Source organism: Gopherus flavomarginatus, chromosome 8 (genome assembly GCF_025201925.1).
Source record: "Gopherus flavomarginatus isolate rGopFla2 chromosome 8, rGopFla2.mat.asm, whole genome shotgun sequence".
Classification (NCBI taxonomy): Eukaryota; Metazoa; Chordata; order Testudines; family Testudinidae; genus Gopherus; species Gopherus flavomarginatus.
The window spans coordinates 42,269,337-42,401,782 of record NC_066624.1 but is presented as its reverse complement, the minus strand read 5'-3'; the positions used below and the strand labels follow the sequence as shown (position 1 = coordinate 42,401,782).

General features: G+C 46.1%; 3 protein-coding genes across 3 annotated transcripts; all 3 read right to left on the bottom strand.

Moving 5' to 3' along the window:
- Positions 1-4,532: 4,532 nt before the first annotated feature.
- Positions 4,533-6,177, bottom strand: LOC127056495 (uncharacterized). The gene is made up of 2 exons (XM_050964402.1): positions 6,079-6,177; positions 4,533-5,088 (listed from the first exon to the last, which is right to left on the bottom strand). The coding sequence occupies exons 1-2, from the start codon at positions 6,143-6,145 to the stop codon at positions 4,553-4,555; spliced, it is 603 nt and encodes a 200-aa protein (XP_050820359.1). The 5' UTR covers positions 6,146-6,177; the 3' UTR covers positions 4,533-4,552.
- A 5,664-nt stretch (positions 6,178-11,841) lies between these two features.
- On the bottom strand, positions 11,842-28,643 carry GLOD5 (glyoxalase domain containing 5). The gene is made up of 4 exons (XM_050964403.1): positions 28,544-28,643; positions 18,319-18,483; positions 16,673-16,828; positions 11,842-14,672 (listed from the first exon to the last, which is right to left on the bottom strand). Exons 1-4 carry the CDS (start codon positions 28,547-28,549, stop codon positions 14,523-14,525), a joined length of 477 nt encoding a protein of 158 aa, XP_050820360.1. The 5' UTR covers positions 28,550-28,643; the 3' UTR covers positions 11,842-14,522.
- A 2,146-nt stretch (positions 28,644-30,789) lies between these two features.
- Positions 30,790-103,800, bottom strand: LOC127056895 (exocyst complex component 1-like). The gene is made up of 20 exons (XM_050965228.1): positions 103,631-103,800; positions 92,038-92,122; positions 86,307-86,436; positions 82,484-82,614; positions 75,614-75,773; positions 73,390-73,583; positions 67,041-67,268; positions 65,855-65,987; positions 64,723-64,832; positions 62,659-62,808; positions 60,962-61,055; positions 47,404-47,522; positions 45,722-45,802; positions 45,394-45,427; positions 45,249-45,312; positions 41,954-42,194; positions 40,595-40,778; positions 39,232-39,431; positions 32,983-33,177; positions 30,790-32,359 (listed from the first exon to the last, which is right to left on the bottom strand). The coding sequence occupies exons 1-20, from the start codon at positions 103,798-103,800 to the stop codon at positions 32,204-32,206; spliced, it is 2,859 nt and encodes a 952-aa protein (XP_050821185.1). The 3' UTR covers positions 30,790-32,203.
- Between the last annotated feature and the right edge of the window lie 28,646 nt (positions 103,801-132,446).

Below are 132,446 nucleotides of genomic sequence, written 5' to 3'. Positions count from 1 at the left end.
ATTGCAGTGTAGACACATCCTCAGGTGCCAATAGTGGGTTTGTGTTAAGTTTTCTGGAGCAGATTTTTGCCAGCTGAATAATATTTCCTTTCCCTTCCATAACACAGTGGGGTTCATTCAAAGGTGAGGTTTGTTGTGAGTGGCTCTGTCTTCAAAGCCCCGAGAGTGTATTCTTCTTGGCTATTTTTGGAATGCTCCTTAGGCCTCCAGGGGAGCACAGCCTGAAAGGATGACACATTGCAGAAGAGTTACGGTCTGAGACAAAACTCAGATGTTGCATAATTCCAGTTATTTTCTTCTCTGTTGTACTTAGATATGCCTTGAGATGGATGGGTGAAAAGAGCTTGAAAGCTGCAGGAGGAGTTCTGTCTGTGTCATGCTATGTGCAATCATAGTCCTTAAATAGGAGATGTTTATTTCAGAAAATTGCTACAAACAGGCATTTAGGCAAATTGACTTCCGCCTTTGTCACCCTTGTGGACCAATCACTGGCCCCTTTGAGCACAGAATAGAATGCTGCATGTCTGAATAGAATGCTGCATGTCAACATATCATGACAATCACATCCATTCAATTCTAGCTAATACCAGCACTTTACTCTCTTTCTGCATCGGAGGTAAGGGCTGAAATATGGTAGAGAACAACAGCAAATTGGGGTCAGAGTGTCATTTCATAGAAATACTTTTTGTGCTTTCTTCCATGCTGCCCTCACGTTTAGGAGGTGCTCCCTGGAAACAGCTGCAAAACCTCATTACTGTTCTCCTTAAAGCTCTCATTTGCTGTGATGCTTGCAAAAAATGTGACAACTGTTAGACTATTGGTGTACAGAGGCCAGGGCCCATCATGCTGACCAATGTTGTCTTACACTTTCCTTGTACTCCCCTGCCAGTCTATAGCCATCTGTTCTCCTGTCTTAGTCCCTACCCCCAAGGAGTTTACAATCTGGCTTTCTTTTCCTGGGTCTGTACAATACCCAGCACAATGGGGTCCTAGTCTAGGACTGGTGCCCCTAGATACTACTAATAATTATTGTTATTCCAGAACCACATCAAAGGCGGCAGGAGTACTGTGGGACTGGCAATTAAGTACCAAACCCAAAAGAAAAGTATATGCTGTGTGTGTTTGTCCTTGCCTGTTCTGTGGTTTGGAAACAGTGCATCTCGCAGAGATGGCAAAAAGAAGATACTAGTAGAAAATATACTGAGGAGAATGGCAGGTGAGCGGAGGGTAGTCAGTGTGAATGGAAAGAATTAGGGGAAAGATGAAGTTGGGGCGCTCAGTGCTAGATAGGCTGGAAAGCGCATGTTTGAGGTGTGCTGGACAAGTGAGAAGAATGGGAGAGGAACAACCAGCCCAGAAAGCAGAGGAGGAAGAGGAACAGCAAGACAGGATGTGGAAGACTGAGGATATGCTGCAAAGATCCATCAAGAGAAAGTTGGTGAGAAAAGGCCACTCCACAACTGATGAACATGTGCTATGGACTGGAAGGAGCAGTGAAGAATCCTAAGCCTCTCTGACCTCACAGAAATGGGAAAAGGAGTTGAGAAAAGAAAGAGTGATTCCAGAACCACAACAAAATTGCCCCAGGGAGGAAATAGAATAATAGATTATTAGGGTTGGAAGGGACCTCAGGAGATCATGTAGTCCAACCCCCTGCTCAAAGCAGGACCAAATCCCAAATGGCCCCCCTCAAGGATTGAACTCATGACTCTGGGTTTAGCAGGCCAATGCTCAAACCACTGAGTTATCCCTCCCCCTATAAATAATTGGAGATATACCAGTCTCCTAGAACAGGAAAGGACCTTAAAAGGTCAAGGAGTCAAGTCCAGTCCCCTGCCTTCACTAGCAGGATGAATTTTGCCCCAGATCCCTAAGTGGCCCCTTCAAGAATTGAACTCATAACCCTGGGTTTAGCAGGCCAATGCTCAAATCATTGAGCTAGCCCTCCCCCCATTGAGTTATCCCTGTCTGGTTGGCTTGGTTGTAGATAATTAAGTGCTGAATGCTCAGAAGGAGTTAGGCAGGGTGAAGCTCAGGATCACAATGCCTAACCTTAGGTGCCTGGAAAAAGGGCTGTGATTCTCAAGGCCTGAATTAGTCGCCTCAGCTCCTATGCAATGAATGGGGACAGACAGGTGCATCAGAGTGCAGTTCACAAAAGCAAGACCACTAGGCGTGGAGATAGCCAATGGGAGATGCTAAATCTCACCCCTCTCTCAGACCTTGGCACCTGAGGCCAGGCTGCAGGGAGGAACCTAGCTGTGAAGTCAGGGACCCTCTTTAGAGTGAGGTGCCTGATGCCATTTTAGCAAGGAACTGGTGGTGAAGTGCCCATCTTTATAATCTTCAGCCCAGTGGTTAGAGCGTGTATGTGGGAGGTGGTAGACTCCTGCTCTGACAGTGAGAGGGGAATTTAACCCCACTCCCCAATATTCCAGATGAGGGGTCTAACCACTGGGCTCAAAATTATATGGTGGGAACTTCCGCCTCCTTCTGTAGTCATTTTATGTGGAGTTAGGTAGTATCCGAGCTTGCCTATCAGTCTGGGCCCTGCATGTGATCCAGGGTACGTCTACACTATGGGATTATTCCGATTTTACATAAACTGGTTTTGTAAAACAAATTGTATAAAGTCGAGTGCACGCGGCCACACTAAGCACATTAATTCGACGGTGTGCATCCATGGTCCGAGGCTAGCGTCAATTTCTGGAGTGTTGCACTGTGGGTAGCTATCCCATAGCTATCCCATAGTTCCTGCAGTCTCCCCCGCCCCTTGGAATTCTGGGTTGAGAGCCCAGTGCCTGATGGAGCAAAAATCATTGTCGCGGGTGGTTCTGGGTACAGCCTCACCCCTCCCTTCGTGAAAGCAGGAGACAACCATTTCACGCCTTTTTTCCTGGGTGAACTGTGCAAACGCCATAGCACAGCAAGCATGGACCCTGCTCAGATCAATACCACAATCGTGGACGTTGTAAACACCTCGCGCATTCTCATGCAGTCTATGCTGAACCGGGACCTGCAAAGCCAGGCGAGGAGGAGGCGGCGGCTACGGCAGCGCGGCGACGAGAGTGATGAGGACATGGACACAGAATTCTCTCAAACCGCGGGCCCCTGCGCTTTGGAGATCCTGCTGGTAAGGGGGCAGGTTCTAGCCATTGAACGCTGATTTTGGGCCCGGGAAACAAGCACAGACTGGTGGGACCGCATAGTTTTGCAGGTGTGGGACGATTCCCAGTGGCTGCGAAACTTTCGCATGCGTAAGGGCACTTTCATGGAACTTTGTGACTTGCTTTCCCCTGCCCTGAAACGCCATAATACCAAGATGAGAGCAGCCCTCACAGTGGAGAAGCGAGTGGCAATAGCCCTCTGGAAGCTTGCAACGCAAGACAGCTACCGGTCAGTCGGGAATCAATTTGGAGTGGGAAAATCTACTGTGGGGGCTGCTGTGATGCAAGTAGCCAAAGCAATCATTAAGCTGCTGCTACGAAAGGTTGTGACTCTGGGAAACGTGCAGGTCATAGTGGATGGCTTTGCTGCAATGGGATTCCCTAACTGTGGGGGGGCAATAGATGGAACCCATATCCCTATCTTGGCACCGGAGCACCAGGGCACCCAGTACATAAACCGCAAGGGGTACTTTTCAATGGTGCTGCAAGCACTGGTGGATCACAAAAGACATTTCACCAACATCCACGTGGGATGGCCAGGAAGGGTTCATGACGCTCGCGTCTTCAGAAGCACTACTCTGTTTAAACGGCTGCAGCAAGGGAATTACTTCCCAGACCAGAAAATAACAATTGGGGATGTTGAAATGCCTATAGTTATCCTGGGTGACCCAGCCTACCCCTTGATGCCATGTCTCATGAAGCCATACACAGGCAGCCTGGACAGTGGTCAGGAGCTGTTCAGCTACAGGCTGAGCAAGTGCAGAATGGTGGTAGAATGTGCACTTGGCCGTTTAAAGGCGCGCTGGCGCACATTACTGACTCACTCAGACCTCAGCCAAACCAATGACCCCTTTGTTATTGCTGTTGCTGTGTGCTCCACAATCTCTGTAAGAGTAAGGGGGAGACCTTTATGGTGGGGTGGGAGGGTGAGGCAAATCACCTGGCCGCTGATTACGCGCAGCCAGACACCAGGGCGATTAGAAGAGCACACCACGAAGTGGTGCGCATCAGAGAAGATTTGAAAACGAGTTTCATCACGGGCCAGGGTACGGTGTGACTGCTGTGTTTGTTTCCCCTTCATGAACCGCCCTCTCCCTTTATTGACTCCTTCCCTGTAAGCAACCCACCCTCCCTCTTCGATTACAGCTTGCTTAAGGAAATAAAATCACTATCATTTAAAAATCATGTATTCTTTATTAAAAGTCATTCCCTGTAAGCAACCCACCCGGCCCCTTTGATTACAGCTTGCTTAAGGAAATAAAGTCACTATCGTTTAAAAATCATGTATTCATTATTAAAAAGTAATTATAAAAAGAGGCAGAGAGTTGACAAGGTATCCTGGGTGTGGTTTGGGAGGAGGGAAGGAAAAGGCCATTAAACACATTTCAATGTAATGACAGCCTTTTGGTTGGACTGTCCCTGGGGGTGGAGTGGGCGGATGCACGAAGCCTTCCCCCACGCGTTCTTACACATCTGGGTGAGGAAGATATGGAACATGGTGAGTGGTGAGGGTGGTTACCCAGGAGCTGCAGCGGCACTCTGTGACCCCACTGCTCTTCCTGAAGATCCACCAGATGTCGGAGGATATCAGTTTGATCACGCAGCAGCTCCAGCATTGCATCCCGCCACCGCTGATCTTCCTGCCTACACCTCTGATCTTCCTGCTGCCACCTCTCATCTCGAGCGTCTCTCCTATCCTCACGTTCGTCCCTCCGATCCTCACGTTGGTCCCTCCTGTTCTCATGTTCACTGGCATCTTTCCTGTACTTTGCTACCACATCCTTCCACTCATTCAGATGAGCTCTTTCATTGCGGGTTACTTCCATGATTTCCGAGAACATTTCGTCTCGCGTCTTCTTTTTCCTCCGCCTTATCTGAGATAGCCTTCGGGATGGAGTAGGGAGGCTTGAAAAATGTGCAGCTGCATGAGGGAGGGAGAAAAGGGAGAGAAGTATTTAAAAAGATACATTTTCCAGAACAATGGTTATACTCTTTCACAGTGAACAACACTATTCACCTTACATAGCACATGTGATTTCACTACAAGGTCTCATTTTGCATCTTAATATTGAGTGCCTGCGGCTCTGGTGTTACAGATCTCACAGATGCAGGTCCGGGCATCACAATTCAGCTTGCATGTGGCCATGGTAAGCCATTGTCTTTCGGCTTCTCCTGCCTTCATATACACAGTGCCCTCTGATGCTTCTTTCCTGTTAACATGTAGCAGCAGAAGCCAACCCCCCCCCCCATTGAATTCTCTAGGATGATTGCTTTACCCCTCCCCCCACTGCATGGCTGGTATCATGGATGATCACTGCTAATCACCCCTTCCCCACCCACCGCGTGGCTAGTAGCTGGAAAGATTCCTGCTAGCCAAATGCAAAAAAGCTCAGCGCTATCTTTCCTCTCCTCCCCCTGCTTGGCTACGTGCAAGGAAGGATTTCTTTTAAGCAACAGCCCAGTAGGAAAATGGCCATCTCTGTCCCCTTAATTAACTTCCTGAATTTCAACCAGGTTACCATGAACGATATCACTCTGCTGAGGATAACAGAGCAAGATAAAGAATGGATGTTTCTTGAATGCCAGCAATCACTGGGACCATACGCCGCTATGCTTTGTCATGCAATGATACCCGACTACTTGCTACATGCATGGCGTGGTAAAGTGTCCTACCATGGTGGACGGAACAAGGCTGCCTTGCCCAGAAACCTTCTGCAAAGGCTTTTGAAGTACCTCCAGGAGCGCTTCATGGAGATGTCCCTGGAGGATTTCCGCTCCATCCACAGACATGTTAACAAACTTTTCCAGTAACATTACTGGCCGCGAATGCATCCCAAGCCCTCATGGCAAATCAATCATTAAAAAACGCTTGCTTTTAAACCATGTTTTATATTTACAAAGGTACACTCACCAGAGGTTGCTTCCATGGCTTCACTGTCTGGGCTATTGGCTTGGGAGGGCTGGGAGGGTAATTCCATCTGGGTCACAAAAAGCTCCTGGCTGTTGGGGCTAACGGAGCGCTGTGTGCTCACTGCAAGCTTGTCCTCCTGTTCCTCCTCCTCCTCCTCCTCATCTTCCCCCTCTGCTGAATCCTCAGCCATGTTTGAGATTACAGCCCCCACCTCGGAATCCACAGACAGGGGTGGGGTAGTGGTGGCTCAGCCCCCTAAAATTGCATGCAGCTCAGCGTAGAAGCGGCATGTTTTCGGTCCTGACCCGGACCTTCCGTTTGCTTCTTTGGTTTTCTGGTAGGCTTGTCTGAGCTCCTTAACTTTCACTCTGCACTGCACTGAGTCCCTGGTGTGGCCTTTTTCCATCATAGCCTTGGAAATGTTTTCAAATATTTTTTCATTTCGTCTTTTGGAACGGAGTTCTGTTAGCACTGAATCCTCTCCCCATATAGCGATCAGATCCAGTACCTCCCGTGCGGTCCATGCTGGAGCTCTTTTTCGATTCTCAGGAGACTGCATTGCTGCCTGTGCTGATAAGCTCTGCATGGTCACCTGTGCTGATCACAGCTCCACGCTAGCCAAACAGGAAATGAAATTCAAAAGTTCGCGGGGCTTTTCCTGTCTACCTGGCCAGTGCATCCGAGTTCAGATTGCTGTCCAGAGCGGTCACAGTGGTGCACTGTGGGATACCGCCCAGAGGCCAATACCGTCAATTTGTGGCCACACTAACCCTAATCCGATATGGTAATACCGATTTTAGCGCTACTCCTCTCGTCGGGGAAGAGTACAGAAACCGATGTAAAGAGCCCTTTATATCAATATAAAGGGCCTCGTAGTGTGGACGGGTGTGGCGTTAAATTGGTTTAACGCTGATAAAATCGGTTTAAATGCGTAGTGTACACCAGGCCTTAGGTGGCCTATCACCTACCTTCACCCATTTGAGAATCCCTCGTGGGGTTAGGCCGGAGATGGGTGTCTGGGCACCTAGAGGGACGCAGCCATGTGCCTGGCCAGAGATAGAAACATAGGCTCCCAGGGAATGTTTCTGGCAAAAACCTAGGCACCAAGTAAGTTTAGGCCGCTGCAGGGTTGGCAGAGTGTTTGTGCATCGCAGTGGTGCTGAAACTAGGCCCTAGGCACCTAACCCCTCTTGGCCATCTGAGCCTAAAGACATTTCTGCCGAGTTTCCAGAGAACATCCGTGCTCTAATCCCAGTCTGCTAAGGGCTAGTAAACAAGATAGTCCCACCCCTGCAGCCAAACTACTGATTTGCTGGGAGCTCACCAGCAAACCAGGGTTGGTGCTGGTCAGTACGTGGCTAGGGGACCTCAAAGGAAAAGCCAAGTGTGGCAGGACGTAGTTGTGGTGTTGCTTATTTAAAATTGTGGCCGGGAGAGCAATAGTCTTTGTGAGTCAGCAATGAAGTGAGATGCAGGCTGGTGGCTGGTGGTGCTGCCACATGCAGGAAGTGGTATTGCCAATTCAGTAGGGGGGCATTATTCTTTCTAAGCAGTAAAGGAATGACACAGCATAGCAGGGCTCTGGGCAGCTGGAAAAGACACCCTTTGGAAGTCTGGCTCCCTTGTGGCCATTAAAAATCTCGTAGTCATAGGAGCGTTAGTCCCAATGGCTTGCAGCCAGGTGGCTAATTATGCTGTGCCCAGTAAACATTCCCTCTGGAGATTTTGTTTGGATGTGAACCACTTTCCCTTTCACTCTCTTGTCTGTATTGATGCTGCTTGCTGTTAAATATGGTTGTGTCGCATGCCAGAGTTGGGTGCATTTCAGGGGTGGCCAAAGTGATTGCTATAGAGTATGTCATTGGTAAAAGCTTGCAGTGCATGCTGGGATCCTTATCAGAGAAAAGCTGCATAGAAGCAGAAGCTTCCCAAAGAGTACACTGTGAGTTAACAACCTGCCTGAGCGCTGAGTAACAAAATGGCAGGCCTCACTTATTACAGTGAGGAGACACAAAGGGTGAAATCCGTCTCCACTCAAGTCTTCCAGAAGCTTGGGTATGGGGAGTTTGTTTTAACTTTGAAGTCAGGATGCCTGAGGTGAGACTGCAAGTGCAGGCATCTTTGGTGAGGATGAGTGACCTGAGGCCATGAGGACACTGTCTACCTTGTGGCTGGAGCAGATTAGGTGTATGAATACAGTGCACCTAGTGCCTTGGAAAAGTGCCACCCATGTTTCCTGATGTCCAGTACCAGCTAGACTAACAGCACACCCGGAATCAGGGCTCTGGGGCTGCCCATTCTTCTGGCTGCGCAAACCCCCAAGGCCACACCAGGAAAATATTAATCCCTTAGAACTAGAGATGGGGAAATTTGTCTTAGGTTGCTCTGTGTCCATCTGCTGGGGAGCAGAGTGGGATTGCTCCCTGGGGGGATACACCCAGTCCAGTTTTAAGTGAGCCCAGGGGTGGGGCACTCGCCACTTCCACACTGCTAGATCTCAGTCAAGCCGGGAGCCTAGAGCACGTGACTGGAGCAGGGTGAATAATGGCCATTTCGGCTTGCTGGCAGGTCTGAAAACCATGACAAAAAGGGAACCCCTCAATTTGGGTCAACCTGAAACTAAAATTTTTAGTGAACTGAAAATAGTTTCCATTTGGGTTGAGTGAAAGATTCACACGACCCACAATGAAATGTAGCATTTAGATTCTAACCATTTGTAAAGGTTTTTTTAATTAAAAAATAAAATTAAAGAAAATTTTGAAACAAAGTCATGGCTAATCAAAACTTGATTTAAAAATGTCAATTTGAAACATTTTGATTTTTATCTGAATTATTTTTAAACTTTTTTTTTTAACCAAAACAATATGGCAAAATTGACATACATTTGCAAACTGTTTTGGTGTCTTCAGATCTGCACTTTTTGCCAAAAAAGCACAAATTTTACCCAGATCTCTTGGTGCCCACTCTGCCCTTCCCACATTGCTAAGTGGGAGCAAGGATTCCAGCTAGATGAGAGCAGTGTTTCGGGCTAAGATTGAGAACCACAGCTCTAAACAATTCCATTTCCTTCTTGGAGTCTCCACCCTTGGGCTTTCTCATGCAGTCACTGTATGACAGTCAGGGGTTTACCTGCCTCTTTAACTTGCCTGACTTGGGCAAGGATCATAAACCTAAGATTCCCGACGCGCCATAAACAAGGAGTTGCGGGTTTTGTGCTGCTCCTCTAGGAGACTCATTTCAAAGAATAACAGTGAAACTATGTAATGAGGCAATTTCCTAACACCTTGAAGTCATAACAAATTGCCACTTATGTGAATCACTCGCAGCTAGTATACTCTTATGTGAGTCACCCCCTAGCAGAATACACAGAAAGGTTAAGCTGTCCCGTGTAGTTTTACAGGTGAGCAACATTTATTGACCATCTGATGGCAATGACAAACTCTGTAATGAAGCAAGATGTCAGAACACCAGCCCATTGCCCTTGTAAATAAAGAGCAGATTGCAAAGATATTCAGAGCTGATCTCCTGCTAGGTCTAAGAATGAGCAACAAGAACATAGATTGGGGGATCCACGTGTCTAGCTACAAGGTAGAGATAGATGCCTTTACCAGGCATTTCCTCATTCTATCATCCAATGTCAGCACCTTTGCACCACATTTTGAAAATGTGGGGTCAGATTTTCAGCTTGGCTCCCATTTAGGCACCTGATTAAGGATCAGATTTTCAGACATGTTCAGATCCCATTGTGACACTTAGACCCAGATTCTCCAAAGTGTCCAGGGGTGCAAGTTGGATGCTCAGGTCTTATGAAAATATGGCCCCAATTATAAGGGCTGAGCCCTTCTGAAAATTCTAGTCTAAGCCTACCCTTCACTGCCAAAGCACACACTAACATGCAAAATGGGAATGTCATGCACCAGGGCTATGTTTGTGCACAAGCCCCAATTTTGCATGGAGCCTATCCCCGTGTGAGCGCAACCAAGGTGCCTTAGGATAAATTGTGCTCTTAGTTACACTAGTGCAAATCAAGATGAAATCAATGGTGCAAATTTCAGATATACACAAATATGGTTGAAAATGAAACCCAGTCCCTTGTCTTGCAAGGTAGCTCTTGAATTGGTTTTCATGAATGTTTGCAGTCCATAAACTGTGTTTCGGTCTGCCTGTGAGATGCTTGAACAAAAGTTGATAAACGCCAGCAAATCTGCACTGTGGATTAATAATAACCAGCTCTTATAGAGTGCTTTTATCAGTTGATCTCAAAGTGTTTTACAATGGGAGTCTTTGCAAGGCTCATTGAACACATCAGAAGGAGCTTTGCTTGTAAAGACAGTTTACAATCAGTATAGTTTGGTTTTTTTTAAATGTTCTTTTCATATAAAACTTCATCTTGATGTTTATCCTACGCACATGGATGGCACCTGCCCTCCTGGGTTGTAACCACAAAGGAATCTCACATATAATGATGGGTGCTGGGTTAGCTAGAGAACTGTGTGTATAATAAAATTATACCTACGCAGGGAAGAGATTTGTTGGATGGCTCTTTAAGTTAGCAGACAAAGGCATAACAATATCCAAGACTGGAAGCTGAAGCTAGACAAATTCAGACTAGAAAAAAGGTGCAAATTTTCAACAGTGAGGGTGATTTAATGGGTGATATCTATGATTCTATGAGTTATTGGACCATCTGACCTAGAGATATAGCGAGTTTTCCATCACTTCAGTCTTTAAATCAAGATTGGACATCTTCTCTAACTCAAACAGGAGTTATGGGCTGGATGCAGAAATTACTGGCTGAGGTTCTGTGGCATGTGCTATTCAGGAGGTTGGAGCAGCTTATCATAATGGTTCCTTCTGAACTTAAAATCTATGACTCTGTATCAATAGCAGACATCGGTTTAACTGAAACTCTGATTTCACTAAAACTGGGTCTCTCCACAACCATCATACATTATAAATAGCAGCAGGAAAGAAAAACAAACAATCTGAGCATTTTACCTTTTTGGTTTGGTTTTTAGAGCTGATTTTTAACTGCATCTGTCTCCCAAGTCTTTCCAACCTCCAAGTACTTTTTACTTGCGCCTTTGTTGGTGACAAAGTTGCCCTCTTCTGGCGAACTCAAGAACTGCTCCCATATGCAAAACTCCAAAAAATAAGAAGCGACATCAACGTTTTCTGTCATCAGCTTGCATAAAAAGCTAGAATTACACATCCATGTGCATTCGCTTAGCAACCCAGATGAAAGGTGAGTGGTGGTTTACAGTGCGACACCAGCACATGTATGATGTTAGATCAGTTTCCTGAATATGTGTGACGTTAATGTTTGCAGTGTGGAATAATAACCATCAAATTCTTAACTCCGCTAGACACCAAGCAGGGCCTCAGTAGAGACACATGTCTCAGACTCAGTAGAGACACATATCTCGCATTACAGTTGGTGACCCACTAACTTCTTGTCCTATAACTGCAGAGGTGCTAACTGCTAGCTTCATTTTGAATGGTCTCTTGCAACATGTGGTAACTCCTTATGCTTAACTTTGTATTTAGCTGTGACACATTTGTGTATTTAGCAGACGGGCTCCCTCTGGGAGCTCTGTGGGGAGCCTTCAGCCTGGGTTATCAGTGAGAGGCAGTGAGGTTCCAGCTGTCCACACTGCTAGGGCTCACAGCTGGAATGCCCTCTCCCCCGCACTTTCAAAACCTACCAAAGGTGAAATTGACATTCCTGTCAATTTCACAGCTCCCGCTGTCAGCCACCCTGAATGCTAACAGGTGATGCAAGGAACACAGTGTCCTTACAGACACTGCATCGCCTGAGCTATGTCCACCTAAGCCTTATGCTTCTCGCTGAGGTGGCTTTACTAGGTCAACGTAGCGGGTAAGTTACAGTGGCAGGAGGAAAACTGTAATGTGTATGCACTGAGCTCCCTTACATGGACTTAACATTGTAATGTAGACATGCCCTCTGATTACCTTTCCCAGGCAGGCAGAAGAGCGCTGTGGAGCTCGATAGCTTGTGACTTTCGCCAACAGAAGCAGAGTCCAATCAAAGGTATTTCTTTGCTCATCTTATCTCTGAAGTTAATGCTCATACACAAGGACCATTAGTGCTGGCTAGAGTCAGGCAGAGGTTGGCGAGGGGACATGCAAACTTCCCACAAAGCTGTAATCTGCAGCACCCTCTGCTCTGCCAGCCCTGGGCTCCACCCACACAGCTCTGCCAGTGCACCTCCATCCTGACCATTGAAGTGCTGCCCCATAAAGCTGCCATGCACCTCAGTGCTGGCCTAGGGCACTTGCTGCTATCCCAGCACTAAGTCTGTCTCGATCAGAGACTAATGAACAGGCCAAGTTGGGCATAACTGTTTTTGGTGGGAATTTGAGAATTTTAGCAGCTTCCGGTCAGCCTGAGAAGGCTGATGATTCCCTCTGAACCTGAAATCTCACCTTGGGGGCTCAGATTTTGCATGTGGCAGTGGCTGTCACTAAGCACACACTTGTTCGAGGCCCCTGCTCTTATCCAACCAGGGAGATCTGAGCACTTTCTACCAGTGTCTCACTCCCAGTCAGCAAGAGTCCAGGCACGGCCAGTCCTTAGAAGCCTTGTTTATATCCTCCTCCCCCCGCTTTCATTCTCTGTGCTCTTCCCAATCCTCAGGCATTCCTTTCTCTGCTACCATCGCCACGCCTTTTAATTTTAATAGAGCCTGCTCTGCTTTGAGCAAACATACTCCTTTCCATGCTTCACCTACCCTTCCCCTCCCCCTTCTCCTTTATGCCTCTACATATCAACCAAATCAGCCACTTACTTAGCCCTTGAAACCGGGCTGTCTGGCATGCAATCTCTGTACTGCCATGTGCCATTGTAATCTCCTCCGGGCAGGGATTCTCTTGCCTTGTGGGGATTTGAGGAGCAGGAAGCAAGAGTCTGAGGTCTCAGGGACACTTTCTGTGCAGTCTCTCCCATCTGCAGGGAACAGATCGGAGATCCACCAAAGCGTTTGACATATACGACCAAGCAGCATTCAATAACGGGATGAAGTGAACGAGTGACTATGCTGAAAAGCTCCATATCCCAGGCTCATCCAGCCCTTGTCCCGAGCCCTGCAGACCAGTTAACAGGCCAGATCCTGCTTTGGAGCTACACCAAATTACACCAGCAGAGGATCTGGCCCTATATAATTTCCTTTGATGGGCTGATTCTGGTCTCCAGCTAGCTCAGCAGCTACTGTCACTTTCAGAGACGACTTTAAGCAATGCTGCCATCTAGTGGTTGATTCATACTTGAGTCTCCTACACACTGGCCCTTATTATTAGGACCCTACTAAATTCATGGCCATGAAAACTGTATCACGGACCATGAAATCTCCTACCGTGAAATCTGCTCTTTTGTGTGCTTTTACCCTATACTGTACAGATTTCACAGGGGAGATCAACATTTCTCAAATTGGCTGTCCTGACCCAAAAGGGAATTGCAGAGGAGTCACAAAGTTATTCTGGGGTGGGGGTGGGGTCATGATACTGCCACCCTTACTTCTGTGCTGCCTTCAGAGCTGGATGGCTGGAGAGTGGTGCCTGTTGGCAGGGTGCCCATTTCTGAAGGTGGGGATGGCAATACCATACCAGGTCATCCTTCTGCACTGCTGCCTTCAGAGCTGGGCGGCTGGAGAGTGGTGGCTGCTGACTGAGGGCCCAGCTCTGCAGGCAGCCGAGCAGAAGTATGGGTGACAATACCATACCATGCCATCCTTACTTCTGTGTTGCTGCTGGACCGTGAATTTGGTAGGGCCCTACTTAGTATTGCTTTAGAAGTTGCATTCCATTAGCGCTTCAAAGCACCATTCATGGATCAGGACCCCGCTGCACTAGGTGCCGTACAAACACAGAACAAAAAGATAGTCCCTGCCCCAGGGAATTTACCATCTAGGAAAACGTCTGTTGGTGGGAAAGCCAGGCTGTGAGCCACACAGAGCTCTTCTTCAGGGCTGGGAAAGGTGCTCCCAGCATCACTGCAAATGAACGGTGGAACCGATTGTTTAGCATAAGTAGTTAGCACATATTGCACGGGACTTTTCAAGGTAGAGTTAACACCTCTGCAGTCATAGGACAAAAAGTGGGGGGAGTTAGTGGGTAGCAGATTGTTGTAATAAGTCATAAATCCAGTATCTCTGTTCAGTCCCTGATTTTTAGTGTCTAGAAGACATGAATTTAAGCTCCAAGCCCTGGCTCATCTTTTGAATGTGTTGTGCAGGTTTCCTTTGGGGATGATGCCTGATATGTCCCACTATATCAGGAGCCTGGCCGAATGGACATGGGCACAAACTGATGTCTTCTCAAACCCCATCCTGCAATGCACTGCAAATGAACAAAGAAAAATCACAGCCTTCTTTGCTTGCCTCTAGTGTTGAGGAGGTTGGGGTGTGTGTGTGAAAGGAGGATTGTGGCTAATGCTTCACTCCGTCGATAGCCAAATCAGTGCTGTAGGTGGAAACCTCAATCAGGTTTTCATCTGGGTCTCGGAAGTAGATGGATGTGATTGGACCAATGGCACCAGTTCTGGGCACTGGGCCTTCTTCAATAGTCACACCACAGGCCTGCAAGGAGAGGGAAGGTATGTTTGGTTTTCAGCATTAACAATAGTTCCCCCCTCCGGCAGACGGTGGAGCCATTGTCCAAGCAGCTCTCTGGCAATGGCTGTTCTAATTTAGCAGTGTTGCCGTGCCTTTCCCCAGGAGAGGGGCAGATGGTGAAGAGGACCTAGAAAAGCACTAGGTGTTGCCAAGCAGGGTGCTAGCTGCTCTCGAACCCTGTGGTGCCAGCCTGTGGCACTCGATGGCTGCACGTCCTGGCAGAAAAGCTGTTCAGCATTCAGCACTAGAAAGGGGAACCGGACACAACCAATAGATTCAGGTTCAGTGGTGAGCTAAGCCAGGCTTTGAATACAAGTCTCCAGAGCTAAGGCTATTATTGCATTAACCCCTTAATCTGCCACATAGAATCATAGACTTCCCTGGGTTTATCTGTCCATGGGCAGGGGGTGTGGGTGTAAGAAGCAGAGAGTCACCCAGGTAATGAAATGGACCTTCAAGAAGACAAAGGTCTAACTGCCCAGCATCATGAGCCCCATAGTGCTTAGAGTTGGATTTCCCAGGCAGATGGCTGGGTGACAGATCTCATGCTGAATAGTAAGAAAATCTGAAATCTCCCAATCTCCAGTTCCATATGGTGTCTTCCTTGAGAACATCTAAATCAGGGGTGGGCAACCTATGGCTCGAGTGCCAAAGGCAGCACGTGAGCTGATTTTCAGTGGCACTCACACTGCCTGGGTCCTGGCCACCAGTCCAGGGGGCTCTGCATTTTAATTTAATTTTAAATGAAGCCTTTTAAACATTTTAAAAACCTTATTTACTTTACATACAACAATAGTTTACTTATATATTATAGACTTATAGAAAGAGACCTTCTAAAAACATTAAAATGTATTACTGGCAAGTGAAACCTTAAATCAGAGTGAACAAATGAAGACTCGGCACACCACTTCTGAAAGGTTGCCGACCCCTGATCTAAATTCATCTCAATGAACACTGCTGTGCTTTCTGCTCTGAGTGACTTCCATGGACTTAATGAAGAGAATCTCTTGAGTTCAGTGGCAAATGCTCTGCAGACCTGCGCAACCAGCTAGGCCGTCAATTGTCCCTGACAGTGATCCATACAGTACAGCATAGCTGATGTGGCTCCTTGTTCCTTATAAGTTCCTTGTGCTGTGTAGCAGAGAAGATAAAGAGACACACAACTGAGCTAGGTTGGACTGCAAGGTATTGTGGGTGGATGGAGCTGGACATATGGTGTATGGACAGAAGGAAGGGCCAATTACATAGACTAGTAGGTAATGGGTTTTGTGTTCTGAAGGCAAGAGATAAACAACACTGGTGAGTAATATTTTGGCAGGTACTGGGCCCTGCTGTCCCAGGACTGGGGGTTCTGTATGCCTCTGCCACCTTACCTCATCCCTGCTCTGAAATATGCACTACTTTCCAGTCCTGCCCTTAGTCTCCCTTCACCACAGCTCTGCAGATGCCCTTCAATCCTGTCTCACAGCTTCCCCAGCTATTCCAGTCCATGTTCCCCAGGCATGTCTCTGCTGCTGACCTGCAGCCCCATCTGCTATTCCAGTCCTGGGGTTCCCACGCACAGTTATGACGATGCCCCTCAATCTAGCCCCATAGACCCTGCCCTGTCCCCAAACTCCCTGCTACTCCAGCACTGAACCTGTTATCCAGAGATTTTCAAATGTATCGCAAAGGATGAGGTTTTGTGATATAGAGCAGTTCAAAGCCAGGAGATTCATGTTCACACACTGAACTCCTGGTGTCTGGTTCTCTTCTTCCTTACAACCCCATTGACCTGAGTGGAATTACTCCTGATTTACACTGCTGTAAGCACAAGCTGAATTGGGCACCAGGTCTCCAAGATGACAGGGAAGTTTGTTAGCCTCGTTACTCTATCATACCCCTGGGTTTATTCATTCACATCAGGCCTATGGTAGCATCCCATGAAACATGTGGCTACTTGGGAGAAACACAGTTTTCCCAACCTTCAGGTGTCCCACTAGCTGGTCTAGCGAGGTGTCTGTGATCAGGCAGACGTCTGTGGAACCAGGAACTGGTCTGCGAGCCTTGGGTTCAAACTCCTTCCCAGCCTCATGGAGGTTAAACTTTTGGTTCCCGAAACGTAGCGCTTTCCGGTTGCCCTGTCACCAAGGGAAGGAAAGGATCAATGCACTGTCAAACAGAGACCCGCTGTGCTGAACGCCAGGATTGCAAGGAAAACACTGGGCTGGGGAGTGAGCCACCTGTTCATAGCACCAGCGATACTGCTCTGAGAGAACAGAAGAAGTCGCCTTTGACAAGTAGGAAGTGTTCCATTTCTGTACTCAATGTCACCCCCTTGTGGAAAGCAGGTGGAACTTCTGTTCCATAGCACAACAAAGGACACAGGAGTGAGGTCTTAGCACTGCTATAGTTTTACAGACATGGGAGGAGAGGGAGAATTTCAAAGACCCAAATGACAGTTTGGTGCCTAACTGCTGCTACACCTGTCTTTGGAAATGTCACCTAGGAACTAACCAGGCCTCCCAGTGGCTCTATGAGGTGACGCTGGTTTTTAAAAAAAGTGAATTTAACCAACCAAACAAACAAAAATGGATTTCTGTTTTTTGGTCCAAATTTGAAACTTTGCTGAAATGTCTAACTTCAAAGCACTGCAAGCTGCTCTAGAACTGGGAAATGGGCAGGGGGCAATTGTGAAAATGTCAGTTTCTTTGTTCCCCTGTGTGTCTGTCAAAATTCCAAAAATGTCAAGCAACTCAAGAAGTAAGGGACTTAGGGGCCTCTGGGGTATAAGCTATCCTGCTTCAAGGCATAGGCCCTGAACTCTGGCTATTGGGGGTCAGGAGGAAACTTCCTTTAGAACAGGGCTTCCCAAACTGTGGTATGCATCCTCCTGGGGGCATGCGAAACATCTCGGGGGTGGGGGGATACGCGGGAGAAATTGTGTAATGGTGGATTTTATTTATTCATTATGTTATTTATTGCATTCTCATAATAGGCTACTCAGATGAAACTTTAAAACTCTTTGGGAATTTGTTATGTAAAATACTGTTGTTAATCTACTTCAAGATGTACCAATAAGAACACAGATACACAGAGAAGCTGATGTACAGAGCCCTCACCTCCAATCACTGTACAGCGTGGGTTCCGTTGCCCAGCAACTGTCCAGTCTAACTGAGCTCAGAACTTAGTGGGTTTTTTTTCAGTTGCATACATCGCACTATAACTATATCTGTATGTAACAGTCCAGTATAGAGAGATGGCTAAAGACAGGTAGTGTTAAAGAAGAGCACTCAAAGTATCAGTGAGGAGAAGGGTAGGGGTACGCGGGCAGCTGGTAGATCTGGAAGGGGGTATGCAATATGAAAAGTTTGAGAACCTCTGCTCTAGAGGCAGGTTCTTCCATTATTTCCTGCTGTAGGGTCTTCTGGACCTGCCTCTGACTAAGCTGCTACTGACTATGTCAGAGACAGGACACTCAGTCAGATGGGCCATGGGCTGACAGTTCCTACAATCCTCACTCTACAGATGGGAAAATAGAGATGCCTTGCTCACAGTGACACAATAAGTCAATGGCGGAATCAGGACTAGAACTCAGAATATCCCAGCTCTATCTTGCCCCTCAGATTACCTTGAAAGTGACCACTTCCATACCCAGGACTTTGGAATAAAAGCCTATGGTGTCCTCAATGCTCTTCACAGTCAGCACCAGGTGATCCAGTTGACGGATAAGACATGGATGGGGGCCCTCATGCTTCTCTTGCCAGGACATCATCTGAAAGCCAGGAACCAGAGACTAAAACCAAGTACAAATAAGGTTAGTGAGTTGCAAGGACAAGCTACCAGGTCATTTCCTAGTTGGGCTGGCTGGAGACATGGGGCTAATTAAATGCAAGCAGAAGCCAAAGTTTGGTTTTCTTTCAGCCTGTGGTTGACACATGAAAAATATGTTCTCCTTGAAACACTTCCTCAAGACTCATCTGTCTTGTGATGCCCGATTCAAAGCCCACTGAAATTAATGAGAGATTTTCCGTTAACGTCAATGGACTTTGTGTCAGCCCTAGAAGAATCAGCCAATGAGTGATGGCTAGGAGCAGGGGCAGATGGGATGACTGACAGTTACCCTATCAACGTATGATACAGTCATGAGGCAATCCTGACTGGAGCACCATCCTGAGGCAGGCTGTGGTACTACAACTGTGTCAACCTCAGTTTTCCCTCTCAGCTAACCCAATAACTTCACTTCAGGCTCTCTTGACACTGTAATACCTGCCTTTGGGTTAGTTTGTTATAAAAGCCTTTGTGCAATGCAGTACATAACACAAATCTGAACCACATAGTCCATTTCTCACCCCAGTGCAAGCAGTCATGAAAGTTCAAGATGTCTCTTCCCTTGCCTCACATACCACCCTTGTTACCTGTTAGCTCTGTGTTCTTGGGGCTTATCTCTGGCAGCTCCTGGTCAGCGGTGCAGCTGGGGTGCAGAGGCAGGCTTCCCACCTGTCCTGGCACCATGAACTGTGCTGCACCCCGGAAGTGACCAGCAGGTCCAGCTCCTAGGCAGAGGTGTGCAAGCAGCTCTGCACGTCTCTTGCCCGCAGGCACCTTCCTCCCAAGCTCCCATTGGCCAGGAACCAGCCAATGTGAGTGTGGAGCTGGTGCTCGGGGCAGGGGCAGCGCATGGAATCCCGTGGCCCCCCCTGCCTATGAGCCGGACCTGCCGCTGAGCACTTCTGGGTAGGGACTACTAGTTTTTACTGGCCAGCCACCAGGGTCCCTGGGTGCAGAGCAAGGTGAACCAGTGCCTTGCATTCCACAACTTTTGTAATAAAATTTAAGTTAGATTTAATATTGTAACTGTTTTGTTTGTTTGCCTCTCCTTGTATGGTTATTACCTGGCAATAAATAACTTTTATGGTTCAGCTGATTGCTTCCCTGTCTCTCCCTCTCTCTCTCTTTTGTGTTTTTGGCTTCCTCATTCACTCTGCAGCAACTCTTCTCTTACCTAAGATAAAGATCCCTGTAGCGCCCAAAAATCCTGTGGGGTTTGCTCATCCAGTGGGTTACTACCAGAACAATTGTAACGTGGAAGTGGGGACTGGGACATGCTGAACCTGGGACATATGAGGGTGGCAGCTTGGAAGTGCTGCTTGACCCAGCTGCTCAGGCATGCTCTATTCCAGTGCAGTGCATGTGGCATATGGGGGTGGCAGCTTGGAAGTGCCCCTTGACCCAGCCTGCTGAGTCCAGGGACATATAAGGGATCAGCTCGGGAGTGCTGATTCACCCAGTCTGCTCAGACATGCTCTGTTAATATGTGTGTGTGTGTATGTTTGTTTGATTCTGGGGCTGGAGGAACCCAGCCCTGGGGAACCTAGGTCCTGCAGAATAGCTCCATTGGGAGGGGACTTACAGAAGGGAGAAGTAGAGCTCCATATGAAAACACAAGTGACACAAGCAGTACATTGATAGAATTACAGCACACACCTCCCAGAAGAGTAACCCTAGCAAATAAGTGTACCCCAAAGTAGCAGGCAAGTCTGGTAACAGCCCTCATCACCTTCAACCATGCCTGGATTCTCTATCAGTCTTCTTCTGCCCGTCTGCCACCTTGGCCTTTCCAACTGGACTGAAACCTTGCTCTTCCTACTGGGAACCCCTGGTGACAACCTGTAACCCATATGACCCCCTGTACTCCCTGTTCACCACTTTTGTAAGATTATGATTTATTTTGTACGAAGTATGCCTTGTGAGGTATCATTTGCAAACTCATAATCTGCTGAATATTATCATCCCATTGAAATGTGTGTAAAATCACTGCATGTAAAATTATGAGATTTGCTATATGATTGTTACTGAATATGTTGTAGTTCTGGGTAGCACTCACTAACCATTTTCTCAGAGACAAAGGCGCACTAGCACACCAGAGACAGGCCATTTACAAATGGGGTCTGAGCCCAAAAAGGTTGTAAATCACTGCCCTACAGCACAGGGCTCCCTATTACACTTAGAGAAACACAGATTACCAGCAGATTGAAGTTACTTGACTCAGTAATGCAAAATGTTTGTTTCTCCAGTGACTGGGGATGCTTTTGAATCAACCTGCAGAGGGAAAATAGCACTATTTGAGAGGTTTTCATTTCTTTTTCTGATTGATTTTACAAGAGATATTCAGGTCTTGTCTAGCATGGAAGACTATGTGCCACTGAAGAATCAGGAAGATTATGCCATCATCAATAACATGTAAGCAAAATCTCTTTAATCAAAAAAGGAAATAGTTTTAATTCAAAATGCTAAAGTCTATGTTTATATCTGTTTAACTCAAACACTCAATTAACAGTTGGGAAAAGAGTTCTCTTTGTTAAAGGTCCAACACTTGAATTAAGTTCTGACATAAGTCATAATCTTTTTTTCTGAGGCCCTCAACTAGTCTCCCACCAAAACCAACACACAGTAGATTTGACAGTCCTGATTTTTCTAAGGTTGAAAAAACAATAACAATGGGGGAAAGTAAACCCTCTCAGTCCTTTCCATTATCGAGTGACAAAAATACCACCAACAACCCCATAACCTTTTATTTGGGGCCAGCCATGACATAAACAAATCAAAGGTTAGAGTTGGAAAATGAAGGGGCACAGGAGGTGGTTGCTGAAGGTGAGAGGGCAAGGAAGAAGAGAAGAGCAGCTAGCCCTATAGGAAGAGGGGAAGAGTCAGTGGAGATAACAACACCAAATATGAGGCCCAGGAGGATACGAGATGGGTTGTGGAGGATTGCAAGGGTGAATAGGAATCGAAAGGATTTGCAGCCAGAGGAAACGGGATAGACCGGAGAATTGCACCATCACCAGGAAAAGGCAGGTCTATGTGATTGAGGACTCCTTACTAAGAAGAATAGACAGGCCTGTAACCAGAACTGATCCAGAGAACAGAAGGGTGTGTTATCTGCCGGGTGCTAAGATACGGGATGTGGACCTGAGGCTGAAGAGAATCCTAATGGGAGTGGGAAAGAATCATCCTTCATGTGGGAATGATTGAGACGGCTAGATTCTCACTGGAACGTATCAAGGGAGACTGTGCCAAGCTGGGGAAGATGCTTAAGGAAATCAAGGCTCAGGTGATCTTCAGTGGGATTCTGCCTGTTCCTAGAGAAGGGCAACAAAAGTGTGACAAGATTATGGCGATCAACAGATGGCTCAGGCAGCGGTGCTATAAGGAGGGTTTTGGGATGTATGGCCACTGGGAGGCATTCATAGACAGAGGACTGTTGTCTCGGGACGGACTTCATCTGAGTAGAGAGGGAAATAGACTTCTAGGATGGAAGCTGGCACAACTGATTAAGAGAGCTTTAAACTAGGAATTGGGGGGAGATGGTTGGGAGATGTCCAGGTAATCTCCACGCTGGATTTTAACATTGAGAGGGAAGAAAATGAAGTAAGAAAGGATACAGCCGTGGGTAGGAGAATGGACATAAGGAGGAAGGGTAGTGTAGATACCAGTCTAATAGGTGATGCTGGTGGTAGAATGTCTGTGCCTAATCGGGTAAAGAATGTCAGGGAAGCCAAACAGCAAAAATTAAGATGTTTATACACCAGTGCGAGGAGCCTAGGTAACAAAATGTAGGAACTAGAGTTAGTGGTGCAAGAAGTGAAACCAAATATTATAGGGATAACAGAAACATGGTGGAATAGTAGTCATGACTGGAGTACAGGTATTGAAGGCTATGTGCTGTTTAGGAAAGACAGACATAAAAGCAAAGGTGGTGGAGTAGCATTGTATATCAATGATGAGGTTAACTGTAAAGAAATAAGAAGTGATGGAATGGATAAGACAGAGTCTGTCTGGGCAAAAATCACATCGGGGAAGAAAGCTACTAAAGCCTCCCCTGAGATAGTGTTTGGGGTGTGCTACAAACCGCCGGGATCTGATCTGGATATGGATAGAGACCTCTTTAATGTTTTTAATGAAGTAAACACTAATGGGAATTGTGTGATCATGGGAGATTTTAACTTCCCAGATATAGACTGGAGAACAAGTGCTAGTAATAATAATAAGGCTCAGATTTTCCTGGATGCGATAGCTGATGGATTCCTTCACCAAGTAGTTGCTGAACCAACAAGAGGGGATGCCATTTTAGATTGGTTTTGGTGAGTAGCGAGGACTTCATCGAAGAAATGGTTGTAGGGGACAACCTTGGTTCGAGCGATCATGAGCTAATTCAGTTTAAACTAAATGGAAGGATAAACAAAAATAGATCTGGGACTAGGGATTTTGATTTCAAAAGGGCTAACTTTAAAGAATTAAGGAAATTAGTTAGGGAAGTGGATTGGACTAAAGAACTTGTGGATCTAAAGGAGGAGGAGGCCTGTAATTACTTCAAGTCAAAATTGCAGACACTATCAGAAGCCTGCATCCCAAGAAAGGGGAAAAAATTCATAGGCAGGAATTGTAGACCAAGCTGGATGAGCAAGCATCTCTGAGAGGTGATTAAGAAAAAGCAGAAAGCCTACAAGGAGTGGAAGAAGGGTGGGATTAGCAAGGAAAGCTACCTTATTGAGGTCAGAACATGTAGGGGTAAAGTGAGAAAGGCCAAAAGCCATGTAGAGTTGGACCTTGCAAAGGGAATTAAAACCAATAGTAAAAGGTTCTATAGCCATATAAATAAGAAGAAAACAAAGAAGAAGTGGAATTGCTAAACACTGAGGATGGAGTGGAGATTACGGATAATCTAGGCATGGCCCAATATCTAAACAAATACTTTGCCTCAGTCTTTCATAAGGCTAATGAGGAGCTTAAGGATATTGGTAGGATGACAAATGGGAATGAGGATATGGAGGTAGATATTACCACATCTGAGGTAGAAGCCAAACTCGAATAGCTTAATGGAACGAAATCAGGGGGTCCAGATAATCTTCATCCAAGAATATTAAAGGAACTGGCACATGAAATTGCAAGCCCATTAGCAAGAATTTTTAATGAATCTGTAAACTCAGGGGTCGTACCATATGACTGGAGAATTGCTAACATCGTTCTTATTTTTAAGAAAGGGGAAAAATGTGATCTGGGTAACTACAGGCCTGTTAGTTTGACATCTGTAGTATGCAAGGTCTTGGAAAAAAATTTGAAGGAGAAAGTAGTTAAGGACATTGAGATCAATGGTAATTAGGACAAAATACAACATGGTTTTACAAAAGGCAGATCATGCCAAACCAACCTGATCACCTTCTTTGAGAAGGTAATAGATTTTTTAGACAAAGGAAATGCAGTGGATCTAATTTACCTCGATTTCAGTAAAGCATTTGATACGGTTCCACATGGGGAATTATTAGTTAAATTGGAAGAGATGAGGATCAATATGAAAATTGAAAGGTGGATAAGGAACTGGTTAAAGGGGAGACTACAACAGGTCGTACTGAAAGCCAGTCAGGCCAGAAGGAGGTTACTAGTAGAGTTCTTCAGGGATCGGTTTTGGGACCAATCTTATTTAATCTTTTTATCACTGACCTTGGCACAAAAAGTGGGAATGTGCTAATGAAGTTTGTGGATGACACAAAGCTGGGAGGTATTGTGAATACAGAGAAGGACCAGGATATCATACAGGAAGATCTGGATGATCTTGTAAACTGGGGTAATAGTAATAGGATGAAATTACTAGTGAAAAATGCAAGATCATGCATTTAGAGATTAATAACAAGAACTATTGTTATAAGCTGGGGAATACATCAGCTGGAGAAGAAGGACCTCAGAGTATTGATTGATCACAGGATAACTATGAGCTGCCAATATGATATGGCCGTGAAAAAAGCTTATGCGGTCTTGGGATGTATCAGGTGAGGTTTTTCCAGTAAAGATAAGGACGTGTTAGTACCATTATACAAGGCACTGGTGAGACCTCATCTGGAATACTGTGTGCAGTACTGGTCTCCCATGTTTAACAAGGATGAATTCAAATTGGAACAGGTACAGAGAAGGGCTACTAGGATGATTCGAGGAATGGAAAACTTGTCTTATGAAAGGAGACTCAAAGAGCTTGGCTTGTTTAGCCTAGCCAAAAGAAGACTGAGGGGAGATATGATTGCTCTCTATAAATATATCAGAGGAATAAATATCAGGGAGGGAGAGGAATTATTTAAGCTCCGTACCAAGACACAAGAACAAATGGACACAAGAACAAATGGATATAAACTGGCTATCACAAAGTTTAGACTTGAAATTAGATAAAGGTTTCTAACCATCAGAGGAGTGAAGTTCTGGAACAGCCTTCCAAGGGGAGCCGTGAGGACAAAGACATATCTGGTTTCAAAACTAGCTTGATAAGTTTATGGAGGGGATTGTATGATGGGATAGCTTAATTTTGGCAATTAATTGATCTTTGACTATTTGCGGTAAATATGCCCAATGGCCTATGATTAGATGTTAAATGGAGTGGGATCTGAGGGTATGTCTACACTGCGGGATTATTCCGATTTTACATAAACCGGTTTTGTAAAATAGATTGTATAACGTCGAGTGCACGTGGCCACACTAAGCACATTAATTCGGCGGTGTGCATCCATGTACCGAGGCTAGCATCGATTTCTGGAGCGTTGCACTGTGGGTAGCTATCCCATAGCTATCCCATAGTTCCCGCAGTCTCCCCCGCCCATTGGAATTCTGGGTTGAGATCCCAATGCATGATGGGGCAAAAACAGTGTCGCGGGTGATTCTGGGTAAATGTCGTCACCCAATCCTTCCTCCGTGAAAGCAACGGCAGACAATCATTTCGTGCCGTTTTTCCCTGGATTGCCCTGGCAGACGCCATAGCATGGCAACCATGGAGCCTGTTTTGCCTTTTGTCACTATCACCGTATGTGTACTGGATGCTGCTGACAGAGGCGTTACTGCAGCGCTACACAGCAGCATTCATTTGCCTTTGCAAGGTAGCAGAGATGATTACCGTCCCTATTGAACGGTCTGCCATTGTAAATTGGTGATGAGATGACAGTTTTCAATAATTTTGTACTGTTTGCAATTGGAAATTGGTGATGATGGTTATCAAGCATTTTGTACCGTCTGCTGCTGTCATGGGTGCTCCTGGCTGGCCTCACTGAGGTCGGATGGGGGCGCATGGACAAAAATGGGAATGATTCCCCGGGTCATTCCCTTCTTTATGTTTTATCTAAAAATAGAGTCAGTCCTGTCTAGAATATGGAGCAAGTCTACTAGAGAATCAGAGAGCACAGCTGCTCCGTGTCAGAGCCCTAGAGATCCTGCAGAAATGATGAGCTGCATGCCATTCTAGGGGGTGCCCCTGCAACAACCCCACCCATTGCTTCCCTCCTCCCACACCCCTCCTGGGCTACCGTGGCAATGTCCCCCCATTTGTGTGATGAAATAATAAAGAATGCAGGAATAAGAAACACTGACTTTTTAGCGAGATAAAGTGAGGGGGAGGCAGCCTCCAGCTGCTATGATAGTCCAGGCAGGACATTAAAGAGTGTGGGGGAGAGGAACGCAGCCTCCCGCTGCTGTGATAGTCCAGGGAGTACAGAATCTTTTCTTTAGACACAAAAGGTTAAGGGAGGCTGATGGAGCTCAGGCTCCAGCTGCTATGATGAGGACAGTTACCCAGCATTTTGTAGCCTCTGCCAGGAATGACAGGGAGTCATTCCCATTTTTACCCAGGCGCCCCCGGCCAACCTCACTGAGGCCAGCCAGGAGCCCTCACAGGATAATGACGAGGACGGCTATCAGTCATTGTGTACTGTACCATCTGCCACCAGGGAAGGGAGGGGAGAGGATGCTGCTGTTTAGCGCTGTAGCACCCTGTCTACCAGCAGCATCCAGTAGACATACGGTGACATTGAAAAGTGGCGAGAAACAATTTTTTTCCCTTTTCTTTGAGGGGGAGAGGGGGGTAAATTGACAACATATTCCCTGAACTACTGGCGACAATGCTTTTGACCCTTCAGCCATTGGGCGCTCAGCCAAGAATGCAAATGCTTTTTGGAGAGTGCAGGAACTGTGGGATAGCTGGAGTCCTCAGTTCCCCCTCCCTCTCTCCATGAGCGTCCATTTGATTCTTTGGCTTTCCATTATGCTTGTCACGCAGCACTGTGCTGAGTCCCTGCTGTGGCCTCTGTCTATCATAGCCTGGAGATTTTTTCAAATGCTGTCATTTCGTCTTCTGTAACTGAGCTCTGATAGAACAGATTTGTCTCCCCATACAGCGATCAGATTCAGTATCTCCCGTACGGTCCATGCTGGAGCTCTTTTTGGATTTGGGACTGCATCACCACCCGTGCTGATCAGAGCTCCACACTGGGCAAACAGAAAATGAAATTCAAAAGTTCGTAGGGCTTTTCCTGTCTATCTGGCCAGTGCATCCGAGTTCAGATTGCTTTCCAGAGCGGTCACAATGGTGCGCTGTGGGATAGCTCCTGGAAGCCAATACCGTTGATTTGCGGCCACACTAACCCTAATTCGACACGGCAATACCGATTACAGCACTACTCCTCTCGTCAGGGAGGAGTACAGAAACCAGTTTAAAGAACCCTTTATATCGATATAAAGGGCCTTGTTGTGTGGACGAGTGAAGGGTTAAATTGGTTTAACGCTGCTAAATTCGGTTTAAACGCATAGTGTAGACCAGGCCCGAGTTACTGCAGAGAATTCTTTCCTGGGTGTCTGGCTGGTGAGTCTTGCCCACGTGCTCAGAGTTTAGCTGATTGCCATCTTTGGCGTTGGGAAGGAATTTTGCTCCAAGGCAGAATGGCAGAGGCCCTGGGGGGTTTTCGCCTTCCTCTACAGCGTGGGGCATGGGTCACTTGCTGGAGGATTCTCTGCACCTTGAAGTCTTTAAACCACGATTTGAGGACTTCAGTAGCTCAGACATAGGTTAGGGGTTTGATACAGGAGTGGGTGGGTGAGTTTCTGTGGCCTGTGTTGTGCAGGAGGTCAGACTAGATGATTATAATGGTCCCTTCTGACCTTAAAGTATATGATTCTATGATTCTAAGGCACTGAGATTCAATAGGAGATGATGTAATTGCCATATGAACTATATTGATCATTTCTGCAGTGTGTGACTCTTTATACGCACTCACTGAACTCCTATATTATAAGGACACTGGCATTTCTCAAGGTTAGCCTGCACCATAATAAAAGCCCTGGTAGCCCATCCATGCTAGCCCTCCCACTGGTGCAGCTCCAGCAGTGAGTGAATTTGAGAAAAATGCTAGTATAGATAAGGTTTCCAAGTCCTGCCCAGCCTGGCATGAGCTCGCTGTAAAACCTGGCCCAGATTCCCAGAGGGCAAATCTGGGCAAGTCTTCTCCTTGTTCATGTCAAAGTCACAGTCTGGGATCTGGAGGCGATATCCTGAGGCCACCAGAGTTACAAAGGCAGAAAGTATTTCACAAATAACATACGCAAGACTTCAGAATTATCCAGATCTGTGGCACTCCTGCTGTTTGCACCAATTACAGTGAAAAGCAGTGTGACGCTGCCATTAAAAATTCACCGGCACTTTCTTGAGCTAGCATTTAAAAATGCTGAACCAAACACCCTTTAGATTGCATGCAGTCTCTGCAAAGTCCCACACATGCCTGTGGGCCTGCGTATGTAGCACCAGAATCCTGATACATTGGCTTTGCTTTCTGGTGTTTGCAAGAGCTGATTTTCAGTCAAGCAAGCACTCAGGATGTTTGCTGTCTGAAGATACAGCCTGTCACTTTGCAATCCTCCCCCCCCCCGCCCGCCCCAGCCTCAGAACCATTTGCAGAGTCACTGTCTGCACCTCTAGAGTTAATATTTAAGTGTCTGATCTCAGGGTATGAATATGAGTGAAATGTTGGTAGGAAAAAATAAAAGCCCAGTACCTGCATGCAGTGAAGACAGGCAAGCTCAGCAAAAGAGCCTGAAAGAACGCTGTCCTCTTCAGCTAACCACTTCCTGGTCCCCAGAGCTGAGCTGTGCTGGCAGCAGAGTTCCCAAGGAAAAGAGATCGCGTGAGTATAAATAACAGCCTGACTCCTGAACGTTGCTCCCTCCCCTTCATGGAGACCTTGGATTCTGTTTGTACAAAGCAGCTGACCAGGTTGGGGCCAAAGATCTCAGGCATTTTCCCCAGCTTTGTTGCTTCTAAAATAGAGAATAGGGGCTCCCTGTGCAATAACACAGACTACAGGGCGCTCCTGGAAGACAGAAACTGGGGCACACGGCTGTAGTTCTTGGGCTTACCCCAGCTGTGCAGGATATGCCTGCCTGGGAATCACCAGGTGCATCCCACTCCTTCCCTGCCTTCAGGGGGCGCTCTGTGCCTCTGAGACAGGCAAAGGCCATATTGCCCCATCAGTTTGTGCGTACACTCAGTGCCCCTGGGGACACTACAGCATCAATGATGTGGGAAGGAATTGCTCATCCCTGCAATTACATACAGTCAAGCAGGTTCATGGTGGTACACTCTGATGTCCTGTCCACTGTAGAGCTCCCCATGTTGCTCCTAGTGGTGGCGTTAAAGGGGCTTTGACAAGGCCTGTGTGAATATTACTGGGTTTAGAGTCTCTGGGTGTGGCATCCATGTCCCCTGGACCTCAGGATCCCTCTCCAAGCAGCCACACTGGCGACCGATTAACCTGAGGACCTGTAGACTTTCCTCCACTTTGTTCAAGATTTTCCACTCTCTGGCTCTGCCTTATCTGTGTGATTTGATCCATGCTGCTCTACCTGTCCTCTGAGCTCATGGTTCATCATGGTGTAACTCCAGCTCCATGCCAATGATGTCAGTGGAGCTACCCCTGCCTAAAACTGGAGCAACACACTTGTGTGCCATGCCTGAGGTCCTATTCTCAACTTCTCAGCCCGTCAGTTCTCTGGGCTACCCCTCACTTACCCGAAGTTGGCGGAACATGCTTCCGTTTCACCTTCACGCCCCTGACTCTATTAGCCTTTTAAATGTCAGACTTAAAGCCCTGCACTTCTACCCAGTTACTGCTGGTCTCATGTCCTGCACTTGTCATCTTCTTTGATAGTTCGGTTCTTCAGCACCTGCTGCATGTGAAAGATGTTTTGTAAAACCAACAGAGAATGACATTATGAGCTGCTACATCCCTATATATGATTTAGGACTTGCTCATTAATACTGCCTAGATGATACTCTTATGACTGGGAAAGAGAACTTTTAAACTGAGGGAAATGGTGAACTGCCTAGACCTTGCCTTTTCCTTTGACTGTAGAGTGCCTAGCACACATGTATAACAACCAAATGCTTTGGAGGAGCCTGTCCAAACAGCTAAGCACCTTCTGAAAAGCACAACATTCAGATGCACCACTATCCAGGATGAACTTCCTACCTCCAACAAAGACCCCTCCTTCCACACACTCATATCCCAACAACCCAAGGACAGCCTGGGAAAACAGCTTGGCCTGGCAATGAGCTCTGGAGCTCAGGAAATCTGGACTCCATTGGATCAGGAGTGAAATCTACGTGAAGGTGGAGAATGATCATGTATATGGTTGTGTTAGCATTTTAGAGCTGTGTGGATACTGGTTCCTCTCACAACGCCACCTCGCAGTTTGTCCCAAGAGGAAGCCTCAGCTTATCAGAAGCTCAGGCTTGGAATAGAAAGGAGAGTGCTACATGCCTGGATGAGGTGTATTGACATAGCTGTTGGGAGGAAACTAGCATAACCCCTGCTCATGATATGCCAGGCTCTACAGCTGTCCTTTTCCATCTTTGGGCCTGATCCCTCTGAAGTCAATGGCAGAGCCCCCATGCCCATCAATGAGGAAAGATCAGGTCTTTTTCTATCACCAAATTCATACAAAATTTGGTAGGGTTTTTAAAAAAGATTTTACTTTGTATTGAGCCAAGAGCTTCAGATTCACTCCAGTGCCATGAGGGAAGGCTGCCTGAGTAGACATCCCGTACAATATGAGGTGACCACATTGGGATACAAGACCAGGTCAAGGCAATGAGGCCAACACAGAAAGGATTTTATTATCTTGTGATACTGTCAATGGGCAGACAAGCTAAATTAGATAAGAGTGGGAAGATCCCTGGGAAATTGCTCCAGGTTGCATAAGAGTTTTTGTCCCATCCTAGGAAATGAAACATTCACAACAATGTCACAAAAATAATTCTTATTTTTAAACTCTTTGTACAGCAGCATTGATAGATTAAGCAACATTTGAGATGGCTAACAGCATGCACACGTGTGATGGAAAGCCCTTTATGTTGCAGTGCGTCATTCATAAGCATGGATCCATTTGCTTTAATGCAGCCAAAGGAAGAAACAAGAACCACCCCTTATGGCATGTCCAGCTGCTATTGGGCAAGCCTGTGGAAATGTTCTTGGCAAGCAGAGAGATGGCTCATTTCAGCCATATCAAAGAGAGAACGGGCTGCTCTGGTTTTGGACTCTGAGGCCGATCCGGGTGTCTCTGACCCTGGAGCTGCTTAGATACTGACTGGGAGGAGGTGAGGAGACTTGAAAATAAACACGAATACTATAACTGCCACCAAAATGGCTACAAATACATCTAAAAGAAAGGGACAGGAGAGAAGCAAACCGCCATTTGCCTGCTTCTGTGGAAACTGAAGAACTGGTAGCAAGCAGGAGAAAGGGACATGAATAGCACAGGCTCTGCTGCAGCTTTGAACCACCTGTTGAAACTGCAGACAGGAGGAGAATAGCCCATTCATACCAGAATTGTGGGAGACGCTGGGCTATGGAAAGGAAACAAACTTTGTGCTTTGTATAGACAGACCTAAACCAAAACCTCGAACCCAAACAACCATAAACATTAGGGGTGTTGGAATTCCAAACCCATATCCAGATTTTACAAATGATCCTTAGTTTTACAATGGGCTGCACCAATCCCCTAGATCCGGACTCCCTGGAATTTTGGGGCGTTTGAAATCCAGATCCAAATTGTTAACCATGGATCCATCTCTAGTTTTATATAAAACCGGGTATGTTGAACGCGGAAGAGAGATTAACTGGAAATAGTCAAAGTGGCCAAAAATTACATCCCCGTTTGGACCCTACTATAAATCCATAAGTTCAGAGTTGCAAATATGTCTCGCCACCTTCCCCTATCTGATCAGTGCTGTGCGACTTGGCATAAAAAAGCTGATGTGCTTGCCTAGAAAGGGTCTAATGAGCATGGGATGCTCCGACAGGAGATTTCTATGGCCACGCACTCTGACAGGATGTTACAAAGCAGTGCTGTAGGAAAGTCACAGAAACCCAGCAGTTTGGGCTTATTATTGGCTGTGCATGGATCTGCTGGGGGAAGAAGAATCCCAAAGCTTCCACTCTCAGGGAAGGTCAATTTTTAGGCTGACAACTGTGAAAGTTCCCCTTTAATTCAGTAGATCCCCATATTGGATTAAACTTAGGCTAAGAACTCTTGTGCCAAATGTCAGTCCAGAGTAAATTTTCACATGGTCATTTTGGCTCCTTGGCTGCTGATGGAGCTTTTTTGGCACCAGCGAGAGCTGTTCTCACCACATGCCTAGCCAGCAGGGATTGCTTTCACATGCTGGACTGAGTGATGGAGATAAAATAGTTCAGCAAGTCCTCCACGGTGAAGTCCATTGTGATCCCTGATCCTGGGTAGCAGCGCTGGATAAGGTTCTCGAACTCTTGATACTGTTGTATGAACTTCTGTTCCATGGCTCGCCAGACCACCTGTAGGTAAAACACTTGAAGTCAATAACCTCTCTTACTGGGAGCATCCTAACCTGCTTCCCTCCGGGGTTTGCTGCAACACTACATAACCATCCTCACCCGAAGAGGCACGTTTTTCACTGCCTGCTGCATGAGTGCAACTGCCAGCCCGAGAGGAAGGGACATGCAGAGGGCTGACCTTGGAGCTTCTAGGCCCACATGCTCAAAGGCACTTAGAAACCCAACTCCCATTGAAATTAATGGAGATTGGGTGTTTAAATACCTTTGAGGATCTGGGCCCTAGGCCCCAAAACTAGCCTAGTGAGAGTTCCCCCTAAGGGAGCAGAGATGGAGGAATTCCCACTAATTTTCAGACTTCATGTGTAACTAAAGATACTAAGAGAAGCAGGGAGCAGAGACAAGTCACTGGGAAGAGGGAGGATAGAAATAACAGAGAGTGGTTTGAGGAGATGAAACAATGGGCACGAAGAGGAAAACAACACAGTGGGAGTGATGGTCAGAGAGGCAAAGCTAGGAGGTCCCCTTCCCTCTGCCATTTATTGTTGCCTGGCAAGCTTGGCCCCCAAAACACATGAAGCCACCACTGCACTGCACCCTGTGAGCTGTGCCCAGGCCATATTTACCGGCAGGAGGTTTTCCTCAGGGGAGAGATACTTGTGAATCTTCCTGTAGAGAGTATCCAGAGCTCTCTTCACCTCCTTGCCAGGGTACTTTTCTATCACCTTCCGCAGCTCCTGCTTGCTGTACGCCAGCTGGAAACTCACTTCCTCTTCTTTCACTCCCTGAGCCACGCGGGCTTTCACCCCCTCGAAGAAATGCTGGGAAGGCAAAGGAGACAAATCATGCACCAGCTGTTACACAGTGTGGTTCTACTGAGCTCTTTTTCGGCTGACTCCAGAAGCCTTTTCTCAGGCCTCTCGCTGGGCTTTGACTGAGCAGATCTGACCATTCATGCAGAGCCAGCGTCATTATGTTCTGCAGAGGGGGATGCCTTTAGCAACACTGATGTTACCTGATATTTGAAAAGCATCCTGTGATTCTTTTTGCTCCACATACCTCATCAACTATAAAGGTTCTGGCATCCAAATATAGCTGGTGGTTTTATACGGGCTGCATAAAACAAAACAGAACACAGGTTTCTCTTCTGCTGATCCAGGATAAGAACATAAGAACGGCCATACTGGGTCAGACCAAAGGTCCATCAAGCCCAGTATCCTGTCTACCAACAGTGGCCAATGCCAGGTGCCCCAGAGGGCGAGAACCTAACAGGTAATGATCAAGCGATCTCTCTCCTGCCATCCATCTCCATCCTCTGACAAACAGAGGCTAGGGACACCATACCTTACCCATCCTGGCTAACAGCCATTTATGGACTTCACCACCATGAATTTATCCAGTTCTCTTTTAAATGCTGTTATAGTCCTAGCCTTCACAACCTCCTCAGGTAAGGAGTTCCACAAGTTGACTGTGCGCTGCATGAAGAAGAATTTCCTTTTATTTGTTTTAAACCTGCTGCCTATTAATTTCATTTGGTGACCCCTAGTTCTTGTATTATGGGAATAAGTAAATAACTTTTCCTTATCGACTTTCTCCACATCACTCATGATTTTATATACCTCTATCATATCCCCCCTTAGTCTCCTCTTTTCCAAGCTGAAGAATCCTAGCTTCTTTAATCTTTCCTCATATGGGACCCTCTCCAAACCCCTAATCATTTTAGTTGCCCTTTTCTGAACCTTTTCTAGTGCCAGTATATCTTTTTGAGATGAGGAGACCACATCTGTATGCAGTATTTGAGATGTGGGCGTACAATGGATTTATATAAGGGCAATAATATATTCTCAGTCTTATTCTCTATCCCCTTTTTAATGATTCCTAACATCCTGTTTGCTTTTTTGACCACCTCTGCACACTGTGTGGACACCTTCAGAGAACTATCCACGATGACTCCAAGATCTTCTTCCTGACTCATTGTAGCTAAATTAGCCCCCATCATATTGTATGTATAGCTGGGGTTATTTTTCCCAATGTGCATTACTTTACATTTATCCACATTAAATTTCATTTGCCATTTTGTTGCCCAATCACTTAGTTTTGTGAGATCTTTTTGAAGATCTTCACAGTCTGCTTTGGTCTTAACTATCTTGAGCAGTTTAGTAGCATCTGCAAACTTTGCCATCTCACTGTTTACCCCTTTCTCCAGATCATTTATGAATAAATTGAATGGGATTGGTCCTAGGACTGACTCTTGGGGAACACCACTAGTTACCCCTCTCCATTCTGAGAATTTACCATTAATTCCTACCCTTTGTTCCCTGTCTTTTAACCAGTTCTCAATCCATGAAAGGACCTTCCCTTTTATCCCATGACAGCTTAATTTATGTAATAGCATTTGGTGAGGGACCTTGTCAAAGACTTTCTGGAAATCTAAGTGCACTATGTCCACTGGATCCCCCTTGTCCACATGTTTGTTGACCCCTTCAAAGAACTCTAATAGATTAGTAAGACATGATTTCCCTTTACAGAAACCATGTTGACTATTGCTCAACAGTTTATGTTTTTCTCTGTCTGACAATTTTATTCTTAACTATTGTTTTGACTAATTTGCCCAGTACCGACATTAGACTTACCAGTCTGTAATTGCCGAGATCACCTCTAGAGCCCTTTTAAAATATTGGTGTTATATTAGCTAACTTCCAGTCATTGGGTACCAAAGGACAGGTTTCAAACCTTAGTTAATAGTTCCGCAACTTCACATTTGAGTTCTTTCAGAACTCTTGGGTGAATTTCATGTGGTCCTGGTGACTTGTTAATGTTGAGTTTATCAATTAATTCCAAAACCTCCTCTAGTGACACTTTAATCTGTGACAGTTCCTCAGATTTGTCACCTACAAAAGCCAGAGCAGGTTTGGGAATCTCCCTAATATCCTCAGCCATGAAGACTGAAGTAAAGAATCCTTTTAGTTTCTCCGCAATGACTTTATCATCTTTAAGTGCTCCTTTTGTATCTCGATCATCAAGGGGCCCCACTGGTTGTTTAGCAGGCTTCCTGCTTCTGATGTTGTCATAGTATCTTTCCCCAATCTGAACCTCAGAGTCCAGAAGTTGGGTACTAGCATGAATTCCTCTAAGCTTAATTACCTGCTTAGATCTGATAAGCTGCCATCAACCAGGAATTCCAGTGCCTGATACACTCTGGTCCCCCCAAAAGCTTCCCTGGGACCCCAAGACCCAAATTCCTTGAGTCTTACAACACAGGGGAACAAATTATTTCCCTCCCCTTCTCCTCCCCTCCAGGTGTTCCCTCCCTGGGCTCCTGGAGAGATATATAGATTCAAGCTCCGTGAATCTAAAACAAAGGGATTCCACCCTTGTCCCTCCCTGTTAAGTACAGACTCAATTCCCTTGAGCCTCAACAAGGGGAAAAAATCAGACAGGTCTTAAAAGCAAAACTTTTAATAAAAGAAAAAAAGAATAAAGAAAATCACTGTAAATTCAAGATGGAATATTACAGGGTCTGTCAGCTTCTAGAAGCTGGAGAAAAAGCCTCCTCCAGCAGAAATACAATTTAAAATACTTCCAGCCAAATACACATTAGACCTCTACCAGCCAGATACACATTTGCAAATAAAGAAAACCAATAAAAAAGACTAAACCACCTTTCTACTTGCACTTACTACTTGAATAGAAAATTAGAGCCTGTAGTACATTCAGTCACTCTCAGATCCCAGAGAGAACAAAGCCAAACCCAGAAAACACAAACAAAGGCTTCCTTCCACCGAGATTTGAAAGTATCTTGTCTCCTGATTGGTCCCCTGGTCAGGTGTTTGGTTCCCTGTTTGTTAACCCTTTACAGGTAAAAGAGACATTAACCCTTAACTATCTGTTTATGACAGATGTACTTAAAAACATTTTGTTATTACCTTTGGAGTTTTTGGCTAGCCGTTCTTCAAACTCCTCTTTGGCTTTTCTTATTATACTCTTGCACTTAATTTGGCAGTGTTTATGCTCCTTTCTATTTGCCTCACTAGGATACTGGCTCCACAGTGTTGGCAGTAGGAAAAACTAGCTCCTGGTGTTCATCTCTATGATGGGGTGCATACACTTCTCCACCCTTCTCTCTCCCTCCCCCATAGCAGCCACACAGGGGGTAAATAGGCAGCACAGTTACTTCCCCAGCTGTGATTAAGTGGCTGACCAACCACAGCTGAGTTAAAAGGCTTCTCCTAGAAAGAGAAGCCTTCTGGGGAGGGAGACTGGAGGAATGGAGCTCCCAGAAGGAGGCACCTAGGGAGAGATGTCCCAGGTGCCTGGAGAAGGAGGAGGCCCAGCCTGTGGGTGGCTGCATGCTGCCAGAAAATCTGGGGCGACTCGGCATCAGCCTGAAGAAAGTGGCCCAGGGAAACAGCAGGGAGCAGACCCTGGTTGCTTAATGCAAGGTCCCCGGATTGGAGATGGGGGGCCTGGGTTCCCCACTAACACTCAAAGAAGGGGAGGCAAAAGTCCTGACAAAAACGGGGACAAGGACTATTGAGACCATGATGGGGCTGAAGGTGTGGGACAGGGTCATTAGGCTTCTGCTTGATTGGCCTTGTTCTCCCCCTGGATGGGGTGGGACTAGAAGCAAGTTGGGCAGAGAGCAGACCCATTAAAAGGGGCAAATCACCCCAGGACTGGAGTGACCATTGACAGGGAGTGCAAGAGTAGAAGAGGTTGGTACACCATGCCCGGTCCTGAGGGGTGCACCAGCCGCTGAATGACTCCCCTGCTGTCCCGTTGTCAACAGTGATGTGAGCTCCTATGTCTCCCAGACTTTCAGTGACACTTGGAGCTTGTTCACACAAACACTTACTTGGTGGGAAGCTGGGGTGTAAATCTAACCCACACTAGCCTGCAGCACGCCAAGCGGCCATACACGAGGGAGCTGTTCATGTACAGCAGGGTCCAATGGACAGTTAGTGCCCAGCACCCCAGCTTGCTGTGAACAAAGCGCTTGCATAGACAAGCTCTTACACTTCCTAAGTGAAAAGTGGAATTAAGTTCTTAAATCAGCTGGTCACTTTTGAAAATGTTACCCCATGTCAGTAAATTAAGCAGCTCATAACTGAAGAGTCACATGGGGAGCAGCTGTGGGCAGCAAAGACCCTGCTCAGGGTTCCTCTCACTGAGCAGAGCCCTGCTAATGGATACCAGAAATATAGTCACTTTGCCTTGCCACCAACAATGAAATTCCACTCAGCCCTCATCAATGGAATACAAAACAATTAGCACAGGCAGCGAGATGATTGAAGCTCTGGCTGGTGTCATAGCTGAGCATATCTTCCAGGGGCAGGAGGAGTCTGACAGCAAAGTCCAGAAGCAAATCAAAACCAACAGGCATTTCAATTATATCCAGCTGGGTCTAGCTTTTATTAGAAGTTATAGGCCAATGAGCAGGTGGGTGAGCATTAATCAGAACGGCAAGGGGTTAGTGGAGTGGCAAGGAACTATGGGAAAGGGCCGAATGTCCGCTTGAGTGAAGCCATGCTTTTAGCTAAGTTAACATATCAATCACCTGGGAACCCTGAAATTCTGTTAGGAGGCTCTGCACTAGCAGCCATCCAGAAAGAACCAGCATCAGCCAGCCACAGACATGCAGCCAAAAGAGAAAGCAGTGATAGAAATCTACCCCTTCAATTCAAAGCCAATTCAGGTGAGCTGCAAAAGCATTTCTGCTCGCTCACATACAATAGTGAGGCCGTGATACCCACCGATGCCAGCTAAAGAGGGCAGCAGTGCACAGACATGTTGAGTGTTAGTCTCACTGGAGTAATTCTAGTTTTGATCTCACAAACAGGGCAACCCCTTCCTGTCCTGTCCTCCAACTATCTCTTGGATGGGGTGTGTGAATCCAGTAGAGGGTTTAGTAGCAGAGTTTGAATCCTCAGCATTTGGGGAAGGGCTGTATTCATTTCTAGAGGTCAGAAGTTCTCCTGCTCTAGGGCATAAATTGAATTATCCCCCATAGGGAAAAAGGACTCATTCAGCCAATGTCTGAGAAGCACTTTTGACATATAAAGCATGAGATTTGTGCTAATGGATATTAGATAGCAAGGGCTGCCTAGTATTGTAGGGGATAAAGGAGGTGAGAGCAAAGTAAGGCCTTGTCTACACAGCGACAAAAGCTGCATTCTCAACTCTGGTTAGTTAACTCAGATTAAGATCATGTTGAAGACAGGGCAACTCAGGTTCAAGCCTATAGGACAGCCTGGGGCTGAACTCAGGTGGCTGACCTGAGTTGCTGTGTCTTTACTGCTATTTTAACCAGAGAGAGCAAGCGTGGGTTAAAATACCTTTTTTTTCTTTTCGCAGTGTCAAAAGTAGGGACAGCTCCAGCTTTCTTGCCACCCCAAGCGGCGAAGTGGGGGAAAAAAAAGATAAAGCCGCGACAGTCAGCACTTTGGCGGCAGCTCTACTGTGCCTCTTCATAATTCGGCGGTGGGTCCTTCGCTCCAAGAGGGACTGAGGGGCCCGCTGCCGAAGACTCGGACGTACTGCCCCTTTCCACTGGCTGCCCCAAGCACCTGCTTCCTTTGCTGGTGCCTGGAGCCGGCTCTGGTCAAAAGGGTGCTTCAGATTAGCCTGGGGACTTCCTGGGTAGTGCCTGCTGGAGAGGTAGAATGGTCCAGTGGTTAGGGCACTAGCCAAGCACATGGTAGACCTGGTTCCACCTTAGGCAAGTCACTCAGCCTTTCTGCATCTTGGTTCCCTATCTGTAAAAAGGACTTAGGCATGGTGTGAGGATAAATCCATTAAAGACTATCAGGTAGGCTAGTAAGGAGTGACATATACATACTATAGACAGAGGAGGTTGTGGCTTGCAATGTACTTACGTTAAGTTTCTCCAGTGGCTGTCCCAGGTACTTGGTGACATATCTCTCCAGGTGCTCATGGTACCTTTGCTTGGCTTCCCTTCTCTTGCTTTCCAAGCACTGGATCTTCTTTTGGTACAGAAAGCAGTGGATGTGGTGGAAGTTTTCCATCATGACCATGTCCGTATTGACCTTCAGGTTTGCTGAGGCCAGACCGTTGACTAAAAAGAACGGAAGAAAGCACATAGGCCTAGAGGGACCTTTTGATAATCAAGATGGGGAGGAATGGAGGGGAGATACAAGGTGAAAAGACAGGATGAGTTAAGCCCACCATGCACAAATCCAGAAGGGTCTTCCAGAGAGTCTAGGCAAGTCCTATCAGTCCAGTCCACAGACTGACGTAACCTTCCTAGCCCTAGAGTCTTGCCTTCAGCTTATGCTTTGGAGCTAATGGCTCTTAGCCTGTCCCATCTGAATGGCTGGCTGGTTCCAATACCGGAGGGAGAATAACATCTTAATGTAAATAATGATTTATGTAATTTATTTTTATTTCCTATCTCAGAAGCTTTATAATAAATGCAGCTGGTGCCCTGACAGGCCTGGTACTGATTGCATTAGTGAGGCAGCTCATCCAGGATAATATGCAAAGAAGGCTCCACCCTCTGCATCACGGAAAGGTGCTAATGTAGCTTTCCAGCTTGCAAAGTCTGGGCATCTCTGAGTGATCTACAGCTCAGCCTTCTGGTGTGTGGAAGGGGCATCATTTCCACAGTACCCTGAGCCCCTGCCAGCTCGGAAGCAAGAGACCAGTTTTGAGACCCACGTTAGGATTTTTTGCATGGCAACGCAGAGTGCGACCTGCAAACTACCAACCTCCCTCTCTTTCTCTTGGCCAATGTACAGCAGTGCTTTTTGGCGGGAGACCTTCTTTCTAACCACTTATTCCAGTGACTCTGCACAGCCTGAGACTTCTTAATATTGCTCTTGTATTTTCTCTGCTTCGGTGTATCTATAGCTAGGAAATGCATTCTCAGCCCTCAGCTGTACTGGGTTTTCACTTGGGGCAGCTCGGGAAGGAAGGAAGAGTGACTCTATGCCATCCCTCTGGGACCCCAAACAAGCCCTTGCATGTGGTGTGTTTTTCTGTGCATAGTGCATACACGTGGGTGGCTGCATATATGTGTGTGGGTGTATGTGAGGGATTTCAGTGTTCCAACTTGGATCAGGATCCAAATTTCATGCTGGCCAATCTGTGCCGCTAACAGAACCAGAATCCAGATCCAAACACCTTGGGCTTTAAAAAAGAGGGTTTGTAATACTGCTCCAGATCTGACTGTTGTGATTCAGGTCTAAGCTTACTCCACCAATGGCTCTTTGTACTCACTGCTGCTGAAGACGCTGCCCACCAGTTTGGTGTGAGCTTTGTCCAGCTCGCCTCTCTGCTGAGCCCATCTGAACACATCCTCCGAGAAATTCACGAACTCCTCAAAGCGGCTGACAAAAGGCAGGATCCCGCCCTTAGCCCTGCTAGGTACCTTCGCTTCCTCGATTTCTTTGCACAGGACACACTGGGAGCAATAGAATAAAACAGAACACTCTCAGACTTGGCCAGTCCCTGGCTCTGGGGTGGACATGCCAAAAAGCCTGTCAGCAAGCAAGCCCCACTAAGGCCTGCATACCAGCATCAGAGACAGCTGAGCCCTGTACTCGTAACCGACAGCAATGAATCAGGAATGATAAAATGGTCAATTTCAGTGCTCTCATTCATACGCTGGCAGATTTTAAGGTCAGACATGACCATGGGGATCATCTAGTCTGACCTGCTGTGTGGTATATATCAGCAAACTTCACTAGCATTGCCTTCCTCCAGCCCAGAATGACAGTCCTTGAGTCCACTTACCTCAGAACTAGTACAAACATGGGCATTGGCAGGGCAAGCTTCCCCTCCAATGTCACAGCATTGTGCCACTGAAGGACCACTTCTAAAGAAGCGAGGGGAGTTCATTCTCCAGGGATGATTCAATCTTTGGTCTATGGGATAACGCTAAAATAATGTTTATCTAGCACTCAACCTGAGCTGAGGCAGCCATGAAGGGCAAGCATGAGTTCCAGCTGTGGTGCTTTTGTGATATGAGTAGGATGACCAGATGTCCCAATTTTACAGGGACAGTCCTGATTTTTAGGTCTTTTTCTTATATAGGCTCCTATCACCCCCCCTCCCGATTTTTCACACTTGCTGTCTGGTCACTCTAGATATGAGCACCTATCTACTAGCAGCTAGTGTGAAAGCCGTGTACAGCTCCACGCAGATGGCTGAACAATGACCAGTTGGCAATAACTTGCAGCTCGCTTTCAGCCACTGCTAAAAGCACCATGACAAGAAAGTTCCTAGTGATGCATTTTCAGCCACTGCTTTTAGGAATGTGCTGTTTGAAATCCCTTGGCCTCCCAGCCCTGTCTGAAAGTATGGCCTATGCAGCGTGCCCATACAAGTGGGGACATCCTCGCGTACGCACGAGTAATTGATGATATAGGGAGATTTTAATTCTGACAAGAATTTAGAGCCAAATCCACACAGGCATTGGCTTCACTGTGGGGAAGGGGGCTGACTTCAATGGAGCCATGCCGGTTTATTCCAGCTAAGCATCAGGCCCAGAAGCTCCATTCATTTGCACAAAGGGTAAATGCTGGCTTGGGGCTCCAGCACTCCGAGGCTCATCTCTGCTTACGGATGGAGACTCACAATGCACTTGTTGAAGTTGTTCTTGGCCAGGAGCAGGATGTTGCTGAGGACCACATTGAGGAAGGAGGAGGAGGTGGCTGCAGAAGAGCCCTGTATCTCAAACATGTAGTCATTCAGGGTGACCAGGACCTGCAGACAGCTAAACTGTTGGACTTTATTGCAGGTATCTATAAATCCTCTCAGCTCTGGCTCCAGGGAACTGAAGATCTCAGACAGCAGCTGGGTGGGCTGCTCTTCTAGTCTAGAATAAGTGTCACAAACAGAAAGGGGGTTGGAACAGAGCTACTCAGGCAGTGGACCAGCCAGAGATGTATGGACAGGGTGACAAAAAGATACAGGCAGGTAAAGCTCAAACACAGCCTCTCCGGCCTCACAAACCAGGAGCTAAGAGTGCAGACACCAGATACATACAAAGGCCCAGATCTCACAGGTACTGAGGTGTCTAACTCCTCTTGATTCCAAAGGGAGTTAGGAGCCTAAACACGTTTTAATGATTTGGGCCAATGACCATTGGCAAGTCATGTACTATAGCTCTACACCATGGTAATAGTGATTTGTCTAAAGTGATAGCCCTGCCATGACCAGTGACATAACAATAACACTGCAATGGTCAAGGTTTGGATGTCCAGTTCCCAGTGAAATGAATAGCTCTGGGCACACTTTTGGCCTCCAGTCCAGTGTCCTATCCTGTCCCAAGATACAATACTATCAGAATTCTTGCAGTTACCTTGATAATATATTTGCTCCTATTTCTGTGCTTTGTTTCCCTGTGTGAGCAGACTAGAAGCAGTGATAAAGAACCCTTTCACACAACCACTCTGCTGAGTAAACACTTGGTCCTAACCAGCACTGCCCTGAGCCCTGTGACGCTGGCAGACTAAGCACCCATGTGACATTTCAGGTAATTTGACCCAAATTTTGTCCTTTTCCACATTCATTTACGCGGATGCAAGCCATGGGCATGACTCCTGATTTTCACCAGTGTAAATGTGATTTGAATATAAGCCAACATTTTTTGTCCCATTAACTTCATTCATTCATTGTCCAACTGGCTTCAAGTACTGGATTGCCTGAAGGCCAAATCTTACCCAGCTGTCTTCTTGTGATATTAGTTAGCAACAGTCCCCTATTTATCTGTCCAACGTAGTTATAAGTCCGCTGTTACCATAGCATTTGAGCCCTTCACAATCTTTAATGTAGTTATCCTGAGCACACCCCTGTGCAGTAGGGCAGTGCCACTATCCCAACTTTATAACCAGGAACTGTGGCACAAAGAGGCTAAGTGACTTGCCCAAGATCACACAGCAAGTCTGTGGCAGAACATTGCCTTGCTCATGACTCCTGAGTTCCAAGCCAGAGCCCTGCCATTAGAGCATCCTTCCTCTCTTAGTGGGCACTGGTCAGTACATGCCTTTGAATGACACAGTGGGTGTGTCCATACTGCAAGGTTAGCCGGGTCTGTGGGACCCAGGCTTATGGACTTGGTGTTTTCAAATCTGCACTTAAGAGTCCACAGTGCATAGTAACCCTACAATTGCTGGACCAGGGTCTTGCCGCTGTGCTGAGGTGTCCACACTGCGCTAGGCAGATCTTCTGACTCTGGTTAGAAAATGCAGTTTTGTCAAAACATGGGATTGTGTTGATGGGAGAAAGTAAATTTCCTTTGTTTTGATAACATAAAACAGTTTGTTTCCACTTTAGTGTTTTGATTCATTTTATTTTGACTCTTATATGATATGAACTATTGATATTTTACTGATATACAGCCCACACCCAGTTATCTGATTGCCCTGGAAGACAGCCAAAACTTTTGGATAACTGAAAGTGCTGTTGAGCTGCAGCATCACTGATGTGGAAATATGTAGAACAAAGGGAATAACGCCGATGGCTTAATACTGTCCTTGGTTTTTTACTCTTTAATAAATTACAAACTTTACTGAGTTTATTAAAACACCAAAGTTGTATTAAAAGCACTGTGGTTGTAATTCAATTCTGAATTAGTCATAACTGTCCTGCCAAGCTGCTGTTGTTGCTGAAACAGGATTAGATCTCAGTAACTGCAGGGAGCTGCTATACAAAGTCGTTGATTAGCACTAAAAGGTGCTAAGAGGCTAACTGAGAAGTTATGAGTGGATGATTAACTCTAGGGCTACATGGGAGACACTGTGGATTCAGATAATTAGGATTTTTGGATAAAGGGCATTTGGATAAGTGGGAGTGTACTGGATTATATTTAATATTATGTGTATTTGTATCCAAGAGAGACAAGGTGATATCTTTTATTGGTCTAACTTCTGTTGGTGAAAGAGACACGCTTTTGAGCTACACCGAGCTCTTCTTTTCTTAAAATGTTTTGACATCATTGGAATGAAACATTTGATCATTCCAAATACAATTTTTTTTGGAATTTGTGTGTAAATTTCAGCTTTCGTTTGGATTCAGAATGAAAGCAAATTTCAAAGTGTCACTTTCCCATGGAACGGAAATTCCATTTTCTAACCAGCTCTGCTCCCAGGTCACTGTCACAGAGGGGACAAAAATGATAGACCTACTTTGCATGTCCAAATACTCCACTAAAATGCAGGCTGTCTGTCTGTTATTTGTATTACAGTAGTGCTTAGGAGCACTAATCTCACAGACTTTAAGGCCAGAAAGCACCACCGTGACCATCTCTAGTCTGTCCTCCTGCATATTATAGACCACAAAACCTCATTGACCATTTGCTGTAATAGTCAAATAAACTCTGACTGAGTTACCGAAGTCCTCAAATCTTGATTTAAAGACCTCAAGTTACAGAGAATCCACCATTTACTCTAGTTCAAACCTGTAAGTGACCCGTGCCCCATGCTGCAGAGCAAGGTGAAAAACCCTAGGGTCTCTGCCGCTCTGACCTGGGGGAAAATTCCTTCCTGATCCAAATATGGTGCTTGGTTATATCCTGAGCATGCGGGCAAGACCCACCAGCCAGACACCTGGGAATGAACACCATATAGTGTCCCATAAGTAGCCATTGGCGATATATGCTAATAGCAGTCATGGATGGACCATATGCTATTGTAGGCAATCTCATCATACCATCCCTCCATACATTTTTTCATGGACCAGGAAACTGTTGTTCTAGGTGCTGCACAAATGCATGCTGTCGAGGTGTGTCCCCTGAAATGCCTGATGAAGGGTGGAGAGGTATGAAATCACCACAGCCATGAGACAAAACCCCCTTGTCATGTGCAGCCAATTCCTCAGACACAAACTTCTAGGGATTCCAGGCACGACAGATCACTTATTATCCACATACTCGGTCTTAGTCTTGGGCCAATGAGACTTCTCAGGAAACGCCACATCCTTTCCTCCCTTGCTTGCTCAAGCATCAGGTTAATTTCAGCTCCTTGCTCCCAAAGGTTAACTCTCTCATGGTAGGATCAATGGGTCACTTAGCTGACTTACCCCCAGCCTCTCTTGGGCTGCAGCATCCTGGCAGGTAGCTGAAAGAAAGAATGGGAGGGAGGGAGAGTACCATTCCTCTTGAGAGGCTTCCATTCTCTCACTTGGAGGGTAGAAGATAAATTTTGTGTGTCAACTCAACAGAAGTAGTAGTGCCTTACACTACAACTCCATATCCAAGCTTAGGGACACAGTCATAGAGATGCTAAATTAGATACAAAATTGCTCAAGCATCAGGTTAATTTCTGCTCCTTGCTCCCAAAGGTTAACTCTCTCATGGTAGGATCAATGGGTCACTTAGCTGACTTACCCCCAGCCCCTCTTGGGCTGCAGCATAAAGAATTGCTCAATAAACCTCTGCTCCGCGATGCACAGGGGTTGCAGCTCTCTCAACACCTGCTCCAGCATCTGCTTAGAAACAGACACATTACACACACTGTTAAATAGTATCTCCCACCTTGCATGCCTCAGTCTTTCCTCCTGTCCCCAGAGTTTCAGGGTCACTACTACCAGGCAACAGCAGGAACATTCAGAGTATTGCTGTGCTAATTGCCACACTGCCAGCCCAGATCTGCTGTACATGAAGCCTTTAAATCTGGACCAAACTTTACCCCGGCTAGATCTGTAAACATGGCCAGTGTGGCACCCAGTTTGATCTCAGCAGCAGGGGCGGCTCCAGGCCCCCGCACGCCAAGTGCGTGCTTGGGGCGGCAAGCCGCGGGGAGCGCTCTGCCGGTGCCATGAGGGTGGCAGGCAGGCTGCCTTCGGTGGCTTGCCTGCGTAGGGTCCACTGGTTCCGCGGCTTCGGAGGACCTTCCACAGGCACTGGACCAGTGGACCCTCTGCAGGCAAGCCGCCGAAGGCAGCCTGCCTGCCGTGCTTGGGGCGGCAAAATGCCTAGAGCTGCCCCTGCTCAGCAGCATGGAATAAATGGCACTGTGGCCTGCTGCAGGCCAAGGAGGGGATTCAGGAAAAACCACCGACAAAGGTTTGGAGGCTAAAAGTGCAGCAAGTTCTCCAGGAGTCTGTGTGACTGAGGGCCTGCCCCCATTTCACATCCCCAGTCTGGAACTGTGCTTCTCACAGAGAGGTGGGTGAATAATGGATTTTTTCGGTTTGCTGGTAATTCTGAAAAATCATAAAAGATTGTTTTAGGTTGAACTGAAAACAGGTTTTTTTCTGAATTTTTGGTAAATTGGAAAAAATGGGGCTGAATGAAATGTTTCCATTTTTAAAGATTTTTTAATTAAAAGAATAAATTAAAGGAAACTTGGAAATGAAAAGTCCTTTTGAACCAAAATATTGAAATGTTTCATTCTGACTTTTTTTTTCTTTCTGACAAACAATTGGGTGAAACTAGCATGAAATTGACAAAATGTTTTGGTGCCATCAAATCTGCGCTTTTTGGCTGAAAATTTCTGCCCAGCTCTATTCTCAAGTGACTCTATGTTAGGTGACCTGATCATGCCTTTGTCCATCTTTAAGATGCCTCATTCACTGTATGTTTTGATAGTAACTAGGAGGTGCTCTCGATTAATCCTCCTCTGTGCTGTCCCCAGACACGTATATGCCATCATGCAGGAGTTCAGCTCAGAGCCCTGACTCCATCATTCCACACACCTATGTTGGGGAAACCCCTGCCTGGAATCTACTTGTGGGTGTCACAATCAGAGAGCTCTCTCACAAACACCGAGCTAGGGTCAGAAAAGAAGCAGGTTGCCTCATTCTCTTTGTTCAGTTAAAAAAAAACCCCTACACAACAACAACAACAACAAAAACCCCTACATTTGATTTGTGTCCCCTTGAAGTAGACTCCGTGTATTGCCTAGGAGACAAGTGCCTGAAGATGTGCTTAGGCAATCTGTGCCTGTTACAGGTAGAGAACAACTCTCTACATTAATTCATGGACAGAAGGGCGGAGAGGAACCAGTACTGGACTTCTGCATATTCCATAGCCACCTTTCTAAAACATAAGTCCCATCTTCTTCTATTAACTCTCAGTTCCTTACTTTGACAACATTTCCTCTGTCCAGTTCATCCTCTTCCTCTTCTCTGCTGTCAGCGAGACAGAACCGAGGGTGCTGTCTGCTCCCACAGGCCACCTGCTTGTCTAGACCTTCTTGAAAACCTGGAACAGACATAACTTCTGCAGGCTTTTGTATTTACCTGTGTCTCTTTGCTTCTCTCCCTCTCCAAGCGGTGGCACAGGAGCCATGGATAATCAACATGTCAACCATAGAGATGATCATCCACTCACTCAGCCAACCAGGCATACATGATGGGAGGATCTGGGTGTTAGCTGAATTCAGTCAGAGTACTCTAGGCAGTGGGACAGTCATATTAGAATGGTCAGGGGGGACCAGGAGTGAGAATGTGTAAGTCTTACTGCTACTTTGAAAGGGATGTAAACAAGGGAGTAAAAGGTCGAAGAAGGGATCTCCCACCTATTCTGCACAAGGCTTTCACCTATGGTCATAAGGTTAACTCTCAGCTCTCATAGACCTCACTTGTTCTCTGACATTACGGTCAGGTGATTCAGCCCTTTTCTGTTACACCTGCTGCTTCCATATGGCCCAGTTGGCTTTATGGAAACCAGCCCTTACTGGCTGATTGACATGAGACACAGATTCCAATGGATGTCCTATGGTGTTCTCATTTCTCTCTCTCTCTCCTGTTATGACTCTTCTCTTCTCTCTCTCCTTCTCATCTGCTGCTCTCCTTCCAGTGCCGCTTGTCCCCTTGCTACTCAGTAGTAGTACAGATGTAGGAAAATCTGGGAATGAGAAATCTTGGATGCTATGGATCCTCCAGTTGGTATAAATCAGTAAAAGCTGTTGAAAATTTTCCTTCAGAACTTATTTTGATGGAGAATAGGGCTTTAGATCAAATAACAATTTTCATGGAAAGTTACCATTTTCCTCAGTTTTTTTTTGATTGATGTAAAACTGAAAATATTCGTCTGAAAACTGAACATCTTTTCAGTTTTTGGCCCAAAATTTACATTGTTTTGGCAGTTTTGGGACAAAAATTAAAATTTTCTGCTGAAAATGTCAACAAAAAACCAACCATAAAATTGTTTGTTTTCACTGAAACTTTCTGTGTGAATACCTGGGGTCCCATGCTACCGAGAAGCCACAAGCCTTGGAGTCGGGATTCCAAAGGTTTCCAGGCTTCCGGCTCCCCATTAACCCATGAGATGGGCTACCAAAGAGCCAGACAGGCAAGCTAGCAGGAAGCCAGGCAGGATTCCAATGGAATGCTACCTGGGTTTCATCAGAAATTTGTCAAAATCGAACCCTCTTTGCAAAACAGATCAATTTCACCGTATTCCAGAAAAAAAAAAAGTTCCATCAGTATTGTCCTGACAGCTCTAGTGATGAGGTTGGTTGACTTCTCCTATGGTATCCGTTATTGTCAGCCACTATTTGAGGCAGTATGTTCCTGATTTTCTGAGCCAAGCACAGGTTAGTAATGTAGAGATGCAGATACTGGGAGTCGTTTCTGAGCTCTGTAAGCAATGATATGGGAGCATGAGCTTGCATGAGACACAGTCCCTCTCATTTTTTTTCTTCCTTTTTGCTCCTGCAGTGTTTCCAAGATATCCTGGATAAATCTGTGTAGATAGCAACAGAGGGTGGGGTACGAGATGTGCCTTCTTCAGAAGCAGATGGATACAACAGGCAAAGACTTGGAAGCCAAGTCAGCCTTTTTTTCTAAAAATTCCCACCATCATTAACATGAGTTCAGTTCCAGCAATGCCGAGAGCCCTGCAGTAGATGGGCTGCCAGTTCTTACTGCCATTTTAAGCATTGCACCAGTGAGCGCAGATTTTTTTTTAAAATGTCCCCTCGTGCAGCCAGGACTTTAGCAATATATGCCTGGAGACAGGAGAGACTGAACAACACCCATGTGCTACAGCAATTATTCCAACAACAACTGGAGCATCCTACTGTGCACCCCAATCAGCAGCCACTTTCAGCCTATAGACTTGCCCATGTTCACAGTGAAGGTCTCTGGCGGAGCTGGAACGGAACACAGATTCTCAGGCCAGTGCCTTAGCAATGAGGTCATCTTGCCTCACGATGAACTATGTACCCGTGGATGATTCCCTGCAGCCTCATGCCAGGTACAAAGCCCTCAAAGACTCCTGCTGTAACCACAATTGGTTTCTCAGAGACTTTGTTTCCTGTCATTACTTTAATTACTAGCTTTTTATTACATGTATACAGCCATTGAAAAAAGATCGGTGAACCGCTAAAAGGAAATCACTGATATAAATTACAAAACCAGGATTATACAACCCTGCTGGAACTCATAACCAATACCATCCTTTATTATTTTTAATGAGTCTCTTTTCATAAAGGGCTTCTCAAATAATAAAGCTAACTCCCCACCCAACAGGTCTCTCCATTTTTAATAGCCGCAGTGCTGCTGGCAAAGACAAGCTTTGCTTTCTATTACCCCACAGCATTAAAAACACTTGCTTGGAACCCATCAGTTATTATGCTGAATGGAAATGGTGGTCTCTTTGCCTCTGTACCGGTTTTGCTAATCTTTTTATTTAAATAAGTGTAAAAGCAGCAAAGAGTCATCCGACGAAGATGAGAATTCACTCATGAAAGCTCATGCTCCAATGCTTGTTAGTCTATAAGGTGCGACAGGATTCTTTGCTGCTTTTATAGATCCAGACTAACACGGCTACCCCTCTGATACTTAAATAAGTGTGTTTGCCTTTCTTCAGGAAACCGAATCTGACCACAGCATCTGGTAAACCTCGGCTCGCGCTGTTTGTTGTCCCCATTGCTAATTCTCATGGCTCTCTACCAGAACGTTCATCACTTCTTTGCAGGATTTCTTCTTTGTATGAGAAAATGGGCAAAGTTTCCTCAGGAGATGCTGTGACTGTGCATCAGAGTAACTAAGAGGCAAGGTCTCTCTCTCTTTTAACTACATAGTTCAGATAATGTGACAAAGGGGTGGTTCCTGGGTCCCTGGGTAAGGGGCATGGCTAAAAGTGCATCAGGACTTTGGCTTCTATTCCCACATCTGCTGCAGGCAAAGTCACAACTGGGGCCAGATTTTCCAAAAGACCTAAAACCCAAAGAGTAAATTAGCTAAATGCTTTCAGCTGGGTTTGTATTGGATGGACTGAAAAAAAATCATGAAACTATAATCCATCTATTTGAATGTACATTGCATTAAAGTGACTGCCAATCAACTTTTATTACACCTGGCCAGAGGTATCAGCTTGTCCTTTGTCATTAACAGGTTTATCCCCTCTGGCTGCCCAAGCACCCTGTTTACTATGTAATATGTAAATTGAGGTAAACACACATTTCTTTGGTTAGCACAGAGTTGTTTAACAACTTCTACATAGCTAGGGTTAGGTGGGTTTGAACATGTGCTAACATCATACAGGGGGAATTCATAACTTTACATAAAACGTTGCTATGTACATTTCACCAAGATATTATTGGCCAGGGAATTACTAGTTTTCAAATGATACCTCACAAGATATATTTTGTACAAAGATTATTGCAGTACTGTGCAGGGTGTGAATGTAGGGGTGCACTCAGTCACAATACCCTTAGTGTTCGGCTAGGCAGGCCCTCATTGACACTCAGAGCCATGAACCTCTTCCTCCAGCTATCACTGAGATACTCAAGATTAAGTAAAAAGAAGGATGCTCTGGTGACTTAGGCTTCACGCTGGCATTTAGGAGACCCGAATTCAATTCCCACTTCTGCCAGAGATGCTGCCCTAGCTCATCTGTAAAATGGAGAGAAATCCAGGCCTATCATGGACTGGCTGGCTCTTTAAGAGGAGCCAGGCTTAGCCCTGCCTGTGAAGACCAGCTACCCTCCCAGCTGATCTTAATTGATGTGGGATCAGGTGGCCTTGAGTAATGATGGGACCCAGCTGAAAGAGGGTTTGCACAAAAGGCTGAGTGAGTGCCCTAGGTAACAGGAGGAACCCTACGTTCAGGAGGAAGTTTGCATCCTGATGTAGAGGGTAGCAGAGGGTAAAAACAATCCCTGGAGGGAGCCTAAAAGACGGCCAACCCACAGGTAAATGACCATGGAGGTAAACTGGAACTGAGGCTCCAGGCTTAGAGAAGAGATACAGAAGAGATGGGGCCTAGAATTCCACTTCGCTGGGAATAGGGTGACCAGACAGCAAATGTGAAAAATCGGGATGGGGTGGGGAGTACTAGGAGCCTATACAAGAAAAAGACCCAAAAATCAGGACTATCTCTATAAAATTAGGACATCTGGTCACCCTAGCTGGGAAAAGGGCACCAGGGGACTCTACGGAGGGAGCTAGTCCTGTGGTGGGCCCTCAAACAGGGGCAAGGCTCTAGGGGAAGCAGTGCTGTGGGCCAGTGTTCCCAAAGAGGAAGTGAGAGCTGGCCTGAACCCAGAGAGACTGAAAGCATAAGCCCATGGTGGGCTGAGGACAAGCCTTTCAGGGTAGCAAGTTCTCAGGAGAGTGAGATTGAAGCCCAGGAGGGGAGGAAGGCTCCTATGAGTGACTAGGTTTGTGCTGAACACTGTTGGTTGGGGATGCTGATACTCTGGAAGAGGTGAGGCTATGACTAGAGGGCTGAAACACAAGAAGAGGAGACTCCACAGGGCCGGAGCAATGCTCTGCAGTGGGTGCTAGATGAGGACAGCCCAGCCACGAGGGCATATGCCAATGGTGAGGCCACTCTGATACGATACCCATTGTCCTCCTTGCCTATGTAGGGCAAGAACCATCTCTTATTATGTGTATGCATAACCCTAGTGCAATGGGGCCTTGATTTCACTTGGGAGAGCCTGTGGATGCTACTGGAAAACAAATCATGAAGGTTTCAAATGTGGCACAGGTCAATTTGGATGTATAGTAACTCCAGGCATTTGGATGACGATAGTATACCAATGGCTGGCTCGTACACAGCACATGGAATTGCAAAAGGGGGATTACACTGAAAGCCACAGCGGCTTTGCTGACTGTCTTGGGATAACATCCACTGAGGTTTTTCCCTTCACAATCAAAAGCATTCTGCAGCAGCCCAGATGGCCCAGTGGGGAGATAAGAGGCATATGGAATATACAGGTTCTATTTTGTGTATGAGTGTGTTATGTTTGCCCAATCCATTCCCAGAGCAGGTGAGTGGAGACTGGGTAGAGCTTTCGATCCATGCCACAATGCAGCAGAAACCAACTAGTGCTATATTATTGTGGTTCCAGTCCAGAGAGACTTGTGCACCTCATCGATTGCTCTAGTGATCCTCAGTAATATGCTCATACCAATCTTGTGTCAATAAACTATAGCTCACTACCACCTACACATCAGTGTCTGTTTTGACCAAAAAGTGCCTCCAGATACCCAGCTCATGGCAATGCTGATCCCTAAGGAACATGAGAATTATCACACCAGATCAAACTAACAGTATAGCTAATCCAACAGTGTATCTCTGATAGTAGTCAGTATCAAATGCTTCAGAGGAAGGTCTGAAACCTTCATGATGGACACTTTCCCCACCTCTGGGTACATTACTGTGTGAGTCTCTTTATATTCCTGTCATTGACCCCCTTTTAAGAGGGAAGAGGCTAGGAAGCCCCCTTGCTGCAGGGCTGTGTGTAGGGCTGTGGGAAGCTGCACCCAGAAGTAAGAGGGTTGACTCTAAGGGGATATTCCCTGGGCAAGGGTAGGACTCACAGGCAGAGTGGCTTGAGGGAGTGCAACACGGTGGGGAGCTGTCTTGCAGGAGACCTGACCTGGGTGAGCAGAGTCATGGGAAAGAAGCAACTTGAGTAACCCTCAGGTGGATGGCCTGGAGAATGGGAGCCTGGAACAGGGGTGAAAGAACTGGGAAAAGACTTGAAACTGACTCTTGGGTGAGTCGTCTGGAAACGATGTCCCTGGGGGAGGGGATGTAAGTTTGCTGTGATTGTACATGTTGTATTTTGGGGGTTGGGGAGAATGGTTTTATCATGAGGGTTCTGCAGTTTACTGTACATAAATAAATTATGCCTAGAGGTGGGTCTTTGCACTGGACACTGAAAGACTATATTCCTTTCTATGGGTGAATGAAGGGGAAACTGAGGCAGGCACACTAGTCATGATGCAGCCGGCTGTAGGAGGGCACCCCAGGAAGGGGCAGCCCTGATACAATCCCTTATGATTTTTTATCCTTCCTAGTGTAACTACAGATATTGCATATAAGTAGCACTGCCTTTCTTGAATCCTGTTTACTTCTTGGCCTCCATAATGTCTTGAGGCAATGAGATCCGCAGATAACTGCATCATGTCTGAAATGGATTTCCTGTTCTGATTTCTAAATGAGTTGCCTTTCAATTGTATTGAATGCCACCTTGCTCTTGTATTATGAGAGAGGGTAAATAGAAGCACCTGACTTTTTTTTTGTTATTTTATATACCTCTATCCTGTCTCATTAAATATCTGTGAGTGGTTGTAGGCAGGTGTTTCTGTTCCATGTCTAGCACGCTCACCCCCTGTGATCCAAGAACCCCTTAATATCAACTGACAAGAGGATGCAGATAGGTTACAGGAATCTCCTGATTCTGGATTGTACATGCTGGCTCATCAAAGAGTGTCATGTGAGGTCTCAATTGAAAGCTGTTGCCTCATTAGTCATCAATATCATTGTGAAAAGTATGTGCAGGTGCTATGTAAGGAGTTACGTATCAAGTCCAGAAAATTATGTTCTTAAGCATGTAATCGAAAAGCAGGTCACCAGATATGCCTTAGACCGGTTCCTGCAGACAGGAGGCAAGAAACATTTCTCTCTTTGTCCAGGAAGTAAATTAAGCATTGTAAATTAACACAATGGATGCCCATTAACGTTTGACTTAGTATGTAAACAGGAAAGGAAGATACAGGAACAAACAAGCCATCGGAGGAGGGGGTGTTAACCTGCCCATAGGTAAAGACAACAAACTCTGTGGGTATTTCTAGAAGACAAAGAAGACAGCCTGGCCTCCTTCATTGAGGAAGAAAAGGGATAGCACCTTTCATTCATGAAAGTGGGGTCTCAACCAGATTTGCTTGAAAAAAATGCTAACAAGAACATTGGGTGCGATAAAACTTCTTTAGCCAGGAGGTTACCCTGCTAGTTAAGTTTAGTCTCTGGAAAGTGTGTTTATAATTTTGTTTTACCTGTAACTACTTGTTTCCAATATTCTTACTTTCTGTTATTTTGATAAACTCATTCTTGTTTTCACTATAAATACAGTTAAGTGCTGTGGTGTCAAGCAAAGAGCTGGTCCTGAGTTGAATCCTGGTGAGTACTGTTCCTTTGGGAATAGCCAGTCTGATGTCTGTTTGTTCAGTGAATAAGGTGCTGGATGGTGCATGGAACACACCAAGTACTTGGGATTGGTGTGTGCCTACCACTAACCTGTACAGAGAGAGCAAAGTCTGCAGGGGCCTGGAAGGCAGCACTTGTGCTGCTATAAGCTGGTGGTTTCAGGGAGCTGATCCACGGCAAACATGCCTTCATGCTAATGGCAGGTAGTGGTGAGGTGTCTCTCAATTCTTGATCCTGTTGGGGAGCATCACCCCCCCATAAACGTTCCATGTAATAGACTTGGTTGACATTTTTTTGGCAGCTTTTTCATTGAAAAATGGCTTTTCAAGGGCAAAGACATTTTTTCTCAGGAACATTTCCCAGTGATTGAAATGTTTTCACTTTCTAACACTATTCTGAAACAAAACACCTGAACAAATTTCATTTAGAAATCCCGCTCCCTCTTCTTACTCGTTCATTCCCAAAAATGAGGGGGCGGGGGATTAAAACTGAAAGACAAGGGGAAGGGACAGAAGGACTTCTGCTTCCTTTTTTACTTCCCCTTGTTAAACATTAAAAATAAGGAAAAAGAGATGTCTTCCTCATCATAACAAAATAAACCAATACAAATTTTGAATTTTTCATCAAAAAACAAAAAATTTCAAAATATCTAAATATTTCATTTAACATACCTTTTTTCAAGGCAGCTTTATGTGTAAACTTACAATGCTACACTTCATGATTTCATAGACCCCCATTCTACAGAAGGATCCCTGTCTGTATGGCCCCTTAAGTCTGCATGGGGTCCCATTACACCCAGATCCGGTATCTTAGCTATTTCTGCAGTGTCTTTCACCTGGGTATATTCAGCAAGGCAGTGCTCTAGTGTGCTCTAACAACACTGGACTGTTTATAAACATTAGTTCTAGTCAGATTGTTAAAGAAATCATTTTATAAGGCCTAACATGCTGTACTGATGTAACCCTGAAAATAAATTTAAACAGCTATATTGAGTTTAGCAAGTAACTCTCTATAATCATAGAATCAAATATCAGGTTTGGAAGGGACCTCAGGAGGCCATCTAGTCCAACCCCCTGCTCAAAGCAGGACCAATTCTCAACTAATCTCAACTTCCCCTTCCAGTTTTGCTGATCACATGAAATATCTCCAATCCTTGTTAGATCATCTGGCAGAGTTTGTACACATCTTGTGTGTTACATGGGAGAGCGGAGGCTAAGAGACTATGGGGAACTGGGGTGAGACGCTGTGCTGCTCCTCGCGGAGGCACAGCACAGAACTTGCAGCCTGAGGAGAGGGAGCTAAATGGCTTAAAGCCACCTTTGAGCTTTGCTAATCCTGGGTTCCTCCAGGGGCTGCAGGATCCTGGAATAATTTAGACAGCCCCGGGGGCTAATTTACAGCAACTCCCCAAGGGTGCCTTATGGGTTACAGAGCTGCCCAGAAGCTCCTGTGTGTTATGTGATGCAGCTGCACCGTGAGCACACCCTCTATGGTGGGACTGGAGAGAGTGTCCTAGGAAAGCAGCCTTATGGCAGTCTTCCACAATGCCTGTGCCAGAATCTGCCCTCTGCTGGTTATGGGGCTGTGGTGCACCATGCACCGCTCTGGGATTGGAGCAGGGTGAGGATCTCCCCACTGGAGACAAGTCGCTGGTGTGCAGTGGAATATCGAGTACAGCTCTCCAGCAATGGGGGAGAAGCACCACTGAGGAGCTTGCGAGCTAACAGAGAACAGCAACCACAAGGAGAGAGGAGTGCTTTTCATAATCTCTTCTGTCTGTTACAGCTATCCCCCTATTCCATTTTGTTTCTTACAGCTGTCCCCATACTCCATTTTGTTTTTATTCTCCTCCTGTGGCCGCCCTTCCCTGGCTGTTAAGTTGTTTACCAGGGCCACTGCCCTTCTCAAAGGGAGGGCCCCTTAAGTTGTTTAACAAGAGCCATTGCCCTTCTCAAAGGGATGGCCACTTGGGCTGCGTGCTAAATGGGACCACTGCCCTGTTCAAAGGATTAGTCCTGTTATCACCTCGTTGAACCTGGGCTCGGTGTAGGGCAGGCAATGTCCAGAGCTGCAAGACCTATTGTGTTTTTAAGATCCTGGGCATGAGTCATAGGCCTCATGTGCTTTTGAGTCACCTATTGCACAGGATTCTGCCCAGACATGTTTCTGTGCTCACCTGCAGTTTTTCCCTGTACCTCCTCCCCTGTGACAGAGAGAGCCTATCAGGATTACTGGCGGGAAACTGCCTGAGTTTGCCTTTAAAAACAGACATTTTTGAAACAAATATCAGAAAGGTTCCTGCACTGTTGCCTGGTCTGATCAGCCAGGGGTTTTGGGGGGTCCTTTCTCCGCTCTCGTTTTATTTTTGAGCGTACCCCTGGTTTTTTAACCCCCCCCCACGAAGAACGAATTGCTACCTGAGAGATCTCCTGATTATTGAGACTGTACCGAGCCCTCCTTGCTTCTTCTGATGTTGCTGCTGCTGCTTCTGCCTTTGCTGCTGCCTCGGGGACTGGTAAGAATCCCTCTATGAAACTTTCCCTACTTTTATTTTATTATTTTAGCTGCTGGCTCTGTTTCCCCAGGACACAGACTCAAGCTAAACCTTGGTCTGTGTCTTATAACCTCTCTTAAAGTCCAAGGCGCTTTGCCGCTAAAAATAAGTTTGTGCCACTGCTAAGCTCTGCTCCTGTGGGCTTTGCCTCGGGGCACTCTGCTTTCAGCCACCATCCCTTGGCTTCCTTGGAAGCTGGATCCTGGGCACATACATACCACTCTGCCCTCTGTAACTTCCCCATAGCATAAGGTGCACCATAGGTTTTGTTTTTTTTAGTTTAATAAGTCATAGTTTGTTAAGATTGTAGAGCTTGTAAGTTCACCTGCCTTGTTATAGTTTACTGTTTTGTTGCTCCGTATAGTTGCTTGTTATAGTTTTGCTTAGAATTGTGATATTTGTTGTTTTGCCTAGTCGTTGGTTAAGATAAATAAGGTTTTTGCTGCTTAAATTCATCTTCCCGCTGTCCCGATCTCTCCCTGAACTTTCCCGTGTCTGTTTTTCCCCCGCTCCAATCTCCCCCTCTGTGCTCCTCCGTGTCTCCCTGTTATAACTCCTTGCTGCCTCCACCCCGCGTCTGCATCACCCTCCGAACTTCCCAAACCCCTTGCTGCTTCTCCCCCTGTGAAACTTCCCAAACCCTTTGCCGCTTTTTTTACTTTGTTTTTGGTGTCCGCTTGTTGCTTAAACCTCTCTCTAGCCCTTCTTTACACTTCTCCGCTGCCCCTCCCCTACTGAAGATCACCATCACACTGCTCCATTGTCCTTACCCTACAGGGCTTCGGAGTCTCTCGCTGCTTCCAGTCGCACTCTCCTCTCATCAGTTGCCACTAATCATTCACTCCCCCTCCCCCCCAGTTCCTTGACCCAGCCTTTAGGTACACTCTTGCAGATTATCTGCTATCCTAGCCTCACAAATTAAGTCATTAATTTTCTTTTATACCGTTACAGTGCATAATTTCCCTTATCACCCATATTGTATTATTGCACTGTGATTCACATTTTATTTGTAATTCTAACATGCCATTGGTTGCTTCCACTTTTCTGATATACTTTGTATTTGCATTGATACCATTGTGTATAAGGCCACTAACCACTTAATACATTCTATCTAAGATTGTTGACCATTTTATATAGAAGCTACCATTTTATTTTGCATTTCTTTTTGATACACTTATTGACTGTACTGTATCCCATTGTACTGAACCCCACTTACTGTACCCCACTGTTAGAACTCCCTACACTGTTCAATAAGAACCCCCCCCATCACTGTCTATTGTAAACACCCTATACACCCCATCCCATCGTATTTCATTGTTAAATTCCCACCACATCCTTTTTCCTTTAATAAAGAAATTAATTGGCACCCCACCTGTGTGGTAATTGCTCCCCAAGATCCCATATACCTGCAGGCAGGGACAACTTCGCCAAAGCCTTTGGGATCAAAACACAGTTCTTCAGCTGAGCATGAAACGAGGAGCGTTCATTCAGCTTTGGAGAAACAATCTGAGGCAGCCATGGCAGGTGAAATAACTGAAGCCAGGTATTGCTGGGAAATGCCTGGAAAGATTCCTGCACTTCAAGACAGACCTGGCAAAGGTGCAGGCAGTTACGTTTTGTAGACTGAAGGCACCATGGACACAGATTCAGAAGATGGTAGAGGGTTGCTGCCTGCAGCTGGGACTAGTGGCAGGGTATCAAGGGGGTGGGAATGATCTAATAAAGCCAAGAACAATGTAGTTCTGCCAAGTCTTCCCAAATGAGTCCAATGTCAAATGGATGCTGTGTAAAGGGAATGGAAATACGGAAAGGAGACGGTGACTGAAGCATAAGGGAAGTGGGGGTTAGTTGAAAGTGATGCTTTGGGGAAGAAAACCAAAACCCCAGTGTGACTCAGGAGCCAAGGATGTATAGAGAGGAAAGCAGGAGCACACCTGCATTCAGAAGGGATGATGGGATATTTGCCCACCTAAGAGAGCCGGGGGTGGGGATCTCACACCACAGGAGAGCAGCAAAGGTATACGTGGGAAGGCTGATGTCCAGCAGGCTGATCCAGTGGGAATTCCAATAGCAGAGCCATTGTGTTGGTGGTTCCAGTGTCACTTTTAGCCACTGTTCTCTGGGTGATGATGGCCAAACCAGAGCATGACTACACTAATGATCCTATCCAAAGAATACAACAGTGACCAATAAGGAGCAAAAGGACACAGGTGGAATATTTTACAGCAAGAGCTGGAGAAAATCAAGGAGGAAGCACTGGTTCACATGTTCGGTAGTGTGCTATTACATAAACAGACAGTCACTATTGCTGCTTGACCCCTACAAACTCCATCACAGACCACGGGATAGAGAGGAAATGATGACTGGGAAGACGATCACCCCGCCACGGCCAGTATCAGTGATGTTAATGGAGAGGACCCTAGGAACAGCTGAGGAGTTTAAAACTATTGCAGTGACCTGATCCTAGAGCAGTTTACCTCCTGGTGTAATTTAGAGCATTCCCAGCCCAGCTGGCTATGGTCTGTAGGGATTGCTGGGATGCAATGCATTCCAACCAGGCCTATTTTTGCCCTGGGGGAATTACCTTTACACGAGGGGCTGCAGAATGAGAAGGAGCCACACCTGTTCTTTGCCAGCCCAAGAGGGGTTGCTTTTTGGCCTATCACTGTGGGAACAGTGCAAAGGACCTGGACTGGGGCTCATGAATGAGCCCCTCAGGTATGAATTATTCTTCAACCCTCAGACCATGCTGTGGGAGCAATGTGTTTCCTAATGCCTCAATGCATGTTGTAAAATATATGTAGACCAGCAGGTCTGACAGCCATGGGAAGTGCCTTTCATTCCACTTTAGCTCCACCACAGAAGATTACTACTTACCATTCATGCCACTGACAGCAATGGGAAACAGCATGGCTTAGCAGTCACTGAAACCATCAGACTGATATGAAGCACTGTGCAAACAACTTCCTCCCATTGCAGGGAGTAATTCATGACACAGCACTCTTGGATTCACCCAACGCTCCTCCTCACTGCTCCCCGCACATTGTGGACTTGGATTATTTTCTTTTTTTTTCTATTTTCTGTTGGGAAAATCTAAATGAAACACTTTGTTTTGGGGTCATTTTGATATTGATCTCTGCATCTGGCTGAGCTCTCCCATGCCTTACGGAAGCTGTAGCTTTTTGATCAGCCGTGTATTAAAGTCAATGCACTGTTCACCTAAGTAAAGTTATGCATACGTTTGTGTTTGCAGGGTTGGCAAATGTTAGCACACTTCAGGGAAAAACTCGTATCAAAGAATTGTTCTGGGCTGCACGTGCACTACCATACAAACAGACAGCGTTGCATCTCCGGCTCTCTGATGCCTGCAGCAATGCCTATGCCTCTCCACAGCAGAGATTTATCTGTGAATTCCTCCAGGGGAAGCCACAAAGACCCCAAAGCTCAAAAGCAAATAAGCAGTAGTGAATAAAACCTGCAGCAAATGGTCATACAATGTCCACCTGGTGTAAATCAGCATAACTCCTCGATAGGCAATGGAACTTTGCCAGTTTGCACCAGCTGAGGACTTGGCCCACAGATGAGAGGGAAAACCCCACCCAAGGAACTGATAGTTTGGGGAAGAGGATGGGGATAGAATTCTTCTGTGTACCCCACTTACAAATCAATCCCTGTCCCACAGCACTGAATCACTTACATTCCTTTGTTCTTCCCAGCAGCAGCATTCTGGCCAGCTCGAAAAAAGCTTTGATTTCCCTCTCATAGAGTCTGCTAAGATTCCAGGCATAGACCTGGAAGGGGAAGGAATGGGTGGGAATGTCAGTGGGTCTCTCTCCTGTCTCCTGCTCCCTATCTCAACCACCACTGAGCCATTCTCAGCAGTCTCTCTACTGTTCATGATACAAAGCCTATTGCAGTCAGTGGAAACATTCCTGTTGACCCTGATGGGCTTTGGATCATGCCTTTGGGAGAGCTGTGGAACTGATCATAAAACCTAGGAAGGGAAGAATCCAGCTGCTCAGCATTGAAGCCCGTTCTAAAGTCGTGCCGTTTGCTGGCTTCAGCGAGCAGGGTTGTTGAACCGTGAAGACTCTGGCACCCAGACTATGCCACAGCAAGCACACCGTGCCGTGGACAATAGCATCAGCTTGGACTTTGTCTTCCATGAGGATGAGCTTTACCCCTAACATGAAAACACAGCTTCCAGCATCCTTCCCGGCTCTTGTTTTCAGCAAACGGGACAGCCCCACAGTAAGGAGCACATTTGTCACTGAAGGGCTATCTGCCTTCCAACTGCACACTTGGCTTTCACAAGCCAAGTAGCCTCAGAGGTGATCAGTACTTCGATGGGAAACTTCGGAAGCAGTGATACTCAGACCTCAGTGAATCAGGAGCCAAATCAGTGATCAACATTACCCAAAAGAGCCACTGTAGTGTGAATTCATTGTTTCATTTAATATAAATAATATAAACTCATTCCTATATATATGCTTCTCACAGCAAAATGACTGACCAAGCATTCTACAATTGATTAATAACACAGTAAAAGCATCTTGATTGGTTAAGAATGAAATCATGCTGTGTTTTAATACCATGTGCTGCAAAGAACCGCAGGAGACACATTGAAGAGCCAATTGGGGCTCCTGAGCCTCAGTCTGAGGATCACTGCTCTAAAGGGGAGGGGCAGGGAGCAGTGCTAGTGATTTAGCAGGTGCTACTGTTCTCTTGGTCTGAGCAATGGAGGAATGCCCTGGCGTGGTACAAGGGGGTGCTGTCTTTCTGATCAGATGTAGATACTGGCCTTCATTGAATACTGAGGGGCCCATTGTATGTTTGATATTCTCAGAGATCAAACCCCATCGGGCATTCTATTATCCCACTCTGATGGTGGCTATGCTGCAGAGCTGGGACTCCGATCTGGGTTCATTCCCTGGCTCTAACATGGATGCCTATGCAAATTTGGGTAGCTCACTGTAAAATGGGGATAATGCTACTTTAGCCTGTCTTGTCTACTTAGGTTGTGAGCATCTCTAAGCAGAGATTGTCTGTTACTACGAATGTGCCCATGGCCTGGCATCATGGGGCTCTGATCTCAGCTGGGGAAATTCAGATAATGATGACTATTCTTGAGTAGTGTCCTCATTCAGAAAACAGGGCATAGCTTTAAGCCAAAGCCCAAAAAACTTTACATACAATACTGTTGTGAATAAAAGTGATATTTCCATGGTGATTTCATTATTTCATCTTTATATGGACATATCTATATTAAAATACCACAGCATAGAATGCCAACCCAATTAAAAACCTCCCACTTAAGTGCAATAATATAGGATTATTTATTGTTACCCCACCATGGCTGATGTTGTACTGGATAGTTCAGCTGTGAGGCCATACCTTTGGGAGGTCATGGAACAGGATCGGGTTGGCATTCTTCAGCCAGGCCATAAGTGGAGTGTAAGGTAGCAGGTTGTCATGGTAGGGCCCATGGGTGGATGAAATTAGCTCACTAGCCTGCTGCATTCGAGAAGGAACTTGACCATTTCCCTGAAACAATAGAAAGAACAAATCCTAGCTCAACAAAATCATTCATATGCAGCACTTGGCAAATTTAAATAAATCTCTCCTGGATTGCATGGGAAGCTCCAGTTCTGGACGGGGACGCTGGAACAATTTGTATAGTGGGGGTGCTGAGAGCCATTGAATTAAGCTGTAAACCCTGAATATAATGGAAACTGCTTCAAGCCAGGAGGTGCATCAGTACCTCCCGTGCCCCAACTTCCAGCACCTATGGTTCTGAAAACATTTGAGAAGCCATAAGTTACTTGGGAGAGCAATGTTAAAAACCACTATGGCCATGTGTCTATACTTACTGCTTCACCAGTGTAGCAATACTACGCCAGCAGAGTGGATGCAGCTTATTGGTGCAAAGCTGGGCTATTACTAGGATAGCTCATTTCATCACTACCACTTCTCAAGGAAATAAGCTATTCTGATATAGCAAATATAGCTGCATCTACACTAGAGGCCTTTGTTGGCATAGTTATATTGGTGAGGGATCACATCTCTTTATGCCACTGACCGACGTAGCTATGTTGGTAGAAGTCTGTAGTGCAGATGTGACCTATGTTGCATCCAGTTGTAAGGAAACAGGGCTGAACAAAGTGATAAGCTGGTAATGCCTGGTCAAGCTGCAGTGGGAAACTAAACAGAGAAGCCCCATTTGTGATGCTGAATCTTAGCAGGAGAAGCAGCAAAGTCTGTTCATCTTCAATTCAGCCTCTACTTATGAGGACCCACATTGGGCAATCAGATCTGCGCAGGTGCAAGGATCTGGACAGGTGGACCTGACTGCAGACCCAGGATAGCATAGTGCAGGCTACTGCAAGGCATTCTCTCGGGCTTCTAGGGAGACATGTTGGGGAGGAGAGGTTGAGGGGCAATTACAACATCTGGCCCTCACCATTTCCAAAGGGAAGTTTAAAATGGAGCGGACAAAGTAGAGTGTTGGCGAAGCAAGACATCATTCAATAAAATAACCCTTAGTGTTGACTCCAAGCATAAATCCTTGCATTGTGTGTGATTAGTCACACTCAGAATCTAGAAAACTAGATATGGGCCATTTAGCAGTGAGCCATAGTTAATATAGCTATTTCCAACAGCACAGTAGAGCAGTAGTTCTCAAACAGGGGTACGTGCACCCTTTGGAGTACACAGAGGTCTTCTGGGGGTACATCAACTCATCTAGATGTTTGCCTAGTTTTACAACAGGCTATATAAAAATCACTAGCAAAGTGCTTTCTCAATTACCACAACCAGGGGCACACACAAGGAGGGGCAAGCAGAGGCATGCCCCACCCTCAGTAATCAGCCGAGGGCACAGAACTTCTCTGGCCCCAGCAAGCTCCTGCCGGGGCCGGGGTGGTAGGGGCCAGTGAGCTACTCGGGGGCGGGGGATGGGCGTGGGCACAAAATGTGACCCTCCAAAAGGAGTCACATTTAAAGTCCTGCGCATACCCCTGGCCGCAACTTTCAGTCTCTTCCCTCTTGTGATGTTATCATTTCATTAGTTTCCAGTAAACGTAGAGTCCTACAAGCTAATTGGGACCTAAGTTTCTAATGTATATAGGAAATCAGGACGGGGAGGGGGGGATCATTTCTTTAAAAAAATGTCTTTCAGGCTAAGCCTTTTTTGAATTTGACTGCGGCAAGACAGTGGCATGGGAGGACAGTTCTTCAGATCAGTAAATATGTGCAACACTGCCCCCCTGTAAGAGAGTCAATCCAAGGAAGGTTTGTTTAGGTGTGTCTAATGAAGGGCTGGGGAAGGCACGGGTGTCTTTTAACCCTTTCTGTGCCAGTTTTTAACATAGCACTTCTATACCTCTAACACTGCATTGCCAAAATATTAATTCCTTTCAGTGTTTAACATATGCCACGGCAAGTTTGGGGTTAACCTACCTGCAGTTCAAAGATGCTTGTAATATGGCTGATGAAACTGTTTTCAAAGTTCTGCTTCAGCGTTTCAAACATGATCAACTGTTCTGCTATGGCCTGCAGCTTCCGGTAACCTTGAGTTAAGGAGAAGGCTGACATAATGAGAGACTGCACATGCAGCGTTGTGCCCAAAGACACATCAGTTGTGCAAGTGACAAATATGACAGGTCTCAGAGACATGCAATTTTGAAGAAATACTCTAATCCAAACCCCAAAGGAGTGAAATATTCACTGCAGCACTAAAATAACAAAGGCAGCGCCTGAGTTAAAAAAAATATGCATGCAAAGTACACCGCTAGCTGTCCATCTTCATGTGCAAAAATCCAGTTTCTGTATGATGTGATCACTGCCCTTTCATGCACAAATGAAGCATATCACTGCACCCATGGGGTTTTGAAATCAGACCCATGGTGTATTATTCTAAAGGAAAAAATAATTCCCCAGCACTCATATAAATACTGTACAACTGGGCTGCCTTTTGGTTCTCCGTTAAAAACAGGCTTCTGTTAGCCCCTTTCCTAAATATAAGACCAGATAAGCAGTCAGCATATAGATGGCTCCTGGCTGCACATTGCTCTAATGTATTTAGGGGAAAGGGTGCCAAAGCTTAACTTAAGCTTGCTCTAGCAATGCTTTCCTCTACCCCATAACATATATAGACAGAGAGTGGGCTGACTAATTCTATAACCTGGAGGAGTAGAACCCTTTCCTTCTGATTCCTTTCATCACAAATATGCACTGATGGGGCTGGCCTGGCAATCCCAACCTTTTCCCTGTCTGTGAAAACAGCAAGTCCAGGATGACGGGCAACACCAGAGTGTGCTTCCAGGATATTGCTCCAGTTGAGTGCTAGAATTCAGGGCTTCCTTCTGTTTTGGAACTTTGCCTCAGTCAACCTGCAGGTGAAGGGTTTGGGGCAGTTCCTGGAAATCCAGAAGGCCATGGTTCAGAGGAGGACACCATGGCCCGGTGACTCAGTGAGCCTATGCGAAGGTTGGACAATACAGTGCTGTGCTCTGTGGACAGCTCGCATGACTGTAAGCCAGTGGTGCTGATAAGGCACAAAAGGCGGCAGTTAGCTTCTACTCCTACTCACCGGGTTGTATCTGAACATTCATGCAGCTGGAAAGAGCTTCTGCTGCTGCAATGCAGGCCTTCACTTTGCTGGGTCTAGAGAGGTCGCCTTGGCTCAGAACCTGGCGGTGCTTCTCACTAAGGTCCAGGTTACTCTAATTAAAAACCCAAGAGAACTAATTTAATCCATGCTGTCTCTCTATCCCTCCTCCCCTCACCAGCATCCGAGTTTGATGTCTTATACCCTGTGTGCACACATGAAGGATAGGCACTCTCACTGTTTTAAGTGGCACCGTGCTACATTAAACTGCCAGGCTGCATTCCCCGTCAAATGCATCATGCAGCCATTTCCCCTTCCAAAATAATAGTGCACCATAAAAACAGCAGAGCTCCCAAATGGGATCATGGCAAGGGAGAGCCTAGGGATCCAAATCACAGAGCAGGGCTCCAGGCTGCTAGGGGCTATACAAACACATAACACACAGACAGTCCCTGCCCCCAGGAGATTACAAGTTAGAGGATTATTGAAGTCCATGCAGCCAGGGGCAACTATTTTAGCATCAGATTGCTGCCTCAGCAGCAGTGCGAAAACCTCATGCCACTGTTCTCGTTCCCATGTGACATAGTTATATGGGAAGGAGACATAGTGACATACTTATAACAGGAAAGGCAGCACAATCCTGGAAGCTGATTGGCTGGTGAGGAGATAAGAAGAATTTCAGGTAAACATGGTCCAGAAAAATCATACATTTCTCTCCTTTCCCCAACCAGAAACATGACCCTTGTTGATAGTAGCTGCATCCTGTGTTGCAAAGCAATTAAAGAGTTAATGATTTAGCTCTCGCTATGCCCAGGAGTGATGCTGAAGATCTGGTCTTTGTTGTGAACTCATGAGCCATTCTGTGCTCCTTTCTGTTGCCTGGTCAGCTAGCAACATGACACATCAAGCTGTCTGTGTTCCAAGAGACTCTGATTCCAGCCACGTCACCTCTGCTGCACCTGGGCCACACCTCCTCATTTTAAATCTGAGCAGTGTGCCCATCACCATATTATCTAGGCCTCAAAGAACTGCTCGGCTCTCTCAGTCCTAAGCCAGACAGGCTGGGAGCCCTGTGGAGGCAGGTCTAGCTCAGGGTGCCTAAGCCCAGTGGGAGTCTGTCCCCTGACTTCAATGGGCCATGACTCATTCCCTTTGTGACTTCACCTACCGTGAGGAAGAGAATCTCGCTCATGAGCTTCTCATGGTTGGAGTCTATCTGGTGTAGCAAGGAGTTCCCCTGCTGGATGTGATCCATCTGCTGCTTCACACTCCCCAGCAGCTCATCATAAACTTGCAAGGTCTCCTCCACTTTGGCAACTTCTGCCAGGGCCTCATCAATGGAACCCATCAGCAATGTCACCTGCTTCTCGGAAGAGATGATGGCCTGGAGATTGGCCTGTGAACAAGAGAAGCAGAGTGCTCTGGTACAGCACAATGCTAGTGCAGTGATGGGTGCTGTAGTTGGCTTATATTCACATACACACAGATACTTTGATCATTAGGTAGGATCAAAGACAGGGACTTCTGCAAGAAAGCCACCAGGCCTCTGCCAGTTCGGTGGCAATGTGTAACAGTTTGTTAAGATGACTGGGGTCCACTACTACTACTCTCTCTCTCTCTGTCTCTCTCACACACACACACAAACACACACACACACAGAGTCAGTGTATCCTATTTATACTCAGCTAAGATAAAATGCCTTTGGATTAGTGCCATAGCAGCAGAGGTTTCTGGAGGCCATGCCATGCCATGGGGTTCTGATGTGTGCCCTGCAAGGTTCTGAGAGTCCAACATGTGCACAGCACCAGCTCAGAATATAATGCCAAGTGCATGGCAGTTTCTGAACCACTCATGCAAACACAAGACCCTTCCCTAGATACAGCCTTTGAAGGTCTTGAAGTGATATTATGCCAGGGAAATGTCGCACGCTGGGCATTTGTGGAGCACATTGCTTTTGTATTCAGATAGGAAGACAAGCTCCATGGCATATTGTAGTATCCATCTTCCTTCCCACTCTGAGGAATTCTTCTGCCGCCTTAAGTGGGGCTGCTGGAGGGAATACAAGATGGCAGTTCATGTGTGGGGCTGTCTCAATTTATGTGCTGTGAGATTTCAGGGGACCCATGCCATCCAGGGATATGAAGTATCACAAAGTAGGTCCACTCCCATAATAATTTCAATCTGACACATTGTCTAAGGGTCCTGTGCTGTTCCAACAGCACAGCCTGCATAGCTAGGTCTTCCACTGGAGAGATCCATTGGATTAAGAGAGGAAGTGAACAGACCTTCCTCCTCAGGCAGGGGAGAGATTCTGCTTCTGCATATCCAGTTTAAGGCCATGTCCATCACCCGCACATGTGCTCTCAGCCTCACTCACCCCAAAACCCACAAAGGAAGGCTCTATGCTGCTTTCTCTCCAGCCTTCCACGCTTCTGCTCCTCAATGCAGCTCCCTGGGCCCTCAGATTCCAGGCAGCTGCTGCAGAGTGCCCTATAGCCCCTGAGCTGGCTGCTACACCAGAGAGATGATGGAAAGCAGGAGGCCCTGTAAGAGCCCCATACCGGCCCAAGGAGGCTAAAGGAAATAGCAACTTCAGCAGAGTAGCTGGAACCGCCACAGCTACCTCCTCGAGTAGACTCCACAAAGAGCGGAAGAAAGAAGGGTGCTGTAGGGCTGGTGATGGCACATGGTTTTCCTACAGGGCCCTGGGTGCACTGCTACTTCCTGCTCCTTGTGGGGGGACACACTGGGGGCAGCAGCAATGACTGGCTCATTGCTGTGCTGGAGCTCTTGCCCCCCTCCACTTGCCAAGGATGAGTGTGGACTCCGGGGCGCTATGTGACCCTATAACCCGATCTCCCTATGGGCATAGTTCTCTGCATTCCCACAGAAGTGTCTGACCCAGGCCATCATGAGGAGGCATGCAAATTCTGAGCCAATAGCCACCACACACATGGTTTCCTATGTGTTACCCCGCTGAACTATTTTGAAGGTGAAATTAATGAACAGTTAAATCATGCATGACATGTACATATATATAAGAAAATGGGAGGCACTATTAGCCTCAGGAGGTCTTAGAAATTTGCTTTGACAGGCCATGGAGCTATAATTGCTTGTTAATCTCCACTGATAAGATCTATTAGAGATTAACTGGTTTTGAAATGGTAATTGAATTGTAGCCACTGGTTGAAGCACCATGTTGGGTATCAAATAAGATAATCGATACACATAGGCCTGGGAGGATTGAAGTTTCTGGTCTGTTGTTTTCTGTCTTTTAAATGAGTTTGTCTTTGTTAATATTAAAATTAGGTGATGAGTTTTTTATTAAATAAAAAGCAACCTCAACAGAAGCATCTATGCCCCCACAGTAAACACAGACAGTGCTTTGCAACCATGAAGACCACAAAGGAAAGGAGACAGAGGTTCTGTAAATCAACAAGAGGCCTGGCTTCCTAGAGAAGTTAGAAGGGGTTGTGTGATGGAGTATTCACCCCAAGTTGGAAAGGAAGGGATTAAAAGCAGCCTAGGGAGGCAGTGCAGGGAGCAGCCAATCGGAGAGTGGCTGCACAGAGCAGCCAGTCAGGACCAAGCAGGCTCACATAAAAGTGAGCTGTTGGTCAGACCAAGGTCAGTTGCTGTAGGGAGCCTAAGGAGAGAGAACAGCCTGCAGGAAGGTAGCACCTTGGACAGAACAGTTGCTGGTTGGCTGCTGGGACTTGTGGATTGGAGGCCCTGAGAAGAGTACAAAGAAGGTTCTGGGGCCTGTGGGGAAGTGGACAAGGGAACTGAAGCAGCTCTGCTGGAAAAGTTGAAGAGAGGCAGCAGGAGTCTTCTATAGCCAGAGTCCCTGGGCTGTGCGTGGAGTAGTGGGTGGGCCCAGGTCCCCTCTTCACTGGGTGAGTAGCTGGACAATAGAACTGGGAGATGCTCCCCCCACACAGAAACACGGATGGTGACATGGCTGGAGGGTTGAGTCATGAAGAGGACATTGCCGTTCCTGGACTGAGGCAAGTCTGTAGGAGGAGAAAGCGCTGGGAGCGGCATTACCAGGAGAGGGCATGCTGAATGAAAAAGCTAATCTGTGTGATGGTGGGCAGGAGGTGCCATTCTGGTGGGGGAATTCTGTCACAAGCTGCTCTAGACCCAAAGAAAGTCAGTTTACAGAGCCTCACTGAAGGCAGATCTCATTTCTGCTCCCCTGAAGGGAGCAAGGCTGCCACTTCCTGCAGCTCCTTTTGGCTGGGAATGGTGAATCGTGGCCACGGGGACTTGCCGGGGGCCATGCCTGCAGACGGTCAATGTCAGCAGAATGTCTTGTGGCCTTCAGATTACCCTGATGGGCTGCAGGTTGCCCACCACTTCCATAGAGGCACTGGGCATACCTGTCTGTCCCACACATGGTGCCATTTAAGGAGAGGCATGGCTTGAAGCTAGTGGGCGTGGCCTCAGCCATAGACAAAAAGACCCACAATGGAGCCGGGAAGATTCAATGGAGCCCTAAAGAAAACAAAGACATGAAAACTGGGCAAATAGCCTGCCACTCACTCCTTGAACTCTAATAAAGCCATGTATCAAGAGAAAAGAGGGCAAGCTTTTCCCCAAGCACCTGATGGGAGTGATGACAGAAACCACTGAGCTTCTGCTTGCTCAACACCCCCTCACCCTCCAACACTGGGAAGGAACTGAGTAGCATTTGGGGCTTTGTGTGTGGCTCCATGCTGGTTCTTATCTCAAAGACCCACAAAAACTAAGGCAGGCAACTTTTCCTCCCACTCTGAAATTTCTTGGAAGCTGCCAGGTAACAAACCAGTGTAATTTCCCCATTGCTGCTCAGCTGCCTTTAAGTCTCAGCTTTCCAGCTTCACTGCAGTGGCTCCAGGCTATGCTCTACAAGGTTCCAACTGACATTTTGTTTTTTATTAAGTGCTACTAAATTATAGCCATAAACCTCCAGCAAGCCTGTCACTGCTGTCCCTTCTGATTTTCTTATTAGGGCTTTTCAGAGCCTTGGGGCTTTGCCTTTAGCAAAACGGCACCAATCAAACTGGCAGGAGAACTGCTGGAAGGGACAGCTCTCTGGAGAAATATTGCTCAGGTAATGATAATAACTCTACTGCATGAGACGTCTCAGAGTTTCAGAAACGCATGTGGATTTAAGAATGCCCTGGAAATCAGCAAGTGAACTAGGGTATCAAGGCATGAACTGGAGCTCCAGGCCTCACAAATACAATGGCCACCATCTCACTCACCACAAAATTTTAGCAACATTTTGTTAATGTTTGCAAAGTGCTTTGAGATCCCTAGAGGAAAGGTGCTCTAGAAGAATAAAGTGTTTATTGTTGTTATGCTTTAGGAAGTATATGAGCATATGCATGACTCCGTTGTACACAATAATATTATTAATTACAGATAAATGCCACATTTATATTTATCAAAAGAATAAGTGTTAATAATTTATTTATCAATTAATGGTCCTTTAAAATAATGCACTCTGCAGCACCTTTCATTTCCAAGAACTCAACCAATATTTATTATGTATCCTTGGAAGATAAGTATTGCTGTCCCTAATTTACTGATGGGGAAATTGAGGCACAGAGCAGTTATGTGACTTGCCCAGGAGCACAATGATGTTTGTTGCTGTTAGAAACAGACCTAAGGAGTTCTGCTTCTCAGACCTAAGGACTACACACCAAAGCACAAAGAAGACACGCTGGTATGAAGTGACATAGAAACAAAAGTGCAGAATAGAGCAAACATAAAGGAACACAAAGCAAAATGGATTTAGGATTTTGTGGATTCTGATAAATTTGACATTATTTCTTCTATTGTTTTTTTTTAAAGTTATTTAACTATAAAATCCTGTGGAGCCAGAAATATTGCTGTAGTGTAAGTGCTCTAAACAGGCATCTCATCACGTTCCCTCCAGTACTTAGGGACTTAGGATGTCTTCCAGGGAAATACAGGAACATAAATAAATGGAATAAAACACACTAGCTTTTTCTTTTCCACATGCAGTGTCTCCTATTATGAGCCTCTCACCTGTCAATCATTCCCTTGCTCTTTCACATGCTACCTCATCCCCTCACCTCCCCCCAATTCCATTCTTTCCTGGTCCTCTCCTCCCAGCCTTCCCACTCTCCATGTCTCTCAGGTCTTGTCCTCACTGGGTTCTTATCTCAGGAATGTTCACACATGCTAGCACCCCAAGGTGTAAAAGACACCTTTTTGAGCAGTGAAAACAAGCCCTTGGAGTCCCCACCTCCTTCCCTCTCTTGTCCCAAAGAACTCCAGCTCTCCTATGCTCCACTCTTCAGTTTTACCCATCTCCTCTCCCCCTCTGACATTGTAACCCCATTCTCATAGTTTCTCTCCTTCCTTCTCCATTTGCTGGGCTGCTGCTGTTGAATGCCTATTTCCTCCTCTTCCTTTGCCTCATCCCCCCTGCATAGGGGCTGCTGATGCCCTTGAGTGTGCGGAGTGGGTCCCTTGTCTTTCTGTCCTCCTTGTGCTATCTACCTGCAGCCATGCGAGCTCTTTCACTTCGCTCTCCTCCCTCATGGCACTGGGAGCCCAATGGACAGGGAGACCTTGCTTTCAGGAGCAGCGCTAGCACCACTGGCAGAAGTCTGGTTGCCTCTCTTCCAGGTACTCCAAATAAACCAAAGGACCTGTATACATGAGCTGTCTTTATGGGCCTGGGAAATACCCATGGTTTTCATAAGACATCATGGTGATGAATGTAACAAGCTGGTGGGTGCTGATCCCTGCCATGTATTAACCCTTTATAACTTGTCCCAAGTCATTTAACTGTTACCTGGAAATACAACCCATTCTCCTAGCAGCTCCGTCATGTGCTGGAGAATCAATGTCTTTGAACACTTTAGAGGAAGAGGAGAGGTATTTACTGCAGCAACGCCCTCTGACAGCTGATCTCTGCTGCAGACTAAGGGTGTGTCAACACTGCAGAAAAAAGGTGTTCTTAATTCAGGTTAGTTAACTTGTGCTGGGGTAGCAGTGCAAACACAGCAACTCAGCTTTCAACTCAGGTTAGCCGCTTGAGTTCAAGCCTATATGTGAACTCTGAGTTGCCCTATCTTCACTGCTATTTTAACCTAAGTTAGCAAGCACAGGTTAGCTGATCTGAGTTAAGAGCACTCTTTTTTTTTTTGCAGTATAGACATACTCTGTTACTTTGAGGGCAGCTTCCAACGGGGGCTATTTACCTGTTCTCCCACCCAGTGAAAGAGAGCCTCGGTGCAGTGCAAAGCACTGTTCAATTAAAGGCAGGGGCAACATTCCCACTGACTTCAGTGGGACAAGCTTTTGGCCCTAAATTGCTGTGTGTCCTAATAATTGGCTTCTTAGCTCAAATAAAAAAGCCAGAACTCTCAATGGGCCTCATCCAATTTCCAGTTAAGTCAATGAGATTCTTTTCCTTGACTTAGGTGGAGTTGTCCCAGGGCTTAAGCAAATACCCAAGATGAATATCAGAAAGCCTCAGCCATCTTGTCCCTCACCTCATCCAGCACCTGGAGGTCTTTGCTCAACTTCTCTGCAAAGGCCATGGAATTATTCACTATTGGCTCATACTCCTCCATTAGCTTCAGCATGTCAGCCGTTTCCTTTGGTGTCATCTCCTGGTAGGCACTGTGCTCCGCCTGGTCCCCAGCCTCTGCGCTGGCGTTTCCAACCTCTTGTAGACTCTGTTTCCCTGTGTTCATGGGGGAGATGCATGGATGACCACAGAATTCTAGTTACTTCATTGTATATACCTTTCCTTTCTGCAGAGTCGAATCAGTTCCAATCACTCACAAGTGACATATGTACAACACTCTTAGCCTACTTCCCAGGTGATATTTATTTATACTGGAAGAAAATTATGGCATGTCCCACTACCATCTGTCTCTGGAGAGGAAAGGCTCAGAGCTGGGCTAGCAGGACACTGTTGCAGGTGAGGCCTAAGGCATGTGGGCAGAGCAAGCCTAAACTGGAGTCTGGTTGTGCCTCTGCCTGCTCCCATCTGAAGCAAGGGAAAGCCCACATGGTGATGATGTATCTAGAGGGCACCTGCAGGATCCCAGAGATGTCCCCACCATCCCAGTATCCTCAGATACACTGACAGACATATCCAGGAGAAAGATTCACCCCTATGCATCTCAATAGACACACTGATTGATAGTGTTTGCCTTTTTTTAAGTTGATGCTTTTCCCCAACCGCCACACTTTGTCCAGCCCAGATACAGCCATTAGAGGCAAGATAAACTGTCCATTTTTCATCCCAGCCCAGCACTTTCTCCATGTGGCAACAGTCATGGGAAGAAATTAGCCTGCTCTATAAATACTCTCTTAAGCCTGAACTCCCTGGATGAGTGATTCCTTCTCTCTCTGTCTGTGACTGTCTCTCACATTTCATGCAGCAGGCCCTCAGCCTCCCCTCCCCTCTCCCTGCATAGGGCCCCTCTTCCCTGCTGTCACTAGGAATAAAATGAGCTTTGTCCCAATCTGACCTTTCCACCAAACTAACAAGGTGACACCGAGGGGAAGAAGGAGGTCCCACTAACTATCCACACCTATACAATTGCAAAGCGGTGGCTTAGCAGCCACAGTATATCCAGTAGAGGCACATTTATCTGACCTCTGACCAACCAACAACCCTCATTAACCAAAAGACAGCCATAAAGGAGATGTGTGTCTCTGGCAGCCAGGGCTGCTGTGCAAGAGTCAGAGGAGAGGAAAGAAGAAAGCACATGGTCAAATTATTGTAACTAAAGGTCCTGCTTAGCTTCACTCTTGCTGGCCAAGACTAGCTCTGTTACACAGACTGTTTCTGTGGTCTGAATCTGATTTCTCTGGGTAAGGCCTGTCGGCTTGTGAACCCAGGACAGCAGAACTGGCAGATAGCAAACACCGCTTTGCTACTGTCCAGTAGGAGCTGAAACTAACTTGTACTCCACTGCCTACAACCTGCTGCCAACACAGACCTCAGGAAGTCTCAACTGAAGCAGCAGCCTGATAGGCAGCAGCCTGATAGCTCCTGATTGCCTCCCCACCCTGTATAAACCCATGGGGCATTCCAGGAAGTATCCAGGCAGCAGTGTGACTCTCCTGTAGCTACCTTTTCTATTCCTGCCCTTGAACTCCTGTCTTTGACCTTGGCTTGATTCAGACCTTGCCTAAAATGTGACTCGGAGGTTGATCCAGATCCTTGGCATCAACCCTGGCCTGGAAATTGACTACAAACTCCTCTGCTACTCTAAGCCTCAGGTTTGATGCAGCTTGTGACTGCCCTTTCTGGACCCTTACACTTCCTCTGATCTTTTCATTACACCATGCATGCCTTAGATTGCTTTAAGGTGAAGTCATTGGGTATGCCCTTCAAGGAAAGGCAATCTGGGAAAAAATGTATCAGAGGGGAGCCGTGTCAGTCTGGATCTGTAAAAGCAGCAAAGAATCCTGTGGCACCTTATAGACTAACAGACGTTTTGAAGCATGAGCTTTCGTGGGTGAATACCCACTTCGTCAGATGCATGGGAAAAAATAGTACCTGTTCTGGAGCATAGTTGAGGCAATCGGTTAAAAAATCCCCTCCTTCCCTCCCAACCCCCAATACTGACTCCAGTCAGGAGGGGCACAAAAAATGCCAGCGTCCCACAAAGCGTGACAGGAATAAGGGACTGAAGCTTACAGGGATCAAGGCAGAGAAAGCCACTCCGCACATGTGTGACAAGAAGCCATAATTACCTTCCAGCATGCAGGAGGGGATGCTAACAAATGCAATGCTGCTGGAGAGGTATCTGCGGTTCAGCTTCCACAAGCATCTGATAAAGGCATTCTTCTCATCAGCACTGACAGCTGTCCACTTGTAAACCTTATCAAACTGCAACTCAAACTCCAGACATTCCTAGACACCAATTACAAGAGCTGCAATTAATTCCATTGCTGGCTATAAGGCATTTACTGTATGCTATGTGATACAATTTAACAAATGTGCTGAACACTGTATGAGAGAAGACATCCTATGTAGCTAATGCAGCAGGCTCCAGTGTCAAATTGATTGCTAAGCTAACGGAGCATGGGATGAGCAATTTTGGAGGGCTGTAGCTCTGAGATTAGGATTTTTAATGCTACCACAAGGTCATATTGCAAATGAAGAGTCTGACATGGAGTTAATCTGAATTGAGTTCACTGATACAGAGAGTGACTTGATTTTAACAGTTCAATAGCAATGAATCATGTCTGCATCCATGCCACCTTGGGCGCTGATTGTGTCTGCTCTCATAATCCAAGATGTGTTGGGCATGGCTAACAAATAGAGGAGTGCTCTCTAAGGAAAATTCAGATGCTGCTGTAGGTCTTGGTGATTCAGCTTGCAGGTAGGGCAGGTGCTGCCCATTGAAGCCAAGATCCTGATAGTTTGTGGAGTGGTAGTGCAGCCTAGTAGATAGTCCTGTAGCTTAGGACTTGAAGGAGCTGCGTTCTGTTCCCTGCTTGGGTATTGAGTCATAGAATATTAGGGTTGGAAGAGACCTCAGGATGTCATCTAGTCCAATCCCCTGCTCAAAGCAGGACCAATCCCCAGACAGTGAGTGATCGTGGGCAAGTCAATTCAGTTCTTTGTATCTAATTTTCCCCATCTGTAAAATGGGGATAACATAAAGTGTTTTAAGCTCTACAGATGAGAAGAGCTAAGCATTATCAGGAACCAGGTTTTCATATTCATCTTGCTACCTCCCCTACTGTTTGTTACCCACTACTTGGTGTGTTGCCAATGTTCTATGAGCATTGATGGAGCTGCAGAGGCATATCTGTGGGATGAAGTTAGCCAGAGTCTTAATACCTTGCTGGCAGATCAGCCCTCTGGTATATTTCATGCTCCTTGAGAGACTCAAGCCAGCTCTTGTCATGTGTTCATACAGTTTCTGGATGGTAGTCACTGATGCAATTTTTCCTTGAGAACCCTTTTGTAAGGAGAGTTCCCCCTTTTATAGAACTTAATTTCCCATCAGAGGGCACTTGATGGGATCTAACAGGCAGAGCCACACGGCTTTGTGAATAATTATAAGCAACGTGCAGAGGGTGAGAGTGTGGCAGATATGGGGATATTTTTGGAGAGTTGTGATTTTAAAACTAGGCTTGAGGCAAAGTCCTCAGAGTGAACACAGAATGTCCCTATCCACTGAGGAAATACCCTTATTGGTCCTGACCCAGGCCTGAAATCTGAACCCTTTATTTCCCCAGCAGTTCAGATCATTGGCAAAAAGTTCCAAAAATGGTTTGCCCCATCCCTGTGCTTAACTCTCTCTGTCATGATGCTGCAGCATGTACAATTCTGTGGAGCATCCTGGAACATTCCTGACATTCCCTGAAAGGGTGAGGAGCAAGCCAGCATCTCCATTATGGGCATTTAATTTGGCTTGAACTTGTGCCGTGGTACTGAAAGAGAAGCAAATAGTGCAATATGATCTTTATTTGCTCTGATTCTTGTACATACTGTCCCCTTCCTCTAGTCCAAAGCAGGGGAAAGCTCCAAAGGCAGTTTTTAAAAAACAAACCCTGCAGTTTACCCCAGCTTCACTGGTTAGCAAGCTGAAAAGGGGAAGCCCTGGGTACCAGAGAAAAATATGTCAGTTCCCCCTTGTAATGGGGTGGCTTGCCCCTTAATGTCTGGAGGGCCTGGGGTTGGCCAAACCTGATTACTGAAGGAGGGCTAGCAACCCCCAAACTAATGGGACACTGAACTGAGGTCGGAGCCTGGAAGCCCAGTATATATCTGAGGACATTAAAGTGGACCCCAGGTACGGAAATGTTTTAATTTCCTGTTGAGCGTGTTTGAGGAGCCCTGAAGAAGGGGAAAGCAGAGGACACAAGGAGGTGCTTGGGTGGTGCCCAGCCCTGTTACACCCCTTTTTAGCCCTTCAATGACAATTAAAAAGAAGAGCAGAGGAACTGCCAAGACCAGGGTACCTCTGGCTCCTGTCCCTGACTATGACTGAAGCCCTCCTTGTGTTATAGATGCAACAGGACTGCTCTGTAATCAACATGAAAGGGATACTTCACTGAGGCTGTTGCACACTGACAGACCCTATGGTTATTTCTAGCTCCCAGGCTAACACAGCCTGTGCTACCTACTGTCACCATCTGGGGCCTCCTGAAGTCCCAGGCCTGGACTTGGCCAGCTCCATTATAGGGCCCAAGGCTGACTGCTTCTGGGGCATAATGGAGTAAGGGGATACAGAGTGATCAGCATGGAATATTCCACTCAGCCCGGCGTCTTCCTCAGCCAGCTCATTAGCACTGCACTGTCCCAGCTTCTGGGAAGTTTGGAGGCAGCATTTATTATTATTGATCCTAATAATAATAATAATAGGCTCAGACTTTATGATGATTTATTTAGTCTTATGACACTTTACAGGGTGCTTTCTAAACACCTGAAAGTGATACATCACACTCCCACACTGCTTTATAGGCTCACTAGCAGTCTCTGGAACAGCTTGTAGCAGTGCCGTCTACAGGGAATTTACAACCGGCCTGGTTTATAGCACGCCTTATAAGGTGCTATTAAAGCAGGGGGCTATCCAGGAATCGTTCCATAAATATTAATACAGTTTTTGTCAAGGGAGCTATAACTTAAGGCGCAGAAGAATCTGCAATGTCAGGGCTCTGACAGCACCAGGGAAGGGCAGGTTCCTCATGAAACACAAGCTCGGTATACAGGAGCAGGCTGTGAGATGCAGGGGCTCGTTGGATGAAGCATAAACTGTGAAAAGTACTTGCAGCCTGCCTGGTTTTGACCATTCACTTTCATTTTGAAGCAAAGGGAGGTTTTCCCAGAGTTGCATTAGTTAAAATGTCCCAGTGTTGCTCATGCTCAGTAATTCATTCTCAGTGGTTTCCACAAGTTGTGTGTATGTATCATAGAATCATAGAATATCAGGGTTGGAAGGGACCTCAGGAGGTCATCTGGTCCAATCCCCTGCTCAAATCAGGGCCAAAACCAACTAAATCAACTTTGTCAAGCCTGACCTTAAAAACCTCTAAGAATGGAGAACTATCACCTCCTTAGGTAACCCATTCCAGTGCTTCGCCACCCTCTTAGTGAAAACCTTTTTCCTAATATCTAACCTAAAACTCCCCCACTGCAACTTGAGACCATTACTCCTTGTTCTGTCATCTGCTACCACTGAGAACAGTCTAGATCCATCCTCTTCAGAACCTCCTTTCAGGTAGTTGAAAGCCGCTGTCAAATTCCCCCTCATTCTTCTCTTCTGCAGACTAAATAATCCCAATTCCCTCAGCCTCTCCTCATATATCCTGTGCTCCAGTCCCCTAATCATTTTTGTTGCCCTCTGCTGGACTCTTGCCAATTTTTGTAGGTGGTGGTGGTGGAGTGGGGGAGGTGGCTCTCTGAGTTTGTTCTGAAGTGGAGGGGATGGTCTCTGTGTTTCTAGTGGTTGATTCACAACAGGTGATGGAGGGATCATTTTTGGGGACTTGGGCTTTTCTCCAGGGAAGGGTGGAATTGCAGCCTCCTGGGAAATAGAGTGTCCTTCCTAGGGACATGAGGGGGTGGACTTGCAGTATTTTCTTTCTGGAAGGTTGGCCTATCAGCAGACCCGATAACAAAACTTTGACTGGTATAGCTGAAGGTGCAGTACCCAGCCCATATAAGCAGAGAGGTCATCCATTCTGATTCTCACAAGCCTGTCTCTGCATCCTACAAGCTGCCCTCACGGGACAATTCAAGTGTCCTGAATGGACTTATGATGGAGTGTCTACCCTGCAGAGGTGATGAAAGGGTTAGTGTAGGTGTGAGAGGCCAATTAACCCACCTGGTTGCACGTTGAGGATGGGCCAAGCTTAGTTATACATGAAATCCAGCTGGGGAGGAGCTGGTTTGTGCTATGAAGAGAGGAAGTGTGGTGCACAAGGAGGCTGCAGGGAGAAAGGGAAGGAACGCTGCAGTTTGTCTGTGGGTACTAAAGGATACTAAAGGATACTGACATGGTCAGGGAAGAGGCTCTGGGGGAAAGCTGGTCCTTGGAATTTCTCCTGAGTGGTGAGGTCTAGTAAGAGGCCAAGAGAGATGTGGAGCAGGCTCTGGTGATGGTTTTGTACAGTAGAGCAGGATCTGGACTTCCAAGGAGAGAGCTCTGAGAGATGTTCAGCTGAGCAGGGGAAATGTAAGAGACATGAAAGAACATGGTCCAGGAGGGCAGAAGTGGGTTAAGTTTGTACTGTTGGTTTAGAATTTTATGGTTGGGGATTCCAGGGGAGAGTCCTGTAAGTTCTGGCCCTGAGAGAAGGGTGAACCTAGCGAGGCTATGAGAAGATCAGCAAAAAGTCTTTAGTAGGAAGAAGTCCAGGATGCAGCAGCGAGGAGTCTAATAGAGCTGACCTTGGTTGCTGGTACAAGGGCCTGGGAAAGGTGATGCATGTCCCAGGGAAGATGATGGGCGTGCCCTGACAAGAAGACGACAACTGCGAGCCTTGAGCAAAGGGGAATAGGGACTCTGGGCCTAGAGTTGAAAGCTGAAGCCAAGATGGATGGATACATACTCCTATTTGTTGGCCTTTATTACCCCTTGAAGGGAGAGACTTTAAAGTGACCTGGCTGGAGGGCTGAATAATGAGAAGAGGCAGATCAACAGGGCTGAAGCAGCTGTTGGCATAGGGTGCGAGGTGAGGAGAGACCACTATATCACCCAGCCAAGAGGGGGCGCATCTATGGGAACTGCAGCCTGGTGGTGGTGTGACTTTGTACAGTGACGTTAGCATGGTGCATTCGTAAGGATGAAAGTTTGTCTCTAGCTGAGGTAACATCATGATGTAGACATATCCCAGCACACCAGTGCAGCCTTCTTGTGAGATTATTACACCTTGCATAATAAATTCAAATGATAGGCAATGTCTACGTTTCTGGGATGCAACATGTGGTACTCAGTTTGTTGCCCATTTGCCACAACATCTGCTGCTATGGCGCAAAATGTTTTAAATTTCTATTTTGATTCTTTCCTTAAGACTGTCATCACAGAAAAGCATGGTCTAGTTTGCTACTAGTATGAAACTATTATGCCTTTGTTTTCTGTGTACTGTCCTTCTTAAATCTCCAAACACTGGGCTGTCTGCCAAGATAGGCAGCCACTTTTTTGTCCAGGTCAGTGCAGACAGTTACAAAGGAGAAACACTACATGCTTGTGGAGCCTCTACTTTTTGTTTATTTTTGTTTTGTGTTCTCTTAAGACCTGACTGGGCCTGGAAAGACTCCCACTGATTTAATGGGGAGTAGAATCCGGGCTGTCATCTAAATTAAAGATCAGGCTGGTGGAAAGTATCTGTATGCTGTCTGTGCACGGCAAAACATAACAAAATGAAATATCAGTTCAGCTTACAACCTTTGATCAAAACCTCCCTGCAAAGTTGGAAGTATTATTTTCTAAGCAAGTCCTAATGAGCAGGCTGTTTCTCACCTTTTTGGTGCCTACAGGCATGTCTGAGACAGAATGGAAAACTATTTAGATGACTTCCTTTCATTTATTTCTATGTTTGTACAAATATGGGCTCATTGCCAAGGCCCCTGGCACAGTCCCATTAATAAAAAACTAATTATAACAAATTTAACGTGCTGCCAGCAACAGGCAGCAGAAATAAAATACTTCTTTCCAAGAGCTCACTGCCAACTGCCATAATGTCACCGTTGAAGCACAAACTGACAGCAATTCAGCACCCCCACTTTCCAAGAAACATCCCTTCAATAAATACCCTCTGCTTAAGTATTAAATAGCTGAGACAGATGCCTGTAAATAACCCGTATCAACGTAGGCAAACGGATCTTGCAATGGGTTCTGCAAACAGTGGGTGATCTCTCAAGTGGAGAGCTTTACAGAGTTGAGGACACAGTCCATCTCCAAAGTCTGTATGAGGACCACAAGAAAAAGTGCTTGAAGGCTCTCATTTGTCAGGAGGGTGCAGACTATGTATGACTATAAGGAGTGACTGTTGCACTGACAGAACCTGATTCAACTCCCATTTAAATCATTGGATGCTCCTGTTGGCTCCGGTGGGAGCTGGACCAGGCTATGCCAATGCAACATTCTCTCATTGCTCAACCCACGCTGAGTTCTATTCAACCTGTCAGTGCTGCTCTCGTCCCACTACTTCTTTGTGTCAAGGAAGGAGGAGCATTTCCCTGCTCGCTACTCCCCCCCCACCTCCTAAACAGCCGTACCCCCAGCCCAAAAGAGAAATGAGAAAAGGAAAGTCCAAAGCACTCCGGTAGGGTTGGTGCATTCTCCAGGAATGGGCAAACCCAGGGCAAAACCTGCCCAAGGAAAGGAAAAGACTGGCATGTTTCCTGCAGTGATTTTCTTCTCACAAGATTTTGTTGAGCTCAAGGTTGTTCCACCTTGTTTCATTGTGGATTAAAAGCAATTTGGGTCCATTCTCTCATCCTCATCCCCTGCCTATACATACATGCTTTCTTCTTACTGAAAACTAGGACCAGGGCTAAGTACCTCTGGCTTCACATCCTCTGCCCATCCATTCCTCTTTCTGTTCACCATCACATATTCTCTCATGCCCTTTACCCTGATAGGAAGCAGGGGTTAACAGTACCTGATTGATATTCTTCCCATCTACCAGCTTCAGATCCTTTAAGGGCCACCTGTCAGTCATCTTGTACTGATCACCTCGATCTGCCTTCTTTACCTTCTCTAGGAACAACTGCATTGGCCTACAAGCAGCCACTGGATGGGAGGAGGAGGAAAAAACTGACGTTACTGCTGGCCCGAGACACACATTCAAAGTGCACAAGTATGTATCTGACTAGCTGATATGTAGGGTTACAAACACTGCATTGACACTGCTTTTCAGTGAATGCTACCACATGGGATTTGCTCTCTTAGAACTACATGAATGAATTTCCTGATTCAGAACCTAGGTTTCCCTCACTCTAGGTGAGTGACTAACCATCAGGCTGTTGAATTGGTTAGGTTCTTGCAACAACTCGTGTTGGTGCTGTTCAATTTTTGTATAAATAATTAAATATTCATTAGGCCATGGAGGCTCCCTAGACTGGCAGTTAGGGCACTCTCTTCAGATGTATGAAACCCAGGTTCAAGTCCCTGCTCCATAACAGGGACTTGAACTCAAATCTCCCATATCAGTCCCCCAGCCACTGGGCTATTGGCTATTCTGGGGGATGTGTGAGAGTCGGCTCTCTCTCTTATGTTTCTTCACACCGATTTTTCGAAAGGTATAGTGTTCTATGCCTGTTTTTCACAAAATGGAATTCTTGTTTGCTGACCAGCCTAAAATGGTCAGTAATGAGTCACCCAGGAGACCAAATCTTATGGAAACTCAATCTGACTTAAGCTCCTAAATCAATTAGATGCTGCTGAAACTCTCTGTCGAGTAATAGACAGAATTATGTTGTTCTTCGATACTGCACCTGTTATAAGTTGTTTTCTCCAGACAGATCTTTAAATTAAGTTACATGTTGTCATGATCTTTACCAAAAAGGTGGCATGTAAAATACCTCTGGAAAACTAATAACTCACTGATCATTAATATTGAGTTATGTATGTACAGGATGTGTACAAAGAGTTAAATATGTGCAAGAATTACGTACCATATATTCTCGTTCATAAGCCGAATTTTTTTAGTAAAAAAAGGGAAGCACCAAAGAAGGGGGTCGACTTATGAATGGGTATAGAGAGGGAGAGGTGGACGCAGCCCCTCCCCCCAACAGAGGGAGCAAGGAGGGGCAGCACAGCCACAAGGGAAGAGGTCGGGCCAGAGTCTCTCCACTTCTGGCCATGCTGCTCTCCCCCTAGCCTCCGAAGCAGCTGCAGCTCCAGGGCTGGCAGGCTGCAGCCATGCTGCCCGGCCCCACCCCGCAAAGCAGGCTGTGGCCACACCGCCTGGCCTGCTGGAGCACACTGCAGCCATGCCACCCAGCCCAGCCCACTGGAAATGCTGCAGCTGTGCTGCCCAGTCTGGCATGCTGAAGCAGGCTGCGGCTGCGCTGCCCAGCCTGCTGGAGCAGCTCCAGCCAGGTCAGAGACATCCTCTCTGGCCCTCCCCAGACAAGGTGGGAAGGGATGGGCTGGGGAGAGTGCGGGGGTCCCGGGCTATGGGTGGGGTCACGTGGGGGGTGGTCACAGGGGTTATTCCCCTAACTCCCAGCTTCTCCTCCCAAAAAAAATTCCCCACCAGTTGCTGTCCCAGCCCATCAGGGTAAGCAGCTGGTACGCCGGGACACTTTGTTTACTTAGGTTTACCTCGTGCCTGCGGATGCTCAAGGTAAATAAAGCATCTCTGCTCACCAGCGGTTTATCCTGATGGCTTGGGAACCAACATTTGCTGACCCCTGAATTATAGGGTTGGCTTAAGAACAGGTCATAAAATTTTTCCATTTTTACTTATCCATCTTGCGAGTATATACAGTATGTTTGGCAAGTAATGCATAAGCCCAGTCTACCCTAGATATAGAAATGTGTATTTGCTTGTCTGATCCTCCTGGTCATCTGGCAGAGACAATGAAGGTATATTTACATAAAAGGTGAATAAAACTAGCAACCTGATGAGTAGGGGGAGAGAGGGTTTGAACCTCAAATGATAAGCAACCGAATGTATATAATGTTACTGTATTATAAATGGGTATTGGGTAATGTCTTTTATGTAAGTCTGTGGCACATTAGTGATCAATATAACTGTGAAATATCTATATTAATACTACATGAGGAATTATGGATACTCCCTGATATTAAACTTTACAGTCTGACCAAGCACGGGCAGAAACAGGTTTTTTCCCTTACAACAGTGTTTCCCAAACTTGGGACGCCGTTTGTGTATGGAAAGCCCCTGGTGGGCCAGGCCGGTTTGTTTACCTGCCGCGTCTGCAGGCTCAGCCGATCATGCCTCCCACTGGCTGTAGTTCGCTGCTCCAGGCCAATGGGAGCTGCTGGAAGTGGCGGTTAGTACATCCCTTGGCCCGCGCTGCTTTCTGCAGCTCCCATTGGCCTGGAGCAGCGAACCACGGCCAGTGGGAGCCGCGATCGGCCAGACCTGCAGATGAGGCAGTTAAACAAAGCAGTCTAGCCCACCAGGGGCTTTCCCTACACAAGTGGTGTCCCAAGTTTGGGAAACACTGACTTACAGGAAGGCCACAATCTATCCATCTTGAATGTAAATTAAGCATTATGGAAGCCAAACAATGGAAGCCAAAACAGAAAGCCATTTTGGTATCCATCACTGGGCCAGCGCTCTTGAAATCTCAGAATGTTGGGGCCATCAGCCAAGAAGATTGAAGTCTCTGGGAATTGAATATAGGTGAGAACCTGCTTAGGCAAAGATTGTAACTTGTTGAAATTAAGTATTAGAGTATTCTTACTTCTGTTTGTCACCATTTCTGTCTTTACTCCTTATACTTGGTGTCATTTAAACCTGTGATGTTGTTTAATAAACTTGTCTGTCTTTTACTATGAACCAGTTCAGTGCGGTGATTGAAGTAAGAGCTTGTCAAACCCCAGTTAAATTAAAAAGCTGCTGTGGTCTCTTTAAAGGAGCAAGTCACTTAACTTTTAAGAGTATTCCAGCAGAGAGTTTGGCTGCTGCAGAGAGATGTCTCTGAGGAACTTGGGAGTTGGGATTCACTGTTTGCTACCTGCTAGGCAAGATTTGATCAGACAGAATTCTGAAGAGTTGGCTGGCATGGCAGACAAGTTGGTGTGTCAGGGAGTTGTCACACAGCCTAGGAGTAGCAAAATTCTCATTTGCTGAGGCTGAGAGGAGTAACATAGTAACTCACAATTCTGGGAACCTCAGCTGATTGTCATATTGGCAGATGGTTTGGGGGAAATTTGGGACTGGGAGGGAGTTGGGGTCACCCTGAAAAGAGTAACTGAGCCGTGGAAGCCAGAGTGTGGCCTGCATGCTTGTATGTTGGCAGGCATAGTCAGGCTAGTAGCCCAGCATTTAAGGCTTCCAGGGTTGCAAGGCAGGTGATGACACAACCCCTGACTGGTCTGGGCTGAACCCCAAAGAGTCACAATGAGACATTAATGGGAATAATAATTCCTAATGTAGGGAGCAGCCCTGTAAATTATTAGCCTTTCTATAGGCTGTTGGAGATCTTTATGCAGCCAAAGCAAACCCCTGCCTCCTTCATCTCTAGATCTCAACATGCTATGATGTGAAATGTTGTGATAAACACAATTTCCCACACTAAGATCCAGGTACCTTTTGATTTTAATATTAAAAGCATCATGTAAAAATGACAAGTACCTTCTCCAAAGCCAGGAAATTACCCATCAGAGATGAAATCAACAGTGCTTCCAAAATACCTTACCACATCACAGCAGCCTTTTCCATGCCATTTTCTCTGTGCCACCAGGGCACTAACCAACTATCCTCCCTGTACTACCAGGGCACTTACCAACTACACAGAGGATGGAGTTCTTCCTCTTCTTTCCCGTTTTCCAGACATGGATGATTTCCAGCAGTCTCTCATTCTGGGAGTTAAACACATCCTTCTCCAGTAAGATCCAGGGAGAGGCCATGGCGAGCTGTGCAAGAGACAGCAAGCAACAATTATTGTGCTCTTTCCCCTTACACTTGTCTGTCATCAGAATCTGGGTGACGGTCCCCTTGGCCCTCCACTCCCAGGATATGGAAATAGAGAAGTGCCTGTCTGTTTGATGCACTTTGATAAATACGCATTATTACGCAGACACTGTAATTCTATGGCTCTGAGTCTTCAGTGCCTTGTACCTTGTGTTCAAAGTGAGCGCAGAGTAGGTTGTCATAGATTTTTTTAGAGCCAACAGGGACAATTACGGTCATGTAGTCAGACCTCCTGCACAACACAGTGATTCCTGTATCAGCCCATAACTCCTGATTGTCTTTTCGAGAGACGTCCAGATCAGAGTGTTAGGCTATGGCTACACTTAAATGGCAGAGCTGCAGCGATGTAGCAGTTCAGTGACACATGCACTCCAGCATGGGAGGGTTCTCCCATCACTGTAGTTAATCCACCTCCCCGATCTAGCACTGTCTGCAGCAGGGGTTAGGTTGGCATAGCTACAAGTCTCATGGGTTATCACATTCCTGAGAGCTGTAGCGATGCTGATGTACGTTTTCAGTGTAGTGCAACCCTTAATGTTTCATACTCCGTGTGAGCTGGTGTAAATAACACCCAAAAATTCAAAGCACTGGAGAGTCAGGCCTAGTATTTGAGAAGAATCTTAAATATTTCCCAGTTCTCAATATATTTCAAATACAGAGCAAGGAGTAACAGATTCACTAACACAACATTGTAATGACTATCTCCTATTAATACAGGAATTTCAGTTCCCAGGAATATCAAACTGCTTCAACTGTGAGCATGTCTCCCCTCATGCTGGTATAAATCAGGATTAAATCCATCAATGTCAGTGGAGTTACATAAGTTTAAAACTTGCATAACAGTGATGACAATCAAGCACCAGTGTGTATATAGTCATATAGGACTAGAAAGTGTCCTTAAATACAGCCCTAAGCAAGGGATGATGCATAAATTGCACCAACCCAGGCATAGTACCAAGAGGCTTGGGGACTCAGGGTACAAACTTTTTGAGTTTGAAAATTCCCAACATGTGACTTAGCTCACCAATCAAAACTAGCGGTATTGGGGGAGGGAATCCTTGAAAAATCAAAATGCAAAGACCCAGAACAACCAACAGGCTACTTTTTTTTTCCATGGCAAGTTTCCTTCCAAAAGATAGGGTTGTTTGTTTGTTTTGTTTGTTTTTTAAATTAAAGTGACTTGGTAAAAAATTATTTTCCAAAGTTTAATAAAAGCCCAAATGTTGATTAAAAAAATATATATTTAGTCAAAAATATTTGGTCTGTTTTGTAGAGAGCCTCGTTCATGATTGGGACTCTTATATGTGACCATAATACAAAATATTAGTTTTCATGAATGGTGTAATAAAGAACTTTTACCATTACACACATCATTTAAACATTAACAACTGTGGATATCACCAGCTAAGGTTAACTGTAGAATTCCCAAACTCAACCTTAACGCACTGTGAATCTGCACACATGCATACTCTGGACGTGTTTTTAAGTAGTAAATAAATGCTTAGGAAAGGGTGTGGCAGCGTAATGAAAGAAGAGGAGTACTGAGGGTGAGCAGAGGCCGAGTACAGGGGGAGATGTAGACTGGTAGCATGCCTCTGGGTTGTCCTAGATATTGGGAGGCCTTAGGAGCAACAGGCTGTCCAGAGGATTCAGGCGGCCTGGGGCAGGGCCGGGTCTTTGGCGGCAATTCAGCGGCTGGTCTCTCTCGGAGGGAAGGACTCGCTGCCAAATGCAGCTGAAGAATGAAGTGGTGGCGGTAGAGCAGCCTAAGTGCCGGTGATCGCGGCTTTTTTGTTTGTTTTTCTTTGGGGGGGGTTGCGTGCTGCTAGCGGCGCTTGTACTCACCAGTCGGCACTTCGAGGCTTTGGCAGCACTTCAGCGGCGGGTCCTTCGCTTGCTCCGAGTCTTGTGCTGCACTGAAGGACCCGCTGCTGAAGACCCGGAGCGAGTGAAGGGCCTGCTGCCGAAGTGCTGCTGAAAACCCGGAGTGGCTCGTGGGGCACTATGGGGCCCCAGGCCAGGGGCAAATTGCCCCACTTTCCCCCCATCTGGACGGCCCTGAGGAGCAATGGGGCAATGTGAAGACTTGGTCATCTTGGTCATTACCAGGAAGTGACCCTGGGATCACCAGAGCTAAGACCTTGAGATTCTACAGTTTGAGCTAAAAAGTGAGTCTCCAGGCTGGACATTGATTAGGCACAGAGGGGCACAGGGAACACATAGTGGGCAGTGGAGGCTACTTGGACAGCTGAAGGGCCCTGCTTTCCTCTTACTCCAGGCTTCACAGGCTTCTGGGGGTCCTCCCTGTGCTGTCCACCTGACTGCTTTACCTCAGTGGGCCTAACTAGGCTCCTGAGGACTGGCTGGGCCTCCAAGGCCCTTAGGGGTGGGGGAATGGAGCTAACATTCCCAGGACCGGCGCTAGTGTTTTTAGCGCCCTAGGTGCACGGCCATTTCGCTGCCCCGCGGACCGTCCGCAGGAATGCCTGCGGCAGCTCCACTGGAGCTGCGGGACCAGGGGACCCTCCACAGGCACGACTGTGGCAGGTCCACCGGAGCCGCCTGCCGCCCCCCGCCGGCAAAATGCCGCCCCCCAATAATCCTGGCGCCCTAGGCGATTGCCTAGGCCGCCTAAATGGAAGCGCCGGCCCTGAACACTCCCACCTAGGCCTATCTGCACTGGCTCTGTCCAGAGCCACCCTGCACTGGCTTAGCAAAACACCTCTGAAAGAGCTGCATCCAATTGGCATTATGTAGCGATTTTGAAGTCTCAGAGCAGGTGCCCACGGTTAAATACTCCCCCAGTCCCCCAGACACAGCAGTCTCCCCCACAGGCCACATTCTCCCCTGTGCTAATGCTCCGCCCCATTAATGCTATCCCTCCCTGCAGTCTAGCACTCCCCAGTGCCCTCCCAATCCTCCTTCCCTCAGTTCGCACCCCCCACCCATAACCCCTCCAGGCCCCTTGCACACAAGCTGGGCAGTGCTCCTTGCTCAGCAGCTCCTGCTGCTGCGGGCCGGAGGCTACTTCTCCTTCCCTCACTTGCTGGCTGCTCTCCCCTTCAGCACCCTCCACAGGCTCCACTGGGTCGGTGTTTGGGTGAAGAGGATTGGCTGGCAGGAGCAGGAAGGGACAGAGTCTCAGCCACCACAACAGCTCCTCTCCTCCAGTTCCCCCCACCACTGTCACCACCACCCTTGGATTAATGGATTACTCTCCCTCATGATCTGAGCCTGGGAGACATCTCAGGTCTTCCAGAATCATAGAGAACAGGCAGGGCACTTGCCAAGAGAGGGGAATGGGCTTCTCTAGTCTCCCTCCCAGCACTGTATGGCTCCAATCCACTGGAGGAAGGATTCAGAAGGACCCTCTCCCCTGGGGGGAATCTTACACAGTCAATGCCCTGTGCAGAAACTGTGAGGCACCCAGCCTGGGTGGGTACACTGGGACTCTGAAAAATGGCTCCCACTGAGTATGGGTGGGCTGAAAATCATGAGACACTGGTAGGAGAGTTTAACATGCACACAATTTTTGACTGATTAGCAAATGAACACTTGTAACTGGGCACTTTCCAAACTGGCTGAGAAATCTCTTCTCTGACACTATTTTAAGTATCCCAATATGCAAACAAATCAGCTGCTCCAGTCAGAAATTAGAAAGGGTAAAAACAAGGGAATAGAAAATCAAGTAAAAGTAGAAGCTTTAACTATGGAATCATGGGTATTCCTCCCTGTTTCTGTATTTCTCCTCCTTTGATCTTTGTTATTAGGAAAACAGGGTGGGGGTAGGGGTGGTTAAATTCTCCTCCCAATTACATTACTATATGCCCCTTTGACTTCCTCAGTTGTACCAGTCTAGCTGAAAGAAAGAAATTTGTATTTTTCATCTGCTACTGTTGATTATGCACCTGAACATACTTCTCAGCACACAAAGGCCTAAATGTGGAACATGATGTGTGATCAAGTCTCAAAATAAAAAATACCTAGCTCCTATATAGCTGTTTCCATCACTAGATCTCAAAGTATTTTACAAAGGATGTCAGGATCATTATCCCTTGAACTTGAATGCCTAGTATTAACTGAGGATATTGAGTTGGTTGAAAATCACAATTCCTATCATGCGGGAGGTGGTGTGTCCTGGCAGATGTATTCCAGACAGCTAGCCCAGCCTAGGGTGACTAGGTTTCCCAATTTTATAGGGAGTAGGGACAATCCCGATATTTGGGGATTTTTCTTGTATAGGTGTCTATTACCCCCCAGCCCCTGTCCTGATTTTTCACACTGGCTATCTGATCACCCTAGCCCAGCCCACAGATGAAGATGGGTGCATGAGGTACCTGACTACAGTGGCGTGGCAGCAGCACAGGCAGACACAGATTAACATCAAACTGATTCAGAAGCAAACATTTTGATTCAGGTTGACAAACTGGAATGTTTTGATGTGAGTTGACCCAACTTGAAAGGAAATATTTTGTTTAGATTTCTCTGATGGAACATTGAAAAATTTCAGGAAAAAAATGAAATTCTCTCATGGAAAATTGCACTTATGGTTAAACTGCATTTTCTATCGAAAATATATTTTGTTGGAAAATTCCTGAGCCAGCTGTACTCTCTAACTGCAGGTTCCTGGTCCTGTATTTCTAATATCAATAGTGTTTGACATTAAAAGGGAGTGGATGCCAGTTAGTGACTTTATCATCATTTCGGCAACAGCCGATTGTGACTTTGTAAACAGAGTCTATCAATTTCAAGTTGGGAATAAACTGCAAGGAACCCAGGAAGCAGAGATTGTGTTTGATACAAATGTATTAGTAATTAAGAACCAGAAAAGAATAAGTGTAAAAACAAAACTATTTTGAAGGAACAGCATTGATTTTAAAATAATGATTTTTAAAGTTTCCCACAAGACATCAGCAATTTCTTAATATAAATCGAGATTGTGCAGCTAAATCAAATAAATTAAACCCTTCATGTACATCTTACTTAGACCATGATTAACCTTTCAGCTCAATGGCTTATTTACACAGACTGCAAGAAAGAGATTTATCTTTACAATCATTCTGCTGCTGTGGCATCTCTTTGAATGCAATCCTCTAACTAGGTTTTCTTTGCCTCCCCATTCTCGAGGGCTTTTCAATCCTCTCCATTTCAGGCCTCACTAATGATATTCACCTACAAAGAGACACTTGATGGCAGCCTTGAGACTAGACCATATACACCTGCTATTTTGAACTCTTTAATACATCTGTAATAGGACCTAAGCATTTCCCCTTAAGGGAAATGATTGAAAATCAAGCTAATAGAGGGACCACCATCTCCTTTTTAACTTATTACAGAAAGCACAACATCTTCTCTGAATGTAACCAAAAAGCTATCTGTAACTGAGCTATTTTAACCCCTTGTTTTCTAGAAAGAATCTGTAATATTTAAGGATCTCGTTGAAACCCGCCCCAGGGATTTGCACAAAAATCCAGATCACCAATCCAGAAAGGGTACAAACAGCAAGATAAACATTAGAAAGAGGAAGATCGTTGAGACTTTACCAGCAGTATCTTGTTGAGGACAAATTGTGGGATTTCAGTCGCAGGAAGCTTTAGAACAGGAAACGGTATGTTGGTGAAATGAAAGCTTTAAGAACAAAACAGGAAGTCTGAAGAACCTGAGTGATGGTGTTGAAAGCAGCAGACTTGAGGTTGGGGCAGGAAATAGCTTATGCGAACATCCAGAGCGGAGAGCAGCACAAAACAGGTGTGGCTTAGAATAAGCAAAGTGTCAAAGCAGCCAGAGATAAAATCAGTTGCTGGCAGGAGGCAAAATGGTGTGAAATTGGCTTGTCTTTTCTTTGTCTGAAAAGGTTTGAGGTTCTGAATGGAAGAGAGGTATGGTGCGAACAGCTCCCAACAGGACATTGCTTTTCTCCTTACTGCATAAAGATGGCCATCAAATTCTTCTCCTATAAAAGGATGATTTCAGGGCTGTTGTACTATAGATTTTAGAATGAGACAGAGTAATGATGGGATTGTGATAGACCCCGTTTCAGCAAAGCGCATGAGCAGATGCTTATCTGTAAGCATGTGTTTTTCCCACTGAAGTCAGTGGATTGGTAGATGTTTTGGAGAAGTTTGGGTATAGGTCTTGTGAGTGTCATTCTCATGGCAGAAAGGCCTTTTCAAAGAGGAAGGTTTTGCCCAGCATTTCCTAAAGTTGGTCAGAGTCTGGATCGGCCTGATCTCTTCTAAAAGATTGTTCCACAGCAAGATCCCCTCAACAGAGAATGCTTTGCTCCAGCTCTCACGTGTTTTGGGCTCTGCTTTGTCCCAGAGAAGTGCAGCTGTCAGAGTGGTTCAGAGATTGAAATTTGGTCTTTGATGTAGCTGGGGCTTGAGCCATTAATTTCTCTGGAGATTAGGACCAAGGCCTTAAACTGGCATCAAGAGCTGAGAGGGAGCCTGTGGAGGGACTTGAGACTGATGTTCTTGTGGTGACCCAAGCCATGGAGAAGGCGGGCAGCCACGTTCTGTACCGGATGGAGCCCATGAATCATCTGCACATTCAGCTTCAGAGACCGCAAATTACAGTAGTCCATCCTGGAAGTGACCAAATGCATAGATCACTGTAGCCAGGTCCTTGTCCATGAGGAAGGGAGGAAGTTTCTGAGAGCTGGAAGTGAAAGAAGGTGTTTTTAGATACTGATGCTACCTGGTCATCCAGGCTTAAGAAGGAGTCCAACAGAATTCTGGAGACTTCACACTAGATCCTGTCCCAGGCTGCGACTGCGGCAAAGCCTTGAACAGTTTTGGTGTTGGCTACCTCCTAAAGATGTGCTGAGCGCCCTCAATTCCCATTGACGGCAACAGCTGTTAAAGGTGCATGTGGATCTCTGTAGGAGCAGGCTCCTAGTACCCAGCAGCAATAGGGTGCCTATAGATGCTCCAGGACATTTACTGCCTGTAACTTTTTCATCTGTGAAAGGTCTGACCTGCTGTTGCAGTTGCACCATGGATGACCCACAGAAGGTCACAGGAAAATGCACTGATGCCTTTTGAGGATGGAAACTGTATTCCAGCCCGGATGAGCCTTTCAGATCTAATTCTGTATACACTGCAGAAGCCTATCCATAGGGGCGGCTCCAGGCATCATCACGCCAAGCGCGTGCTTGGGATGGCAAGTCACTGGGGGCGCTCTGCCAGTCGCCATGAGGGCCTTTGGCGGCTTGCCTGTGGAGTGTCCGCTGGTCCCGCGGCTTCGGCAGACCGCCCGCAGAAAATCTAAACTGGCAGGAAGAAAATAAATGATCATTGGAAAGAGGTGACTGTTTAGTTAACCATTTCATTTCCCAAATACTAACAGAATCAGGGTCTCGGGTCCCTTGAAAAGCCACATGAGCTGAGACCATGTCTTCCCACCTGCATCCATGTTAGGCTGTGATCAGAACTGAATGATGGGTTGTTGATCATGAGTGCAAGGCTTCAGGGCACTAACCCACTGGTGTAGTGTCTGTTGGGTAATATACAATCTGTGATTGTAGAAAGCAGAATCCACATTATTGCTGTCCTTGTGCTTTGGAAAAACAGCTTGTTTAGTTCATAGCACAAAGGACATGACAAGCACAGAAGTGTGTAATTGGATGGGGCAACCCATAATAGCAAAAAACGTGCTAGCGCTGCACAGTGCAAGAATCCATTAACATGCTGTAATTTACTGGTAGATTGCAAGGATACCACAGTGGGCCTTCCATTCATGATTTAATATTTTTTTCTGTAAATCAGGGCTTCTTAACATCTTCTGTCTCAGGGAGAGCTTTCTGCGTTCCCTATCTGCCTGCTTGCAACTCCATTAACAGGAATGAGTGTTATATACAGTCACAGAAAGGGGAGAATAGGCCCCCCTAGTATAAACACAGTTAGGTAGGATAACTCACTCAGGTGCATTCCAGAACACTAGCACCGACTCCAATGGGATGGTGATGCTTTTTGAAGCCCTATAACTTGTCTGGTATTAAAAGGAAAATACATGTAGTCTGAACAATGTAAGAAAGAAGTAGCCAGCACGGACAACAATGGTTAATTCAGGCATTCTCTGTAGGAGCTAAAAGCTAGCTTCTGTTTAGCACTGAGCAGTCAAACGTGAGCCTAAAGCCAGATCTGCCCCCCTTGACTACTTATCTGGGTCTCATGACACATGTAGATTCTGTAGAATCAAAGCTTGTCTTTTATACATGAGTAAGATTTGAGCCCTTATTGTTGTGAAGAAAATCAGCCAAATATAACCAATACACATTTTTCAGCCTGAGTCTGCTGATGGAAGGAAACAGCTGTATGAGAGTTACAAACCAACCCAATTTATCTCAACAACAACCTTAGACAGTGAGGGTCTGTAGCAATGCATGCCCTTGGCATGTTATACAGCTTTATTCCAGCATTTAAAAGTTCCACAGGGTTATTACTAATCTGGTGCAGCTAGGTTATTTGCAGATGACCATGTGGCCAACCACCAGTCTATAGCTGGCCAATGTCCCCTCTTGGTCTCAAGTCTGATCTTCAGGGCACAATGTGTGGAGACTTTATCTCTAATGCAGACTGTAGGACCAAAAAGTATCACCTGGTGATGGATGATGACTTCAGTCCTCTCAAGGCCAGTTCTCAATAATGTATCCTTATTACTGATAACATCAAACCATCCTATGGCTAGTAGTCACTGCTGGTAATGCATATGAAACACCTCCAGCCTCTTGATGTCTTGTTTGAGCAAAATCTGTGTTTCAGATTCATATAAGAGGATCAGAAGCACACAACTTATAGAAAATCCATACTTTTGTATATCATTTCACCTTCTTTTGGCTCCAGACCTTAGGCAGATCCTTCATTGCTGAGGCTGCTAAAGCAATTCTCCTTAGGATATCTGGCTAGCTGTGCTCATGTGATGAGAATTTACAGGCTAGATAGATGAAATCATCCACTACGTCCACAGTTTGTTTGGCAGCAGAGAGGTCTTGTATCACAACTTTTGTGGCAAAGCTCTGGATTTTTGTTTATGCCCCCAAGAAATCCTTAGCCCAAGGGAAGCTGCCACATGCTGGAAGCTCTCTAGTGCATCTTTAAGATTGTTTGCAGTTTGACTGATGAGGCCAAGAACATCCACATAATCCAGGTTGGTACAAGAGGTTGAATCAACAGTTATACGGGTATTTGTGGAGATATGTTCAAGGAGCCAATCCGCTGAGTGGGAGAATGGCGCTGGGGCCAGGACACATCCCTGCTTCACCCTGTATCTTGTGTAAAACATGTCGGACTTATTATCCTCAGGAGAATGTTGGGACCACTAATGACTTGTAGAGGCAGCTCTATCGACAGAATCAAAGGCTGCCTTTAGGTCTACATATGCTGCTCTCAAGGGACGACTGAATTTGCAATGGATCTCAGATGAAAGATGAAGATCAAGTAGAGTGCCCATTCTAGATTGCCCAGCAGTGAAAACTGATAGCTCGGGGTGACAGCGTTTCATGAGAAGAGGCTGAAGCCCGGCGAGTAGGACAAGTGTAAAAACTTTTCTGGGAACAGATAACAGAATTATTGGCCTGTAGCTGCTGCACTCAGTGCATGGGCCTTTCCCCTTATAAAGTAGGATGATGATCTCTTCTTTCCACTCCATTCATACCTTCCTAACAATCTAAGCCCTGAGAAATCCAGGTGCAACGCTGTTGGGTCCAGCAGCATGCCTGCTTCATAGTTTCTTTATGGCAGATCGAATCTCTTCCAACATAGGTATATCTACATTAGTTTTGGGGTCAGGGACTGCATCTACTACAACTAACGTGTCCAGATCTGGGTATGAAGTCACTTCAGGATGGTTAAGTGCAGTCTCACAATATTCTTTCCATCTTTTCAGGGTGACTTCTTAGGTTGAATATGTTTTACCATCAGCCTTGTTTATCAGCATAAACCCCATGCAAAGTCTAGTTTTGCATCAAAGTGATTGAATAGCTTTGAGCGCAGCTTGTAATTTATTAGATCTTATTCCATCTTCTGCCAAGTTCTCAATGTAAGTGCCACAATCCACTTTTGCTCTTGCCCAAAAAATACCTTGTAAATATTTACATTCAGTGCCATCATGGCACAGTCTAGTCTCAGATTTCAACTGCAGAATGTGAAATGTCTCACCAGATAACCCCGGGCATTGCTTGTAACATTTTAGTTTAGGAATGGCATCTGTAGCTTCTCAGATAACTGTGCTTATGGCTGTCCAAGCTGATTCTATGTCGATTTTTTTTATGCATTGTGGCAGAGAACGTGTTAGCAAGTGCTGAATTTTCACAGATGCAGTATGCCTTATGTGTCACAACAGGTGCACACTTCTGTTGAAATCGGGGGGGGGGCGTAATTGTCATTTCAGCAACGAGGAGATGACAGTCAGTATTTGTTGGGTCATCTGCCCCTCTGCAGATCTGTTGTGACCTTCCTAAACTCCGATTCCAGACCAATATATGATCCAGTTCCTTCCTCATCCAGCCATCACTGAATTTCAAGGGTTTCCAATGAATATCAAAGTGCCTGAACCTACTGCCACTGATGGTAATATTGTGAGAAGCACAAAAGGAGAGAAATTTCAGAGTTGTCATTTGTTGTTCCAGAGCAGAATGGCTCAAGAACAGCCTCAAAGCCATTTCTGGAACAACTTGGTGCTGTGTTCATATCTCCAAATATAATAAAGTTTGTCTTGTGACAGAACAGATTGCATCACTGCTAGTTGCTGATAGACTTCATTTTTTATTAGTGTCTAGCTTCCTCGGTAAGGGTGCAGGCTACAGTGACGGAAAGCTGCCCATGACGATGCATCAGCCTGGCATATCAGAAATAGGGTGCCATAGTGTGAGTGATTTATTAAAGAGTGGATGGGAGATGAATGCCATCCTGCTTACACGGTTGGTTCCTCCAGATTATAGTAGAATTGTGTGCTCCATCGAATGTTGACCATTTTTCAAAAGTCTCACTTCAATTGGCCCAGCAACTGCAACATTATATCTTTTCAGACTAATGAAACCTGGTACCCAACCTCATTTAGGGTTAGTATATTCCCAATGGGAAATCTGGTGGATTTTGTCAGATCAATTGTGGATGCCATAGGCATTGTGGAGCCATTCAGGCCTATAATGTGGACCATATTTTATCAGATACCCCTTGATTCACTCTCTGTCCTTGTGCAAATGACCAAATAAACAAAGGGAAGACATAGACATGGTCTATACGGTACCCTGAATTATTATTATTTATTTATTTATTTGTGTCCATATTGATACTGTATACAGCAGTAGTTTTGCAAACTAAATGTTCAAGCCAAGAGTTTCAAAAGCATCTACTGGTTTTGGGTACCCAACACACGACTAGTATTCAGTAGTGCTTTCCACCCCTTCCTTTCCAAAAGGGATCATGTAGAGATCTTTTTGCTACAAGTCCCAGCAGAGAATTTAAACTGTGTAGTGTTTTTCTGCAGGCATCCATAGTCAACAGTTGGTGGCAAATCTTATTTTAGGCACTTGCAGAGTCCCCACCCTGCTAGTATCTCAGCATCTCAATCTTGATGCATTTATCCTTACATCACCTCTGTGAGTTAGGGGCAATGCTATCCCCATTTTACAGGAGGAGAATCAGGCAAAGCAAAAGTGATATGCCTGAAATCACACAGGAAGTCTCTTGCACAGGAAAGAATTGAAGCTTGGTCTCCTAATTTTCAGGCTGGCATCCTAACCATTGGGCCATCCTGCCTCTCTTCATAAGAGTATTATGCTGGAAAGAGAATGCATGGTTGTTATCCTGTTCCTCTTCCTCTTTTACTAAAAGTTCTCAGGAAGATGCAGTAGGAGAGGGCCAGAGTTATTCTGGTTGCCTCCGCTTGCCCTCACCAGATGGAATTCTCAGTCTGTTGGCCCTGAGCCAGCCTTTGTCCATCTCTTCATCCTTCACTTGCCTTGGCAGGTCCTTCACCCAGACTGGAACCCCCCCAGGCCCTGGTTGCTGGGCTTGGTTAAAGATGAATCCTTGCATTTTTCTAGGAAAGTCCTCTCAGGACCTATGACATCACAGATCCAGTCCCAGAGACTGCCAGTGGTGCAGAAATGTGTGCTTGGCAAGGAGGGAGAGGATTGGGATGTTGGCAAATGACGACTGGCATGAGATCATCAAATTTGGGCCCTGCGCCATGATTTGAACTCAGGGTCCTGAAGCACTCAGGGCATTCACTTGGGAGCATCAGTAGCAATCAAACCCCTATGTTTCTGCTTCAGATGCACTTTGCTGTTTGTCCCTGAAGAGAAGTGACTCACAACTGCCAGAGTGAGCCAAGAGGGGCTCTGAGGCCTGGTTCTCCTCTGCTTTGCACCATGTGGTGGTCTTCCTGGCTGTGCAAAGTTAGTGCAGTATGCTAACTGCTTGGAATTCCCTTCTCTCTCACCCCACCAATAGCTTTGCTCACCTACTCTGCACTCCCCATACAGCATGTGGTGGTAAAGAATCAGGTCCAGTCACCTCACAGTCAGACTTTGGACCACCACCACTGCTGGCTGGAGCTATAACATGTGCAGTTTGTCCTTGCCCAGTGTGGAGTGGTAAATGGCTTAGTTGGATTTTCCTAGTGACTCAAGGAAAGGGTAACAGCAACAGGTTATGACAAGCAAGGCACAGACAGGGAGAGGTACCTCGGCTTCCTCCTCCTTAGGATTTTGTCTGTTTACTTTTAGGAAGGGATCACTGCTCTTGTGGAAGGGTAAAGCAGTCGCCTTGCTCTGTGCTGAAGGTCTTTTCTGAACCGTGTATCACCTTTGGGAGGTTTCTCCTCAGAAAACCCCTTGGTCCGCCATCATCACCTCCCCACCTTTGGGGTTGAGTTGCATCCCCTTTCTTCTCGCCTCTGCTCTCACGGTGCCTGCTGCCTGCCTCACATCTCTATCCTGGCAGCTAATCTCTCAGCTGGTCTAGGACTCAAGGGCCAGGTCCTCAGCTGCATTGAGTTTACCTTTCCAGTCTCCTGATCGTGAGTTGGGTGGAGGCCAAAACGGGCCCCCTGCAGAATTTAGAACATCCTAAAGACTGCTGTGAATTATGCAAGCAGTAGAGGTCCCATAGGACCTGCTGCACCACCTGAGGAATAAGGAGAACACTGTGCTCTCAGAACCTGGCTTGGCCCTCCCCTGCCCCCTAGGTGGAGATGGAGGCACTCAGTGGCTTATAGCTGTCTATGCTGGCTCCACTGCACGCAAAGATGCCCCTCTCTCAGGAGGAATTCCCATTTGCCTTTCAGTGCAGCTCTCCAGAAGTTCTGCAGTATGGAAGGCAGTGCAAAAGTGGCCAGGGCCAGAGTCTGGCCCCATGTGGTTATGTGATGACTTGCCAAAGGCTTTGCTAAGATCTAGTGTCTAGATTCCTCATGAGGATTTCCTTGTCAATTGCCTCCTTGACCCCTTCACTCACAAAAGGAGATTAGGATAGACTGGATTAGCATGATTTATTTTTGGTACAGCTGTCCTAGCTCCTGCTTAACACCGCTGTTTCTTCATTCCACTCCATCAATCTATCCCTGAGAGGCTCCAGTATATTACCTGGCACTGAAGTTAGTCTAGCTGGCTTATAGTGTCTGACTCACACCTTTTCCTCTTCATAAAGTCAGGGACACACAAACCAGACACTAGTGTCAGGGCCCAATCCTGTAAGGTTCTTAGTGCTCCCATCTTCAACTGATGTCTATGTGAGGTGAGAGGGGTCAGCAGGTGTTGAGAAAATGCTCCATCAGCTTCCTTGGAATTCTAGGATGAATTGTCCAGGCACAGTGACAAGGTTGTGAAGCCCCTCACTACTACCTGCCCTTAGCTCAAAGGAATCTTGTCTGTGTCTGCTGTGGATCAGCTCCTTAAAACCACCAGCCTCTGACAACACAAGCACTGTCTTCCAGACCTCCACAGGCCTGGCTCTCTCTGTATAGATTAGCAATAGGCACATGCCAACCCCCTTTCCTCTGAGCATCCCTCTGGAGTGTCCAGCCCCTGATCCACGGACGGTCACAGAATTGGCAGATCCTTTGCTCCCAAAGGAGCAGTGCATCCCAGCTTACCAGTTACACCTTACATCACAGTTCTGCTTAACACATAGCACTTCAATATAATAAAAAAACAGAAGTTTATTTAACAAAGAGCAGAGATTTGAGAAGAAGCAAGTAGAAAGAATGAGAACACATGGTTACATATAAAATCACAATGCACTTTCTGGAGCCTAAACTTAACTGACAAGCCACTCCCTTGTCTCAAAAGAGGTTAGCTCACCAAAAGGTTCTCTCCAAGTATCAAACACCCAGACCGGCTGTGATACTCCATTCATAAGATAAACCAGCTGGCAACTTGTCCCCTCAGTGCAGGATAACTGGATGTACTTCTGCACCCCTAGATATAATACCAAGCATGCATTGTCTTTCCTTGTAAACAGGGTAACTCCCCACTGCTTGGTTTTTCAGTCTAGAATCTTCCCTGTAGATGTTGCAATCACTTGATTAGTGTTTTGCTCAGACTGTAAATAGATATTCATTGTGAAGTTCAACTTGAGTATTGTGTCCAGTTCTGAGCAATACAATTCAGGAAAGAGGTGGACAAATTGGGGAAAGTCCAGCGGAGATCAACAAAATTGATGAAGGGGCTAGAAAACATGACCTATGAGGAAAGATTGAAAAAATTGGATTTGTTCAGTCTGGAGAAGAAAAAACTGGGTGGGGGAGGGGGGGCATGATAACAGTCTTCAAGTAAATAAAAGGTTGTTAAAAAAAGGAGGGTGATAAATTGTTCTCCTTAATCATGGAGGATGGGACAAGAAGCAATGGGCTTAAGTTGCAGCAAGGAAGACTCAGATTAGACATTAGGAAAAATTTCCTAACTGTCAGAGTAGTTAAGCACTGGAACAAATTAGCTGGAGAGGTTGTGTTTAGGAACAGGTTACACAAACACCTTTTAGGGATGGTCTAGGTAAAATTTAGTCCTGCATCAGTGCAGCGGACTGCAGTAGATGACCTATGAAGAGCCCTTTCAGTCCTACATTACTATAATTTTAAGAATACAATACTCAATCTACATATAGCCGGACAGGTAGATAAGCATCTCCTACATGAAAGAAACCTGTTTATTACCTTTTGGTGATGGCCCCAACTCACAGACTTTAGGAATATAATTTTCAGTATAGATACATAATGTCTCACATAGTAACCATACATACATTTCACAAGGATTATAATGATCAGTAAACCTTTCAGTAGACACCTTACATGACACCCTTTGCTAAACTAGTATGAGCTTCTAATCCCTGGACCACATTTATCTAGAGACACATTGTTAGTTTGGGTCCAATGCACATCCAAATTGCTTCAGCTTTGGTGTGGTGTAACACCACTGAAATCAATGTCATAAAACTGGAGTCAAGTGGTGAATCAGACCCACAGCTAATAATGATTGGGCCAGATACTCAGCTGGTGTAAACTACCACAGCTCCACTGAAGTCCACCCCCTTGCTGAAATTAGTTTACACCAGCTCAGGATCTGACCTGTTGTCTTAGTTATGTTACCAGTAGCCACAAACACTTCATTCCCATGGGAATACCTTTGAGAAAACTTTACTCAGTTTCTCTGCTAGTCTCATGTCCTCAGTTAATGGTTCTGTTTTCAATAGTCCATCAGCAACATGACTTCTCAGTCCCAACCCACCTCCCTTTGCTTTCTCCCCAACTGCTTTGTGGTGGGGCGACTGACCTACCCCCATGTGAGAGGGGGATAGAGTAGGCCAGAGCAGTTGTGCAGGCGGGCAGCCAATTAGAAAAGGGCTTACTGAGAGCCAGTCAGGCTGACATTAGAGACAGCCAGTCAGAGCTAGGCTAGGCTCTATATAAAGGCTGCCTAAGGGTATGTCTGCACTATGAAATTAGGTCAAATTTATAGAAGTCGGTTTTTTAGAAATAATTTTTATACAGTCGATTGTGTGTGTCCCCACACAACATGCTCTAAGTGCATTAAGTCGGTGGACTGCGTCCACAGTACCAAGGCTAGCGTCGACTTCCAGACCGTTGCACTGTGGGTAGCTATCCCACAGTTCCCGCAGTCTCTGCCGCCCACTGGAATTCTGGGTTGAGATCCCAATGCCTGATGGGGCAAAAACAGTGTCGTGGGTGGTTCTAGGTACATGTCGTCAAGCATCTCTCTCCCTCCCTCCCTCCATGAAAGCAACAGCAGACAATAGTTTTGCACTTTTTTTCCTGGGTTACCTGAGCAGACGCCATACCACAACAAGCATGGAGCCCGCTCAGCTCACCATCACTATACGTCTCCTGGGTGCTGACAGACATGGGACTGCAGTGCTACACAGCAGCAACTCATTGCCTTTTGGCAGCAGATGGTGCATTACGATTGGTAGCCATCGTCGTCATACTCCTGGGTGCTCTTTTAGCCGACCTTGGTGAGGTTGATCAGGGCTCCTGGGCAGACCTGGGAGTGACTCAGCCAGGTCATTCCCATCTTCTGCTAAGCACCCAGGAGATGACGATGGCTAGCAATTGTACTGCACCATCTTCTGGTGAACAGCCAGGAGATTATGATGGCTAGCAATCATACTGTGCCGTCTGCTGCCAGCCTAAGATGTAAAAGATAGATGGAGTAGATCAAAACAAGAAATTGACCCAGTAATGTACACATCATGCTGATGAGCTCTGCATGAGCTCTGCATGGTCACCTGTGCTGATCACCTCGCCACGCTGTCCAAACAGGAAACAAAATTCAAAAGTTTGCAGGCCTTTTCCTGTCTACCTGGACAGTGCATCTGAGTTGAGAGTGCTGTCCAGAGCGGTCACAATGGAGCACTCTGGGACAGTGGCGTAGACAGATTTTCAATGTAGGGGGAGCAAACATAAAAAAGGCACCCTCCCTTGGTTCCTCCTCTGGCCACACCCCCTTGGCTCCTCTAGCCATGCCCTCTGACCGGACCCCCTCCCCCCGCTCACCTTCCCTCCTGCGCCGCCGCCTGTCCCTGGACTGCTCCCAGTGCTTGGCATGCTCCACATGGGGCTCGCCAGCCAGGCGGCCTTAAAGGCACAGGGGCCCTTTCGCCTCCCCCTGCCCACCGCATTAACAAGGGGCGAGGGGGGGCGGTGAGCACTTGGCCGCCGAGCTCTGAGCCGAGAAGCCGGCCCCATTGCTCTTCCGTCTGCGTCTGTTGCCCCCGCATGGCTCCTCCAGTCGTGCTGCTGCCAGAGCCGGCTGGCAGGCGCCGCTTCCGTGCCTGCTGCCCCATGGCTCCTCTGGCTGTGCTGTTGGCAGCGCTGGCTGGCAGGCGCCGCTTCTGCGCCTGCCACCCTGAGGAGAAGTGGCTGCTTCCACTGAACCCCGCTAGCTATGCTACTGCTTTGGGAGAAGCTCGCAGAGGCCAATACCATCAAATCGCGTCCACACTACCCCAAATTCCACCCGGCAAGGCCGATTTCAGCACTAATCCCCTCATTGGAGGTGGAGTAAAGAAATCGATTTAAAGAGCCCTTTAAGTCGAAAAAAAGGGCTTCGTTGTGCGGATGGGTCCAGGCTTAAATCAAGGTAACGCTGCTAAATTCGACCTAAAATCGTAGTGTAGACCACGCCTAAGAGAGGAGCAGGCAGTCTCTCCTAGACCTTCAGAGGGGAAGGTCTGTCTCCTGAGTGAAGAGACCAGCACCTGGGACAGCGCAGTGCTGGGCAGGCTCTGGGGAGAGGAAGGGAACTCCAGCCCACTACCTGCCAGGCTGCAGGCCCTGAGAGAAGGGCCTAGTGGGTGGGAACTGGCCCAGGGGGAGAGGCGCACAAGGGGAGAGGAAGGCAGGAAGGCTGCCACCAAAGGGTCCCTGGGTCAGGACCCAGTGTAGAAGGCAGGCCTGGGCCCCCCCCCCCCCCTGCACGAACACCCAGCCAGTGGATGTGGTGATAGTGGACTGCACCAGACCCCTGACACTAGGGGTTAGACTTTGGGGTCTGGTTGACCACAGTGATTGGGGCGCAGAGACCCCCAGAAGGGGGTGAGACCGGAGCAGCGGACACTGTCGAGCGGGAAGCAAGTCCAGACAACAACAAAGGAGCAGAGGATGGATAAGACACCACCAGTGGCGGGCGTCCCACCAAGGACTGAGCTAATTCCTGGAGCAACCAGCAGGAGGCACCATGGTGGTCAGTCCCAGCCCCTCTACATGCTTGCTCATCAGTTTAAGAATCAGATAGGGAATATTTTGATTCCCTCAAGTCCAATAGGATTAACTCAGCTGTTCATCATCCCAAAATAGAACCACTGAGTAGCATGAAGTACTAGCATGGGATCTCTCAGATTAAAGCTGAGTGAAAGACTAGAGCTGACTGAATAATGTATTTGATGACTTCCCCTTTTTTTGTGTTTCACAGATTGGCCATAAACAGACCATAAAAATGTCCAACATATTCATCACTTGATATACATTTTTAATTTCTTCAGCAAATTTTCAGTCTTTGGCTTGATCATGAAATGTTTGCTGCAAGTATCCACAGCTCTCACTGTATTGGCTGGCTATATAAAACATGTTCGCTGATTGGATGTTTAAGCAATCAACAATGAGGAAAACTGTGAATATTCCCTGAGCACCATCCATCCCATGCCCTGTATGAGGCCAGTAGACTGGGGCTAAAAATAGTATGTGATCATGTAATCAAAGGCCTTATTAAAATGCATACGCACAAGGGGCTGAATTAAGGTTGCACAGACAACCTTAAATCTGGCATCTCCTGGCTTTTCAGTGCATGACTTAGCAACGTAAGTAAATTCTTCTAATTTAGTTTTGTTGCATGGAATAAAACTAATGAATGAAAGATTCCACTTCACTTTTTGTCAAAGGAGGCCTTGTTTCAGGCTCCTTGGCCACAATGATGTAGAAAGGCAATAGGGTCTGGCTTGGGAGGCAAGAGAGCTGGATTCTGTTCCCAGTTTTGCCAGGGATTTTCTGCATGAACATGGGCAAGTCACTTCATCTGCCAACGCCTCTACTTCCTCTCCCCTCCCTTTGTCTGCCTTGTCTGCTTAGATTGTAAACTCTTGAGGACAGGGATTGTGTCTGATTCTGTGCACATACAGTACCTAACACACTAAAGAGGGATGATTTCAGCTGCTGCCTCTAGGTGCTACTGTAATTCAAATAAAAATAGACACTCAGATCCTCAAAGATATTTAGATGCCTAACTCCCACTGATAACTCCTGGGAGCTAGGGGCCTACATACCTTTAAGGATCTGGGCCAATATCCATACTGTGTGCCACTTGTCTGCTGCCCTGTACCCCAGAGATAGCTGGTGGTGTGTTGAGTGAGTACCGTTCACTGTGTATGTCCATCCATCTCTTTCTGAGCTCTAGGATGGAAAGTGCTATTTAAAGGTAAAATATCACTATTAATAAAACAGAATGTCTTGGTTGTTTTCACCTCCCCTGCTTTCTCCTTACATTTTTGCTGGGCTGATGATTCTCTTACATGCCCTAGATAACTCATTGAATGTCCTCTTCCCTGCTCCTTCCTCTTTCCTGCTCTTTCATTTTTTATAAAGACTCCTTTTTGCTCTGCTAACATACTCTTAATCTCTGTGGTAAATCAGGGAGACATATGTCTTTAGCTCTATTTGCTTTCTCAAACAAAGATATAAATCTACTTCCTGTGCTGAGACAAGACCAATATATATATTCCTGAATACTGCTGCAACCCACCATAATGTGAGGCTTGGAATAAGTTGTATCTAAAGATCTATGAATATGACATCTCCATTCTCTAGGACAAGACTGAATAAAGGCAGTAAAAGGCCAGGATGTGTTCCCCATTAGCTCCACATTCTCAGGCACTGGTGAGTAAACCACTGTGCTGAAAGCTCTTGGGTAAAATCTTGACCTAAGCCCATTGACACTGATCCATAGACACTGAAATCAACAGAAACACTCATATTGACTTCAGTGGGCAGCTGGCAATGGTTAGCATTTATGCTGGTATATTTCTGAGCTTAATACCTGGTCCAAAGCCCAGTGAATACTCTTTCCATTGACTTCAGTGGGCTTTGGATCAGGAGTTAACATCATGAATATAACCATATCAGTGGTAGCCACAATAGCAGCACACTAAGGAATTGTGGGACTGCAGTCTACTGGAGTGGGAAACCAGGCAATGAACTACCTCCTCTTCAGGTCCTGCTGCCTGAGGGAGTGGGAGTCTGGCATGAAGATTTCTCCCTCCATCTCTTCTGGTCCCACTGCTGGAGAGGGAGATGGGGCTGGCCTGTGGCTAGCAGAGCTTGAATGGGCAGCAGGCTCCTCAAAATGACAGACCCCCAAGCAGCCACTAGCTGTGATTGTAGTCAAGAATGACCCCTCTGTTTCACTATGAACCGCTGCAGGAGTGCCATGCCTTCGTACTGTGATTCTTCATGTGGCATAATTCCACAGGAGAAGAGGTTAAAAGAGGAGAGCTGTTCAGTTGAATTTAGGGCAGTTTTTACTTAGCTGGAAAGGAGGAATGGAAGTAGAGATATCACAGAGATTTATGAAACAAAGAATGGCTTAGAGGAGGCCGTTCAGGCTGCTATATATCACATAAAGTCTCTATAACTTATTTCTTTATAGGCATTTCAGTGGTGCTCATAACTGCTGTACAAGAACAAAAGGGCACTCAATTAAATGAACAGGCAAAATATTTAGAAGTCAGAAAACAAAACTTAGGTTTAGACAACATATAATTATCCTGTGGAACTCATTGCCTAAGAGTATTATTGGGACAGATGGCTCAGTAACTTTCAAAAGTAGGTATAGGAATTTATAAGAATAATATAGCAGTAAAGGAATCATTTCCCAATCCTGAAAAGACTTATGCATGTGTTGAGCTCTATGCACTGTGTCCGGACTTACTGAACTCAGTGGAACTACCTACAGTGTCTGAAGTTAAGCATGTGAGTCATTCAGTGCAGGATCAGGGCCTTAGCCCGTAAGCACCTCATAGCTGGGGCTGGCTCTTAACGAACAGCATCCACTCTGCAGTAACTCTTCTGTGTAAACAGTGGTCCAGCCTTGCAAAATCTGGGCATTCTGGGAAAGAGTGGTGAAGAAGGGAAACTAAGCTAAATGGACCAGTGCTCTGTTCTGCAGTGGAAATTCTTATGCTGTGTATTTTTGTCCAAGACCCTTCATAACATTTTACTTTATAGAATTGCTTGAGCTAAATGATTTTACTACAGAATCTTCAGACAGGAATGGTCGTAATATGTCAACCCTCCATCCCTTGCATCTGAGCCCAGAGTTTCTGCACACTACGAGAGGGGGCAATATAAGCAGATGATAGATATAGATGATATTTGCAGTATAGTAGGATCTAGAGGCCTCAGCTGAGATCAGGGCCCCATTGTACTAGGCACTGCACATGCACCTAATGAAAGAGAGTCCATGCTCCAAAGAGCTTGCAATCTAAATAGACAAGACGGACAGAAGGTTGGAGAAAGGCAATATTGCTATCCCAGTTTTACAGGTGGGGCATTGAAGCACAAAGAGATTGCATTTTTAGTGCCACATTTGATGTCTTTGGGACCTGTCCTTCATGTTCCTTTGATATTTACACCTTATCTACCGTATTCTCTGTACTTCTGCAGAAATGCATGGGGATCTGCAATTGCTTGATGTGATTTGGAAGTTTCTTGAAGTGTTTTGTATAGTGAACAAAACCTCCAGCCCTGAACACTCCCAAATTTAGAGAAAGTTGAGATTCAGATCCAAATGTGATGGTTGGATCTTATCTCTATGCTGATTGGAACCTAAATCTGGGACCTAAGCACCCCTGATCTCCGGGGAAAATTCATATCTGGATTCAAACTTGTTGTCTTATGCCCATTTCCTGTTTGGTACCTTCTAGAGCTCAGCCAGCCCACCCTACTGTCTCCAGTGAGCTCCTACTTCTTTCTCAGGCATCTGCTCTGAGCACATAACCCTGTCCCCCCAGGTGGGTCTTTAGTCTGGTATCTGGCTATCCCTGCATGGGGGCATTCCACAGATAGAACAAGAGCGGACTATTAAGGCTGAGACCCACCCTCTGTGGGGAGCAGAAATTTGTCCTGTCTTTGCTCTGGTACCTTTCAGAAAACATTTGTGCTTCTTTGGGGCACCACTTATCTTCTCCTCTCCCCCCCACTCCAAACTCTTTCAATTTATTGAGCCACTGGGTACTGACAAAACAAAGTAAACAAGCTGAGGAAAGAGACAATGTGTGCTCCTGTTTGTTGCTAAAGCTTCAGCGGGAGATGCCAGCAACAAGCAGGCGGCCCAGTTATACTGGATGCCTGCTCAGCTGTAGGTGTGTTGTGAAATGTGAGGCTCAAACACCAACGGCCTTTAACCACCCACAAGTGCAGGTCCATGGTATAAGGCTCATTAGCTTCCAGCCAGAAGGCAGTGAAGCCCATCCCCTTTACATCAGCTGAGCATCAGGCTTAGAGTGACTGTGATGACTTCCACCACAGACACTCAGTTCACTCATCAGCCACTCAGAGCACTCCCTTTATCTCTCCTGGAATGTTAGTGCTGGCTCAGGTCAGTGCCTTGTTGTTGCGGATGATATAGGTTTCAAAGTAGCAAACACACAGCTGGAGGCTCACTTACCGGCTACAGCTCAAAGCTTGAAAAGTCTCATTTTTGACTTGCCAGCAGAGCAAAAATGGAATCTAAAGTGAGTGATGGTGGGGAAAAAAATATAACCTGCTGGAATGTCACTTCTCTGGCTCTTCATCACCCAGTGTTAATGGCTTAATTAAACGGTTCGCTATCAACAGCGTGAAAGGTAACAGTCTAGGTTGGTTGCTGCAGTGGAGGTGGATGTTAGAAGCAGTCAGCTTTGCTTCAGGCAACTAGTGCCCTATGGTACCTGTTACTGTAATACCTGAGGCATCTCACAATCATTACTGCATTCACCTTCACAACACCTCAGGAGGCTGTTATCCCTGTTTTGCAAATCAGGAACCACAATACTTGCTTGAGGTCACGTGAGGAGTCTGTTGAAAAGCTTGGCTCTTTTACGACCCAAGCGAGCAGCCTGCCCATTGAGCTGTGCTTCCTTGCTGCTCAGCACCTTACCACTCATCTGACTGTGCCAGGTTCTTATTGCTTAAGGGCCAGTACTTTACAAAGTGAATTGATACAGATTTCAGCGAGATGGCTCATACAGTAAGATACTAATTAGCATGAATAAGGGGGGCAGTATCTAGCCTTAAATAGTTATTCTGCTTCAGAGATGCTAAGCACAACTGCTGAGCCCTCTGCTTCCACTAGAGGGTGCTGGACAACTTTCTTTGGAAATCCCAGCAGGCTCCATCTGCAATGTCTTTAATAATCTTTGGTTCCAATCCCTTCCAAGCTTTCTCTGTCATCCATTCACTCCTGATTTATCTCCATCGCAGGAAGCTCTGCATCTCTTCCCTGGAATGCTGCTGATAGCAGAACAAATCTCACTCTTCATATTTTATGGCTCCACAAAAGCTTTATCAAACAACTGTGAATAATAAACCAGGTTATGGGGAACCAGGGACTGGGTTCACAGCCACCCACGGGCTGTACGTGCACCTCCTGGCTTAGTAGGTATGCTCAAGCAAAACTGCAGCCTGTAGCACAGTGTGTACCAAGAAGTTTATTCCCTCCTTGCGGAAACCAGTAGACTGCTGTATAAAATGATGAGGGGTCCATATTAAGTGGCTGAGGCTATTTTGGGGATGTGTAGGCTCTGAAGTAATTTTTTCTACATTCTCAACATCTACCCATGTTTGCAGGACCCCTATAAAAACCCAAAGTGTGAGTCTCCCGTGCTTGTTCTGCAGCAGAAGAAACATTTTCCCCAAGCTTGGTGGAAGCTGACAGATGGTCAACAAAGGCAAGTGGAAAGAGTCAGGTCAGTTTCAACTCAATTAGAAACACTGGGACAGTTTCTGCCAGTGTTACTTGCACTCACTCCTACCTTACTCCCATGAGCAGTTGGATGCAATTACAGAGCAGGGTTTGTCTTGGTGTTAGGAAGCATAGCAGAATCTGGCCCATAGCAAGGAGAAGGTTGGAACTGATGTTTGATGAAAGCAGAGATGATAGCATTGTTGGGGGGAAATGCCAGTTGCAGGTTTCCCAAAGACCTCCAGGCCACTAGTGACCAATAGCTATTACTATCTGAGGATTCTTGTAGGGTCTATGTGAAATGGGGATGGGGACCTGTCCAGCTTCCAGCGGCAAACTTCACATCACATCAGCTCTTACCCAGTTTGTGCTACCTGGCAGCCCTCATCAGAGAGGCCTAGAGAGGGGCCCACCCTTCTCCCCTACAGGATGGCTATGGTAAGTGCTAGGTTTTGGGCAGAGCTGAGCAGAAAATGCTTCTTCTGTCCCATGAAAGTTTTTGAGATTTAATTTTTTTCCAGTTTTGGATCAGAATGAAACCAAGCACTCACCTGGGATTTATGGGACACACAGGTTCAAGTTCCTGTTCCAGCCGATTTAGAGCAGGTCTCAAACATGGGTCCCTTATATCCCAGCTGGCTACCCTGAGTACTGCAGGGCTGCCCAGAGGGGGTGGGGCAATTTGCCCCAGGCCCCGGGCTCCGCAGGGGCCCTCACAAGAATGGCTGAGGCTCCAGCCCCAGCCCGACCCCATCTCTGCCCCTCTCCTGGAGCCTCAGCGCATCCGGGAGCTTCCTGGGACAGCTGCAGCGTGGCTCCGGCGGGGCCCCTGATCCCCGCCCCGCTCAGAGTCACATGGTCAGGGGGTGGAGCTGGGAGCTCCAGGCTGAGCTTAGGTCCCTCCGCTCCGCCTGGAGCTCCCAGCCCCGCCCCCTGACCACGCGGATCTGAGCGGGGCGGGGCTCAGGCCCGCCAGAGCGACGCTGCAGCTATCCTGGGAAGCTCCCGGATGCGCTGAGGCTCTGGGAGAGGGGGGAGGCAGGAGTAAGGGGCCAGGGCCGGGGCCGGGGTTGGCTAAAGGGCAGGAAGTCCCAGGGACAGTCAGGGGACAGGGAGGGGGCGGAGGTTGGGGATGCAATCAGAGGACAGGGAATGGGGGGGCGTTGGATCGTGGGCATTCTGGGGAGTCTGTCAGATTCAGTGGGGTGGTGAATAGGGGTCTGGGCAGTCAGGGCACAGGGAGCAGAGGTGGGGTCCTGGGGTGGGGGAGGGTCTCTGAGGGACGGTGAGGAGACAAGGAGCAGGATGGGTCTGGGATTCTGAGGGGGGGCAGGCAGTCGGGGAGCAGGAAGTAGGTGGGGGTCGGATAGGGGACAGGACCAGGTTGCACAGCCTTCCCTACCCTAAAGCTCATTCAGCAGTTTGAGGCTTGCAGAAGAGCCAGGCTGTTAGCTTTTCCATTAAGGCTACCATCCCTTTCACTTCTCAAATGCCAAATTATAGTCTATATTTAAATTTCAGTGCCATAGGGAGATTCATGTCAGGGGAGGGTAGCTTCATTGAAAATTAGCCCTTGGGGGAGGGATCACATGAGAAGAGCAATATCCTTCCCAACCCTACCAAGGAAGACCCCCCTCCCCTGCATTCCCTGAGGTTCCAGAGGAGTTAATTCAGTGGTTCTCAAACTTTTATACTGGTGACCCCTTTCACATAGCAAACCTCTGAGTGCTACCACCCCCTTATAAATTAAAAACACTTTTTTATATATTTAACACCATTATAAATGCTGGAGGCAAAGTGGGGTTTGAGGTGGAGGCTGACAGATCGTGACCCCCGGTAATAGCCTCGTGACCCCCTGAGGGGTCCCGACCCCCAGTTTGAGAACTCCTGGGCTAATTTAATTTTAGCACCCTGTGTCCATTCACATGCATGTGCTATTTTAAGCATTTCAGTTTTCACAACATAAGCTCATCCCATATTCTGGAACAAGCTCAAATGCTCAGTTTGTGGAGTATGTACGTAAGCTATACTACAGACAAACTCACAGTAACTGTCTCCAGTTTGTGAGGTACCCCATGGAGCCAGTCTCTAGGAAATAGATAAATGCATGGTGGTTAAGTCCATTAATGGCTATTAGCCAGGATGGGTAATGAATGGTGTCCCTAGCCTCTGTCTGTCAGAAGGTGCAGATGGATGGTAGGAGAGAGATCACTTGATCATTACCTGTTAGGTTCACTCCCTCTGGGGCACTTGGCATTGGCCACTGTTGTTAGACAGGATACTGGGCTGGATGGACCTTTGGTTTCACCCAGTATGGCTGTTCTTATGCTCTAAGCTAAATGAACCCAAAGTTATGGAGACAGATATAAGTCAAGGAAGCCAGCAGAGTATCAGAAACCTGGAAAAATCTCTGACTGGATGGGCTCAGGTGTTTGGTCACAAGCTGAGGTGGTTCAAAAGCTTTGGATCTTTTTAAGGAGAATTTTTTTATTGTTTCTTTAAACAATCAAACACAGCAAGCAGCAAATATTTGGCTACACATTTCTGAAACCCCAAACCATATTCAGGTTTTGGCAGACTAATTTCAGCTTTTCAATTAAAAAAAACACAACAAATTTTGAAGGAAAGTAGACATTGTCCATGATTTTCATCTGCTTTTTAGAAACCCCTTGTCATAAACAGATAAGTGAGAGTTAATAGAACAAAAGTACTTCATATCTCTTTTGCCTGTAAAGGGTTAAGTTCAGTGAGCCTGGCTGTCACCTGACCAGAGGACCAATCAGGGGACAGGATACTTTCAAATCTTGAAGGAGGGAAGTTTTTGTGTGTGCTATTAGATTTTGGTTGTTGTTCTCTCTGGGTTCTGAGAGTGACCAGATGTGCAACCAGGTTTCTCTCCAATCTCTCTGAAACAGTCTCTTATATGTCCAGAATAGTAAGTACTAGGTAGATAAGGCGAGTTAGGCTTATATTTGTTTTCTTTATTTGCAAATGTGTATTTGGCTGGAAGGAGTTCACATTTGTATTTTGCTGAAAGGATTTTAATTAGTACTTGTATACTTAGGCTGGGAGGGTATTCCCAGTGTCTATAGCTGAAAGACTCTGTAACATGTTCCATCTTAAATCTACAAAGATTATTTTTACTGTTTTTTCTTTCTTTAATTAAAAGCTTTTCTTGTTTAAGAACCTGATTGTTTTTTTTTATTCTGGTGAGACACCAAGGGACTGGGTCTGGATCCACCAGGGAATTGGTGGGGAGAAAGGAGGGAAGGGGGAGAGAAAGGTTAATTTTCTCTCTGTGTTAGGATTACTTTCTCTCTCAGGGAGAGTCTGGGAGGGGGAGAGAGAAGGAGGGGGGAAGATGAATTTTCCTCTCTGTTTTAAGATTCAAGGAGTTTGAATCACAGTAATCTTCCAGGGTAACCCAGGGAGGGGAAGCCTGGGAGAGACAACGGTGAGGGAAAGGGTTTACTTTCCTTGTGTTAAGATCCAGAGGGACTGGGTCTTGGGGGTCCCCGGTGCAGGTTTTGGGGGGACCAGAGTGTACCAAGCACTGGAATTCCTGGTTGGTGTCAGCGCTACAAGTACTAAGCTGGTAATTGAGCTTAGAGGAATTCATGCTGGAACCCTGTTATAACCTTAGTCCCAGATTTGGACCTTAGCGTCCAAAATATGGGGGTTAGCATGAAAACCTCCAAGCTTAGTTACCAGCTTGGACCTGGTACCTGCTGCCACCACCCAAAAAATTAGAGTGTTTTGGGGCACTCTGGTCCGCCTGAAAAACCTTCCCTGGGACCCCAAGACCCAAATCCCTTGAGTCTCACAACAAAGGGAAATAATCCTTTTTCCCTTCCCCCCTCCAGATGCTCCTGGAGAGATACACAGACACAAGCTCTGTGAAACTACACAGAGTGACTCCCCCTCTCTGCTTCCAGTCCTGGAAACAAAAAGTACTTTCCTCTTCACCCAGAGGGAATGCAAAATCAGGCTAACAAATCCAACACACAGATCTCCCCTATTTCTTCCTCCCACCAATTCCCTGGTGAGTACAGACTCAATTTCCCTGAAGTAAAGAAAAACTCCAACAGGTTTTAAAAGAAAGCTTTATATAAAAAGAAAGAAAAATACATACAAATATTCTCTCTGTATTAAGATGATACAACACAGGGTCAATTGCTTAAAAGAATATTGAATAAACAGCCTTATTCAAAAAGAATACAAATCAAAGCACTCCAGCACTTATATTCATGCAAATACCAAAGAAAAGAAACCATATAACTTACTATCTGATCTCTTTGTCCTTACACTTAGAAACAGAAGACTAGAAAGTAGAAACTACTTCTCCAAAGCTCAGAGAAAAGCAGGCAGGCAGACAAAAGACAAAGACACTCAATTCCCTCCACCCAAAGTTGAAAAAATCCGGTTTCCTGATTGGTCCTCTGGTCAGGTGCTTCAGGTGAAAGAGACATTAACCCTTAGCTATCTGTTTATGACAAACCCCGCTAAGGTTCAGAGTGGGGAATTATACCATGACACCCCTAGTTTTCAATCCAGAAAAAGTTTTGACGGAAAATATTTGTCCAGCCCTTTTAATGAGCTTTAGTGCCTTTTAGCACTAGCTGATGCTGAGAACCAGTGATACTTTGTAAAGAAGTTTTCTCAAAACTGGGTTTGTGCCACAATGCAGAAGGTTTATTTTTCCCAGGGCCGCTGGTGGGGCAGGGAGCAAGTGGGGCAATTTGCGCTGGGCCCTGCAGGGGCCCCCATGAGAATATAGTATTTTATAGTATTGCAATTTTTTTATGGAAGAGGCCCCCAAAATTGCTTTGCCCCTGGCCCCCTGAATCCTCTGGGTGGCCCTGGAGTACTGGAGTGAAGCTCTTGGCCTCTCTCTGACCAGAAATTATATTCTGGACCCAAGAGACCCGCACAGTGAAAATTTTGTCAAAACTAATACATTTCTGTGCAAATTTTCAGTTTTGATGAATCAGCATTTGGTTTCATCATTTTCCAGTGAAAAACCATTGCATTAAAACCTTCCCAACTGCTGTAGAGTACAGGACTATTTTATATAAGGGCTCAACTGCCTCACTTTAATTAAAACCATACCACTAAAAAAACCTTGGTAGTCGAGTGACTTTTGACTTCTTTAGCCCTATGCCCTATGATCTTCACTCTGATCTTCACTGGCTAATGCACCTTTCCATGCTGCCATTCAAAAACCCATCCAAAAGGCTCTCTTACGGGCAGCCAAACCTATTGTGTTTAATAGGGCATTCTGAGTGCTGCCGATGTGTACAGCTGATGGATCTGTTATGAAGTTCTCCATCCACTGACAGTTGCCACGTTCCTTTCCTTACTGTAGTAGTTCCACTCTTCACTGACATGTATTTGTCACCGAGATAACTGTGGAACTTGGCCTCCAAGTTCTGGCCATTTCTACATTGCCTCTCATGGAAAATACTGTGACAAATTCTGCTCGCAGTTCCCCATTGACTCCAATAGCAGTCCCATGTGCTCATGCTCCAAAACATCTGTTAGTCTATAAGGTGCCACAGGATTCTTTGCTGCTTTTACAGTCCCATGTGCGTAGCTGAGGACAAAATTTAGACCAATGTGTCTCATTTACCATCAGAGGAATTTTCTGCTCTTCATCCTGTTTCTTTCATGGTCAGAGAATTCTAATCACCTGAGAATTTTCTTCCTATCTTTTCCCATCACTATAAATCAAGTCCTACCAAATTTTGCCCAGTTTAGAACCGTAGTGGCCACTTACCAGAAGCCCAAGGACCCTCCCTCCTAACATGAAATGAGCAGACTGAAGTTGCTGTCACGTTTAAAATGGCAATGTGACTCAGAGACTACAGATCCCAACATGCAAAGCTCAAACTGACCTGGCCACTTTAGTCAAGATGTAGCATTGCTTGTTGGGACTGTAGTGTCTGTGGACTGCACTACAAAATGACTCAACTTCCTGAAGATCTTTGTGCCTTGAACATTGTTGATAAGAACGCTGTGGCTTGGTTTGACCGGATTGCATATGCCATAATATTGCCATATTAAGGATGATGGCAGCAATGAACTGAATTTAGGATTGCCACCTCTGAAGTACAAAACAAAGGGACACCTGGGATGATCCTGAGCCCATAAAATGGGATAGCTGGCAATGTGCACTGGGCACCCTTACAGATTACCAGGACGGCTATGTCAATAAAGGAATGGTCCTGGGAAAACCTGGACAGGTTGCAACCTTAGCTGAATGATGTAATCCCATGGACTGCATTGGAACTGCAGGTCATAGTGTGAACACCTCGGCTCTCCTGATTATTCCCTTTCACAGGGATTCCATCATATTCATGCTGCCTATTAGAAATGGTGTTGTTATTATTTACTTGTATGTGATAGCTCTCAGGTGCCCGTGTCATGGACCAGTGGCCCATTGTGCTAGGCGTGGTACAAACACTGAACAAAGAGCTGCATCAGAGAGTTTACAATCTAAGCAGCATTTTCGTCAATATCTACAGCATGGCAGCAGCACTAAAAGAGAAAATGTGCCGTAATACTGGTGCAACAGAAAAATTAGCTTTATTGCTCACCATTTCCATGAAATATTTAATATTTCAGCCATAAACTTTTTCTTCCGCTCGTTAAACTGGTATTAAAGTTGGACAGAAACTGTTCACATTTGCTGATATTAGGCCCAAGCATGGCCAGGGTGTAATAAATTGCCACTTTGCAGCAAGATGGCTGCTCTGTCCTTGATTTTTCAACCTGTTGTAAGCACTGCTGTCAGTGCCACTCTGTGCCAGGTCTTGATTGGCAGTGAAAGGTAACAGTGAGAAAAGAAGTAATAAAGGGACCAGGCATTTGAGGGAAGGATAGTCTAGTGGATGAAATACTGGAGTGAGTTAGGCATTTTGGATTCAATTCCTGTCTCTGTTACAGACTCACAGTATGATCTTGTCTCCTTGTACCTCACTTTCCTAGTTGTGAAATAGGAATAAGAATCATGATTTGTATTTTTAGCTTGTAAACTCTTCAGAGTAAGGATTAATTCTGTGAGAGCAGAGCCTTGTACCATGGGGCCTTGATGTAATCTGGAACCTCTGACGGCTACTGGGATATAAACAATGAGGAAAAATGAGGGTATGGCAGATAAATAAGAAAAGGACAGGAGTGTACATCCAGATGTCTTGTTCAAATGTGTCAAAGGGTGATTGCATTGCTCACCTTAAATTTCCTCGGCAATTTTAGCTCAGTACAGCACTCTTTTCCACTTTCTGGTGTAATTGGGGGGTTGCGGGCTTTAACGGCTGCTGTGTTCTGCCTCAGCAGCAGATGCATTTCCATAGCAAATGATGCAGGTCTATGTGTTTCTTGTCAAACTCACAGGAGTATTGTGGCTGGCTAGAAGGCAAGAATTTTACTTTACAAAAAAGTTCAAAGATATGGCATTTGGCTTCGTTTTGCATTGGGCTGAAACAAAAAACTGTTGAAATTTTTCATGAAGAACAAAAGAAGGATAGAGCCCCACTGCAGAATAGCCAAGAGTGGGCTGGGCGCTCACCTGGGATGTGGCAAAGCCAGATTCTTGAGTACCCTACCCACCAACCTGCTGGCTATTCTGGATGTAGCTTTCTCCCTCTGGCCAGAAATTCCATCCTGAACCCAAGAAACCTTCCTGAGGAAAGTTGCATTGAAACGGATACATTCCCTTGAAAAGTTTCAGTTTTGATGACTCAATACTTTCCACTGAAAAATTCCCAACCAGCTCTGATAATAAGGCTTAATTCATTACAGTTTGCAAAGCACTGTCAGAAACTCAGCTGGAAGATGTGACAGTGCTGCCCATGGGAGCCTGCTGAGGTCACTCAATCAGGGTGAACTGCAAACAAAACAGGGCAGACAAACCCCAAATGCTGGTGGTGATTCCAATACTTAGATTTACCAAGCCAGCACAAAACAGCTTCTATAGTACCTCACTGGTTACTTAGAAGTCCAAACCATACAGTTCCCTTAAAGTGCCCAGCCTCAGGCCTCCGTCCAGACACACCTGTCTGATATGATGATGATTCCTGAAAATCTTACTTCATCATATAAAAGAAAAGGTTCTTCCAATCCCAAAGGATCAGCCACATACCCAGGTCCAATTATAACCTAGTTCTTACCCAAAATACACGCTATAGCCAGTTCTTGTTAACTAAGCTAAAATTTATTAGAAAAGAAAAGAGAGAGAGAGTTGGTTAAAAGATCAATATACATATAGACTTGAATTCAATTCTTGAGGTTCAGATACATAGTAGAGGTGAGCTTGTAGTTGCCAAAAGTCCTTTTAGAAATAGTCCATAGGTTATAGTCCAATTTCCATATTCAGGGTGGCTCCAGTCAATGACTGGGGATCTCAATCCTTGTGACTTAAGGTTTCCCCCTCTTGAAACCCAAAGCAGATCTGAGATGAAGAAGGATTGTGTCCCAGGCTTCTTATACATTTCCAGCAGCCTTTCGGCCTGAGAAAACAATAGGCTTAACTCCTTCTCCCAAACATCCTGGCAATTAGCACAGAGTAATTTATCCATTGAACAGTTCAGATACAGGTGACCACAACTTTCAAAGAGACATATAGACAATAATACTATTTCACTCAAGTATGATCTTAAATGCTAATATTCCCTTTTTTGACCTTTGAATTAAAACTATAGCAATAGACAAGACTTGTTTGTTGACATCTGAAGACCTGAGCAAACATCTACCCTTCTACCTCTAACAATGCAGACTTGCATTTCAAAGCTCTATTCATTTACATATCTTCCTAACCAGTCCTTAAGGTTCACCCATGGGTCAGGTCAGTTAATTAACTCTTTCTGGCCCTGTCATCTTTCAATGAGATATTATATTACACTCATAACGTCACAGAAGGAGAAAATAAATTATTAATAAAATGAGCTGCGTTTTCTTATCTTACAGTAGCAGAGTGGCCTCTTCAGAGGCTGTGTGCCCCAGTGGGTAGGACACCAGAATGGGAGTCAGGACTCCTGGGTTCTCTATCTAGCTCTACCACTGACTCAGTAGGTGACATTTTGCCTCTATGTTGATCCTGACCCGCTTTTGGAAAGGCGATTTGATATCTTTGGGTAGAAAATGCTAAATATTATCAGTGGCAGATTTTCAGAGCAGTCAGTGCTAGGGTGTTGGTTGCCTAGCATTACTGTGCCACCGTTTCTGGTAATAATCTAAACTAAACACATGGCAGGACTGACAGCTGAACATTTCAAGTGGGTAATATGAGAGCAAAGTCTGAGTCACCCATTTCGGCAGTAGCATTACCATCACTTTACACTCTCTATGGTAACACAAAGTCACAAGGAACTAGCTCTTAGGAACATGGGAAGAAATGTTTTCATACTCATTTGGAAAGGATTGTTTTGTTTTCTCTAAATCCTAATTAAAACTTTATAACTTTGAAAACCTTATAAAATGGTATTTTGAGAAACAGATTTGGGGTTTGCTTGTTTTCGTTGACATTTAGATGGGAAAAGCATGAAAACAACGACCAGGTCAGAAAAAATTGGCTCCTTTGTGCAATGCTGCAAGACAGTTTGTTTTGTAGAAAATGAGAATCCTGGATTCATACCATAAGATTAAATGGGGACTTAACTCCTAGCCCTAGTTAAGAGGCAGTGTGCAGTTGTGCCATACAAAGAGAAGTCTCAGGAAGGGGTTGAGAGCCTTGCTTTCTTCCCTGCTTGCTTCCAGGACGGAAGGGCACATAAGGATGGATGGGATTAATAAAACAGATGGGGGGAAGGATAGCTCAGTGGTTTGAGCATTGGCCTGCTAAACGCAGGGTTATGAGCTCAACCCTTGAGGGGGGCAATTGGTCCTGCTTTGAGCAGGGGGTTGGACTAGATGATCTCTTGAGGTCCCTTCCAATCCTAATATTCTGTGATAAGTGACTATAGCCCTTGTCTCTTAATGGAACACACCTCACAGGGTAGAAACAGAAGCATGAATAAAATGTCTCAAACATAGCCTAGTGCTTTTCCCATACACACACTGAACCCCAGTGGGTAGGCTCTTAGCAGTTCCCCTGGACCACACAGTACTTCACAGGATTGGGCTCATATAGGTGAGCAGAGGAAAGCTGATCATATCTGAGACCACTTTTGGGGACAAGTATCAGAGGGGTAGCCATGTTAGTCTGGATCTGTAAAAGCAGCAAAGAATCCTGTGGCACCTTATAGACTAACAGAAATTTTGGAGCATGAGCTTTCGTGGGTGAATAGCCACTTCATCAGATGCATGTAGTGGAAATTTCCAGGGGCAGGTATATATATGCAGGCAAGCTAGAGATAATGAGGTAGTTCAATCAGGGAGGATGAGGCCCTGTTCTAGCAGTTGAGGTGTGAAAACCAAGGGAGGAGAAACTGGTTTTGTAGTTGGCAAGCCATTCACAGTCTTTGTTTAATCCTGAGCTGATGGTGTCAAATTTGCAGATGAACTGAAGCTCAGCAGTTTCTCTTTGAAGTCTGGTCCTGAAGTTTTTTTGCGGCAGGATGGCCACCTAAGGTCTGCTATAGTGTGGCCAGGGAGGTTGAAGTGTTCTCCTACAGGTTTTTGTATATTGCCATTCCTAGTATCTGATTTGTGTCCGTTTATCCTTTTCCGTAGCGACTGTCCAGTTTGGCCGATGTACATAGCAGAGAGGCATTGCTGGCATATGATGGCATATATTACATTGGTGGACGTGCAGGTGAATGAACCGGTGATGGTATGGCTGATCTGGTTAGGTCCTGTGGTGGTGTCGCTGGTGTAGATATGTGGGCAGAGTTGGCATCGAAGTTTGTTGCATGGATTGGTTCCTGAGCTAGAGTTACTATGGTGCGGTGTGCAGTTACTGGTGAGAATATGTTTTAGGTTGGCAGGTTGTCTGTGGGTGAGGACTGGCCTGCCACCCAAGGCCCGTGAAAGTGTGAGATCATTGTCCAGGATGGGTTGTAGATCCCTGATGATGCGTTGGAGGGGTTTTAGCTGGGGACTGTATGTGATGGCCAATGGAGTCCTGTTGGTTTCTTTCTTGGGTTTGTCTTGCAGTAGGAGGCTTCTGGGTACACATCTGGCTCTGTTGATCAGTTTCCTTATTTCCTCGTGCGGGTATTGTAGTTTTGAGAATGTTTGGTGAAGATTTTGTAGGTGTTGGTCTCTGTCTGAAGGGTTAGAGCAGATGCGATTGTACCTCAGAGCTTGGCTGTAGACAATGGTTCGTGTGATGTGCCCGGGATGGAAGCTGGAGGCATGAAAGTAGGCATAGCGGTCGGTAGGTTTTTGGTATAGGGTGGTGTTAATGTGACCATCACTTATTTGCACCGTGGTGTCCAGGAAGTGGACCTCCCTTGTAGATTGGTCCAGGCTGAGGCTGATGGTGGGGTGGAAGCTGTTGAAATCATGGTGGAATTTTTCCAGAGTCTCCTTCCCATGGGTCCAGATGATGAAGATGTCATCAATGTAGCGTAGGTAGAGAAGGAGCGTGAGTGGACGAAAGCCGAGGAAGCGTTGTTCCAGGTCGGCCATAAAAATATTGGCATATTGTAGGGCCATGCAGGTGCCCATAGCAGTGCCACTGATCTGGAGATATATATTGTCATCAAATTTGAAATAGTTGTGTGTGAGGATAAAGGCACAGAGCTCAGCAGCCAGTTGTGCTGTGGCATCATCAGGGATACTGTCCCTGACAGCTTGTATTCCATCTGTGTGGGGGATGTTCGTGTAGAGAGCCTCTACGTCCATGGTGGCTAGGATGGTGTTTTCTGGAAGGTCACCAATGCATTGTAGTTTCCTCAGGAAATCAGTGGTGTCATGGAGATAACTGGGAGTGCTGATGGCATAGGGTCTGAGTAGAGATTCCACATATCCAGACAGTCCTTCAGTGAGAGTGCCAATGCCCAAGATGATGGGGGGTCCAGGATTTCCAGGTTTGTGAATCTTGGGTAGTAGATAGAATAACCCTAGTTGGGGCTCTAAGGGTATGTTGATTTGTTCCGGTGTTAGTGTAGGGAGTGTCCTGAGTAGATGTTGCAGTTTCTTAGTGTATTCCTCAGTGGGATCTGAGGGAAGTGGCCTGTAGAATTTGGTGTTGGAGAGTTGTCTGGCGGCCTCCTTTTGGTAGTCAGACCTGTTCATGATGACAACAGCACCTCCTTTATCAGCCTCTTTGATGATAATGTCAGGGTGGTTTCTGAGGCTGTGGATGGCATTGCGTTCTGCACGACTTAGGTTATGAGGCAAGCGATGTTGTTTTTCCACAATTTCTGCCTGTGCACGTAGGCGGAAGCATTCAGTGTATAGGTCCAGACTGTCATTTCGACCCTCAGGAGGAGTCCATGTGGAGTTCTTCTTCTTGTGCTGTTGGTGGGAGGGTACCTGTGTATCAGTGTGCTGTTCAGTGTTGTCCTGAAAGTATTCTTTGAGTCGGAGATGGCGAAAGTAGGCTTTCAGATCGCCGCAGAACTGTATCATGTTGGTCGGGGTGGCAGGGCAGAAAGAGAGTCCACGAGATAGGACAGACTTTTCTTCTGGGCTGAATGTGTAGTTGGATAGATTGACGATATTGCTGGGTGGGTTGAGGGTGCCATGGTTGTGGCCCCATGAGGCAGGTAGGAGTTTAGACAGCTTACAGTCCTTTTTCCTTTGAGGAGAGGTGAAGTGAGTAATGTAGATCTCCTGTCTTATTTTAGTGAAGTCCGTTTATATGCTAGCTCAGGAACCAATCCATGCAACAAACCTCGATGCCAACTCTGCCCACATATCTACACCTCTACCCCTCCAACGCATCATCAGGGATCTACAACCCATCCTGGACAACGATCTCACAGTTTCACAGGCCTTGGGTGGCAGGCCAGTCCTCACCCACAGACAACCTGCCAACCTAAAACATATTCTCACCAGTAACTGCACACCGCACCATAGTAACTCTAGCTCAGGAACCAATCCATGTAACAAACCTCGATGCCAACTCTGCCCACATATCTACACCAGCGACACCACCACAGGACCTAACCAGATCAGCCATACCATCACCGGTTCATTCACCTGCACGTCCACCAATGTAATATATGCCATCATATGCCAGCAATGCCCCTCTGCTATGTACATCGGCCAAACTGGACAGTCGCTACGGAAAAGGATAAACGGACACAAATCAGATACTAGGAATGGCAATATACAAACACCTGTAGGAGAACACTTCAACCTCCCTGGCCACATTATAGCAGACCTTAAGGTGGCCATCCTGCAGCAAAAAAACTTCAGGACCAGACTTCAAAGAGAAACTGCTGAGCTTCAGTTCATCTGCAAATTTGACACCATCAGCTCAGGATTAAACAAAGACTGTGAATGGCTTGCCAACTACAAAACCAGTTTCTCCTCCCTTGGTTTTCACACCTCAACTGCTAGAACAGGGCCTCATCTTCCCTGATTGAACTAACCTCATTATCTCTAGCTTGCCTGCATATATATACCTGCCCCTGGAAATTTCCACTACATGCATCCGACGAAGTGGGTATTCACCCACGAAAGCTCATGCTCCAAAATTTCTGTTAGTCTGTAAGGTGCCACAGGATTCTTTGCTGCTTTTGGGAACAAGTCTTGTTGGAAGTTGACCATGATCTTGATATCATAATCTCCTCATACGCACAGCACTAGGATAATTGTACTATGATGGATTTATGTTTTAAATGTAGGATTAAGTTTGTCCTTTGGGTTGACCTTAATGATGTTCTATAAATAGGTTACCATTGTGGCAGGCTATGGGGGTGACAGGAATTTGTTACTGTGCTACAAGTGTGATTATATCTTCTGTGCTGAAACTGAACATAAAAGACTGCCCGAGTGCGCGCTGTCTAGTAGCTAAAATGTGGGAGATGGGAGTTGGGGATCCTGTTTTTGCCCTGACTCTAACTTGCGCTGTGACGTGGGAGAGCCACATAAAAAGACAACGTTAAGTATATTAAAAATATGGATCCAGATTGTCAGCTGCTATAAATTGACTTCAGATGGAGTCATGCTGATTTACGCTGGCTGAGGATATGTCTCATCATCATATTTGTGACTAACAAATGCCCTCATCTCTGCAAACTCCACAGTATTAAAAATATGAATCCTAATTTTACTATTGACCTTTCATGCTCCTTGTCTTTCTCTCAGCTTGCATAAAGGAAATAAGCTAGCCATTTTCTAATCAATTTCACTTTCCAACCCTGGTTCACTAGGGCTAATCAAATATTTTCTATCAAAATTTCTTTTTCAATGAAAAATTAGGTTTTTTGACCAAATGAACATTTTTGTGGAAAGTGCCTGCATTCCTTGAAGATCTTTGTTTTTTATCAGAGAAAAGAAACCCCTAAACCAAAATGTTTTTGTCTGAAAACAAAACAAAAACAAACAATAACAACAAAACAACAATAAAAGTTTAGGTTTTGGATGTTTTGGGCTGAACATTTTCAATTTGGAGTGGCAAAAAATAATTTAAAAATGTATTTCAAATGAGGTTGCAAACCTCATTTTCTGCCCAAACAATTGCAGGGTTTGGGGTGGGCAATGTTTATTCAGTTTAAAATCTGTGTCCGATAGATGTTTTTTTTTAATTCCAAAGCTTGATTTCAGCACTTCAGGTTCAATGCTACAAGCTCTTTTACAATGTCTGTTGTGATAGGATCCAGCTGCTGAATCCCATATGCTGTTAAGCCCTGTGGGTCCTGGTGGAGACTGGTCACTGTCCCTAATGTTGGGTCTCTCAAGTGCACTTCCAGATGAGACATGTGTTTCACTTCCTTCTTGGGCAGTGGGACCCTGTAGTGCTGCCACCTAAATCCTGAAATCAATGCCTTAGCCCTCCTTAGACACATTCCTCCCCAAGATCATCTGGCTGTGAGAGCTCTGGGTTCCTAATTATACCTTTCCGGGACAACATGACAGGAAAGCAAGGAAACAGACCGAGCAAAGGGATTTCTTAACCACAAACCCATTACTCTTAAACAGCACAAGAGATATAGAGATCTATGGAAAACAATGAACAGTCCTGAATGCATCCCCTGGTCTGATCTCACCACCCCAATGAGTTCTGAATTTGGCCTGAGTCCTTCGGCCAGACAACCCTTCTGGCCTTCTTGGCCTGGCCATCTTGCTGCTAGTCATGGGATGGCCTCTTGCTTAGAGAGGCAGCCTCCTTTTAAAAAAGTCTCTTGTCCTCTTTCTTGTCAATGTGCTTTCACTGTGGAATTGACAGGTGCCAGCCCCTCCCCGGGGTTCTGAGTAGAAAGTTGTTCAAATCAATGGCCCCTACCAGCTGCAAACCTCTTGTTCCTTAGAGTAGAAACATTCAATGTTGTTGGCCATCGATTGCTCTATCACAGCTTCCTGGACATAATCTTTACATTAGCTGTAACATCCCTGCCTCAGAATGGCTACTCTAATCCACAATAAAGGTCACAATCATAAATGGGGTTTTCAGAAAACAATATGAAATTCCTAACTTGACACAGACTTATCCGCAAAGAGTCATAGCTTTGTGTATTAAACGTGCGAGGCCAACCTACATGCACACTGCTGCTCAGAATGGTTTCTGCCTACTTCTAAGGCTATATCTACACTGCAAGGGCTACAGCTATGCTACTATAGTGTAGACACTTGCTGCTGTGACAGGAGTTTTTTCCTTACTGCAGTAAATCCACATTTCCCCCCTGCCCCCCGAGAATTCTTCCATCAATCTAGTGGCGTCCAAACTAGGACTTAGGTTGGCTTAACTATGTCTACATTTTTCACACCCCTGAACGACATATATCAACTGAAGTTTTAGGTGCAGGATAGACCTTAGACACAGAACACAGTGGGCACTGGCAGAGGCTCACCAGGTTTTACTCTATTCCTATATCCTACAGTGGCCAACCCCTAGGTATGGAGAATAGACTCCACTTCAAATAATTGCATGTTTAGTTTCATTTTGGTTTCACACTGACAGGTTATGGTGATTGGAGCCCTGTCCGGTAGAAAGACAAATAGCTCTAATCTTGCCTGAAAACTCTTTGAGGCAAGAATTTTCTTTTTGCTGTATTTTGTACAGTGCCTAGAAGAGTGGGACTTGGACCTGTAGACACTAATGTAATCTAAATAATGAATCATAATCATCATCTATCAATCTAATACATACAGCTTGTTATTCGGTCCTATCCCTCTAATCTATCAGTTAGCTAGATAGATAAACAATCAGATTTGAGAACTAATTTGAGAGAGATTAGATCACTAGAGTGAGAGTGAAAGAGAGCGAGTCCCTCACTTGAGAGTTGTGCTGGATATTCCCCTATTTCCACTACCGTTGCATGCCGTGGTGTAAAGCGACAATGGCGGCAGAATCGAAATCGGAATGAGTCCATCGTGAACTATTGCCCGAGAGACCCATGGAAACCACAACAGGGGCTCTGCCTGTGACATCTGGAGTAAGTGAGATTAATATGCGTATGGTGGAGATTGCAAATGTCTGAATGAAATGCACACACTGCAGAAATCCTTCCTCATCAGAAGGGGAGGGCTTTAAACACAGCCCTTAATATGCATCCCCAGTGAGGGGTCTCCCTGCACATGAGTGAGATCTGACAAAAGAACAGGAACCTGAAAGGGCCTGATAATATTTTTGAGTAGGTAAGATACCCTCCTTCCCCCTCCCCCTGAGTTATATACATTACATGGCTGAGTTTCCTTAACGCCAGGAGGTGGGCTGGAATTCACACAAAGGTTTCAGAGCCCAGGTGTATGTAAACAGTGCATTGTAATACATTGCAGCTGGCAATTAACAATGTAAGCTGCAGGAAATCACAGGACTTGATCCTGCTCCACTGAAGTCAATGAGCTTTACCATTGACTTTAATAGGAGTAGCAGGATCAGGCCCATGGAGAAGATTCTGAAGGTACATTCCCTGGGTGGGAAGCTGCTGAGCACTCATAACAAGTGATCAGATTGTTTAGAGGGTGGAACTTTGCTCTCTCTGGTACAGATGGACTGAGTGCTTGGGTTAGAGTTGAGGCAAACAATTTATTAAGGCTGGAATTTTCAGAAGGGGACCAGATTCTCCAAAGGGGTCAGCTCCTACCTAGGCACCTAAAGTCATAGAAGTCACAGTCAGAAGGGGCCATTTTGCTCATCTTATCTGACTTCCTGCATAACACAGTCCAGAGAGCCCCATCCAGTAATTCCCTATCCCTTCTGTGGCACCTGAAGCAGAGCTTTTAGCACACACCGTTTTTGTACCATTATAACTATGCCTGTTAGGGGTGTGATTTGTTGTTTACTGACATAGTTGTACTGGTATAATCCCCAATGTAGATGCAGTCAAACTGGGACAATGGTGCGTTATACTGGTATCGTTTATTCCCCTTCAGCTATATTGCTGTAAAGCAGTGTAACCTAGTGGCTAGAGCACTGGACTGGGAAACAGGTTTCTATGACACTGGCCTCAGGTGACCATGGGCAAGTTGCTTCACTTCTCTGTGCCTCAGTTTCCCAAACTGTCAAATAGAGATAATGATACTGACTCCCTTGGTAAAGTGCTTTGAGCTCTGTGCATAAAAAGTATTGTATGAGAGCTAGCTATTGTTGTTATATGTGATGGGGTCTATATCTCACACAGGCAGATGCAGAGATAATTAGAGCCTGAGAGCAATTAGTGCACCTGAATGCACCTGGGAGGTGGCCCAGCTCCAACTGAGGATGAGGCTCAGCTGGGGAGGAGCTGGGTATCTGAATTAAGAATAAGTCTAGCTGTGAAGAGCAGGCGATGGTGAGTAATAAAGGAAGGAGTTCAGGGCTGTAGAGGGGAAGTGGGAGACTAGTATGCATTGGGATCCTCTCTGGAGAAAAGAGCTCCAGCAATGGGCCAGGAGAGACACTGGGAAGTCATAAGGGTGGAGCAAACTCCTGGGGTGAACCTGCATGAAAGGGCAAGGCCCAGGTAGGTAGGATCAGGGGTTGGGTTTCTGTAGGAAAGAGACATAGACACAGAGACAGAATCTGGAAGAGACAGACAAGAGCTTGACCTCTAGGGAGAAAGCTCCGGGAAGCATTGATTGGTATGAGAGCAGGAAAGAACTCTGCAAGGCTTGGGAAGGGTTGAAGAGCCTGTAGAGAGGTGAGCTCAGGAAAGGGGAAAAGGGCCTAGATCCTGGCCGAGGTAGTCAAGGGAGGCAATTAACAGTCTGAGGGAGCAGATCTTAGCTGTTTGCTTCAGGGTCCCTGGGTCGGAACCCAGAGTAGAGGGAAGGTCTGGGTTCCCCCTGAAGCCATGAAGGAAAGTGGGGGTGAAATCCCCTGAGATGAGCAATGCAAGGATCATTGAGCTCAGAGCTGGGCTGAAGACCTGCTGTAAAGTCACTGGACTATTGTTCTGTGAGAGTCTCTGTTACCAGAGGGGATGGGTCATGAGACCGCCACTGGATCACAGTATCTGTCAGCAGGGGACTCCAGGGGAAGAGTGCAAGCCATGCCCAGCCATGAGGGGTACAGGTCGGTGAGTCATTCCTCTATACCCAGTGCAATTGCATCTGCAGCAGCAGGCAGCACACCTTTAACTACACTAACACAGCTCTTATATACAGACAAACCCTTAGGCTCATAGTATGTTGGAAAGGATCATTGTGATCATCTTATCTACAAGTAGTCAGAACTCCTAGAGTTCAGCAGGTTGGGTTCACACTGAATACTGACATCCCCTCTGGATATTAGTCAATGGGAGCTGCTCTGTACTAGAAAGTCTTGAAAATGAGGCTCTTGTATAGGTGTCTAAATCGAACTGAGGTTTCTTGAAAACCTGGCTTTGCTTGTGGATGTTGAGCACTGGAAATTGAAGCCCTGCATGAATTCAGCTCCTTGGTTTGTGAATTGCCAGAGAATAAACTTTGCTGTTTAGCAGAGTTGGTTGTAACAGAGAAATGATTCTTTGTCATGGGGGGGCAGGTGGGGATTAGGATTTTTCCCTCCAATTTTGGTTGAAACCCTGAACGCCTCTCCCTAACTGATGCATCAAGTCTTGCTATTGTGGCATGTGATTGGTCACCTAAGTCACATGGTATTTCCTCTCCTTGATTGGTTGCCTTTTACTTGCAGTATGAAGCTGTCTCTGTCTGGGAACTCCACCACCCTTCTCACTCCTCACTCTCTTGATATGTCACATGAGCTTTTGTAGAGAATCTCAAATCAGAGAGATTAAGAACTGTATAGTCCCTTGGGGGGGATCTCTCAAACCTTTAGTAAAGACTCATATGATGGAGGGGCTGACATGCGAAGATGCCCCACCCAGAGTCCCCAAGGCTGGAACATGGTGGAAAATATACCAGTCTGCTTTGTAGAACAGTCAGCTTTAAAGAAGCCATGCACTGGGCTTGACAATTCTAATCCACTTTGCATGGGAACCATTACTCTGCAAACTGGCTGTTTTGCGAAGCCAGATGGCCTTTAACAGATGGCCCAGTGCCAGGAGACAGAGTATATCTGGATTTCAGCTCATTGAGGTTCTCATTAAAACCAGGGTTATTCTCGACATGTATTTATATTTAGTGTTTTTTATTTTTATATTGTCTTCCTATTCCATGCCGTAACTATGGGTGTGGTGTTATATCTTCTACAGATACCCTCTCTGTATGAAGATATAAGCAATAGAGGTAACTTTATGGCCCAGTCTGTTTCCAGTTCACTGTGGAGTATGTCCTGGGCAGAGTGTTTGTTTTTACAGAGCCAATTGATTCCCAAAATGAGATGAACACTGCAGTAAGCCAGGGGACAATGGCTACAACCTGAGAACTAAAGTCTGTCCACAGTTGCAACCTGCTCTGAAGTCTGGGGCTTTGCATAGGTGTTACCATGGGCCAAACTTGGGCTTGAGTTTTCAGTAAGGTGCAGCTGTTCACCGAAGGTGGTGATAGACAGGAAAGAGAATGAATCGTCAGTAGCATTCCACCTCCTTAAGCTAGTGTTGTCTTGCCACTGTGTTGTTTGTCACAAGTTGTTCTCATTTTGACCAGGCCACAGCTGTCTCTTGAACACTGCACCAGACTGAGAACACTAAACACACCCTGAAATATCTCCAAGTTTGATACTACATGGCTGCACCCTCAGGTTGTGTTGTGACGCCATTTGGTGCCATGGTACAGTAGCATTGTGTTCCCACATCACAAGGTTGTAGTGGGATGACACAGCATCAAGAGAACATCAGAGACAAGTCATACAGTAATGTTGCCAGAGAGAAAGAATACTTAGAAAGTGGCCATCCAGTTCCCAACACCATCTGGTGACATGAGATCAGCAGTTGCACATGTTCTTGTTACTGTTAACCAGTATTGACGCACAATGGATACTGATATTCGGTCTCTGACGCAAGGTTTCCAGAATCACTGGTGTCACTAATGATGTCTGTTTCAGTAAACTGGAATGCGTGCAAAATGAGCAAGGCTTTCAGGTGCCATTGTCATCATGAACAGGTCTGACTACCAAAAGGAGGCCGCCAGACAGCTCTCCAATACCAAATTCTACAGGCCACTTCCCTCAGATCCCACTGAGGAATACGCTAAGAAACTACAGCATCTACTCAGGACACTCCCTACACTAACACCAGAAGAAATCAACATACCCCTAGAGCATCAACCAGGGTTATTCTATCTACTACCCAAGATCCACAAACCCGGAAATCCTGGACGCCCCATCATCTCGGGCATTGGCACTCTCACTGAAGGACTGTCTGGATATATGGACTCTCTACTCAGACCCTATGCCACCAGCACTCCCAGCTATCTCCGCAACACCACTGATTTCCTGAGGAAACTACAATGCATTGGTGACCTCCCAGAAAACACCATCCTAGCCACCATGGATGTAGAGGCTCTCTACACCAACATCCCACACACAGATGGAATACAAGCTGTCAGGAACACTATCCCTGATGATGCCACAGCACAACTGGCTGCTGAGCTCTGTGCCTTTATACTTACACACAATTATTTCAAATTTGATGACAATATATATCTCCAGATCAGTGGCACTGCTATGGGCACCCGCATGGCCCCACAATATGCCAATATCTTTATGACCGACCTGGAACAACGCTTCCTCAGCTCTCGTCCACTCACGCCCCTTCTCTACCTACGCTACATTGATGACATCTTCATCATCTGGACCCATGGGAAGGAGACTCTGGAAAAATTCCACCATGATTTCAACAGCTTCCACCCCACCATCAACCTCAGCCTGGACCAATCTACACGGGAGGTCCACTTTCTTGCCACCACGGTGCAAATAAGTGATGGTCACATTAACACCACCCTATATCGAAAACCTACCGACTGCTATGCCTACCTTCATGCCTCCAGCTTCCATCCCGGACATATCACACGATCCATTGTCTACAGCCAAGCACTGAGGTACAACCGCATCTGCTCTAACCCTTCAGACAGAGACCAACACCTACAAAATCTCCACCAAGCATTCTCAAAACTACAATACCCGCACGAGGAAATAAGGAAACAGATCAACAGAGCCAGACGTGTACCCATAAGCTTCCTACTGCAAGACAAACCCAAGAAAGAAACCAAGAGGACTCCACTGGCCATCGCATACAGCCCCCAGCTAAAACCCCTCCAACGCATTATCAAGGATCTACAACCCATCCTGGACAATGATCTCACACTTTCACAGGCCTTGGGTGGCAGGCCAGTCCTTGCCCACAGACAACCTGCCAACCTGAAACATATTCTCACCAGTAACTGCACACCGCACCATAATAACTCTAGCTCAGGAACCAATCCATGCAACAAACCTCGATGCCAACTCTGCCCACATATCTACACCAGCGACACCATCACAGGACCTAACCAGATCAGCCACACCGTCACTGGTTCATTCACCTGCACATCCACCAATGTAATATACGCCATCATATGCCAGCAATGCCCCTCTGCTATGTACAT

Excerpts from the sequence above, each read along its gene's own strand:
- LOC127056495 (XM_050964402.1), bottom strand. The coding sequence starts at position 6,145 with ATGGAATTACCCTCCCAGCCCTCCCAAGCCAATAGCCCAGACAGTGAA. Across the intron at positions 5,089-6,078 it reads AGCCATGGAAGCAACCTCTG|CTGCACATTTTTCAAGCCTC; the intron begins GTGAGTGTACCT and ends TCCCTCATGCAG.
- GLOD5 (XM_050964403.1), bottom strand. Across the intron at positions 16,829-18,318 it reads TGGAAGTGGTCACTTTCAAG|GGCAACCGGAAAGCGCTACG; the intron begins GTAATCTGAGGG and ends CCTTGGTGACAG. Across the intron at positions 14,673-16,672 it reads AGCTAGTGGGACACCTGAAG|GCCTGTGGTGTGACTATTGA; the intron begins GTTGGGAAAACT and ends CTCTCCTTGCAG.
- LOC127056895 (XM_050965228.1), bottom strand. The coding sequence starts at position 103,800 with ATGGGGCAGCAGGCACGGAAGCGGCGCCTGCCAGCCGGCTCTGGCAGC. Across the intron at positions 73,584-75,613 it reads CCCCTCCTGCATGCTGGAAG|GGAAACAGAGTCTACAAGAG; the intron begins GTAATTATGGCT and ends CCATGAACACAG. Across the intron at positions 40,779-41,953 it reads ACAACTTCAACAAGTGCATT|TGTGTCCTGTGCAAAGAAAT; the intron begins GTGAGTCTCCAT and ends TATTGCTCCCAG.